The sequence below is a fragment of the Chiloscyllium punctatum genome, chromosome 6, assembly GCF_047496795.1.
Source record: "Chiloscyllium punctatum isolate Juve2018m chromosome 6, sChiPun1.3, whole genome shotgun sequence".
NCBI classification, from domain to species: domain Eukaryota; kingdom Metazoa; phylum Chordata; class Chondrichthyes; order Orectolobiformes; family Hemiscylliidae; genus Chiloscyllium; species Chiloscyllium punctatum.
This window is the reverse complement of record NC_092744.1, coordinates 85,413,722-85,552,440: the sequence shown is the minus strand read 5'-3', so window position 1 is coordinate 85,552,440 and position 138,719 is coordinate 85,413,722. Positions and strand designations below refer to the sequence as shown.

At 43.9% G+C, this 138,719-nt stretch overlaps 1 protein-coding gene across 2 annotated transcripts; it reads left to right on the top strand.

The window, feature by feature from the left end:
• Positions 1-94,781: 94,781 nt before the first annotated feature.
• LOC140479174 (lactosylceramide 4-alpha-galactosyltransferase-like) lies at positions 94,782-135,582 on the top strand. Of its 2 annotated transcripts, none has more exons than XM_072573174.1 (3): positions 94,782-94,976; positions 125,097-125,635; positions 131,265-135,582. In XM_072573174.1, exons 2-3 carry the CDS (start codon positions 125,123-125,125, stop codon positions 131,850-131,852), a joined length of 1,101 nt encoding a protein of 366 aa, XP_072429275.1. In that variant the 5' UTR covers positions 94,782-94,976; positions 125,097-125,122; the 3' UTR covers positions 131,853-135,582. The 2 variants fall into 2 exon arrangements, with proteins under 2 accessions (XP_072429275.1, XP_072429274.1); XM_072573173.1 differs by lacking the exon at positions 94,782-94,976 and adding an exon at positions 95,625-95,781.
• The last annotated feature ends 3,137 nt before the right edge of the window (positions 135,583-138,719 follow it).

Below are 138,719 nucleotides of genomic sequence, written 5' to 3'. Positions count from 1 at the left end.
GGCGCAATGTCTTAACCAATACGTACACTTCTTTTAAATTGCATCTTAGCAGAAAATGGTGGAAATACTGAGGAGCAGGTTGGACAGTATGATTAGATTAGATTACATTACATTACAGTGTGGAAACAGGCCGTGCGGCCCAACAAGTCCACACCGACCCGCCACCCACCCATACCCCTATATTTACCCCTTACCTAACACTACAGGCAATTTAGCATGGCCAATTCACCTGACCTGCACATCTTTGGACTGTGGGAGGAAACCGGAGCACCCGGAGGAAACCCATGCAGACATGGGGAGAACTTGCAAACTCCACACAGTCAGTCGCCTGAGGCGGGAATTGTACCCAGGTCTCAAGCGCTATGAGGCAGCAGTGCTAACCACTGCTGTGGAGGGAGATGGGGAAGGTTAATACGTTAGCTCTGAGAAGGAAGATGATTCAGGTTTGAATTATGTGGAATGGGGAAGACTGGACAAAGAACAAAAGAGGCCAAATGGTATTCAACCATTCCCAGCGACGACATTGCACCCACACCTTGGGAAGGGGACTGGTCATGTTTGCTGTACAATGGTCAGTTCCATTGACAACTCCTCCGATAATGAAGCTGTCTTTGCTCTCAAACAGCAAGAACCAGGCAATGTTGGAGTTTGGAGGTGACATTGTCACCATACAAGTGTCAGGTAATGATATATTCAAAACATCTAGAAGATTGAACTACTGATTTTGAATCCCTTCCTAATTCGATTGAACATTTATTTTCCTCCAACACATTGATGCTGGCCCCACATAAAGAAATTATCCATGTGCATCATAAAAGATTCCTGTAAGGTTTCTATTGTAGTATCAATGGAACAAGGTCAGGTCCACATACAATTGTGAACAATCCTACACATAATTCATTCCATAACCAGGCAGTTATTGTTCCACTTTTATCATCAGTGCTGCTCTTTCTTATCTGCCATTCAATCATTGTCTACATTTTCAATCTGGTATTTACAGTCACAGAGATGTACAGCATGGAAACAGGCCCTTATGTCCAACTGTCCATGTTGACCGGATATCTGAAATTAATATAGTCCCATTTGCCAACATTTGGCCGATATCCCTCCAAACCCTTCCTGTTAACATACTCATCCAGATGCCTTTTAAATGTTGTAATTGTTCCTGCCTCCAACACTTCCTGTGGCACCTCATTCCATAAATGTATCACCCTGTGCATGAAAATGTTGTCCTCAGGTCCCTTTTAATTCTTTCCCCTCTCACCTTAATCTTTTGCCCTTTAGTTTTCGACTCCACTACCCTGGGGGAAATGGCTTTGTCCATTCATCCTATCTATAACCCTCAGGATCGATAAACTACTGTAAGGTCACCCCTCAAGCCTTCGACACTATAAGGAAAACTGCCCCAGCCTATTCAGCTTCTCCCTGTAATTCAAACACTCCAACTCTCCAACCTTTCAACATCCTTGTAAATCTTTTCTGAAACCTTTCAAGTTTCACAGCATCCTTCCTCTCGGAGAGAGATAGGGCTGAATGCAGTATTTAGCCTCACCAATGTCTTGTACAGCCACAACATGACCTCCCAACTCCCATATTCAATGCACTGACCAACAAAGGAAAGCATACTAAATGCCTTCCCTATCCTGTCTACCTGTGACTGCACTTTCAAGGAACTATGAACCTGCAGTCCAAGGTCTCTTTGTTCAGCAACACTCCCCAGGACCTGACCATTAAATCTTACCCTGATTTGCCTTTTCTAAAATGCAGCACATCACATTTATCTAAGTTAAACTCCAACTGCCATTCATCAGCCCATCGGTCCATCTCATCAAGGCCCCATTGTACTCTGAGGTAACCTTCTTCGCTGTACACTACACCTCCAATTTTGGTGTCATCAGCAAACTTTTGAACTATACCTCCTATGTTCACATCCACATCATTTATATCAATGACAAAAAGCAGTGGACCCAACACTGGTCCTTGAGACACACTGTTTTTCTCAGGCCCCCAATCTGAAAACCAACCCTTCACCACCGCTCCCTGTCTCCAACTTTTGAACCAGTTCATCCTTTGTAAGATGTTCTACAGTCTCTTTCATATGTTTCCATTTGCTTTCTGCTCTTGTTCTGTGATCTCTATTTGGTCTGCTTCCTCACTATTGACACAATCATTCACAGCATTTACCATTTCCACAATTTCCAATCATATATTTGTCCCAGGTGTTTCAATAAATCTTCAAAGTCTTCCTTGTCAGAAGAATTTTCACTAAACACAATACTGGGGAGCTATTTCTTCCAAATTCTCCCCAATATTTCACCTTCCCTTGATATCCACATTAAAAATTACACCTTTTAATGTCTGAATGGATTGTAAGCTCTGCATTGTGCCTTCATGAGTAATTGACTTACTCATTTAATCTTTCCTGCAGCAATATCTCACATTCTTTGTGAAACTCTTATGTACTGGTTGAATTCATGAGGTTACATTGAAAAACAGGAAATATCATTATTTATAAGGAATTGACAATCAATATGTTACAACTGGTAAAATGAAATTGGAAGTTGTTTCCTGTTTGCAAATTCACATTCCTGCGGGGTGAGCTCAACAATTGTACAGTAAGTCAGTAACTTGCCCAACCCCAAGCAATGTTCAGATAAAGTGAAAATATGTTTCAGGTTTATCTTTCTTGATCAATGCATTGCTACGGGTATTGTAGATTATAGAAAGCTTGTGTTTCAAATAAACCTTTTGGACTATAACCCGATGGCTTGTGATTTTTGATTTTGTCCATCCCAGTCCAACAATGGCACCTCCACATCATGCCCGACAATTGATTACTTTGTGAGTAAATGCTGCATTTGCATAAACATTGCATAATGTGTCTCAAACTACGAGAACTATACTCAGTTCCACCTGTCATAAATAAGCAAACATCGGCAGCATATTTATGATGCCCTGGCATGCAAGGCTATAGGCTATGTGCTAGAAAATGGGTTTAGAGTAGTAAGATGGTTATTTTTGACTAGTATGGATGAGATGGGCCAAATGGTCTTTTTCTGTGCTGTCAATCTCTACCGCTCTATGATACTAGAATCTGTTTTGTGTGCAACATAGATTTGGTCAAGGGGTAGATATGTTCTGAGAAAAATCAGTTTAAAAAAAAAATGTCACAGTATTTTTCTGAAGCTTTGTGGTCAGCTGATTTTTACTCAGCAGATACATTTAACATTCTCATTCAGATCCATGCAAATGGTTCAGTCAATCCCACTTCTGCACAAAGCTTATTGTTGTTTTGCAATGTGCGCTGAATTGGAATTAGGGAAACACTTTTTAAAAATTTAAATATTTCAATGAAAACAGGACACATTTCAGTTGGATAAACATAGGTACCTGTTCAGTACAGCTCTAACAATTCTATTTCATTTGGAACTCGAGAAAAACTTTAGCAGTTCTTCTTTTTGGCCCCTAACCTCATGCATCATGACTGAGTCATGATTCTCGCCCTTTTAATCCACTGTCAATCGCCTGCAAGTGTTGACACAGTTCTGGTGTTTTTTTAGCACTGACCTTTCTCTGGTTTATTCAACAGCGAAACCACAGGGCTGGATTTTTTAATTCATGCGTTTAAAACTACAATGGTTGCTAGGAACAGGAGATATCCCCTATGAGACGCATTTCTAGCCACACTAAGGTGATCTGGAAATTCTCTAGGTTCCAGATAATTTATCAGTGCTTCTGATTGGTTATGTGATGATTCATTGGAAGAGAGTTTGAGAAACAGGACAAGGAAGTCTTAGTGTCATTTTAAGAGCCTCAGTGAGATTGTACCTGGAGTATTGTATGCAATATGATCTCCTTACCCAAGGAAGGATAATATTCCTTGTGAGGGGGTGCAGCAAAGGTTCACTGAATGCTCTCTGGGATGGCAGGTTTATGAGAAAGATTGGGTCTGTATTCTCTGGTGTTCAGAAAAAAGGGAGGGGGTTTGTGTAAAATGTAAACAGTTGTGACAGATTGGTGATGTAATCGCATTACAGCAAGCACACGTTTTAAAAGTTTGCACTTTAGAAACAGTGTCCCCAATTGGTCAATCACATTATAGTGAATTCGTGTAAGCGAAACACGCATTATGGAAGACCAACCTGTAACTATAGGCTGATTAACCTAATATCTATAGTTGTAAATGTATTGTAATCAGTTACCAAGGAGGGGATAGCAGAATATTTGGAAAATCATAATCTAGTCAAGTAGAATCATCATGGTTTCATGAAAGGAAAATTGTGTCTAATTTATTCAAGTTTTTCAAGAAAGTCTTGATCAGAGTGGATAAAGGGGAAAAAATGGATGCATTGTATTTGGACTTTCAGAAAGGATTCAGCAAGCTAATTCACAAAAGGTTAAACCATGAGATAAGAGCTCACGGTGTTGGAGTGAGTATATTGACATGGGTGGAGAACTAGCTAATGGGCAGGCAACAGCAAGTGGGGAAAAGGGGTTCTTTTTTAGGTTGATGACCTGTAACTAGTGGGGTTCCACAGGGACCAGTGCTGCAACCATAACTCTTTACATTGTATATTAATGATTGAGTGGAAGGAAGTGAATGAACTGTAGCCAAATTTACAAATGACACAAAAATAGGTGGAAAGGCAAGCTGTCAGAAGGATACAAACTGTTTATAGAGAGGTATTGATAACTTAAGTGGGCAAAAATTTGGCAAATGGATTATAATGTGGGAAAATGTGAAGTGGTTCATTTTGGAAGGGTGAATGAAAGAATAGAGTTTTATTTAAATTGAGAAAGGCTGCAGACAAGGGGTTAGGAGTAGTTATGCATGAAACACAGAAAGTTAGTACACAGGTGCAGCAGGTAATCAGGAAGGCTAATGGAAGTCAGCCCTCATTTCAAGGGAGTTGGAGTATAAGGGTGGGGAAGTCTTACTGCAACTGTATATGGTGCTGGGGAGACCATATCGGGAGTACTATGAACAGTTATGGTTCGCTTAGTTAAGGAAAGATACCATTTCATTGAAGGTAGCTCAGAGAAGGTTCATTAGGATGAATGATCCCTCATATGGAGGGATTGTCTTATGAGCAAATACTAAACAATTTGGGAGTCTACTCACTAGAGTTTAGGAGGACGAAAGGTGATCTCTTTGAAACATAAGTCATCACCCAATCTAGTCTTACACAATCCCCATCCTCCTCCCCTCTGTCTCTTCTCCCCTATCCCTGACCTGCCCCCATTCCTCTGCTCACCAATCTTTTTGCATTAGAATTAACTTTATTGTCACATACACTCAAATGAATACAGTGAAAAGTGTGAGGTGCTGCACTTTGGGAGAAGAAATATTAAAGAAAAGTATTCAGTTAATGGCAGGACCCTGAACTGCAATGATGTTCAGAGGGATCTTGGGGTTCAAGTCCACAGCTCCCTGAAAGTAGCCATACAATTAGATAGGATGATCGAGAAGGTAGAGATAGAGAGCTTGCCTTTATTGGTTGGGGCACTGAGTGTTATGTTGCAGCTTTATAAGACCACACTGTATTCAATTCTGGTTGCCACATTACAGCAAGGATGTGGAGGTTTGGAGACGGTGCAGAAGAGGTTGACCAGGATGCTGACTGGATTAGAGGGTCTGAGCAATAAGGAGAGGCTTGAAAAACTAGGTTTTCTTTTCTCGGGAATGGCAGAGGCTGAGGGGAGACTTGATGGAAGTCTATAAAATTATGAGATTCATAGATAGGGTTTACTTTTGAATCTTTCTCCCAGTGCTGAAATGTCTAATATTAGAAGACGTGAGATGAGATAGGGAAAGTTCAAAGAAGATGTGAGGGACATGTTTTTTACACAGAGAGTAGTAGGAGTCTGGAATGCATCACCAGGGGTAGTGATGGAGGAAGGGACTATGGGGGTACGTAAGGGGTTTTTCGGGAGAAACATAAATATACAAGGAATGGAGGGAGATGGACCAACACCAGGCAGAGATTAGTTTCATTTTGTGTCATGTTCGGTGAAGAGCCCGTTGCTGTTGTTATGAAGATGTAAGTGTGCCTTTCAGAGAGTTAAAAGCAGGAGAACTACCGGACACAGCACCAAGTGTTCTCAGTAAGGCAACAATGTAACATAGGGTCGAACAACTCAATTAATATGTTGCCTGGACAGAAAAACAAATTTAAATTCAGCCATTTCAATTATACCTCAAAAGATATCCAACTCCAAACAATTTGAATTGAGTATATTGACAATCTTAAAAGCCAATGACAATCCAATGCTTTGGGGTATAAGATTAGGGGGAAATTGAACAGTTGAGAGGAGAACTGCCAAGTCCTGGCATTTAACAGACTGCTTGAAAAAAACTATCTTAAAAGTGCCTTTTTGATCAGTATCCTGTGATGCAGAAATTCGTAGCAAGGAGAAAAGAAGACACAGGAAGATCCAAAGACAAGAACCTACAGCTGCCTGGTTTTGAGATAAAAAGTGTTGTTTTCTAAATCTTTATTGGGAGTTTTATCAGACTAATATTGTAGAAGGGAAGGTAAAAGGTAGCTTAGAGAAAAAGAAATTGTAAATAGTGATTAGGTAATTATTCTCTGCTATACTTTAAGAAATAAAGTTGTCAATTCTTACTTTGTATAGTTCTTGGCCACAGATTACTGCACGGTATAAATCTTCTCTGTTCTGCTGGTTTTAAATTAAGCAGGAAAGTTTACCCTGACTTGTAACACTATGCTGTACTGTTTTATATAAAAGTTTACAAATCATCACTGATGGTGCTATAATTGGTACAAAGATGTCAAAGTACAGATTCTTAGAACCCCTACACTGTGGAAGCTGGCCATTCAGCCCATTGAATCCACACTGACCCTCTGAAGAGCATCTCATCCAGATCCACCACTGTCTCCATCCCATCTTATCCCATCTAACCCTACCTTTCCCAGCTTGCACGTCCATGGACGCTAGATTAGATTAGATTCCTTACAGTGTGAAAACAGGTCCTGCAGCCCAACATGTCCACATCGACCCTCCAAAAAGTAACCCATCCAGACCTGTTCCCTTCCCCTATGTTTACCCCTGACTAATGCACCTAACACTATGGGCAATTTAGCATGGCCAATTCACCTGACCTGCTCATTTTTGGATTGTGGGAGGAAACTGGACCACCTGGAGGAAACCCAAGCAGACACGGGGAGTATGTGCAATCTCCACACAGACAATCGCCTGAGGTGAGGATCAAAGATGGCTCCCTGGCTCTGTGAGGTACCAATCCTAACCACTGGTCCACAGTGCTGCCCTAGGGAAAAACACATTGGAAAAATGAAATCATGAAGACTATCCTGCCAGTCTACCAAGAGACCACGATGCCAGGCAAAGAGGACATCTCACTGAGCTTTGAGAGTGAGCCATGGGGCTGGGAGAGGGAGAGACAAATGTGAAATTTAGTTTGGGGAGGAGGTGAAGGAGGAGTGGTGATGTAGAGAGAGAGGGGTGTGCTATGTGCCCTGAGCCTTGGTGAAGGGGATTGGTGTGGTGGCGGTGACAGGGGATGGGTAGTCAGGGGAGGGTTTGAGAGATTCTAGCCTTGACTCTGGGGACATAGGCCAAGTGCAATATGTTTTCATCAAGCTGAAGAAACAAGCCTGGGCTACGGATTGTCCTGACTGCTAGCGTTATGGTAAGATGTTTTGGTGATGAATTGGAAGGTTGGAACAAACTGCAAGATTGTGGTTTTGAGACTTTCATTGGGTGGTTGAGCTTAATTTTAAAGATTCAAAACACATTTTAATCATTTTCTCATTTTGCCCCCTGAGGTTGAAGTCTTGGCCCTGGGCTGTGGTGACTCCTGGCAACAGTCCATTCAGTTGCTCGTTGCTGTGGACGGTGGGCTGCAGGGCACTGGGGTAAGGCAGCTCTTCTTGTCGTTTTGGGTTGTGTTGTTCCCACAAGTTTCAGGATGCCAGGAGCAGGTCCCCACACAACAGTGGCCAACTTGATCGAGGCTGTTGAGAATGGAGCTCTAGGATGTTCACGCAGCGACACTGAAGGAACAGCAAAGTATTTCTAAATCAGGATACTGTGCACTTGGTGCTGGTGATGTCGCCAAGTCCTTCTCCTTCTACATGGTGGATGTCGTGTGTTGTTAAAGCAGTTAGTGAGCTGCCAGTTTTCATTTCCCATTATATACTTGCTAAATTAATTCCACATCATACTTATTTCTATAACGGTGGTGTACCTTCCCCCATTGTTACTTACTTGTTTGTTCTGGGTTGGGGGGCAGGCACAGTGGCTCAATGGTTAGCACTGCTGCCTCACCGCATCAGGGAACCAGGTTCGATTCCAGTCTCGGGCAACTGTCTGTGTGGAGTTTCCACATTCTCCCTGTGTTTGCATGGGTTTCCTCCGGGTGCTCTGGTTTCCTCCCACAGTCCAAAGATGTGCAGTTAGGTGAATTGGCCATGCTAAATCACCCATAGTGTTCAGGGATGTGTAGGTTAGGTGCATTTCATGTGAAATTTAGAGTACTAGAGTAAGAGAATGGGTCTGGGTGGGGTACTCTTCAGTATGGACTTATTGGTCCGAATGGCCTGTTTCCACACTGTAGAGATTCTATGACTCTCCCTGTGTCTGTGTGGGTTTCATTCCACAGTCCAAAGGTGTACAGGTTAGATGGATTGGCCATATTAGGTTGCTCTGTAGTCAAGGGATGTGCAGGCTAGGTGGATTAACCATGGGAATTGCAAGGTCTCAGGGATAGGGTGAGGGGATTGGGCCTGTGTGGGATGTTCTTCAGAGGATCTGTCTGGACTCAATGAACTGAATGGCCTGCTTCCACAGTAAAGGGATTCTGTGATTTTCCACAGAGTTGTAAAACTTGCTTAGGGTTAAGAGAGGTCACTCTGGGGGAATGGGGCACAGAGGTCTCTCTCGGGCTGCAGGCAGAGCAATACTGGAGAATGATCAGAATGTCCAACCCGTCCATGTCAACCACATAACCCAACCCAAATCAAGTCCCACCTGCCAGCACCCGGCCCATATCCCTCCAGAACCTTCCTATTCATATACCCATACAAATGCCTTTCAAATGTTACAATTGTACCAGCCTCCACCACTTCCTCTGGCAGCTCATTCCATACACATACCATCCTCCCTTAGGTGTCTATTTTATCTTTCCCCTCTCACCCTAACCTTATGCCCTCTAGTCCTGGATTCACTCACCCCAGGGAAAAGACTTTGTCTATTTATCCAATCCATGCCCCTCATGATTTTATAAACCTCTATAAGATCACCCATCAGCCTCCGACGCTCCAGGGAAACCATCCTTAGCCTATTCAACCTCTCCCTCGAGCTCAAATCCTCCAACCCTGGCAACATCCTTGTAAATCTTTTCTGAACCCTTTCAAGTTTCACAACATCTTTCTGAAAGGACGGAGACCACAATTGCACACAATATTCCAACCAATGTCCTGTACAGCTGAAACATGACCAACGGATTCCTGTGCTCAATATTCTGACCAACAAAAGAAAGCATACCAAATGCCTTCTTCACAATCCTATCTATCTGCGACTTCACTTTCAAGGAGCTATGAACCTACACTCCAAGGGCTCTTTGTTCAGCAACAGTCCGTAGGACCTTACCATTAAGTGTATAAGTCCTGCTAAAATTTGCTTTCCCAAAATGCAGCACTTCGCGTTTATCTGAATTAAACTCCATCTGCCACTTCTCAGCCAAGTGGCCCATCTGGTCCAGATCCTGTTGTAATCTGAGGTAACCCTCTTCGCTGTCCACTACACCTCCAATTTTGGTGTCATCTGCAAACTTACTAACTGTACCTCTTATGCTCGCATCCAAATCATTTATGTAAATGACAAAAAGTTGAGGACCCAGCACCGATCCTTGTGGCACTCCACTGGTCACAGGCCTCCAGTCTGAAAAACAACCCTCCACCATCACCCTATGTCTTCGACCTTTGAGCCAGTTCTGTATGAAATTGGCGAGTGCTCCCTGTATTCCATGAGATCTAACCTTGCTAATCAGTCTCCCATGGGGAACCTTGTTGAACGCCTGACTGAAGTCCATATAGATCAGATCTACTGCTCTGCCCTCATTAATCTTCTTTGTTACTGCTTCAAAAGACTCAATCAAGTTTGTGAGACATGATTTCCCACGCGCAAAGCCATGTTGACTATCACGAATCAGTCCTTGCCTTTCCAAATACACGTACATCCTGTCCCTCATGATTCCCTCCAACAACTTGCCCACCACCGAGGTCAGGCTCACCAGTCTATAGTTCCCTGGCTTGTCTTTATCGCCCTTCTTAAACAGTGGCACCACATTTGCCAACCTCCAGTCTTCCAGCACCTCACCTGTGACTATCGATGATACAAATATCTCAGCAAGAGGCCCAGCAATCACTTCTCTAGCTTCCCACAGAGCTCTCAGTTACACCTGATCAGGTCCTGGGGATTTATCCACTTTTAACCATTTCAAGACATCCAGCACTTCCTCCTCTGTAATCTGGACATTTTGCAAGATGTCACCATCTATTTCCCTACAGTCTATATCTTCCATATCCTTTTCCACAGTAAATACTGATGCAAAATATTCATTTAGTATCTCCCCCATTTTCTGTGGCTCCACACAAAGGCCACCTTGCTGATCTTTGAGGGGCCATATTCTCTCCCTAGTTACTCTTCTGTCCTTAATATATTTGTAAAATCCCTTTGGATTCTCCTTAATTCTATTTGCCAAAGCTATCTCATGTCCCTGTTTTGCCATCCTGATTTCCCTCTTAAGTATACTCCTACTGCCTTTATACTCTTCTAAGGATTCACTCGATCTATCCTGTCTATGCCTGACATATGCTTCCTTCTTTTTCTTAACCAAACCCTCAATTTCTTTAGTCATCCAGCATTCCCTATACCTCCCAGCCTTTCCTTGCACCCTGACAGAATATACTTTCTCTGGATTCTCGTTATCTCATTTCTGGAGGGTTCCCATTTTCCAGCCATCCTTTTACCAGCAAACGTCTGCCCTAATCAGCTTTCAAAAGTTCTTGTCTAATACTGTCAAAATTGGCCTTTGTCCAATTTCGAACTTGAACATTGTGATCTAGTGTTTCTTTTTTCATCACTATTTTAAAACGAATAGAATTATGTTCGCTGGCTCCAAAGTACTCACCCACTGACACCTCAGTCACCTGCCCTGCCTTATTTCCCAAGAGTAGGTCAAGTTTTGCACCTTCTCTAGTAGGTACATCTACAAACTGATTCAGAAAACTGTCTTGTACATAATTGACAAATTCCTCTCCATCTAAATCCTTAACACTATGGCAGTCCCAATTGATGTTTGGAAAGTTAAAATCCCCTACCATAACCATCCCATTATTCTTACAGATAACTGAGATCTCCTTACAAATTTGTTTCTCAATATCCCTCTGATTATTAGGGGGTCTATAATACAATCCCAATAAGGAGATCATCCCTTTCTTATTTCTCAGTCCCACCCAAATAACTTCCCTGGATGTATTTCCGGGAATATCCTTCCTCAGCACAGCTGTAACGCTATCCCTTATCAAAAACACCATTCTCACTTCTCTCTTGCCTCCCTTTCTATCCTTCCTGTAGCATTTGTATCCTGGAACACTAAGCTGCCAGTCCTGCCCATCCCTGAGCCATGTTTCTGTAATTGCTATGATATTCCAGTCCCATGTACCTAACCATGCCCTGAGTTCATCTGCCTTCCCTGTTTGGCCTCTTGCATTGAAACAAATGCAGTTTAATTTATCAATCCTACCTTGTCCCTGCCTGCCCTGACTGTATGACTCGCCTTTGTTCTCAACTGTACCAGTCCTAGATTCATCTCTTTCCTCACTATCTCCCTGGGTCCCAGGGTCCCACCACTACCCCCACCCCCCTACCCAACCTTACTAGTTTAAAAACTCCCAAGCAGCTCTAGCAAATCTCCCTGTCAGTATATTAGTCTCCTTCCAATTTAGGTGCAATCCATCCTTCTTGTACAGGTCACTTCTACCCCAGAGGAGATTCCAATGATCCAAAATGTGAATCCTTCTCCCATACACCAGCTTCTCAGCCACACATTCATCTGCTCTATCCTCCTATTCTTGCTGTTAATAGCTCGTAGCACCGGGAGTAATCCAGATATTACTACTCTCAAGGGCCTCCTTTTTTAATTCCTACCTTTCTCTCATTGCATTAGGCCCAGTCTCAAACCAGAAACTTGGCTGTTCATGTTACATCCCCCTGAGAATCCATCACCCCCTACATACATGTTTGATACCAGTTGAATTGGAAGGTGTGTGGGAAGGCCTTGTGGAAAACGTTGGAAGTACACTGTCAGATTAGTTTCCTTTGTTGATGCCGTACCCTGAAGGAAGCTGCATGTAATGTCCGCTGGCTGTGTTCATTTTCAAGTACATGACTAAACACGATTACCTATGATCAGGACTCATTCCAACTGAAATGATTTGCATGTTTCATTGAACTTTGCTGCAATTTTGTGCACCTTCCAGCATGATCAAACACTTAATTATTATGGTTAGGTTGCCAGAAATTGCAGTTGGTATAGAATTCCATTTGGTAGAATGTTTGCACGACTGAACTCAATGTTACTCCCTCCCACGAGAAACACGCAGAGGCTGTCCTGAATACCGAAGTCATATCCGATGAATTTCTGAATATATCTGGGCGATTATGAAGATCACTGTAAGGTGAGCCAACTCCACGACTGTTTAAATCCATCCCCTATGTGACCTCTGGACTCAACTATTCCAACACATTCCTGGCTAAGTTCCTTCATTCTATCTTCTACAAAATCAAGGCCATTTCAAAGCTCTAATGTGCATTAGAATGCTGGCATCATATCACATTGGCCCAACGTCCCCGAGCACAATCATCCACATTGGCTCCTGTTTCACACAATGCCTCAATCTTAAAATTTTCATCCTTGCTCTTGACAAATTCTTGCCCTATCTTTGTATGCTCATCCAACCCTATAATCCACTGGGATATATGGAGGCTCAGTGCTCAGCACTGCTGCCTCACAGCACCAGGGAACTAAGTTCAATTCCACCCTCGGGTAACTGCTTGTGTGGAGATTGTACATTCTTCCTGTGTCTGCATGGGTTTCCTTTAGGCGCTTCGGTTTCCTCCCACAGTCAAACGATGTACAGGTTAGGTGGATTGGCCATGGGAAATGTAGGATTAGGGTTAAATGTGGGTGGGTCTGGGTGGGATATTCTTCAGAGGGTCAGTGTGGACTGAATGGGCTGAATGGCCTAGTTCCACACTGTAGGGATTCTATGATGGTATGTATTCTAATTCTGGTTCTTGCAGCATCGCCGACGATAATTATTTCACCATTCGCAGCTCAGCCTTTGTTCTACCTCATGCCACTGCACCAGAATCCATTAAATCTTTCTACATTGCCTCCTCATGTTCTGATTTTAAGGGGGTCCATCAAACCTCTTTGGAGAAGGTTTTTGTTCATTTGCCATAACATATTTGATGTGACTCAGTGCTTGATTTTGCTTCACACTTTTTGTTTGAAGCACCAATTATTCAATTAAAGGCATTACATAAATACTGCATACTACATAAATACTACACTACATACACTACTCTCGACTTTGATCTCCAGCACCTGCAGTCTGCACTTTCTCCAAGTTGTGGGCGGCATGGTGGCACAGTGGTTAGCACTGCTGCCTCACAGCGCCAGAGACCCGGGTTCAATTCCCGCCTCAGGCGACTGACTGTGTGGAGTTTGCACATTCTCCCCGTGTCTGCGTGGGTTTCCTCCGGGTGCTCCGGTTTCCTCCCACAGTCCAAAAATGTGCAGGTCAGGTGAATTGGCCATGCTAAATTGCCCGTGGTGTTAGGTAAAGGGTAGATGTAGGGGTATGGGTGGGTTGCGCTTCGACGGGTTGGTGTGGACTTGTTGGGCCGAAGGGCCTGTTTCCACACTGTAAATAATCTAATCTAATCATGATTCTCACCTATGGAGTGTTTGCCCCCTGATACCCATTGATTTCAGTTTTGCCAGAGCTCCTTGATGCCACACCCGGTCGAATGCAGCCTTGATGTCAAGGGTTGTCACTCTCACTTTACCTTGAGAATTCAACTCTTTTGTCCGTGTTTGAACCAAGGCTGTAATGAGATCAGGAGTTAAGTGACCCTGGTGAAACCCAAACTGGGCATCACTGCATAGGTTGCTGCTGAACAGGTGCTGCTGATAGGACTGTTGGCGACCCGTTCCATCATTTTCTTTTGATGGAGAGTAGACTGATTGGGCAGTAATTGGCTGGGTTGGATTTCTCCTTCCTTTTGTGCACAGGACATACCTGGACAATTTTCCCCATTGTCAGGTAGTTGTCAGTGTTGTAACTGTACTGGAAGAGCTTGGCGAGAGGAGCGGCAAGTTCAAGAGGACACGCCTTCATTACTGTTGCTGGAATATTATCAGGGCCCTTTGCCTTTGCAGTATCCAGTGCCTCCGGCCGCTTCTTTATATCATGTGGAGTGAATTGAATTGGCTGGAGACTGGTATCTGTGATGCTGGGGACCACTGGAGGAGCCCAAGATGAATCGTCCACGTGGCATTTTTGACTGAAGCTGGTTGCGAATGCATTAGCCTTATCTTTTACACTGATGTGCTGGGCTCCTCTATCATTGAGGATGGGGATATTTATAGAGCCTCCTCCTCCAATGAGTTGTTTAATTGTCCACCACCATTCACGACTAGATGTGGAAGATCTGCAGAGCTTAGATCTTTTCTGTTGGTTGTGGGATCGCTTAGCTCTCTCTGTCACTTGCTGTTTGTGCCATTTGGTAGCTTCACCAGGTTGCCTGATTTTTAGGTGTGCCTAATGCTGCTCCTGGCATGTCCTCCTACACTCTCCATTGAACCAGGGTTGACCCCCTAGCTTGATGATAATGGTTGAGTGGGGGATATTCCAGTCTATGAGGTTGCAGACTGAGCTGGAGTATAATTCTGCTGCTGTTGATGGCCCATAGCAACTCATGGATGCCCAAACTTACAGAATACCTGAATGGCCTGGACAGAGTAGACATTGGGAATATGGTTCCATTGGCCAGAGAGGTGAGGTTCCAAGGGCACATCTTTAGAACAAAAGGAATACCCTTAAAGAACGGAGATAAGGAGAAACATCTTTAGCCAGAGAGTGGTGAATCTGTGGAATTCATTGTCACAGAGGGCTGTGGAGGCCAGGCCACTGAGTATATTTAAGACCGAGATAGATAAGTTCTTGATCGCCAAGGAGATCAGAGTTTGTGGGGAGAAAGCAGGAACCTCTGACCCATGATTGAATGGCAGAGCAAACTTGATGGGCCGAATGGCCTCATTTCTGCTCCGATGGTCTAATGGTCTTATAGCCACTGATTGAGGGGATGGGAGAGAAGTAAATGTGTGAGACGTCAAAACACTTTGAGCTGATCTGACTCATTCAAATCCCTTTTGTCATCTTTATTCTCATAGCCCAGCCACACCTCACTCTGAGCAGTGACTTCACTGCAGCTCAGTTTGGTGATGAATGGCCAGGACAGTTGGGGGTCAATGGGTAACCTTCTTATTTCAGGTGGCTTTCAGATTCAAAGCCATTGTCGAGGGATCTGCTAATACCCGTGTGTGTTTGCTGTGTGTGAATCTCCACGCGTGAGGTCACATATCCCAAGGGCGAAGGTACCAACACAATAGCCTGTGACTACACGTCCCTTGTCGTGAGCCCGACTGCTATGTTCTCTCTGTAATCCTGCGGAGAGAGGCTGGAATTCCTGACAATCCGTCATACATTATCTGATGCTGCTGCTCCTACACAGTCTCCCAGGATTCTGAAACAGGTAGAAACACAGTAAAGAGTTTCGATAATCACAATGTACAGCCAGTTGATGTGAAAATGTAATGATTCAATTGTATAACCTAATTCTCTGTACACATTTCTGTACAATTGGAGAATATAGTCATGTGTACTCACTTGGAATGTAGAGTAGAATGAATACTATTGGATAGAGATGAAAGTATTCAATGTGTTACTATTTTATTGGAAAACTGTTATCCATAAAAAATACTATAAATCCATTGTTTTGTCACAGATTTGGTCACTGTATGCCCTCTTTGATGCAGATACTCACTTGCATGCATGAATAAACAATTACAGAAGGAAACCTAAGTATCATTCAGTTTTTAATCGAACAAAAGATTACAAATGTTCCCTTTCAGGCCCCCATTTGATAAAATCTGTATCCAGTTGAGCAGAGCCCTTCTCACCACCAAGCCACCCCCTCCACTGCTGCTCCTATCTCCAGCATCTCCTCTCCCTCACTTGTGACATGTGAAACCTTGGATGAAGCCCCAATGATCATCCTTCCTGATCCCAGTGAGTGTGTATGAGCTTGTGTTCGGTCTGTATGTAGATAAATGTATGCATGTAAATGTTACCAATAATCTGTCCATGTTGACGCTACAGTCTAGAAATCAGACCAATGCCTCTACTTCCTCAGAAGGCTAAGGAAATTCGTCATGTCCACAATGACTATTGCCAGTTTTTTACAGATACACCAGAGAGTGCATCCTATCAAATCCATCACAGCTTAGTATGGCAACTCTTATATCCAAGTCTGCAAGCAATTACAGAAAGCTGTGAACACAGTCGAGTCAATTATGAAATTTTGAGGGTATGCTCCCGAGCACTAGTTTCAGCCACTACTGGAAACAACCACACTGCTTCCATCCATTAACTCCATCTACACTTCCCACTGCCTCAGGAAATCAACCATCATAATCAAAGACCTTCCCACCCTGATTATACTCTCTTTCACCCTCTTCCATTGGGCAGAAGATACAAAAGTTTGAAAACACTTATCAATAACTTCAAGAACAGCTTCTTCCCCAATGTTATTAGACTTTTCGTAACAGATCTCTGATACATTAAAGTTGACCTTTCTCTGCAGCTTCTCTATAACTGTTCTGTTACCCTTATGTGCTTATGTAAAGTATGATTTGCCTGGCTAACATGAAAAGCAATACTTTTCACTATATCTCAGTAGATGTGACAATAATAAAGCCAATCAAATGAAAATAAGAACATAAGAAATCAGAGCAGGAGTAGGCAGTCTGGCCCCTCAAGCTTCTCTGCCATTCTTGAAGATCATGGTTGACCTTTTTGTGGCCTCAGCTCCACTTACCAGCCTGCTCACCATCATCCTTAATACTGTTCAAACATCTATCTATCTTTGCCATGAAAACATTCAACGAGGTCTCCATAACTGCTTCACTGGACCGGGAATTCCACAGATTCACAACTGTTTGGGTGCAGAGGTGCCTCCTCAACTCAGTCCTAAATCCGCGCCCCCTTGTTTTGAGGCTATGCCCCTGAGTCCTAGTTTCACCTGCCACTGGAAACAACCTCCCTGCTTCTGTCTCGTCTATTCCCTTCATAATTGAATACGTTTCCATAAGATCCCCCACAGCCATTTTTATAAATTCAAATGAGTATAGTCCCAGTCTACTCAATTTCTCCTCATAAGCCAACCCTCTCAATTCCAGAATCAACCTAGTGAACCTCTCTGCACCCGTTCCAGTGCTAGTACATCCTTTCTCAAATGGGGAGACCAAAACTGTACACAGTCTTCCAGGTGCAGCCTCACCAGCAAAACCAAATATTCTGTATTCAGAGGGATTGAGCTGACCTTTAACCATAACCCTATTGCAGGGAGTGACCTCCTCTGAGGATCAGTATCCTCATGAGTGAACTGGACTATCACCTGCTGAAAGTATTGGTGGTAAATGATAAGAATGAGTGCTATTGTGACCATGAGCCTGTCTGATATTTAGTTCTGTCACCAGGTGCTGGAAGGGCCCCCTTCCCCTCCCCAACAGTCAGGTGTGTAGTCACATCATGTCTCCAATAGCTCCCTTGTTAGCTGCAAGATGGCAGGAGGACCACCTCCAGCTCCCAGATTCTTTCTTGTGATCTGTGTTCTTGTGCAAACAGGGAAAGTCAAGATGGATGAGTGAGTGGGATGTTAGTTGAGCCAATGGATCTGAAGGGGTTACTGTTCGGATTATGTTGCCTTCAACCACACCACTGATGTCTCTCACAGACTGAGGAGGGAGTTCTATTGTAGCTGTTGAAGAGAGCAGATGTATCTCAGCCAGCTCCTTAAGGGTCTGTGCTTGACTAAATGTCATTGTGCTTATTACTATCATGCAGTAGACATTCTTGTTATCAAATAGTAATGTCTCTTCTAGAAGTACTCTACAGTTGTGTATCCTCTACTATTAATCACTAAATAGTCTGAAGACAAAGAAAAGGTAAAGGAGGTTTGGAGGTAACAGCCTACCTCAATCAACCCTTACCCAGCACCACATAGTCATGGAGTTGGCAACCAGGAGTGGTCATCTGGGAAAATACCGTATGATGGGATTGGTACATATCTTGGTCCCCATCACAAGGTGAAGAAATCTAAATGAGCCAGAAGGAGAGAACAGAAATCAAGTGAGTTTCCCACTTGAAGAGCATTACTGTTTTGAGAACAGTCAGTCAGCAGCTGAAACTCAGTGACTGACAAAAAGATGGCAGCAGCTGTGGAAACAGAAAAAAAAAAGGCAAGCTCAGCACTCCAAAGGCTAAACTTGTTTCAGAAGCTGGTAAGAAGTGCAGGAGCAAGATTAGGAAAAGATGGAAAAACCAGCCAAGCTTAGTATTACAGAGACCCCCTCATTGAAGGAGGTTTTGAAGGAAGCACCTGAAGGTTCCAGGAGGTAAAATTAGAGATCCCAAATTTAAAAAGGGGATAACTTTAAAAGTGGAACAAAAGCTGGGACAGAGGTCAAGGGAGTGTAAAAGGGAGTTCTCATGTCCTTGGCGAGTATTGCCATATTCTGAAGGCTTCATGGGCCACAGCTGTACATAACAGTGAAGGGTGCAGAAAAGAAATGTAGTCCAGGACTGCATGACTAGGAAGGCTTCAGCATTTATTTAATCTGGGAACAACCAATGTTCTAATGAAAGCTTGTGAAAGGATCCAGCATAAGGAAAGTTAGGAACAATGACAGATTTAAAAGGATTGGGATTCAGTAATCAAGGTGTGATTTCAGTAGGAAGATATATCAAGGCTTTATCTGGAGAACTTTATCTTTAAAGTTGTGGAAAGGAAAGTGCTTGATACCTCGAAAAATGAAAAACAAGAAAACACTCAATTTATTTACAAAGAAGCAGGAAAATCTAGCTTTTCTGCAAATGCAGGAAAACCCTAGAAAAAGTGGATAACCATTATTTTGATGTTTAAAAAATAAGGCACAACTCAGTAAGCAGTACAGAGATACAGTGTTGTAAAGAAACAAGTTTAAAAATCTTCAAGCAGTAAATTACTATAAAATAACCAGTGATACATTTAAAATATTTATTAAATAATTTAATACAGTACAATTAAAATCTTAAATAATTCAATATCGTACAGAGAAATGCAGATTTAAAATTATTGGGAAATAAATGAAAGGTTGAAATAGCTATAGTATAAATGTAGGACTGGTGACGAATGCAAATTTCACAGTTTGCTGCAAGATCTGGTATTTATCACATGACTGAGGCAATCTATCATAAAGGTTTGCAATTTATTGACTTTGAAATGACACCTGTGAAGGTGAAGGCGAGGACACTAGGCTACTGGACTCTATGTCCAAATGCAATATCTAAGCGTGGGCTGAAAACTGGCAAGTAACATTCATGCCACATAAATGCCAGGCAACGTCCATCTCCAATAATTATTGGAGAGACAATCAAGTTAGAAATTCAATGGCATTACCATCACTGAATCTCATATGATCAACATCCTGTGGTTACCATTGAGTAGAAATTAAAGTGAACTAGCCATTTAAATCAGAGCAGGTCAGAAGCTAGGAATACTGCAGAGAGTAATTCACCGCCTGACTCCCCAAAGCCTGCCCATCATCCATAAGGCACTAGTAATGCCCACATTCCACAATTGAACAAAGAATCAAATTTTAAAAATTAAAATCCTCTCCACTAGAATTCTGTGTTTCTCGTACATCAATGTTTCTCTGAGCCTCAATATTTACAACTTTCACATTTAAAACAAGCTCTGTCATTCTTATGATCAAAGTGAAAAAGGTGCCACACCTCTGTCCATGACATTCCTCCTGCCCATTCGGAACTCCTCTGATCAAATTATCACCAACATTGTTGCAGCACAGAAGAATGCCAACTGGCTGATAGTGTTCACACCAACTCTCTGAACATTTTGACTCAATGCTATACCCCTTACTTCCCCATAAACTTCCACATTGTCTCTATTTAATTAACTATCCATCAGTCTCTTGAATGCCGTAATTTAAGTAACACCCACAGCTTTTCCAGGCAGTCCATTCCATTTTTGTGTAACATCCAGGTGATTTGACAATCTATCCTGATCTTGTAATGGTGTAACCTTCAGAGATTTAGATCTCACACTTTAGTGTTGTAAATATAAAGTGATGGGAGATTTACAACACATATCTACAGCCTTTCAGCCCATCGCATGCATGCTGGTCAAAAACAAGCACCTCACTATTTTAATCCCATTCACCAGCACTTGACACATAACCTTGTCTGTTGTGGCAAGTAAATACTTCTTCAGTGTTGTGAGGGCTTCTGCCTCTACCACCCTTGGAGGCGGTGAGTTCCAGATTCCCATCAGCCTCTGGGTTCAAAAGCTTTTCCTCACATCCTCTCTAAACCTCTTGTCCCTTACTGCAAGATCTGGTATTTATCACATGACTGAGGCAATCTACCATAAAGGTTTGCAATTTATTGACTTTGAAATGCCACCTGTGGAGGTGAAGGCGAGGACACTAGGCAGCATGGTGGATCCAGATGTCCATTCCTCGTGACCATAGTGACCATGGCTTTATCGAAGACTTCATCATCAAGAGGTCTGCTCTGTTCCTTTTGGCAGTGGTGTGGTGGGTTCAGCGATGGTGGCATAGTGGATCCAGTTTGTCCCTTGTGGTGGTGGCTTCTGCAGTGGTGATTTGGTGGATCCAGTCTGTCACTCCTTGCAATGATGGTGATGTAGTGGCTTCAGTGTTGGCTTTGACAGCGACAGCAAGTGGGTCCAATCCGGAATTCCTTGCTTCAGTGGCGGCATCCCATAGCCACTTTAGAAAACCAGGAGCCGTGGAGGGAACAAAAGTTAAATTTTGTCCTAACTTTGTCTCAATTATTTATTTTTATAATTTCTGTAATTAAATTGGTGTTAAATTGTGGCCTAATCAAACTTTTAGACAGATCCACCTTTTCCACCCTTCATTATCTAAGTTTAATTTTGTTTGTTTAATGCACAATTGGAGTATTGTGCAGTTCTCTGAGTTGGCTACTGCTTTTCCCAAAACTGTACTATTGAATGTCATGACTTCATTGTATCAAGATACCCAGTGCTCTTCCAATACCTCTTCAAGTTAGGCTTGATCACTATGCATGACATATGATTCTGACCTTCTGTTTTCATTGCAGTTCCACTTCTGCATGTTGGTTATGTACCATCGTTATTCTCCTTAGTTTTTCTGAAATTTATCCTGTATTGTTGAGGATTTGGATAGCTGATGCTTTGGCAGTGTTCTCCTAAGTTGTCTTTCAAATACACTCAGCCTATGTTTGGAGATGTATCAATTCACAGCTTTGTGATAGATATCAAAGGGATGATCATTGCTTGGTGAGCAATTTATTAATAGTTATTAATTTATTAGAAGGAGTACAGAGTGCAGGAACTAATATGAAACACACATTACACCTCATGTGGAGTATTGTGCACAAGTGCTGGATGCCATATTTTAGGAATAATGTGAACACATTGGAGAGAGACCAGAACAGGACATTAGTTAGGCCACGTTTGGAATAATGTGTGCAATTCTGGGGTCTTCCTGCTATAAGGAAGGATGTTATGAAACTTAAAAGGGTTCAGAAAATAATTACAAGGATGTTGCCAGGGTTGGAGGGTTTGAGCTATAGGGAAAGGATGAATAGACTGGGGCTGTTTTCCCTGAAGCATCGAAGGCTGAGGGGTGACCTTATAAAATCATGAGGAGCATGGATAGGGTAAATAGACAAGGTCTTTTCGCTGGGGAGGGGGAGTCCAGAACGAGAGGGCATAGTCTTAGGTTGAGAGGGGAAAACTTTAAAAGGAACTTAAGAGACAACTTTTCAACGCAGGGAGTGTCGCATGTATGGAATGAGCAATTATAGTACAATTATAACATTTAAAAGGTATCTAGATGGCTTTATGAATAGGAAGAGTTCAAAAGGAAATGGGCCAAGTGCTGGCAAATGGGGCTAAATTAATTTAGGATATCTGGTTGGCATGGACGAGTTGGACCGAAAGGTCTGATTCCATGATGTACATCTTTAAGACTTTATGGTTGTAAGTGGTTGACAAGAATGGTTTCAGGGAAGATAACTTCAGATGTATGGATAGATTGAAGAAGTTGCAATTGCTCTCATGTGGCTAAGAGGGGATTTGGTTGAGGTTTTCAAAGTCATGACTGGGGCTGTTCCTAGCCATAAAATGAACAAGAACTAAACAGCATTGATTGAAAATGATCTGTGAATGAAACAGGGATGGTGTGAGAAAACAAAGCATTTTTCACTTGGCGGGTAGTTAAGGTATGGACTACACTGCCTGGAAATGTGATGGAGGCAAGTAGAACTGAGGCATTCAGCAGGGCATTGGATGATTATTTGGATAGAAATTGTGTGTGTGGTTACAGAGAAAAGGCAAGTGATTGGCATGAGATAATGTTGCCCGTTGAATGAGTTACTGCTGGCATAATGGGCTGAATGGTCTTCTTCTGCACCAGAACAGTTTGTTTATTTATTGCAGAGTGTATCTTGTTACATAATACAGTGAAAAGCGTTGGATAGTGTTACCACTCTCTGGCACCATCTTAAAACACAGAAAAATAATCTGAAACATAGAATATAATAGCAGAAAAATGAGGAAATAAAGGAAATGTCCAACTTTACAGGCCTTCTTGTTAAGTGCTCCATCATGGGCATGGGCCTGGTCACCAGGCACGAGTCCCCTTCAGCGTGCTGTTGCCACTGGAGCAAAGGTCACCCCTTTTTGGAGCCATCTCATCTTCACCAATATAACCAGCACCATCTTGGTAACACACTTGATTGCAAAATCGGAATTTTTTTAAAAAGCAGAAATAAAGGAAACAAAGCCAAAAGGAATGATAAATGTCCACATTTTAAAGTCTTACTTAAGTTTTATCTCCAAGCAGGCACCCCTGGGCTAGACCACAGCCTGGAGTCTCAAGAGGAATCGAGTGCTCTGGTCTCCTCCTCCAATTCAGTGTTTCTGTGAACAATCCAACCCACCATCACAGCAAGGCTGTTTGGAGGAGGTTAGGAGGATCATGGCTATTTAGACAAACAGACTTCATCATGCCACTGCCCCTGCATAAAATCAGTAACAAACATGCTCTGTAGATGGTGGACATTTTCTCTGGTAGAGGTCTGTGCGCGTGTGTGTGTGTGTGTGTTGGGGAGAGTGGCTACAGCAACTTTGATCTGACTGTGGGATGTGTTCTCCCACTGGGGCTTTCCTCACATTGCACAATAAGATTGGGGAGGGTGGAACAATTTCATAAGGCACGTCATACAGGCTGACCATAAGACTTTTGGGAATATCGAGAAACTGGCAAACAGCTCACAACTCCAAGTTACTGAGTGTAGTTGAGAGGATGAACCAAACTTTGAAGAAGGGTTGTAGGAAGAAGACAGGGGTGTGTCCAAAGAAATGGAATTGAGGTGCTGCATGTATTTCTTACAAACCTCAAGGCTGTGAGAGCACAGGTACTCCCCACACAAGTTGATGTCCAGAAGGGTATCATAGATGCAAGGTTCTGGATTAGTGGTGCTGGAAGAGCACAGCAGTTCAGGCAGCATCCGAGGAGCAGTAAAATTGATGTTTCGGGCAAAAGCCCTTCATCAGGAATAAAGGCAGAGAGCCTGAAGCGTGGAGAGATAAGCTAGAGGAGGGTGGGGGTGGGGAGAAAGTAGCATAGAGTACAATGGGTGAGTGGGGGAGGGGATGAAGGTGATAGGTCAGGGAGGAGAGGGTGGAGTGGATCGGTGGAAAAGAAGATAGGCAGGTAGGAAAAGTCATGGGGACAGTTACTGAGCTGGAAGTTTGGAACTAGGGGGAGGTGGGGGAAGGGGAAATGAGGAAACTGTCGAAGTCCACATTGATGCCCTGGGGTTGAAGTGTTCCGAGGCGGAAGTTGAGGCATTCTTCCTCCGCTGCTTCACCGCCGCTCCCTCACTACCAGAAGCCTGGAGGAAGAACGCCTCAACTTCTGCCTCGGAACACTTCAACCCCAGGGCTTCAATGTGGACTTCGACAGTTTCCTCATTTCCCCTTCCCCTCCCTCACCCTCGTTCCTCCCCATGACTTGTCCTACCTGCCTATCTTCTTTTCCACCTATCCACTCCACCCTCTCCTCCCTGACCTATCACCTTCTTCCCCTCCCCCACTCACCCATTGTACTCTATGCTACTTTCTCCCCACCCCCACCCTCCTCTAGCTTATCTCTCCACGCTTCAGGCTCTCTGCCTTTATTCCTGATGAAGGGCTTTTGCCCGAAAGTTCAATTTTACTGCTCCTCGGATGCTGCCTGAACTGCTGTGCTCTTCCAGCACCACTAATCCAGAATCTGGTTTCCAGCATCTGCAGTCATTGTCTTTACCCCATCATAGACGCAAGTCAAGTTGGTACTGATCCTGACCAAAGCCTAAGCTAAGAATATCACTGAGCACAAATTTCTACAAGATCTGTATGAGACCAGGAGGACAATACTTGGGGACGCATGGGTAGCCAACACCAGGAAATTAAAATGTTGCTACAGTCACAGAAGTAGAGGATAGGGGACCAGGTCAAGTTGAGATCATGTCAGATGAAGAACTTGAATCACAGTACATGGCAATATACAGTATCGTGCACAAGGGAACCCCGTGAAACCCTCAGTGTGACTGTTTAATCAAACTAAATGGTTTCATTTTGATCAATGCAAACTTTATGCCCCTGAGGAGAGGGCAGTAAAATGAACCCAGGGAACAATCAGGAGGTTAATCGAAGTAAACCCACATTGTGGGCTAGAACAGAATAAAATTACTACACTAAATCACTGAATCACTATTCAGCCCTTTGAACGCACATCAACTCTTCAAAGAGCATCCCACCCGGACCCACTCCATCATTCCCATGGCCAATCCTTTGGACTGTAGAAGGAAACTGGAACACCTGGGAAAAACCCTTGCCGACATAGGGAGAATGTGCAAACTCCACACAGACTATCACCCAGGGGTGGAATTGAACTAGGATCACTAGCACTGTGAGGCAGCAGTGCTAGCCACCATGCCACCCTACTGATGAAGACAGAGGAGTGGTGTGAAGGACTAGCTGGATACCCCAGTGCCATAGATGGCTGCTTGCACACTAGAATCAAGCAATAAGAAGTCCCAACCTGAAAGGAATGAAAATTGTGGAACGTAGGATTAGGTTATCTACCTGGAAGTGTGACCTAAGGAGGACAGCTATGTCATGCAATGTTGGTTTGTACTGAACCTAAATCTAAACAGAAGAGGGCGCACATCTCACAGTGTGGTGGAATTATATGTTGAGAGCTCACAGTTGTTGACCAGTTAAAGTCTGTTGATAATTGTTGGGTAAAAGTTAGCATTATTTGCCTGGAAGCCATTTTCCTGATTCGGCTGAGAGTTCCATTTTATGTCCCCAGCCAGAACTTTCTGGCTGTGCCTTCCTTACTCTGAGGTAATGTGAAAGGTTGTCCTTATCTTCCCTTTGCTGAATGATCAGTGCAGGTTGTGGAACCAGTCAAGCTGACATAGACTTTCCAATTAGTCCTCCTTCCTTCTCTAGTTATTGCCTCTTCGCAGTCATTCAGCCATTTAGGGATATCTCTGCTCAGTATTAGCAATCTGTGTGACTAGACCAGGTGGTGATACCATTTGATCTGTCCACTTGTAGAATGCATAATAGTGCTTCAGTTTTGAACTTAATGACTAACCTCTAGTTTAGTATCAACTTGTAAACATGTCAAACTGTGTAATTAATGATCAGCTCCTAGCTGTTTTCTCGATATAATCCTGTAGTATCCTTATGTACTTCGGAATAACACCGAGCCACGGTTAGGACAGTGAATTCCCCATGATATATTGTGTAATAAAGTAATCAGTTCACAAGGTCCGAGTCTGAGCGTTTTCTTCAACAATTGGTGCAGTCATTTTGGCCTCTATTGTACGAGGTTAGCTGGACCTGTAGTTTCATTTACTGTGCGGTTTGTCTTTGAAAAGACAGTGCTTTAAATTTGTGTTCAATTGGCTGTTAAGAGTGTGAAGGGCCACTCGGAATTACTTTTATTGGCCACACCTGAGCCTTGCAGGCTGATCCCCCTGGGGGCAAGGCGGATTAAGGGAAAGATCACATTAAATGTAATTTAGGTATTGACCTGACCTGAGCTGGAAGATGGACTATGGCCCAGAACACTGCTTCTGTAAGGACCTTGAGGAGTGGTTGCGGCACTGTTATTAGTAATGTTAAGTTGTTTGTCTTTAGGTGTTGTTGGCTATTTTTGTTTCTTTTGTTTACAGGTGCTTGTTTGTGATTCCGGGTTGGGGCGATAGGTTTGCGTGTATCCCTGGGACTGATTGAAGCTCCGGACCCTGGGCCAGGTCAATCCTGTTCCGCTGTGCAGGCCAGACACCGTCCTTTTGCCTCCCTCTCGGGAAAGCTGTTGTAAAGCACCCATGGTAAATATGTTCGATGCAAGGGTAAGGTGGGAGACCCCTCTCGTTCCCCCGGGGTCGCCGGCTGGCACTGTCTAGAAGGATTCTGGATCAGAGTGGTGCTGGAAAAGCACAGCAGGTCAGGCAGCATCCAAGGAGCAGGAATATCGACGTTTCGGGCAAAAGCCCTTCATCAGGAATACAGGAGACTGGTGACAGCCGGCATGTTATCCCTTTCACCTCCGATCTGTACGGATAGTCCCATGGTCATTGGCCTTATGGGGGTTATTTTTCGGCTGGATAAGATTGATTACTGAGATGCGACACTGACACTGAAGGTGGTTACAGGGATCCTTTCTGGGACACGGGGTACATGCTCGGCTGTCTAGGATAAGTCTAAGGAAGTTGCTAAAAGTCATCGACTTTCCCCCCCCCCCCCAAAGACTAAAGAGCGCTCTCAGCGTTTCACTGCAGCTGCCATCCCTTCCATTCCTGCGGATACCCCATATACCGCCCCTCCACCTTTATTCTGTGAGAAACCAAGCTCACTCACTTCAATAATTTCAGTCCGAGACAAGATCTGAATCAGTAGTGTCATTTATTTTACACTTGCAAGTGGGTGTGATGTCCAGTGTCTATAAGGTAGAGGACATACACACACCCCAAATTCAATTCATACACAATATTTATATGATTTGATTCCTTTTGTTTTACATTGCTCCTCTCCTGTTTACATCTTCCACTTCCCTAAGACCGGCCCCCATTACCCCTGTTTATCTCTTGCCTTATCCGGCCTTGTCTGTGACAAAATAGTTATTTCTGGCCTCACAAGGCTGTTTGACCTCATCCTGCTGTAGGTCATTGTTAGGCATATTCTTTCTTCATCATTATCTACCCCCTTCATCTGTGCCTTTCCCGAGGCCGTTCTGATCCCTATGACCCTTTTAATTGGGGTTTGTTCCTCTGTCTCTGTAAAAGTGGGAAACAGATGTTTATACCTACTGTTTGTCCAGGCGTATCTAGCTTAACTTCATCCCCTCACAACATCTTATCTATTTGCCCGTAATGTCTACCACTGTTTTGCTGTCACATTTGATTCTGACATACAATTTTAGCTAATGTAAAAACAATTATATATTTCCTCCACATCGTTTCCATTCTAGTTGACTCAGGTCTTGGCTAAAACAATTACACACTGGTGTGAGCTCATTTTACTTTGTAAAATGGAATTGCAGAATTGCAGAAGTAACATTAATTTACCTATATCCCACAATTTCCCCCTTTTCTTTAATTACCATTTGTTATCTTCTGCATTTTTCTTTTAGGGGCACCTGTTTCATCAGGGCTGTCTCAATCAGTCTTTGGGTGAGCCCTCGTATACAGGGTGTGATACAACAGCCAATGGCCACCAATACCCCGGCTACTACTATCAGGGAAGTAAGGATGGAAACCACCACCCCCTTCCATTTTCCAAACCATGATTCAAGCCATCCTGTGAGAGATGTGTCTACTCCTGAATTCTCAGCCAGTTCCTCTGCTAAGGTAGTAAATCCCCTTAAGGCCCGAGTAATTGCAGTGTTATTAGGAATAAAGGTACAACATCTTCCTCCTAACATCACACACACACACACCCCCTTTTTCTGCTAAAATCATATCAAGGGCCATTCTGCTTTCCCACGCCATCCTACTTGTCGCATCAAGCTGGTCTGATATTCCTTGAGCCGCATCTCTTGTATAATTTATAAATCGCGATTGATTATAGAAAATGTAATTTATCCAATCTACATTTTTATTAATTGTTACCCAGCAAAAGAGAGCTGACTCAAAGCCTGCTGCAATCTCGTTACGAGCCTTGAATTCATCAGGTACTCCCCGAGGGACTCCTACCGAATCGAGATAAATCCTGTCATCGAAAGAATTGTCTAACAGTGATCTCTTACTCCTTCCCTTTTTCCCTATATCTTTTCCTTCTCAAATGCCAGGGTAAATGGAATTGCCAATTGTACAATTACACATTCCTCTCCAATCTGGAGGTATCAATATTTTGGGTGGGTCTCAATATTTTGCCTCCACAGTACCACCACAGATCTGCTCGGGGAACCTTTAGTGCTGAGTAGTTCCCTCCCTTCTCCATTTCGGTTACATTCTTAATCTCTGTACATAATTTCAGCTCCCCCAAATCTCTCGACCGACTTGTACCTCGTCTACACGCACACGATGTGTGATTTCCAACTGTGACGGAGAATATGGGGGGATCTTTTGCATCTTTCTTCTCCAAGGGAGGGAACATCAGAGATAGGGAGGTACAATTCCTATCGTTCCATGCAGTCTCATCCTGATACAGGGCTATCATACATTTCATGCCCTTCCTGTCTCCCTTCCACCCGAGCGGAAAAGGAACCACCTGGGCCACTGGCCGACCGGAGGCACATGCATAGCAATTGCTTTTGTTCAGACTTTTTACAGTATACTTTACCCATTCAACCCAGGCATTTGCATCCCCGTACCCAGTTTCTATTTCGATAGTCTGTTTCAAGTCCTTTACCTCTATAAATTTTACTACTTTAGGATCAGCGGGAGGGGTGAAAAGTTGCATCTTATTACACAGTAGTTCTACCCGTTTTCCCTGTCCTACACTAATTCGGAAACAATAGCCCAAGAAATCCTTCCCATTTGCTTTCATTTCTATCCCAAATGTTGCATTTAATTGTATCTCATAGGTGCCCCCCCACACCCCCCCCCCCCAGGATTGTTTCGTGCCATGTGGTTTTCCTTATTGTTAGGTATATTGGGTTACACTTTTTATCGGGACAATCGCGAGCTGGTCGGAAGGGGGCCTGGTGTACTGTGACGAGACCATTATACTAAGTACCATCCCCAAGGCCATCCCCATAGGACTTAAGATGTATCTCAGAGCTGCGGTACTGTCTCTGATTATCTACACCCCCACAATTTACTAAGCTGCAGGAACCGTTAATAATACATATGAAAATGATATTTGACAAAATCCCAATACTAAAAGGGATCATATCTCTAGCAGCATTCCCAATATTCTAAACATCATGCTGAAGCACAAAACGACTTAATATGCAACCCTACAGAAATAATCCCTGCGCTCGCGTCGCCACTGTATAATCAGTTACTCAAAGTCTCTTTAGTCTGAGTTTCAGTGGGTCTTGTGTTGATTCGGCTGTCCAGACTTCTTCCTCCACGGGAGGGTCCACTGGCCCTTTGATCCGAGTGTAGTGAGTCCAGCCTTTCCCCACCGTCCTTATTGCCATTTCGATAGTCAAAAGAGCCTTGTACGGCCCTTCCCAGTCCGGCTGCAATTTAGTCTCTATCCATGATTTTACTAAGATCGAATCGCCCGGCCGGATGGGATGAACGGTGAATTCAAGGGGTGGAGCCTGTGCCAATAAACCCTGTTTCCTGAGGAAAGACAAAGAGGAGGACAAGCGCAGTATATACTTCTTTTTAAAAGAAATCTTTAGTTTCAGGAATTGGCAATTCTCCATTCGTTCCCAGATAAGGTAATCCAAATAAGATTTCATAGGGGGATAGTCCTTAATCTTTCCTCCGCCAAGGGACAAGCCCAAAAGACATCCTTTAAATCTATCACACTAAACCATTTGTGGTCATGAGGGATCTTACTTAATAACGTATAGGGGTTTGGCACCACTGGGTGCCTGATCTGTACTATTCGATTTAATGTTCTCAAATCCTGCACCAATCGATAAGTTCCATCGGATTTCCGCACTGGTAGTATTGGGGTATTATAAGGAGACATACATGGCTCCAACAGTCCATCTCTAAACAATCCTTCAATTACTGGCTGCAGTCCTCGTTTACCTTCTATGGAAATGGGATATTGTCACTCACAGACAATGTCCCCTTTCCTTTTTAAATTTACTTCAAGGGGAGGGATCTGTAATTTTCCACAATTCCCTTCCCTAGCCCATACAATAGGGTCTATCTCTCTCTCTCCATATCCTCTGCCAAAATTGCCCTGTGTACAACTAATTCTTTTTCCTGAATTCCAATCCCCGGTCCTAAGAGGATAATTAAGTCTCTCCCTAGTAAGTTACTTCCTATATCAGGGATATACAGCAGTTCCCCTGTGACCCTATCCTTCAGACCTTCTATCATCATAGGTTCAAATACTGGAACAGTAAAGCCTTCCCCTTTTATCCCCAAAACAGTAATTGACCATGTCGACATTCCTACTTTCTTTAGTTTAAAATTCAGCGATGACCGTGCTGCCCCCGTATCTACTAGGAAGACTACCTCTTCCCTACAGGGTCCCACCTTCAAGTTTATCAAGGGTTCCTGGTGGGTCCCCGAGGGCAGGAACCCCTGACACCCCTATTCTTCATCAAAATTCATAAGCGGAACTGCCCTTTCTTCCCTTTGTAGATCAGACACTCCTGCCTAAAATACCCTATCTTTCCACAATAATAGCATCCTTTCTGTGGAGACCTCCATCTCTGCCCCTGTCGCTCGAACCCTCTATCAAACGCTCCCCCTTGTCCTCTCCCTCTCCCTTTTCCTCTCTGTCCGACATGCTGCCACCCACCGCTCCGATTGCTCAATATTGGTTCCATTCTTTTCTTAACTACCTCATCAACCGTAGCTACCATCATTTTCACCTTCTGTTTCTGTCTCTCATCCTCTCTCTTTATAAACACTTTCTGTGCCTCTCTTAACAATTCATCTAATGGTTTTTCACTCCACCCTTCTATCTTCTGTATCTTTCTCTGTATGTCTGGCCATGCCTTTGTCACAAAATGTACTTTCAAAAGACCCTGTGCCACTGGGTTCTCAGGGTTCATTCCAGAATATTTCCACATTGAGTCTCTTAATCTCTGCAAGAAGGAGTCTCATCTTTCTCCTGTCTAACTTCAAAAGCTTTAGTCAAATCCTGTGACTTCGGAACTGCTTCTCTTATTCCTTTTAGAATCCGGTCTTTCAGTTCCCTCATTTCTTCTCTATGCTCCGGGTTTTGATTTTCCCACTGGGGGTCTCTGAGGGGAAACTTCACCTCTCCCTGTCCAGCATCCCCATCTCCAATCGGGTGTTCCCTGTCCCATATTTTAATGGCTGCTCCCCATATAAGTCCCCTTTCCTCCCCAGTAAATAGTATATTCAAAATAGACATTAACTCAGCCCAGGTATACAGACTGGGCCCCAAAAATTGATCAATTTGTTCAGACAACCCTACCGGATCCTCAACCAGGACCTTCATTTCTTTTTTAAATGTTCTGACCTCCCCACTGCTGAGGGGGGCACTCACAAACCCAATCTCTTTGTCCCCTATTGGTTCCTCCTGAAGGGAATAAGTCATTACGTTCTTCCCCTTTTTCTTTTTTTAAAGAAATATTGCAATATTTCTAGCTCCCCATAACTTCAAATATCAATTCATCAATTAATATTTGACTAACTTTAAAGCCTGTTCCAAACTTATAAATATATTTATATATTTACGTTCATTTATTCAGTATTTAATATTTAAAATGTAAAATGCATACAGTTCCCAATTTTGAAATCCACTGTAATCACCCAGTTTTAGTCCCTTAATTTAAATCCAAAATTAATTTTCTTTAGTCCTGACCAATCATTGCTCAATTACAATACTATAGGTCGTGAAATAATCAGAGCTGCCTTAAAAGAATTTGTCTATTCAAGTTTTTTTTAAAAAACTTCTAATGCATGAACAACGGCCCGAATCCAAGGTCACAGATATTAACCATAGAATTTTGTTTTTCCTACAATCTAATGTTGAACTGAAACTTCAACTGTCCTCCATAAATCGCTTTTATGTAAAGATAAAAGAGATTAGTTAGAAACTGATAGTAAGGCAGTCATGACCTGTAAAAAGAACAGGAGTTATCATTCTTTTTTTCATAATCTCTATAGAATCCTTAACCTTTAAAGAAATCATCTTAAGTTTCCATAATAAGAATCAGATTCAAAACAGTCCTGGAACTCAAGCTCCAGGAAATAAAACGCAAACATTCAATCACCAACAAACAAATGTGCATTCAAACCAAATCACAAAGGGTTTAACTTTCAGCCAGCTGTACAGCTCTTTTCATTCTCTCTCTCTCTCTCACTCATTAACAAATAAATTCAGATATTTACAAACCCAGTCTTCGTCTGACCTGTATTTTGGCCAGAAGACGGCGGGATGAAGAATGGATTCCTTAGTCCATACGAAGCAACAATATTTAATCATCTTTTTCCCTTGTACAAGTATTATTTTGTCAATTCCACAACATCCTTCCCAAAGGACTTTCTGGAGGTATGTTGTAAGGGACCCCGCCTCCATTTCCATTGCCTTTTCCTTCTTTTGTTTTCCCGGAGGCTTTTTCCTTACCCACGGCACAACCCATATTGAGTTCCTTCGTTAGTCCCTTATTAACTACTAAAACTCAATCCCGGCCACCAAGGCAATACTTAAAAGTCAATGTTCATACCTTGGTCTGTGCACAGAGTTGCCTGGCCCCTTTGTGCCGTATTTCCTATCGAGCTCCTATCACTGTCTGATTCAGATGTCTCTCTTGTGGGATTCGTACCAGTCGCCCAAGGGAGCGGACCAAACCGGGACACGAGACCGCTCCTCAATGGGGAACGGGACGTGTCTTCCCAGTGTCCAAGGCCAGCCACTCCCCCCGGCGATGGAAGAACATCCCGGACAGCCCCCAATTGTGAGAAACAAAGCCCACTCACTTCAATAATTTCAGTCCGAGACAAGATCTGAATCAGTAGTGTCATTTATTTTACACTTGCAAGTGGGTGTGATGTCCAGTGTCTATAAGCTAAAGGACATACACATCCCAAATTCAATTCATACATAACATTTATATGATTTGATTTCTTTTGTTTTACATTGCTCCTCCCCTGCTTACATCTTCCACTTCCCTAAGACCGGCCCCCATTACCCCTGTTTATCTCTTGCCTTATCCGGCCTTGTCTGTGACAAAACAGTTATTTCTGGCCTCACAAGGCTGTTTGACCTCATCCTGCTGTAGGTCATTGTTAGGCAACTTCTTTCTTCATCATTATCTACCCCCTTCATCTGTGCCTTTCCCAAGGCTGTTATGATCCCTATGACCCTTTTAATTGGAGTTTGTTCCTCTGTCTCTGTAAAAGTGTTTATACCTACTGTTTATACCTACTGTTTGTACAGGCGTATCTAGCTTTTCTTCATCCCCTCACAACATCTTATCTATTTGCCCATAATGTCTACCATTGTTTTGCTGTCACATTTCATTCTGACATACAATTTTAGCTAATGCAAAAACAATTATATATTTCCTCCACATCGTTTCCATTCTAGTTGACTCAGCTCTTGGCTAAAACAATTACACACTGGTGTGAGCTCATTTTACTTTGTAAAATGGAATTGTGGAATTGCAGAAGTAACATTAATTTACCTATATCCCATAATTCCACCTAGTATCCCAAACCTGCCGTCCCGACCACAAACTCTCTCTCCTCCTGCTTCGCGTACTGAACTGCTATCTTTCCTCGGCCGGGTGAACTATTGCACACACTGGATCCCAGACTATCGTCTTGTTGATATGGCTGAGATATCATGGGCCTTTGACACACTTAAACAAAGCCTAGCCTCGGCCTCGGCTCCTGCTCTGGGCATACCTAACTATACGCTGCCATTTCAGCTTCACGTACACGAAAAAGAGGGATATGCATCCAGCATTTTAACACAGATGCATAGGGATCTCCAGTGACCTGTAGCCTTTTATTCTGTACAATTTCCACCTGTTGTAAGGGGAATGCCGGCCTGTTTGCATGCTGTGGCGGCTGCTGCTGGAATGGTGGAAAAGTCCACCCCCATGGTGATGGATTTTCTGTGCACTGTTCTTGTGCCTCATTCAGTCTCCCTGCTGCTAAATTCAGCAGCAACCCAACATTTTACAGCAACACGGAGAACTGGCTACAAGGTTATCTTAAATTAGATTACATTACAGTGTGGAAACAGGCCCTTCGGCCCAACAAGTCCACACCAACCCGCCGAAGCGCAACCCACCCATTCCCCTATATTTACCCCTTTACCTAACACGACGGGCAATTTAGCCTGGCCAATTCACCTGACCTGTACATCTTTGGACTGTGGGAGGAAACCGGAGCACCCGGAGGAAACCCACGCAGACACGGGGAGAATGTGCAAACTCCACACAGACAGTCGCCTGAGGTGGGAATTGAATCCAGGTCTCTAGCGCTGTGAGGCAGCAGTGCTAACCACTGTGCCGCCGTGCTGCCTTACTAGCCCATACCAACCTTACATTACAACGCGCATCCACACTGAACCCAGCAACCCTTCTCCTGACCTCCCATGATCCACCTGAGGCGGACCATGACTGCTTGCAGGCATTCCAGAAGGCTGTTGCCCTGCCCCACCCTGACCTCTGAGACCCATTGGACAACCGAGACATGATTCTCTTTACTGATGGTTTCTCTTTGTTGGCCGGAAATGCGATCTGCACCCCTTTCGATACCCTCTAATCGGCTGCACTGCTTACGCAGAAGTCCCTTCTGGCAGCTGCATTGTTTGCCCTCACCAGAGCCTGTATTCTAGCTGATAGAAAGTCTGTTAATATTTACACTGACTCCAGATACACATTTGGATAGTCCATGATTTTGGAGCCCTGTGGAAACAGAGGATTGATTACTTCCTCTGGGCAACCCCTCCAACATGGCCTGCTCATTTACAGCCTTCTGCAGGCTATAATGCTCCCCTCTGCTGTGGCTGTGATTGTGTGCAGCCCATACTGCTACGGATGATCCAATATCCTGAGGGAATGCGCAGGCTGACTAAGCTGCCAAATAAGCAGGTTTGCTCCCCACTGTATATGTTTCGCAACCTCTCAGGACGGGGAAGTCAAAAGACGCTTTAGACCTAGTGGTGGATGGGATAGTGGCCGCTCAGCGGCACGCCCCTCAGGCTGCGAAAGACAGTTGGGCATGTATAGGGGCTAAGGAATCGGAGAGCTTAGGACTAGCACAACACCCAGATGGTGGAACCGTCTGCCCCCGGTCACACTTGCATGTTTTGGCACTGGCTGCCCCTGGAGTTGGTCATACAGGAAGGTGGGGAATGATCCATGCAGTAAGACAAAGCTGGTATGCTCCTGGCTTCACTGCTACAGCACAAGCACAAGTTTCCTGCTGCCTGATCTGCCGACAGAATAATAATGCTAAACCACTGGCCAGCTACTTGCCTGTCCCCGATGGACCCTTTCATCCTTTGCAGATAGACTTTGTCCATGTTCCTCCCCCAAACAGGGTTTTAAATTCCTACTGGTCATAGTGGATATGTCTTCCAAATGGGTGGAAGCTTTCGTTACATGTAGGGATGAAGCTAGAAAAGTGGTTAAGTGTCTCACAAAGGACGTGATTCCTCGGTTTGGTGATCCGAATAGTGTTAACAGTGACAGATGGACGAATTTTACTGCTGAGGTCACAAAAGGGGTTAGTAAAATTCTGGGTATTACGTGGAAACACCACATTCCGTATCAGCCCCAGTCCTGGGGGATGGTGGAACGGATGAATGGCACCCTTAAAACTACTTTAACCAAGGTCACCCAGGATACAGATCTGCCCTGGGCAGAGGCATTGCCACTAGCCCTTTACACTCTCCGCGGCCAAGTAAATTGAACTACGGGACTAACTCCCTTTTGAGGTACTCGTGGGCTGCCCGATGCCCACGGGGCTCCGACCCCGCCCCCACCCCCCCAAACTTCCCGAGGATGTGGCATGTGGCTCTGCTTCTCACTCATGAGTCTCTTCTGGATTATGCCAAGTCATTGTGCCAGGTCATCACCCGCAACCCTGGAGGTCAAGGAGGTCCTTCCCGCCCTGGGTAATGGCCCCATGCATCCGCTCCACCCAGGGTAACGTGATGATTGAAACCTTTGAAAAGAATTCTCTTTCTCCTCGGTCGAAAGGCCCATACCTCGTCCTCCTAGTGACCCAAACGGCTGTCAAGGTTGAAGGAGTACCTGAGTGGACACGCCACCAGTTGCAAAAGGAGAGCCTTTGCCTGAACAACCTGACCAGAAAACCCTTTAACAACAGACACGGGAAGCACCAGCATGCCCGCTGACTGTGCCATCTGGGGAGTGACTGTCTGCCTATTCTCTGTATCCTTCCTAGCTCTGTACCCCCTGGTGGGGTTTGAATGGGATCCAGGGAACAGAGCACAGCATTTTACCGTTCATGAGTTACATGCTAACACCTTCCTACAAATGACTTATACCTGTGCGAAAGAGATTAACCATTCCCGCTGCTGGGTATGTGCTCACATTCCCATTCATTCTCACGGGGGAATCCCCCATCCCATCCCATCCGTGAATCGGACACTGCTGAATGGTGGTTGGAACGGAATCGGTCCTCTGAGGTGGCCATGTTGCGACTTCCCAGTGGGCTCGCCCCCGCTGGAAATCAGCAGGGTATACGTTGAATAGGTACAAAGGCTGGTACAAACTCTCGTGTGCACCCACTGCCCTGGTCCTTGCCAACATCACTGGGTTGGCTGCATCCCTGGGCACTATTTGATTTAAAAGCGACTCTCCCGGTCGGTGGGTTGCTGGATACAACAGTTGTAACTCTTCCCAGCTCCTTACCTCAAAGTCTATCTGGTCCACTTTAAGAGGCAGTATACTCAACCTTCAGATCCCCCTGAGTCCTGGACCTGCCTTTCTGATTATGGAAAGGAAAAGGAGAGGATTGTTGGGGAAAAGTTAGCATTATTTGCCTGGAAGCCATTTTCCTGATTCGGCTGAGAGTTCCATTTTTATGTCCCCAGCCAGAACTTTGCATTCCTTGCTATGAGGTAATGTAAAAGGTTGTCCTTATCTTCCTTCTCAAGATCGTGTCTCCTCCCTTTGCTGAATGATCAGTGCAGGTTGTGGAACCAGTCAAGCTGACATAGACTTTCCAATTAGTCCTCCTTTCTTCTCTAGATATTGCCTCTTCATTGTCATTCAGCCATTTAGGGATATCTCTGCTTAGTGTTAGCAATCTGTGTGACTAGAGCAGGTGGTGATACCATTTGATCTGTCCACTTGTGGAATGCATAATAATGCTTCAGTTTTGAACTTAATGACTAACCTCTAATTTATTATCAACTTGTAAGCATGTCAAACTGTGTAATTAACATGATTCGGACCGTCGCTCCAAAAGCTAGTGCTTCCAATTAAACCTGTTAGACTATAACCTGGGTGTTGTGTGATTTTTAACTGTGTAGTTAATGATCAGCTCCTAGCTGTTTTCTCTATATAATCCTGATATACTTTGGAATAATACCGAACCATAGTTAGGACGCTGAATTCCCCATGATTATATTGTGTAATAAACGAATCAGTTCGCAAGGTGAGAGTCTGAGAGTTTTCTTCAACAATAATAAACCATAGCATTTTGGACTTATCAAAAACTAATCAGAGGAGCAGCTTGATGACCTAGATGTTAACAAAATGAGATGGAACAGTTAATCTTAATTGCTTCTTCAACAAAGAATGCAAAGTACTTGTTAAGCAACTGAGCAACACCGTTCCGTCCAGTAATTGGAGGAAATACTTCCAAAGAAAATGCCTGGAGCAAGATTGTAAAGGATTCTTAAAGACAAGTAGAGTACGTGTCTAGTATTCACTGAGTGGTCATCAGAAATTTAAAGTCAAAGAAAATAATTTTTTATCAAAATATTATTCATGCATGTATGAAACTGTCCTGCAATTATGTTTATTTGCATGTTGATTTGTATGTATGGATTCATATTGGTTTTGTCAGCAATAATTAAATCATGGTAGCCCTTATTGTATCTTCATCTGTGTCTTTCTACTGTCTGTGAGGCTGCTGGGTAACGGTGAGGAAGTAGAGATGTGGGACCCAGCCTTTAGTTTCTCCCCCACCCTCCTCACCTCCCTTAACAACACTCTGCTTCCAACAGTACCGTTTCTTGCATGTCACTATCCCCTTCCCTGAGGCCCATGTCTCAAATATAATCCATGCCTCCTAATTCAAAATTGTTCAATACAAGATTGTTTTTCAGCTATGTTTCACACCACTCCCTTGTATTCTTGACATTGATTAATTTTGAAGAATTTAACACTTAATTTTCTCCAGTGAAGAGTGAAGAGTGTTTTTGAGACTGGACTGTGCATTGTTTAAAAGAGTGATAGTGAGTTTGACAACGCCACCAACACAATTTGTTTGCAAAATACTAGCACAGAGTTACATAAATGTTACAGTGCAGAAACAGGCCATTTGACCCATCATATCTGCATCAGCTATTCAATTGCACATCATAACTAAGTGCCTTCTATTACCCCATACCCGTGCACACTATTTTTATCCAAATAATTACCCAATGTACCTCTCAATTGAACCTGCCTCCACCACATTTCCAGGCAGTGCAGTCTGGATCCTATTCCTTCACATCACGCTTACCTCTTTTGCAAATCACAATCTTTTAAACCTTGTCCTTGTTCTTTTTACCCACTACCAAATATTCTGGATTATGCCCCACGAAATAACTTCAGAGGCCGGTATCCCATCACAAAGTCACCCTTTATTTACACGTGCATAGTACTTGACACTAATCCAGCTCCTTCAGAGCCAGCTCTGAGTCGACAGACCCTCTGACACTCCTGTTTATATCTGTCAGCCTGGGCTCCCTGATTGGACCAGGTTACAGCCCTAATCAGGGAACTCCTATTCTGTAAGGTCAAATTGCCTGACCTACAATCACTACATCCCTCTCCTTTTAAATCCAGACACGTAGGTCTGTTATTTTCCCTGTAGCCTCTCCTGATGTTGTCGCACCGGGTCAGATTCCTCCGACTCAGCCTTGGCTACGGGCAGAGTGCACCAGACCATAGCCTACCCGCTTGCCCATAGCATCTTGGGAGAAATTCATCTACTTCGGGTGTGAAAGAGTCGAGGCTGTGACATCCATTGTGTCCATCTCAGTCTCTGAGATTTCTTTGATACCAGATGGAGGAGGGAAACCCATGGGTCCCGACAGCCTTTCCAGCTGTTCTGAGGGGCTGGGTATATTTTGCTCGTGCCCCTTTTGCAGGTTTGCAGCTTTCATGTGGTCCTCGTGCATGTTCAGGACTGCCTCACCTGCCTGAACTTAGTATGTCACTGGACCTGATCTCACTTTGACCATGGCCCTTACCCATGCAGGGCCATTCCCATGCTTTTGGCATCGAACGTCATCCCCTGAAGTAAACTGCCTCACTCATTTAGAGGAATCTTGTATTTGCCGTTGGTGTTCTTGATGCTGTTTCACCCTCCCCTTCAGGTCCGGGAAGATCAGATTTAATCTGGTAGTGTCTTCTCCCCGTGAGCAACTCTGCTGGAATCTCCCTGTAGTTGCACGAGGAGTGATCTGAAAATCAAATGGGAACCGGGACAGTCAGGTATCGAGTGAAGCTTTAGGCTGTTTCTTTAATCCTGCCTTCAAAATCTGGACTGTTCTTTCCACCAGACCACTTGATGATGGATGGTATGGAGCTGTCCTTCTATGCCAAATGCCACTTGACTTTAGGAAATACTCAAATTCCCTGCTGGTAAACAATGGCCTGTTGTTTGTGACCAACACTTCTGGGAGCCCGTGGATTGCAAAAGGTGCGTGCAGCTGTTCCATCATTGTCACTGAAATAACTCCACCTCGGCTAATATCTCATTACCAAGTCACCCTTTATTTACATGTGCACAGTATTTGACGCTGGCCCAACTTAGAGTCGTAGACACATACAGCATGGAAACAGACCCTTCAGTCGAATTCATCCATGCCGACCAGATATCCTAAATTAATCTAGTCCCATTTGCCAGCGTATCCCTCTAAACCCTTCCTATTCATATACCCATCCAGATGCCTTTTAAATATTTTAATTGTATCAGCCTCCACCACTTCTTCTGGCAGCTCATTTCATACATGCACCACTCTATGCGTGAAAAAGTTGTCCCTTCAGTCCCTTTTAGGCTCTTTTAAACCTTTGCCCTCTCACCTCAAACCTATGCCCCTACCCTGACTATTCACCCTATCCATGCCCCTTATGATTTTATAAACTTCTATAAAGTCACCCCTCAGCCTCCAACACTCCACTGAATCTGACCTGTACTGAGATCGCACTCGATATGCACTCGATGCAAATGTTGATTTGTACAATTGATCAAGGTGTCATTTTTGACTACTTTATGAATTGCAGATTTCTGTTTAAGATCTTCAAGAGTTTTCAGTGAAATAAGGGATATCTTTGCTTTGTTGCTGTTTTTTGATTATATGGATAATATTTTGGATGTGTCTATTGATTGACCTTGCAACTTCAGTGTTTGTAACTGAACAAAAAGGATCTGTCACATTTTGGAATTGATCTTGTAGTTCAGCTGTGGTTACAATTTGAATTGAAAGAACCCACAAGCTGGGGAAATCTGTGCAGTTATAAACGACAGCTTGACCCCCAGCCACCAATTCTCCCGCTGGTAACTGAGTGATTCACCATTTCCAGTCAGAGACATTGTGTCAACTTGCTGCACATCACTGGGATCCTCCGTGAGGAAGCTCTATCTGTCTGTCATCATTAATGTGATGGGAGCAGCCCCTTTATTAAATATTTAAATGTCAATTTGTAAAGTGCCCAGAAACAGAACGTGTGCTTACGAAAATTGACTGGAGTTATACTGCACCCACTGTAAACTTACTGTTGCGAGACCCAACGATAGGATTTTGCACTGTCTGCTTTTAATTCTCTCAGGGCGCAGAGCAGCGCTGTCTCTCACCGCCCCTGTATTCACTCCAGTGGAACAGACTGTGTGTTGATGGGATGGAGACAGTGCAGCACCATCCCAATATCTCTGGTTCCTGCTGTGTGCTTCTAGTGATTGTCTCTCGGACATTTGGACCCATTTTAAGGAAGGAATCAGAGGTTTGAGAGTGACCAGCAAATCATTTCAACAGCTTCACCCTGAGCTGGAGAGGATGGAGCTGACATGGTGCTGCCTTGTCCTCAACTGGTTCATCCCATTGGAGCATTTTGGAGTGAAGTTACGGAGACGATTGTGCTTAAAAGTCAAATCATGTGAAGGTGTCCCACATGTTGATGTCAGCTCATTCCTGATAAAAGACTGTATTTTTGTTCATGTTGTGGTTTTCTTTCATTCTATTTAAATCTCACGTCAAACTGGAAGTGGATTCTCCTGTAGAAACCAACACTCAGTTGTGGTGCATTCCTCAGTTTCTGTTGTGCTGCACCAACCTTGTTTTGTTGATAGTGATAGATTGAATAGGACCAGATTTTATTTTAATGGGAGGCTGCCACAAATAAATGGGTCATAGAGTCATAGAGATGTACAGCATGGAAACAGACCATTCGGTCCAACCTGGTAAAAACAATGACTGCAGATGCTGGAAACCAGATTCTGGATGAGTGGTGCTGGAAGAGCACAGCAGTTCAGGCAGCATCCAAGGAGCTTCGAAATCGACGTCGGTCCAACCTGTCCATGCCGACCAGATATCCCAACCCAATCTAGTCCCACCTGCCAGCACCAGGTCCATATCCCTCCAAACACTTCCTATTCATATACCCATCCAAATGCCTTTTAAATGTTGCAATTGTACCAGCCTCCACAACTTCCTCTGGCAGCTCATTCCATACACGTACCACCCTCTACGTGAAAACATTGCCCCTTTGGTCTCTTTTTTATCTTTCCCCTCTCACCGTAAACCTATGCCCTCTAGTTCTGGACTCCCTGATCCCAGGGAAAAGACTTTTTCTATTTATCCTATCCATGCCCCCATAATTTTGTAAACCTCTATAAGATCACCCCTCAGCCTCCAACCCACCAGGGAAAACAGCCCCAGCCTGTTCAGCCTCCCCCTATAGCTCAAATCCTCCAACCCTGGCAACATCCTTGTAAATCTTTTCTGAACTCTTTCAAGTTTCACAACAACTTTCCGATAGGAAGGAGACCAGAATTGCATGCAATATTCCAACAGTGGCCTAACCAATGTCCTGTACAGCCACAACATGACCTCTCAACTCCTGTACTCAATACTCTGACCAATAAAGGAAAGCATACCAAATACCTTCTTCATTATCCTATCTACCTGCAACTCCACTTTCAAGGAGCTATGAACCTGCACTCCAAGGTCTTTTTGTTCAGCAACACTCCCTCGGACCTTACCATTATGTGTATAAGTCCTGCTAAGATTTGCTTTCCCAAAATGCAGCACCTCGCATTTATCTGAATTAAACCCCATCTGCCACTTCTCAGCCCATTGACCCATCTGGTCCAGATCCTGTTGTGATCTGAGGTAACCCTCTTCGCTGTCCACTACACCTCCAATTTTGGTGTCATCTGCAAACTTACTAAGTGTACCTCTTATGCTCACATCCAAATCATTTATGTAAATGACGAAAAGTAGAGGGCCCAGCACCAATCCTTGTGGCACTCTACTGGTTACAGGCCTCCAGTCTGAAAAACAACCCTCTGTCTTCTACCTTTGAGCCAGTTCTGTATCCAAATGGCTAGTTCTCCCTTTATTCCATGAGATCTAACCTTGCTAACCAGTCTCCCATGGGGAACCTCATCAAACATCCATATAGATCACATTTACTATTCTGCCCTCATCAATCTTCTTTGTTACTTCTTCAAACAACTCAATCAAGTTTGTGAGACATGATTTCCCACGCACAAAGCCACGTTGACTATCCCTAATCAGTCCTTGCCTTTCCAAATTCACGGACATCCTGTCCCTCGGGATTCCCTCCAACAACTTGCCCACCACTGAGGTCAGGCTCACCGGTCTATAGTTCGCTGGCTTGTCGTAATTGCCCTTGTTAAACAGTGGCACCACGTTTGCCAACCTCCAGTCTTCCAACACCTCACCTGTGACTATCGATGACACAAATATCTCAGCAAGAGGCCCAGCAATCACTTCTCCAGCTTCCCACAGAGGTCTTGGTTACACCTGATCAGGTCCTGAGGATTTATCCACTTTTAACCGTTTCAAGACATCCAGCACTTCCTCCTCTGTAATCTGGACATTTTGCAAGATGTCACCATCTATTTCCCTACATTCTATATCTTCCATATCCTTTTCCACGGTAAATACTGATGCAAAATATTCATTTAGTATCTCCCCCATTTTCTGTGGCTCCACAAAGGCCGCCTTGCTGATCTTTGAGGGGCCCTATTCTCTCCCTAGTTACCCTTTTGTCCTTAATATATTTGTAAAAACCCTTTGGATTCTCCTTAATTCTATTTGCCAAAGCTATCTCATGTCCCCGTTTTGCCCTCCTGATTTCCCTCTTAAGTATACTCCTACTTCCTTTAAACTCTTCTAAGGATGCACTCGATCTATCCTGTCTGTACCTGACATATGCTTCCTTCTTTTTCTTAACCAAACCCTCAATTTCTTTAGTCATCCAGCATTCCCTATATCTACCAGCCTTTCCTTTCACCCTGACAGGAATATACTTTCTCTGGATTCTTGTTATCTCATTTCTGAAAGCTTCCCATTTTCCAGCCGTCCCTTTGCCTACGAACATCTTCCTCCAATCACCTTTCGAAAGTTCTTGCCTAATACCATCAAAATTAGCCTTTCTCCAATTTAGAACTTCAACTTTTAGATCTGGTCTATCCTTTTCCATCACGATTTTAAAACGAATATAATTATGGTCACTGGTCCCAAAGTGCTCGCCCACTGACGCCTCAGTCACCTGCCCTGCCTTATTTCCCAAGAGTAGGTCAGGTTTTGCACCTTCTCCAGTAGGTACATCCACATACTGAATCAGAAAATTGTCTTGTACACACTTAAGAAATTCCTCTCCATCTAAATCCTTAACACAATGGCAGTCCCAGTCGATGTTTGGAAAGTTAAAATCCCCTACCATAACTACCGTATTATTCCTACAGATAGCTGAGATCTCCTTACAAGTTTGTTTCTCAATTTCCCTCTGACTATTAGGGAGTCTATAATACAATCCCAATAAGGTGATCATCCCTTTCTTATTTCTCAGTTCCACCCAAATAACTTCCCTGGATGTATTTCCGGGAATATCCTCCCTCAGCACAGCTGTAATGCTATCCCTTATCAAAAATGCCACTCCCCCTCCTCTCTTGCCTCCCTTTCTATCCTTCCTGTCGCATTTGTATCCTGGAACATTAAGCTGCCAGTCCTGCCCATTCCTGAGCCATGTTTCTGTAATTGCTATGATATCCCAGTCCCATGTTTCTAACCATTCCCTGAGTTCATCTGCCTTCTCTGTTAGGCCCCTTGCATTGAAATAAATGCAGTTTAATGTATTAGTCCTACCTTGTCGCTGCCTGCCCTGACTGTTTGACTCACTTCTGTTCTCAGCTGTACCCGTCTCAGATTGATCTCTTTCCTCACTATCCCCCTGGGTCCCACCCCCCACCTTACTAGTTTAAAAACTCCCAAGCTGTTCTAGCAAATGAGGCTAAACGCCAGCTCGCAGACACCTCCTCCTACTGCCCCCTTGACCATGACCCCACCTCCCACCACCAATCCATCATCTCCCAGACCATCCATAACCTCATCACTTCAGGGGATCTCCCATCCACCGCCTCCAACCTCATCGTCCCAAAACCCCGCACCGCCCGTTTCTACCTCCTGCCCAAAATCCACAAACCTGACTGCCCCTGGCCGACCGATTGTCTCAGCCTGCTCCTGCCCCACTGAACTCATCTCTGCCTACCTCAACACGGTCCTGTCCCCCTTAGTCCAAGAATTCCCCACCTACGTTCGGGACATCACCCACGCCCTCCACCACCTCCATGATTTTCGCTTCCCCGGTCCCCAACGCCTTATCTTCACCATGGACATCCAGTCCCTGTACACCTCCATCCCCCACCACGAAGGACTCAAAGCTCTCCGCTTCTTCCTTTCCCACCGACCCAACCAGTACCCTTCCACCGACACCCTCCTTCGACTGACTGAACTGGTCCTCACTCTGAACAACTTCTCTTTCCAATCCTCCCACTTCCTCCAAACCAAAGGAGTAGCCATGGGCATTTGCATGAGCCCCAGCTCTGCCTGCCTCTTCGTCAATATGTGGAACAGTCCATCTTCCGCAGCTACACTGGCACCATCCCCCACCTTTTCCTCCGCTACATCGATGACTGTATCGGCGCTACCTTGTATTCCCACAAGGTTGAACAGTTCATCCACTTGACTAACACCTTCCACCCCGACCTCAAATTTACCTGGACCATCTCAGACTCCTCCCTTCCCTTCCTAGACCTCTCCATTTCTATCTCGGATGACAGACTCAACACGGACATTCACTATAACCCGACCGACTCCCACAGCTACCTAGATTACACCTCCTCCCAGCCTGCCCCCTGTAAAAATGCCATCCCATATTCCCAATTCCTTTGCCTCCACCACATCTGCTCCCAGGAGGACCAATTCCAATACCGAACAACCAAGATGGCCTCCTTCTTCAAAGACCGTAATTTCCCCTCAGACGTGGTTGACGATGCTCTCCATCACATCTCCTCCACTTCCCGCTCCTCTGCCCTTGAACCCACCCCTTCAATCACCACCAGGGCAGAACCCCACTCGTCCTCATCTACCACCCCACCAACCTCCGGATACATCGTATCATCCTTCGTCATTTCCGCCACCTCCAAATCGACCCCACCACCAGGGATATATTTCCCTCCCCTCCCCTATCAGCGTTCCGGAAAGACCACTCCCTCCGTGACTCCCTTGTCAGGTCCACACCCCTACCAACCCAACCTCCACTCCCGGCACCTTCCCCTGCAACCGCAAGAAATGCAAAACGTGCGCCCACACCTCCCCCCAAGGCCCCAAGGAATCCTTCCATATCCATCACAAATTCACCTGCACCTCCACCCACATCATTTACTGCATCCGCTGCACCCGATGTGGCCTCCTCTACATTGGGGAGACAGGCTGCCTACTTGCGGAACGTTTCAGAGAACACCTCTGGGACACCTGCACCAACCAACCCAACCGCCCCGTGGCTGAACACTTTAACTCCCCCTCCACCATCGCCAGACCATGGCAATACGACGCCTGGAGGAAGAGCGCCTCATCTTCCGCCTAGGAACCCTCCAACCACAAGGGATGAATGCAGATTTCTCCAGCTTCCTCATTTCCCCTCCCCCCACCTTATCTCAGTCCCAACCCTCGGATTCAGCACCACCTTTTTGACCTGCAATCTTCTTCCCAACCTTTCCGCCCCCAGCCCCTCTCCGGCCTATCACCCTCACCTTAACCTCCTTCCACCTATCGCATTCCCAACGCCCCTCCTCTCTACCTTTTATCTTAGCCTGCTTGGCACACCTTCCTCATTCCTGAAGAAGGGCTTATACCTGAAATGTCGATTCTCCTGCTCCTTTGATGCTGCCTGACCTGCTGCGCTTTTCCAGCAACACATTTTTCAGCTCTGATCTCCAGCATCTGCACTCCTCACTTTCTCCTAGCAAATGTCCCTGTCAGTATATTAGTCCCCTTCCAATTTAGGTGCAATCCATCCTTCTTGTGCAGTTCACTTCTACCCCATAAGAGATTCCAATGATCCAAAAATGTGAATCCTTCTCCCATACACCAGCTCCTCAGCCATGAGTTCATCTGCTCTATCCTCCTATTCCGGCCCTCACTAGCTTGTAGCACTGGGAGTAATCCAGATATTACTACCCTTGAGGACCTCCTTTATAAATTTCTGCGTAACTCTCTGTAATCTCCCTTCAGAGTCTCAACCTTTTCCCTTCCTATATCGTTGGTTCCAATGTGGACAATTACCTCCTGCTGGCCCCTCTCTCCCGTGAGAATATTCTGCAACTTCTCTGAGACATACTTGATCCTGGCACCAGGGAGACAGCACACCATTCTGCTTTTTCTCTGCTGGCCACAGAAACGTCTGTCTGTCCCTCTGACTACAGAATCCCCTAACACAACTGATGCCTTGGAAGCCAATATACCCTTCGTTGCATTAGAACCAGTCTCAATACCAGAAACCTGGCTGTTTGTGCTACGTTCCCCTGAGAATCCATCACCCCCTACATTTTCCAAAACAGCATACCTATTTGAAGTGGTATATCCACAAAAGACTCCTGCACTAGCTGCATACCTCTCTTACCCTTCCTGGAGTTAACCCATCTAAGTGACTGTATCTGAGATTTCCCCCTTCCTATAACTGCCATCCATCACACACTGTTGCTGTTGCAAATTCCTCATTGCTTCTATCTGTCTCTCCAACCGATCCACTCGATCTGATAAGATTCGCATCCAACAGCATTTATGGCTGATATAATCCGCAGTAACCCTTAAACTCTCTTTAAACTCCCACATCTGACAAGAAGTACATATCACTACAAAGGCCATTTTTGCTCCTTCACAATCTACAGACCCAGAAAATAACACCGCCTTATTCCTCTACAAACACTGCCCCAGGTTAAATTAAGAGCTATGGCTTATATTTTAAGTTTAATCAAGAGACTTATCTCCAAAAACATATAATCAAGAATCCACTGTATTCACTAATACAGCCTTTCTCTTGGACAGACTTAAAACAATAAGTAACTTATCTGATTCTGTGCTGTGAACTTCACCCAAACCGGTTCCTCCAAGATTAGTTGTGAATTTCACTGTTTGTTAATTTTTCCAGACGCACTCCGATGTCCAGCGACACATGAATTCAAAAACAGCAAAGGCAGTAACTGTGCAGGTTCTCTCTCTCTCTCTCTCTCTCTCTCCTGCACTGTTCTCACCATGTGCTTCCTTTGTCTGTTCTTCTTCTTTTTAAAACTGCTGTTGTTTTGACTTTTTTTTTCCAAAGTTCCAAAACAATGCAACAGCATATAAAACAGTAATTGCTGCTCCTGGAATTCGAGGAAATCACCTCCAACACCTAAAATACCTCAAAAAAAGGAGCAGCTCTTACAGCCAGAAATTTTTCCTGTCCTCCATCTTGGATTCCCTATTGGGCAATTGATACCCCTTCACTTGGGTGAGGTACCAACTGGACCAATGACGATGAGAGGGCGACTTTACCCTGTGAGTGAGATTTTCTCAGGTGATTACAATTATAAGGGCTGTTTATTCTCCCAAACATTCACACACTGCGTCCCAAAGATTTTCATTCCCTCATTTGGGTGCAATGATGATCCCTTTTCTTCAGAGGTTCCTGACTCCATTGACACAGCAGTAATATACTTTCGAAGATTAAGCAGTGCTTCTCACCCTGATCCTATTAATGCACTGCATACGTGGTCAAAAGTCACACAAAACCAGGCTATGGTTCAACAGATTTATTTGAAATCACAAGCTTTCAGAGCGCTGTCCCTTCATGTGGTGAATTTTGTGATTTCAGATAAACCTGTTGGATTATGACCAGGTATTGTGTGACTTTTGAATTTGTCCATCCCAGTCCAACACTGGCACCTCCACAACCTGGAAACATGGCTTTCCGTTTTATAAATCTACCTCATTCCAGTTGAGAGCCAGCTATGGGTCTTGAATCTATGCCTGTGCTTAAAGTCCATTCAAAGTTAGATAAATGACCTGATTTCTTATTGTTGGAGTCCAAGTTCATTAGGGTGCTCTGACATATTTATCACATAGAGTCATAGAGCACGGAAACAGACCTCTAGTCCAACCAGTCCATACCGAACATAATCCCAAACTAAACTAGCCCCACCTGTCTGCTCCTGGTCCATATCCCTTTCCTATTCATGTATCCATCCAAATGTCTTTTAAATGTTGAATTGAACTTGCATCCAACACTTCCTCAGGAAGTTCATTCCACGCACGAACCACCTTCTGTGTAAAACGTTTGCCTCATCTCTTTTTTAAATCTCTCTCCTCTCACCTTAAAAATGTGGCCCCTAGTCTTGAAATTCCTCGTCATAAGGAAAAAACAGCTACCATCAACTGTATCTGTACCTCTCATAATTTTATAAGGTTCGATCAGGTCGCTTCTCAACCTCCAGCAAAATAAAAGTCCCAGCCTATCCGACCTTTCTTTATAAGTCAAACTTTCCATTCCCGGCAACATCTCAGTAAATCTCTTCTCAGCCATCTCGACCTTCCTATAACTGGGCGACCAGAACTGGACACAGTATTCCAGAAGAGGCTTTGCAATCTTCTGTACAATCTCAATATAATGTCCCAACTCCTGTACTCAAAGGATTGAGCAATGGACTCCTCTCATAGTCCCAAACTCCTCTTATTGTTAAGAAATCATTTATACTTCCAACAGTTACATTTTACTCTGCAGAAAGTTAAAGGTTTACTTCCTGCCTTGTATACTTTGATCAATTAGTTAAGACATGATGAGTGGATCTATTTTTAAATAACTGCAGTGTTTCAGTATTCTCAATGATGTATATATATGTAAATCTCTGCTGATGATTTTGACACAATAAACTGGTTTGGAAAGGGTTGAATTTGCTGTGAATTTTATTCATCTCTGTGCTGGATTGAGTCAGCAGGTTCAAGTTGGGAGTTAAGTTTTCCCACATGGGTTTTTAATCGGTTGTTCTCTGATGCAGTGATCGCTGGGTATTTCCCAGTTCCTGGATCTTGTTTACCTGTCTCCCCACCCAGCCCCCACAAACCTGCACCAGCCACACAATCCAGAAGAACCAGACTGAATGCAGGCTGCTCCCGCAGAGCTCATGGGGGCTTGTGTCTGACCAATATTCCCTTGACTCTGGTCCATTACCCACTGCACGAGAGATAGTGCTAAGTGGTGGAAAATGTCCAAAATAGGACTAGACAACGAGAACATCTTCATGTAGAGATTGCAACAGAGTAAAACCTTCAGAATGCTCTTCATAGGACTGCTGGCAAATAAAAATTGATGCCAAGTCACATAATCAAATATTAAGAGAAAGAGGATCATTCATCATGCTATTTCCATGACAAAAACTATATTAATGTCTCTACTCTTCCATTTCTTCATTGAAAGCCAAATTGAAACTAGATAATAAAGTCAGCATGTTTCAGGGAATGAATTGGCAGGGAGCAGATGATAAACATAACAGCACTGGTGGTCTAAGGTGCATTTGTTTTAATGCAATAAGTATGGTAGGTAAGGCAGATGAAAGTGGGCTTGAATTAGTACCTGGGAGTATGGTGCTGTTGCTATTCCTGAGAAGGAAGGGCAACTAAATATCCCAGGATGTTGATTCTTCAGGCAGGATCTAGAGGGAGGTAAAAGGGGTGGAGGAGTTGCATTACTGGACAGGGAGGATATCACAGCTGTGCTGAAGGAAGGCACGATGGAGGACTCAAGCAGTGAGGCAACATGGGCAGAGCTCAGAAATAGGAAGGGTGTGCTAACGATGTTAGGGCTGTACTGCAGGCCTCCCAACAGCGAGCGTGAGATACAAATGTGTAAACAGATTATGGAAAGATGGAAGACCTATGGGAAATTTTAATTTTCCCAACATTAACTGGGATTCACTTAGTGTCAGAGGTCTAGATGGAGCAGAATTTGTAGGGAGCATCCAGAAGGGTTTTCTAGAGCAGTATGTAAATAGTCCAACTCAGGAAGAGGCCATACTGGACCTGGTGGTAGGGAATGAGCCCGGCCAGGTGGTTGAAGTTTCAGTAGGGGATCACTTTGGAAATAGTGATCACAATTCTGTAAGTTTTAGAATACTCATGGACAAAGAATAGTGTGGTCCTAAAGGAAGAGTGTTAAATTGGGGGAAGGCAAACTATATCAAAATTCAGCAGGAGATTGGGAATATGGATTGGGAGCAGCTGTTTGAAGGTAAATCCATATTTAATATGTGGAAGGCTTTTAAAGGGAAGTTGATTGGAGTGCAGAGAGACATGTTCCTGTGAAAATGAGGGATAGAAATAGCAAGATTAGGGAACCATGGATGACAGGTGAAATTGTGAGCCTGGCTAAGAGGATAAAGGAAGCATTCATAAGGTCTCGGTGACTGAAGACAGATGAAGCTTTGGAAGAATATCTGGAATGTAGGACCAATCTGAAGTGAGGAATTAAGCGGGCTAATATGGGTCATGAAATATCTTTAGCAAACAGGATTAAGGAAAATCCCAAAGCCTTTTATTCATATATAAGGAGCAAGAGGGTAACTAGAGAAAAGATTGGCCATCAAGGACAAAGGAGGAAAGTTATGCGTGGAGTCAGAGAAAATGGCTGAAATTCTTAACAAGTACTTTACATCGGTATTCACTGAGGAGAAGAACATGACCGATGTTGAGGTTAGGGATAGATGTTTGATTTCCCTCAGTCAAGTCAGCATAAGGAGGGAGGAAGTGTTGGGTATTCTCAAAGGTATTAAGGTGGACAAGGCCCCAGGTCCACATGGGATCTATCCCAGGTTACTGTGGGAAGTGAAAGAGGAAATAGCTAGGGCCTTAACAGATATCTTTGCAAAATCCTTGAACACAGGCGACATCCCGGAGGATTGGAGAATTGCTAATGTTGTCCCCTTGTGTGAGAAGGGGAGCAGGGATAATCCAGGTAATTATAGACCAGTGTGCCTGATGTCAGTGATAGGAAGCTGCTGTAGAAGATACTGAGGGGTAGGATCTATTTCCATTTGGAAGAAAATGAGCTTATCAGTGACAGGCAACGTGGCTTTGTGCAGGGAAGGTCATGTGTTACCAACTTAATAGAATTATTTAAGGAAGTGAAAAAGTAGATTGATGAGGGAAGGGCTGTAGATGTCATATACATGGACTTCAGTAAGGCATTTAATAAGGTTCCCCATGGCAGGCTGATGGAGAAAGTGAAGTTACAATGGGTCCAGGTTGTGCTAGCTAGATGGATAGAGAACTGGCTGGGCAACAGGAGACAGAGAGTAGTAGTGGAAGGAAGTTTCTCAAAATGGAGAACTGTGACCAGTAGTGTTTCACAGGGATCCATACTGGGACCACTGTTGTTTGTGATATACATCAATGATTTGGAGGAAGGTATAGGGGGATCTGATTAGCAAGCTTGCAGATGACAATAAGATTGGTGGAGTAGCAGATAATGAAGGGGACTGTTAGAGAATACAGCAGAATATAGATAGATTGCAGAGTTGGGCAGAGAAATGGCAGATAGAGTTCAATCCAGGCAAGTAGAAGGTAATACATTTATAAGATCCAATTCAAACGATACATTAAATGGAAAAGTCCTGGGGAAAATTGATGTTCAGAGAGATCTGAGTGTTCAGGTCCATTGTCCCCTGAAAGTGGCAACACAGGTCAGTAGAATGGTCAAGAAGCATACTGCATGCTTTCCTTCATCAGGCGGGGTATTGAGTACAAAAGTTGGCAGGTCATGTTACAGTTGTATAGGACTTTGGTTCAGTCACATTTGGAATGCTGCCACATTACCAAAAGGATGTGGATGTTTTAATGAGAGTGCAGGGGATGTTCACCAGGATGTTGCCCGGTATGGAGGTTACTAGCTATAGAGAGAGGTTGAGTATATTAAGATTATTTTCATTAGAAAGATGGATATTGAGGGGGAACCTGAAAAATCATGAGAGGTACAGGCAAGGTGAATAGCAAGGAGCTTTTCTCAGATTAGGGCAACTCAATTTCTAGGGGTCACGTGTTCAAGGGGAGGTATGCGTGGAATGTTCTTTACGCAGAGGGTGATGGGGCCCTGGAATGCGTTGACAGCGAAGGTGATAGGGGTGGGCACGTTAGCGTCATTCAAGATGTATCAAGATAGATACAAGAATGGACAGGTAGCAGAGAGATACAGACCCTGAGAATATCGGCAACAGGTTTAGATAGAGGACCGAGATAGGCGCAGGCTTGGAGAGCCGAAGCGCTTGTTCCTCTGCTGTGATTCTGTTTGTTCTTTGTTCAGTCCCGTGGGTCACCTCATTAAAGTGATCTTAAAAGTCACAGCAGAAAGGAGCAATATCATATTTGAAGAATGCTTGATAAATTTACCTGACGTTTTTCAGGAGGTTAAAAAGAAGCAGGATGGATAAAGATGAAGCAGTAGATGTCGTATATCTGGGTTTTCAGAAGATGTCTGATAAGGTAGCACACATTAGGGTCTTTAATAAGACAATAATGCATGCTGTTGGAAGCAGAATATTAGCATCAATGGAGGATTGGTTAACCAATGGGAGACAAAGATTTGATTAAAGGGCAGGATTTTCAGGATGGCAACCTTTGGCTATTGGTTTGGCACAAGGATCAGGGCTAGGGCCACAACTATTTTTAGTATATATTGAATCATAGAGTCTTAGAAGCACGCAGTATGGAAATATGCCCTTCAGCCCAGGACTTGTAGCTTAATGTGCCAGGGTACAGTTGTTTTGCATGGGACCGAAGTAGTGGAAACAGGGGAGTTGGGTTGAATTTTGATTGGGGAGAGGATCACAGCAGTAGTCAGAGATGAAATAACTGAAGAGTCATCCAGTGAGGCTTTTTAGCTGGAGATAATAAATAAGAAGCCAACAGGAATTAGAGTAACAAATATGCAGGGAGACTGGGAGACCTGCAGGGCAATGGGGTTGTCATGCTGGTAGATTTTTATTTCCCATTATGGCAGACTGAGACTGCCATAGCCTAAGGGCTTAGATGGACTGTAATTTGTTATGTGCATTCAGGAAGTTTCCTCAAGGAGTATGTAGAGTGTCCAACTCTGGAAGGGGCAAAATATAACCTTATCCTTGGGAAATAGGACAGGACAGGTGATGGAGGTGACAGTGGGGGAGCACTTTGCGACCAGTGACCATAGTTCTGTTAATTTTTAAATAGTTATGGAGAGGGACAAAACTGGTCCACAGGTTCAAGTTCTAAGTTGGGGCAAGGCGAATTTTGATGGAATTAGACAGGGGCTTGCAGGGGCTGATTGGAATAGTTTGTTTGCAGGCAAAGGGACCTCTGACAAGTGTAGGCCTTTAAAAGTGAGATAGCTCGAGTTCAAGGTCTACATGTTTCTGTGAGGGTGAAGGGCAAGGTTGGCAGGAATAGGAAACCCTGGATGACAAGAAATATTGAGGCCTAGACCAGAAAAAAAAATGAGGCACGGCTCAAGTACAGGCAGATGGGATCAAAGAAATCCCTGGAGTTATGTAGGGGATACAGGAGCTTACTGAAGAAGGAAATTAGAGGAGGGTGAAAAGGGGGCACGAGATAGCCTTGGCTGACAAGATTTGGGTGAATCCAAAGCGATACTTTAAGCATATTAAAGAAAAAAGAATAACTAGAGACAGAATCCTGTTTTTTCAAGGACCATAGTGGACAAGTATGTGTAGAACCACAGGAGATGGGCAAGGTCCTCAATGAATATTTCTCCTCTGTGTTTATCTTGGAGAAAGACATGAAGACTTGGGAACTTGGGGAAGTAAGTGGTCATATCTAGGAGACAATCCATATCTCAGTAGAGGAGATGCTGAATGCATTAAATGTATGAAGGTGGATAAATCTCCTTATCCTGACCAGATATATCCAATAATACTTTCCAAGAGGTGAGAGAAAAAATTGCGAGGGCCCTGGCTGATATTCTTGCATCATCGTTAACCACGGGTCTGGTGCCAGAGGACTGGAGGGTAACGAATGTTGCATCCTTATCCAAGAAGGGCTGCAAAGAAAAACCTGGGAACTATAGACCAGTAAGCTTATCATCTGTAGTAGGTAAGTTACTTGAGAATATTCTGAGATAAGATATACACGCATTTGGAATGACAGGGTTTAATTAGGAGTAGTTAGCACGGCTTTGTGCTTGAGAGATTATGCCTCACAAATTTGCTAGAGTTCTTTGATGAAGTGACCACAAAGGTTGATGAGGACAGGGCGGTAGATGTAGCGCAGATGGATTTCAGTAAGGCCTTTGATAAGGTTCCACATGGTAGTCTGCTGTGGAAGGTTAGATCGTTTGGAATCTGGAGGGAGCTGGCAAATTGGAAACACAATTCTGTTGATGGTAAGAAGCAGAGGGTAATAGTGGAAGGGTAATAGTTGGACTGGACACCTGTGACTAGAGGAGTGCCTCAGGGGTCAGTGTTGGGCCCTTTACTGTTTGTTATCTGTATCAATGATTTGGATGAGAATGTACAAAGAATGATTAGTAAGTTTGCAGATGACAGTAAAATATGCAGTATTGTGGATAGTGAGGAAGTTTATCAAAATTGCAACAGGACATTGGTCAGCTGGGGAAGTGAGCTGAGAAATAGCAAATGGAGTTTCATATGGATAAGTGTGAGGTCTTGCATTTTGAAAAGTCAAATCAAGGTAGGGACTTCATGGCAAGGAGTGTAGTGGAACAGAGGGAACTTGGAGTTCAGGTGCATGGTTCTCTGAAAGTAGAGCCACAGGGCAATGAAGAAGGCTTTTGGCACACTGTCCTTTACCAGTCAGGGCACTGAGTATAGAAGTTGGGAAGTTGTGTTGCATGTACAGGTCACAACTGGAGTATTGTATTCAGTTTTGGTCACCTTGCTATAAGAAGAATGTTATCAAAATGGAAAGAATGCAGAAGAAGTTTACTAGGATGTTGCCAGGACTCAACGGTCTGAATTTTAGGGAGAGGTTGGACAAGATAGGATTTTTTTCTTTAGCGTGTAGGGGACTGAGGGGGGACATTATAGAGGCGTATAAGATCATGAGAGGCATTGATAAGGTGAATACACTCAGTCTTTTTCCCAGGGTTGGGGATTCGAGGACTAGAGGACATCAGTTTAAGGTTAGAGGGGAAAGAATAAAAGGGAACCCGAGGAGCAACTTTTTTACACAGAACATGGTACACATATGGAATAAGTTGCCGGCGGAAATAGTTGAGGTGGGTACATTAACAACATTTAAGAGGCTTTTGGACAAATACATGCATAGAAAAGGTTCAGAAAGACATGGGCCAAGTGCAGGGAAATGGGGTCAGTGTGGATAGATGTTTTGATCAGCATGGACCAGTATGGGCCAAAGGGTCTGTCTCTTTGCTGTAGAACTCTATGACTCTCTATATGATATCTATGCCACACAGGTTTCCCAAACTGAACTAGCCCCATTTACCTGTGTTTGCCCCCTATCCCCCTAACCTTTCTTATCCATGTATCTGTCTAAATGTCTTTTAAATGTTGTAATTTTACTCGCCCTGACCAACTTCCTCTGGCAACTTGTTCCAAATACACACCAGTCTGTGTGTGAAAATGATGCCCCTCAGGTTCCTGTTTAAATCTTCCCTTCTCACCTTTAGCCTGTGCCTTCTAGTTTTGGAGTCTCCTACCACAGGTAAAAAAACTTTGGCTGTTCACCTTACCTATAGCTCTCAAGTTTTTATAAACCTTTTTAAAGTCACCCCTCAGCCTCCAATGCTCCAGGGAAAAAAGTCCCAGCCTATCCAGGCTCTCCTTATAATTCAAACCTTCCAGTCTCAGTGACATCCTTGTAAATCCTTTTTTCACTCTTTTCACTTTAATAACTTACTTCCAAGCATAGAGGGAGCAGAATTCTACTCAATATTACAAAACTATGTAGGCCTTCACCAACGCTCTGTACAGCCGCAACATGGCATCGCAACTCATATAATCAATGCTCTGACCAATGAAAGCAAGTGTGCCAAGCATCTTCTTTACCACCCTGTTTACCTGTGACTTCGATGTGGAAAAGGAAAGTATTAGTACCTAGTTTGCGGATGACGCAGCAATACATGAGAAGGCCAAGTGGTGATAGATATTCTGTACCATACAATTACTTGGTTTCAGTCTGAACTACACAAACTGGTCGCTATTTACAACTCAGGTTTTATTCTGTAGCTGTATACTCCGCAAAGGCTCTAAACCAGTCTAAATAAGGTAACAAACACTGCTGATCACTCACCAGGTCTTGTGACTTACCTCCTAAAGGGATATTGTGCCAACATAACCTATACCAACTCTAATACATGACAAGGATGACACAAAGAGTCTGGGGAAGAAAATATTTGGCAGATGAAATGTAAAATAAGGGAAAGTGAAGTCATACACTTTGCCTAGAAGAACAGAGGAGCTGAATCATATTTGAACGGAGAAAGATAATACAAAGATGTGGAAGAGAAGGATTTGGGAGTCTTCATTTATGAATCATAAAAGCTAGCATCGAAGTAATCAAGCAGGCTGTTTTGTCCCGGATGATCGTAAGCTTCTTGAGTGCTGTTTGAGCTGCCCCCATCCTGGCAAGTGGAGAATATTGCATCACACTTGTGACTTCTGCCTCGTAGATGGTGGATAGGCTTTGGGGAGTCAAGAAGTGAGTTACAAACTGTAGGATTTCGATCCCTCTGACCTGCTCTTGTAGCCATTATGTTCATGTGATGAATCCAGTTGAATTTCGGCTCAATGATAACCCCCAGAATGTTGATAGTAGAAAATTCACTGATGGTAAAGCTATTGATTGTCAATAGACAGTGGTTAGATCGTCTCTTATTGGTGATGGTCAAAGACTGGCATTTTTGTGGTGCAAATTCTACTTTCCATTTGTCAGCCCAAGCCTGGATATTGTCCAGATCTTGTTACTTTTGAACATGGACTGCTTCAGTATCTGAGGAATCACGAATGGTGCTGAGCATTGTGCAATCATCAAAAAGCATCCCCACTTCTGACCTTATGATGGAGGGAAGGTCATTGATGAAGCAGCTGAAAATAATTGGACCTATCATACTACTCTGAGGAATTCCTGACAGATGTCCTGGAGATGAGATGACTGACCTCCAACCACCATAACCATTTTCCTATGTGTCAGGTGTGAGTCTAACCACTGGAAGTGTTTCTCCCCTGATAACCTTTGATTCCAGTTGTGCTAGGGCTCTTTGATACTATTCTTCATGAATGCAGCCTTGAAGGCAAGGGTTGTCACTTTGACATCACCTCTGTAATGCAGCTCTTTTGCCTACATTTGAACCAAGGCTATAATGAGGCCAAGAGCTGGCAGAACCCAAACTGGGCATCACTGAGCAGGTTATTGCTGAGCAGGTGCTGCTTGATAGCACTGTTGATGACACCTTCCATCACTTTACTGATGATCAAAAGTAGACTGATGGGGGAATATTTGGTCTGGTTGGACTTGTCCTGTTTTTTATGGACAGGACATACCTGGGCAACTTTCCATATTGTCAGGAAAATGCTGGTGCTGTAAGTGTACTGTGTGAAAATGCTGTTCCTTTAACAAGGTTATGTTGTCCTTGTTTTACTTTCAGAGAGGTCATAAAAGACACAGACGCTGAAAGGTTGAAGTTGAAGGGTTTTAGCGCCAATTTGATTATAGCTAACAGGTACTGCCTCAGGCAAAAGGCTTTTAAGTTTAAAAAAAACACTTGTACAATGAAAGGGGAGCGGCCAGTTCTCCAAGCTCAGCTTTCTTCGAGGTTGGTTTGGTTTTTAGCAGTAGTGTTGTAAAAGCTGCTGGACCTAAAAAAGCAGCTCCATACTAGTCCTCTCTTTCTGACTTCTGTCCTGTAAGAATGTGCGTTTGATTTTACCTTTTGTGCCAAGGGGTGTTTATGAGGATTGTTGCACGAATTGGGAACAGCATCATTAAGTTGGGATAACCTGATGGGTTTTCAGATAGGTTAAATTATTCTGTATTCTGTTCCCTTTTATTTGTGTTCCATTCAGTAATCTTGTAAATAAGTTTGGTTTTGTTTAAAACTAAGGGCTTTGACTAACAGCATCTCTCCTGGAATATCCACCCTACACCTGCTTAAAACAACTACCAAAGTTAGGGTCTGGGCTACTTTCCTGAAATGTTTTTAGGAGCCTGGCCTGATCCATAACAGGTTGGGGGCTCTTTGCGGGATTTGTTCTATAATTCCGATTAGGGATTAGGGTTGTTGGACTTGAATGCAGCAGGTGGTAGGTGTTAATGTCTTTTATTCTGTGTGTTGAATTTGGTTGGTCTAAATAGTGCTTGGGATAGCAATGGCTCTTTCAGTCATCTGGAGCTTTCTGGGAGGATGGAAGAAGTGACCGTGGGGGTTTGACTAGAGGTGATAAAGGCCAAGCTACTGGAGTTAGCAGGCAAGCTGGAATCAGAGCTGCCTCCTTCCGTGAGGAAAGGAGAGAGAATTACAGCAATAGCTCAGCATTTAAATTTGCTAAAAATGTCAACAGAATCTTCCGAGGTGGCTAAAATTCAATTTAAAATGAAGCAACTCGAGTTAGAGACAAAAGACAAGGAAATACAATTAAAAGCAGAGGAAAGAGTAAAGAGAGAGAAGAGAGAGAAAGAAAGAGAGGGGGAAGAGAGAGAAAAGTAGAGAGAAGAAAGAAAGAGGGGGAGTTTGAATTTCAGAAATTGGTACTTAGACAGGAAAGTCAGCTTAAAAGGATAGAGGTGAGGCTGAGGGTAAGCTTAGTGAGGAAGAGATTGAGGATGAGCAAGCCCATGGTGGCCAAAGGCCTGGTGAGAAACTGTATAAATATATTCAAACATTGCCTAAATTTGATGAGAAAGATGTGGAAGCCTTTTTCACCTGTTTGAAAAGTTGGTTAAACAACTTGGGGGCCAGTGGCTATCTGGCTTTTGTTGATCCAAACAAAACTTTGTTAGTAGAACGAGTGAGACATTTGCATCACCATCAGAAGAGTGTACGAAGAGGTGAAGAAAGCCATCTTAAGGGCATACGAGTTTGTGCTAGAAGCCTACAGACAACATTTCAGGAATCTAAGGAGGGACCCTGGTCAAACCGACATTGAGTTTGAAAGGACCAAACGAAGTAATTTTGATAGGTGGGTAAGAACATTAAAAATAGAGCAAACCAATGATGCTCTTAGAGAAACAATTATTTTGGAGGAGTTCAAAAATTCACTTCCTGAAATAGTGAAAACTCATGTAGAAGAGCAGAGAGTTAAAACAGCAAGATTAGAGCTGATGATTATCAGTTGGTCCATAAATCAAATTTGGCTTCCAAAATCATTTTCAGTCCATGAGGAAGAAAAACTGGGGAAAAGAGAAATCCTCACATGGAAAGGAAAAGGTAGATCTTGATGAAGATCATAAAGGTAATGTATCACAGGACAAAAAAGGAAACCTTTGAAGGGGAAAGAGAAGTTAAAAAGCTCTGGTGCTTTCACTGCAATAAAGTAGGCCACACAAAATCACAGTGCTGGTGGGTTAGGAAAAGCACTGGGAAGCCAGATGTAGGAAAACAGCATAAGCCAGTAAATTTTTGTTGGAGTGGTAACAGTTAAGGCTGGAAAGCTGCACCAGAATGTACAAGCTAGTTGGATGTTGGTTAAGGAGGAAGTGCCAGATCTTCTTAAACCATATACCTGCAACGGTACATAGGCCAGGAGCAGCAGGTAAAGAGGTTACAATATTAGGAGGTACAGGATCCTCCCAATCTGTGATGTTGAAAGATGAGGAGATACGTACCGCCGAAACACTATTGCCAGAAAAGGTAATGGGAATTCACAGTGAGACACGAAGTGCTCAATTATGTAAAGTGAGGTTAGAGTTTCCAGTGAAGAGTGGAGAAGTGTTAGGAGTACTGGACAAACTCTGAGTTTCAGGACTACAATTTGTCCTTGCTAATGATACAGCTGATTCACTCATGGTGGGGGGGGGGGGGGCTGCCTACTGTGATTGAAAACCAGTGGAAAATCAGGCAACTGAACTATTGCAGGACATATATCCTTGGATTTGTCTTCCGACTGTGTGGTAACAAGGTCACAAAGTCGGCAGTTGAAATAGGAGAGATCAAAGGGTACAGATAAGAACATTGAGGTGGAATTCGCGGAGACTCTGTTTGATCAGATGGTTAAGACAAGCCAGAGCAGACAGGTAACATGCAGAGATCTTTAGCTCAGATAAATTAACTGAGATACAGCAGGAAGTTGAAAACTTAAAGCAATTGTATCAAAAGGCATACACAGAAAAAGGATCGGAATGTATTCCTGATTGTTATCATCTTAAAAATAATGTCTTAATGAGGAAATGAAGGCCATCACATCCTCAGGCAGATGAGAAATGGGCAGATGTTTATCAAGTTGTCTTGCCAGGGGGTTCTAGAAAGGACGTGTTGTGAGGTGTTGCACGTGAGCTACCACTAGGGATTCATTTAGGAGTGAGAAAAACACAAACTAAAATAGGAAAGCCTTTTTACTGGCCTGGACTATACAAGGATGATTTTTTCCAGACGTGTCATACAGGTCAGGTAATTAGAAATGCAGGTAATCCTGCATTTAAGGAATCATTTACGAGAATCTTAATTAACTGCATAAGACCCCTACCTAAAACGAAAAGTGGGAATCAGTATTTGTTAACAATAATGGATATGTGTTGCTGGAAAAGCGCAACAGGTCAGGCAGCATCCAAGGAACAGGAGAATCGACGTTTCGGGCATCTTCAGGAAGGCTGATGCCCGAAACGTCGATTCTCCTGTTCCTTGGATGCTGCCTGACCTGCTGTGCTTTTCCAGCAACACATTTTCAGCTCTGATCTCCAGCATCGGCAGTCCTCACTTTCTCCCCCAACAATAATGGATATGTCAGCTAGATTTCCAGAGGCCGTTCCATTACACAATATCACAACTGGAGGGATTGTCGAGGTATTACACAAATCTTTCACAACATACAGACTACCAATAGAGATACAATCAGATCAAGGGTCAAACGTCACTTCAAAATTATTCAAGGAAGTTATGCATAGCTTAGGAATAAAAGAATTCAAATCTACTGTGTACCATCCAGAGTGACAGGGATTGCTAGAAAGGTGGCATCAGACTTTAAAGACCATGTTGAAGGCTTATAGTCTATCCAGATAAGGGAATTCCATTTGGACTTATTGCAATCAGTGACGCACCAAATGATTCAACCAAATTCAGTCCATTAGAATTAGTTTTTTGGCATGAAGTGAGAGGACCGCTGAAATTGGTTAAGGAGAAATTGGTAAGTTAGAATTCAAGCACCACAGATTTGGACTACGTGTCAAATTTTCAAGAACGATTAAATAGAGTGGGACTTTGGCTAGACAGCATTTAAAAGTATCACAGCACACAATGAAACAGGAAGCAGACAGCAAATCAAAAATTTGCAATTTTGCTATCGGGAATAAGTTATTAGTGTTAGTTCCAGCAATCGGTGAACCTTTAAAAGCAAGGTTTAGTGGACCTTATCAAGTCAAAAGGATTTTGAGCGAGGTGAACTATTTGAGGAGGACTCCAGACGGAAAGAAATCTCACAGAGTGTGTCATGTGAAAACACTCAAAAGGTATTTTGACAGGGAAGGAAAGCTAGATGGTAATGTATTATTGGTTACAACACAGAGGGAAGAACCAAGTTCAGAGGAAAATGAATTGGACATTCCTCAAATTAAATTGGACAATGAGCAAGTTGGGATTAATAATTAAGTTACCTTCCAGAGGAAAATTGAAATGACCTGAAAGTGTTATTGCTATCACATGGGGAGATATGTGAAAATAAGCTGGGAAGTACTAATGTAATTATGCATGATGTAGATAATCTGATTAAGCAACTTTCTTAGAGGCATAACCCTCTAAAATTGGCACAGGTTCAAAAGGATATTGAATGCTTGCTCCAAGACAACATAATCGAAGTGAGCACAGTGGCACGGTGGCACAGTGGTTAGCACTGCTGCCTCATAGCGCCAGAGACCTGGGTTCAATTCCCGACTCAGGCGACTGACTGTGTGGAGTTTGCACGTTCTCCCCGTGTCTGCGTGGGTTTCCTCCGGGTGCTCCGGTTTCCTCCCACAGTCCAAAGATGTGCAGGTCAGGTGAATTGGCCATGCTAAATTGCCATAGTGTTAGGTAAGGTATGGGGTATGGGTGAGTTGCGCTTCGGCGGGGCAGTGTGGACTTGTTGGGCCGAAGGGCCTGTTTCCACACTGTAAGTAATCTAATCTAATCTAACCATGGCTGCAGCTCACCCATAGTAATGGTGCCAAAGCCAGATGATACCCAACAGCTATGTGTGGACTATTGCAAAGTCAATGCAGTTACAAAGACCAATGCATATCTGATTCTGCATTTGGAAGATTGTATTGCGAAAGTGAGACAAGCAACTTGTATTTCTAAGTTGGACTTGCTCAGAGGATACTGGCAGGTATCTTTGTCTAAAAGAATGAAGGTAATTTCAACTTTCATAATGCCAAATGGGCTGTATCAGTTTAAAGTCTTACCATTTGGTATGAAAAATGTGCCAGACACATTTCAGGTACTAACACTAGACTGTGTTGACCTGGTGTTTTTTAGTCACAAATGGAAGGAACTTTTGCAACGGTCATTAGACATGTTTGATCAATTTTGGAAGGCAGGCTTGGTGATAAGATTAGATTAGATTATTTACAGTGTGGAAACAGGCCCTTCAGCCCAACAAGTCCACACCGACCCTCCGAAGAGCAACCCACCCAGACCCATTCCCCTACACTTAACATTACGGGCAATTTAACATGGCCAATTCACCTACCCTGCACATCTTTTGGAGGGAGGAAACCGGAGCACCCAGAGGAAACCCACGCAGATACGGGGAGAATGTGCACATAGACAGTCGCCCAAGGTAGGAACTGAACCCAGGTCTCTGGCGCTGTGAGGCAGCAGTGCTAACTACTGTACCACTGTGCCGGCCAAATCTGGCTAAAAGGTACATGTGCCAAAGCCCAAGTCACCTTCATGGGCCATGTAATTGGACATGGACAAATGGCCCCACAGGATGCATACACAAAGGTAATTGGGGAGTTTCTCATATCATCAACAAAAAGAGCAGTACCACGATTCCTGAGATTAAATGGACTTTATCGAAAATTCATACCAAACTTTAACTGTGTGGCTGCTCACTCAGTGAATTACTCAAGAAAGGCAAGAGGTTTCAGTGGATATCGGACTGTCAGAAGGTGTTTGACAGCCTGAAAACTGTGTTAACCACTGCCCCAGTATTAGCCACACCGAATTATGCAAAGCCATTCAAGGTGACTATCGATGCAAGTGATGTGGGTGTCAGTGTTTTGCTCTTGCAAGAAAACAACAAGGAGATAAAAAGAAGGTCACTTTTGGAATATTGCATGCAATTCTGTTCTCCTTCCTATCGGAAAGATGTTGTGAAACTTGAAAGCGTTCAGAAAAGATCTACGAGGATGTTGCCAGGGTTTGAGGATATAGGGAGAGGTTAAATAGGCTGGGACTGTTTTCCTCGGAGGCTGATGGGTGACCTTATTGAGGTTTATAAAATCATGAGGGGCATGGATAGGATAAATAGACAAAGTCACTTCCCTGGGGTGGGGGAGTCCAGAACTAGGGGGTTTAGAATGAAAGGGGAGAGATATAAAAGGGGAAACGTTTTCATGCAGAGAGTGGTATGTGTATGGAATGAGCTGCCAGAGGAAGTAGTGGAGGCTAGTACAATTGAAACATTTAGAAGGCACCTGGATGAGTATATGAATAGGAAGGGTTTGGAGGGATTATGGGCTGGGTGCTGGCAGGTGGGACTAGATTGGGTTGGGATACCTGGTTGGCATGGACAAGTTGGACCGAAGGGTCTGTTTCCATGCTGCACATCCCTATGACTCCATGACTATGACCTATTGGGCATTTTTCCAGAAAGTTGAACATTCATCAGAAAATATATTCGACAGTTGAAAAAGAGTCTTTGAGCTTAGTGTGGGTGCTATAACATTTCAATGTTTATGTTACCAGTAACACATCTGAGACAATCATACACGCTCACCATAACCCATTAGCGTTTGTGGATAAATTTAAGGACAAAATGCCAGATTGTTTACATGGAACTTATTGTTACTGCCATTCAATTTGAAAATTGTGCATGTGGCAGGATGAGATTACCAATGCATTGTTGAGACTTGATTGAGAAACGGAGGCATTTGATGGTAAGAGTAAAACAGACTGAAGCAGGATATAGTATTACATGTTTGCACATTTATTGTCAATGTAATGTATATGTGTATTGTAGAGTACTAACAGTTTAGGATTAAGGGGTTTTAAAATGAAGCCATTTGGATATTGATAGTTCATTTTTTTAAAGGAGGTGTGATGAAGCTACTCCTTTAACAAGGTTATTCTGTCCTTGGCGTTTTTCCAGAGAGGCTGTAAATGACACAGAGTCTGAAACTCTGGAGTTGAATGGATTTAGTGCCAATTTGATAACAGCTAACAGACACTGCCTCAGTCAAAAGGCTTTCCAGTTTTAAAAAAAGCACTTGTACAATGATAGGGTAGAGGCCACTTCTCCCACCTCAGCTTCTCTGCGGTTTGGCTTGGTTTTTAGCAGTAGTGTGAAATGACACTGCTCGACCCAAAGTAGCAGGTCCACGCTGGTACTCTCTCTCTGCCTTCTATCCTGTAAGAACCTGTGTCTGATTTTATCTTTTGTGTCGAGGTGTCTGATTTTATCATTTGTGTTTATGGGGATTATTGCAAGTATTAGAAATAGCATCATTAAGTTGGGATAATCTATTGGGGTTTCTGTGTTCTGTACTTTGTTCTTTTTTGTTTGTGTTTCATTTGGTAATCTTGTCAATAATCCTGTTTTGTTTAAAACTACGTGGTTTGACCAGCAGCATCTCTCCTAGAATACCCACTTTACACCTGCTTAAAACAACCAGCAAAATTAAGGTTTGGGCTATCTTCTTGAAATATTTGGCGGGGTCTGGCCTGGTCCATAACAACTGGTGCAGCTTGGCTAGGGGAGCACCAAGGTTTGGAGCACAAGCCTTCAGTGCTATTGCTGGAATGCTGTCAGGGCCCATAGCCTTTCCAATATCCAGTGTCTCCAACTGTTTCTTGATATCATGTGGAGTGAGTCAAACTGGCTGAGGATTGGTATCTGTGATGTTGGGAACTAGAGGAGGAAGCCAAGATGGATTGTCCACTTGGCACTTCTGGCTGAAGATGACTGTGATCGCTTCAGCCTTATCTTTTGCGCTGATGTGCTGGGCTCTTCCATCATTGAGGATGGGGATATTTGTGGAGCCTCCTCCTCCTCCAGTGAGTTGTTTAATTGTCCATCGCCATTCACCACTGGATGTGACAGCACTGCCGAGCTTAGATCTGATCTGTTGGTTATGGAATCACTTAGCTCTGTCTATCAGTTGCTGCTTATGCTGCTTGGCATGCAAGTAGCCCTGTTGGTGGCTTCATCAGGTTGACACCTCACCTCACCTGGCTTGATGGTAATGGTTGAGTGGGAGGTTACAGATTGTGCTGTAGTACAATTCTGCTGCTGATGATAACCCACAGTCCCTCATGGATGTCCCATTATTGAGTTGCTATATTTGTTTGAAATCTTTCCCATTTAGTATGGCGATAGTGCCACACAACACAATGGAGGTTATTCTCAATGTGAAGGCAGGACTGCTTCTCCACAAGGACTGTGTGGTGGTCACTCTTACCAATGCTGCCAAGATGCATCTGCAGCTGGCAGATTGACATGAATGAGTTCAAGTATGTTTTACCTTCTTGTTGGTTCCCTCATCACCTACTGCAGACCCAGTCTAGCAGCTTTGTCCCTTAGGACCTAATCAACTCAACCAGGAGTGCTGCTGCTGAGCCACTCTTGGTGGTGACTATTGAAATCCGCAACTCAGAGTTTATTCCTCAAAGCGTTGTTCAACATAGAGGCTTACCGATTCATCTCCTGAGGGAAGAGGGTATGTGGTAATCAGCACAAGGTTTCCTTGCATATGACTAACCTGAATCCAATGTTGAGGATGCCCAGGGCAACTCTCTCCCTCCCATACACCACTGTACAACACTTCGACCAGGTGTCTCCTGCCAATGGGACTGGACATATCCAGGCATGGTGATGGTGGTGTTTGGGACATGGTTTGTAAGACATGATTAGTCTATATCAGACTGTTGCTTGACTAGTCTGTGGGACAGCTCTCCCAGTTTTGGCACTAGCCCCCAGATGTTATTAAGAAGGACTTTGCAGGGTCAAAAGGGCTGTTTCTGCTATTGCCTCTTCTGGTGCCCAGGTCAATGCCAGGTGATCCTTTCGGTCTCATTCCTTTGAGATTCTGTAGCAATTGGTACAACTGAATGGCTTGCTAGGCCACTTCAGAGGGCAATTGTGAGTCAACCATACTGCTGTGGGTCTGTAGGCCAGACCAGGTGAGGATGGCAGCTTTCTTTCCCTGAAGGATATTGGTAAACCAGATGGGTTTTTCCAACAATTGACAATGATTTCATGGTCATCAGTAGATTCTTAATTCCAGATTCATTTTTTAGGGAACTCTAATGAAGCGTTAACTTTTATGTTGAAGAGAATGATACTTAAAAGTTGGGAGGTTTTGCTAAAACTATATAAGACTGTAGCTAGAAAGCTGTGAATAGTTCTTTTGGGGCCGTTATCTTCTCTGAGGATAATGAATCATTGTAATCCTCTACTGCAGAGAGTTGTCAAGACTGGGTCATTTAATATATTAAAGGCTGAGATAGATTTTAAATCAGTCAGGGAATCAAAGGGAAAGGCAGGAAAGTGGAGTTGAGGGTTACAAGATCAGTCATGATCTCATTGAATGACAGAGTAGACTTGATGGGCTGAATGACCGAATTTTGCTCCTCTAGCTTATCATTTTTTTTCGAAGCTGGTACAACATATTCTGGTTTTAGACTTGGAAATGGAATAAGAGAGGGAACTGCAGGTCTTCAATCAGTTTCTGAAGTAAACAAGAACATTCCATGTGCTTCATGGACCATGAAAAGGTATTTGATCATGTTTATCACCAAAGGTTAAGAGACATAAGATGCGCTTTTGGTGAGACAGTACTGACATGATGGGTGGAATGACTTCCTTGAAATCTATAATTCTATCAGATCATGACCTTGACTTCTTGGTGAATTCTAAGACCATTAAATTGGAACAGGGTGGAGATCAGGTAGATGAGTCAGACTTTAGACTAAGGAGTTGACCTTTTCTGGGCAGTAATCTTGAGATTGCTCCCAATACAAAATCATGAGGGGCCTGGATAGGGTAAATAGACAAAGTCTTTTCCTTGGGGTAGGGCAGTCCAGAACTAGAGGGCATAGGTTTAGGGTGAGAGGGGAAAGATATAACAGAGATCTAAGGGACAACTTTTTCACGCAGAGGGTGGTACGTGTATGGAATGAGCTGCCAGAGGAACTGGTGGAGGCTGGTACAATTGCAACATATAAAAGGCATTTGGATGGGTATATGAACAGGAAGGGTTTGGAAGGACATGGGCCAGGTGCTGGCAGGTGGGACTAGATTAGATTGGGATATCTGGTCGGGATGGAAGGGTTAGACCGAAGGGTCTGTTTCCGTGCTGTACATCTCTATGTCTCTATGACTCTATGACCTCAAACTGGATCACATCAGAGAAGCTGGTCAGGATTATCACCACTTGGCTGAAAGCTTTGTGTGAAAGGAATGGTTTCAGATTCCATCAATTACAGAAGGGATAAAATTCCCTGAAACTGCGGAAGCAGCAGTATCTTTGCAGAGAAGAATATAATTTCAGTGAGAGCTGTAACCATTTTAAATGACTTGAGAGCAGTGTTTGGAACCTCTCTTTTTTGGTAATGGCTAGGAATTGCTAACTAGCAGTAAATGTCTAAGGTTACAGGTAACACAAAACCAGGAATTACAGTAAAACAGGAAGGGACAGTAACTGACTTCAGGAGGACAGAGACACATGGATGAAATGGATAGTCAGAATTTAATGCCAAGAGGTGTGAAGTGATACTTTGTGGAGGGAAGAATGAGGCATGATAACATTAACCATTATAATGGTTATGATCGTATGTCATTTTGATGGCAATGCAATATGGGCCAAAAGGATTGAAATGTCAATGTAATTGATTAATATTCAGCTGCATATTATGACTTATTACTGTGAATCTATGTAAGATACAATGGGATTATATATCAGATTGACTAATGTTGTATTTGCCAGTTTTTTCTTTGTGGGAATATCAGAGCTAATAAGTGAAGAGAAACAATGGTTAGTTCATCTAACATGGCATATCTCCGATCCCTGTGCTGGATCCTTCTGCCCTTCAGTGGGATACCTTGGGCTATCCTGGTAACTCTCATTGTGATGCTCAGCAAGGACACTGTGTGCTCAGGGACCCACATCTGGCTCGTGACCTGCACTAGGCTGTGTCTCCAGGCTCCTCCCTCACGGTCAGAGAGCTCTCTCACACAGAATGCTCACAGCGTTTGTTTTGTCTTGCCTTTCTGTCCTCTGCATTCTCAGCCAGAGATACCAGACTCACATTACTTGGTTTGCCTCTCAGAGCAAACATAAAGCCAGGAAGCTTGTCATTGCTGTCAGCAGGCCTCAGGCAAATTAAGGAGGGGCCAAACCTTCACTCAGGGGGCCAGGGGGTCCCAGCACAGTTGTTCAGAGACAGCCTGTAATACCAGTCTAGGGTGGTCAGGGTCAGGATCAGGATGTTCTGCTCATTAAAGGGTAAGGAGCTGAATGATGGCTGGCACACCAGTTACCCTGACCTTCTAGGGGCTGTTTACCACCTGGAATAGTGACAGGCAGGTGTAAGGGAGATAAAAGTGGATGGAACAGCTATTTGTACACCTTCTTCCCATTACCTGGGGTTATCATTGCAGTTGAAGAGCCAAAAGCCTTGAGGCAGTGTTCAAAAGCACCTGTGTGATGCTTATTTAACCATGCAGAGTGCCTCGGATTCTGTACCAGTCAAAGAGGATACTTTGAAATGTAGACAGTGTGACAATGAAGGGTGACTCATTGAATTCACAATGCAGGGATAATCAGACATTCATCACCCTCAATTTTGAAAACGTGTACAGTGGGTTATAAGAGAGGCGTACATGTGATTTGCTGGCCAGATGCAGGCTCATTCACAGGTCAGAGGTTACATTTTTCTTTCTCCATGGGGATCTGACCAGAACTCCAGAAACGAACAGACTCCAGGATGTTTTAAGTTTTCAGAGAGAGTGCAGCTTTTTTACTCTCCTGGTCAGAGTTGGAGACAAAAGAGGTGAGAGAGAACAGATTTTTTTTCTCTCTGTGGATTAAAGTAAAGAAGGAAATACAACAACAAGCATGCAGGTTTCCCAGCTACAAGTAAGACAGAGTTGGATGAAAGAGTCATAGAGATGTTCAGCACAGAACAGGCACGTCAGTTCAACTCATCCAAATATCCCAAACTAATCTAGTGCTATTTGGCAGCACTTGGCCCATATCCCTCTAAACCCTTCCTATTCATATACCATCCAGGTGCCTTTTAAATGTTATAATTGTACCAGTCTCCACTACCTCCTCTAGCAGGTCATTCTATACACGCTCCACCCTCTGTGTAAAAAAATTGTCCCTTAGGTCTGTTTTAAACCTTTCCCCTCTCGCCTCTAAGCTTATGCCCCCTAGCTTTGGCCTCCCCTATCCTGGGACAAAGGCCTTGTCTATTCATCCTATCCACGCCCCTCATGATTTTATAAGGTCACCCCCTAAGCCTCTGACACTTCAGGCAAACAGCCTCAACTGATTCAGCCTCTTCCTATAGCTCAAACACTCCAACCCTGGCAAAATCCTTGTAAATATTTTCTCAAAACCCTTTCAAGTCTCAAGATATGGACCACTGCTAGAAAATGGGACTAGATTAATTTGTGGTACCTAGTTGGCATGGACGAGTTGGACGGAAGGGTCTCTTGCTGTGCTGCACATCTCTATAACTCTATAACGCCCAGTGCAGAACTGAGGGAATGCTACTCAGGTTAAGGCGTTATTCCATCTGACACAGTAGAAGGAGGGGATGGGTTAGAGTGGTGCTGGAAAAGCACAGCAGGTCAAGCAGCATCCGAGGAGCAGGAAAATTGATGTTTTGGGCAAAAGCCCTTCATCAGGGAAAATAGCCTGAACGTGGGCGGCACGGTGGCACAGTGGTTAGCACTGCTGCCTCACAGCGCCAGAGACCCGGGTTCAATTCCCGCCTCAGGCGACTCTCTGTGTGGAGTTTGCACATTCTCCCCATGTCTGTGTGGGTTTCCTCCGGGTGCTCCGGTTTCCTCCCACACTCCAACGATGTGCAGGTCAGGTGAATTGGCCATGCTAAATTGCCTGTAGTGTTAGATAAGGGGTAGATGTAGGGGTATGAGTGGGTTGCGCTTCAGCGGGGCGGTGTGGACTTGTTGGGCCGAAGGGCCTGTTTCCACACTGTAAGTAATCTAATCTAAAAAAAATCTATTCAGTTTCTTCCAATAGCTTAAACACTCCAACCCTGGCAAAATCCTTGTAATTATTTTCTGAAAACCCTTTCAAGTCTCAAGATATGGGCCAACTGCTAGCAAATGGGACTAGATTAATTTGTGGTATCTGGTTGGCATGGACGAGTTGGACCTGATGAAGGGCTTTTACCCAAAATGCCAATTTTCCTGCTCCTCAGATGCTGCCTGACCTGCCGTGCTTTTCCAGCACCACTCTGATCTAGACTCTGATTTCCAGCATCTGCAGTCCTCACCTTTGCCTGCCTGCCCTCTCAGGTGGATTGAAGAGATTGCTCATGAACTAATTTACAGCACGAAAAGATGTCATTCAATTACTGTGTCTGTGCCTGGTCAATAACTATCTGAACGCACGAATGTCTATGTTCCAGTTTTTGGCCTATCGCCCTGGAAGTTATGGGAACCCAAGTGAATATCGAAATACTGCTTAACTGTTGTATCCATTTCTAACTGAACCATCATTTCAGTCAGTGAATTCCAGACTCCAAACACAGCCAGGTGAAAAATTTGTTTCACAATTAATCTTTTAGCTCTCTATCTCTTACCCTAGTTCTATGCCGCATTGTTATTAACACTTTAACTCATGGAAAAAGTATCTATGCACCACATAATTTTATACACCTCTATCAGGTCTCTCTCATTCTGTGCTGCTCCAAGGAAATCAGTCTTTCCTGATTAGTGGTGCTGGAAAAGCACAGCAGTTCAAGCAGCATCCGAGGAGCAGTAAAGACCTAGTCTTTCCTGACAGCTCAGATCCTCCACCCCAGACAACATCCTAGTGAATCTCCTCTGCACCCTCTACAGTGCAATCACATCCTTCCTATAATGTAGTAAGCAGAATCACATGCAACACTTCAGCTGTGGCCTACCTAGAGTTTCAAACAGTTCCAGCAACACTTCCCTGCTCTTATATTTTATAGTTGAATACCTGAGTAAGAGCAGATCCATTCTCCCTGGTGTCCTAGTAAGTACAGCTACCTGATGAAGGAACAGCACTCCGAAAGCTAGTGCTTCCAAATAACCTATAACCTGGTGTTGTGTGATTTTTAATTTTGTCCTAGTAAATTGTTATCCTTCAATTGACATTAGAAAGCAAATTGTCTGGTCATTATCTCTTTGATGCCTGTGGATTTTGCTTCTTACACTGTTAGACGAGTTCACATTGAACTGTTTTCTTATCTAGATCCACCTTCTCGATCTAGAAATTTTTTTTTTCAACAACGTGCTCCATTTTGTTCTCAGACTGGTCAAAAGGTAGATGCAAATATTCCTCAGTCTGAGCTTTGAGAAGGGGAGCTCAGTACATAGAAATTAGGACAGGAATGGGCCATTCAGCTCTCCATCTTGCTATCTCATTCGGTAAGAACATCACTGATCTGATTACTGACGAGGTTTTCTCGAGGCATCAGCGTGTTGCAGATGGAGGGGGCTTACTGCTTGTCAAACACTTCTGTCCCCTCATTTGTGTTCAGCCTTTCTGCCTTCCCAAACAAGCCCAGCCAGACATCAGGGGTGCTCAGTATGCCAGTCAGAACAGGTTATTGAAAAGAAACAGAATCTGGAATGCGAGGGTGGATCCAGATAAGAAAATAACTCCGTGTGAACTGGCTTGACGAAATCTTAATTTATCTTTGATTTGTGTCAGATTAGATTACTTGCAGTGTGGAAACAGGCCCTTCGGCCCAATAAGTCCACACCGACCCGCAACCCACCCATTCCCCTACATTTACCCCTTTACCTAACACCACGGGCAATTTAGCATGGCCAATTCACCTAATCTGCACATCTTTGAACTGTGGGAGGAAACCGGAGCACCCGGAGGAAACCCACGCAGACACGGGGAGAATGCCCAAACTCCACACAGTCAGTTGCCTGAGTCGGGAATTGAACCCAGGTCTCTGGGTGCCGCCCTTAATTTACATCGAGTAAATTGCATTGATCTTTTGTACATCAAGCTGGAGTATACAGCTTGGCAGCTATGTACCTATTCATGCATTGTTTTTCACATTATTGATATGTTTTTTGGGGAGGGGGGAAGTTATTGATTCATCTTTTATGAAATTGTTTATGAACTCGTTGCTTTTTGTTCTCATGCAAATAAGAGGGTTTTACATTAGGATAATGCAGATAGGGGCTAGGTTGAATTCTGGATTGAAGTAGTCTGTGCAGTTCTCAAAACTGAATGTTTAGCTGTTAGTTTACTGAATGGCATTCATTGTTGGAGACACTGGAGTGCTGCTCCTTTGTGATGTTTTCTTGCCTAGACTTGGAGGCTGATTGTACATATGGGAGTTATGAAGTGTTCAGCCAGGGAAACCTGCCTTGGCTTGTCTCCAGACACAAAGGAATCAAACTTGTCACAGTTGCCAGCAAACGTCACTCAAGTTGTGGGGGATAGCCTTCACTCGGCGGGGGGGGGGGGGTTCTGGCACAGAGAATGTCTTGCATTTTTCTCACTTTTGATAAGGCAAGGAGCTGCATATTAATGAGGTGAGTTGCACCAGTAACAAGGCACGTAAACTGTAATTGGCAACTTACTGCTGCCCTAAAGAAAAAAGTACCCTCGCCGTTTGTCAAAAGCATGAAAGATGAAGCAAGATGTTCCCAACATTGAGATCAGACTCAATCCAGTTATTCCATAAATCATGCCACATCCCTAAGACCCCCATATGATTCTGAATAATACCACTCTATATGCTAAAATAAAACAAAGGACTGCGGTTGCTGGAAGTCTGAAACAGAAATCAGAAATTGCTGGAGAAACTCAGCAGGTCAGGCAGCCTCTGTGGAGAGAGAAAGCAGAATCAACGTCTCAAGCCCAATGACCCTCCTTCAGAAGTGGTTGTAGCTCAGAAAAGGTAGTAGGTACATTGAAGACAGAGGGTGGAGAGGAGCAATAAGCGAATAGGTGGAGATATAGCCCAAAGAGAACAACAGTCGGACAGACAGAGGGATAGATGATGTGAGCCTGGGAGAAAGGAAAGCTGATAATAGGGACCAGAAATAGGTGAAAATGGGTTGGCTGTGCTGAAAAGCAGCCCAGGTGATGATGTGGGGAGGGGGGGGGGGGGGGGGGTGAGGTGGGGAAAGGACACAGAAGAATGAGTTCATGACATAAAATTATTGAACTTGATATTGATCCTGAAGGGCTGCAGGATCTCCAAGCAGAAATGAGATGCTTTTTATATACTGCGTGCTTTGCCTAACCTATGGTACATTCTTAATAATTCCATTATTTCTGTGTTTCCTTTAGATTCTTTTTGACCACGCTCATATTTAAAGTTAGACTATCAGGTACTGCAGGCTTGATAGAATGTGTACATTTCCATGCTCAAACATTGGTCTTGTAACCACTGGCAAAATCAGCAGTCATTGCCCATCCTCAGTTGCCTGGAGAAGATGAGCTGCCTTCGTGATCATTGCAGTCCTTGAGGCTTTCGTGCTATTAGGAAGGAAAATGAGAATTTTGACTCCGAAATGGCGATTATAGGCTGAGGTTTTATGGTGGTGGTGGAATCCCTGTTGCTGAGTTTGCTGTCTTTTAATCATGACAGCCAATAGAGTGTCCTGCTGCGGAGAGCTGGAGCCTCGAGGGGCCACTGCTGATTAGTGGCTATTGCTGGAACTACACTTTCAACTTAGAATCATAGAATCCTGACAGTGTGGAAGCAGGCCATTCGGCCCAACAAGTCCACACTGACCCTGTGAAGAGCATCCCGCCTCTTTACCCTATCCCCGTAATGCTGTATTTCCCATGGCTAATCCACCCAATCTGCACATTTCTGGATACTATGAGCAATATAGCATGGCCAATCCTCCCAATCTGCCCAAAGTTTCAAGTCAGCACTGTTTGTGTGCTGGGGGTGGTTGGGGGGGAGAGGGGGGTGGGAGGAAGGTGCATTGGTGAACTTACAGACCAAGTGTTCTCTTGCATAAAACATGGAAGCAGAAGTAGATCATTCAGCCCATCAGCTCTACTCCACCATTCAATGAGCTAATCTGAAAATCTTCAACTCACTTTCCTGCCTTTCCCCCTTAACCCTAGATTCCCCTTACAGATTACCATGTCACCCATCAATATAATGGTGAGTGCAAAGTCGAATATCTTGTCATGAGTTTTCCTGGATCCCAAAAAATACTGAGATAAACCTCAACCTGATTGAATTAGGATAGAAGAGTTAATGGGCTGAATGGCCGACCTCTGTTCCTACAATTTATTGCCTTTTGGCAAAGGTTTCCTGTCAGCTTGCTGCCAGAATTGGTGACTAGCAAGAAAAGACTGATGAGGATTCTTTGCTGTCACCAACAGTGCACCATAGAATAGAGTCCTGAGAGTGTGGGAGCAGACCATTTGGTCCATCGAGCCCACACCAACCCTCTGAAAGGCATGCCACCCCCTTAGCCTATCCTTGGAATGCTGCATTTCCCATGGCTAGCCCACCCAGCTTTGCAGATCCTGGATACTGCAGACAATTTCCCATGGTCAATCCAACTAAACCGCATATCTTTAGACTGGAAATAACCAGAGCACCTGGAGGAAACTCATGCAGACGCAGGAAGAATATGCAAACTCCATTTGGACATGGATCCCTGTTAGGCAGCAGTGCTAACCACTGAGCCACTGTGCCGCCCCTTTTGATGTCACAAGTTCCAGATGTTTGCAGCAGTTAGTCCATCCCCAGGTTAACTGATTTGATTGCACTGTACACATTAGTATTACCTTGCCACCCTGCCAGAACCTTCAGTAATTTGACACTTTTCTACTTATCTGGCCGAAAATATCAAAATTCGCACATCTCTATCTCATTTCAAACTCAATAAGGGATATCTGCACAAAGCAACAAGAAAGGTGATTTCAGGGAGTTAGGTTGGAAATTAAAAAGCAGGACGAGTAGAGTAGTAATCTCAGGATTACTACCGGTGCCACATGATAGTGAGGTGAGGAACAGGGATCGAATTCCCTGCTAAACGCATGGCTACAGGGCTGGTGAAGGAAGACGGGCTTCAGATGTATAGATGATTGGGGTACCTTCTGGGGAAGGTGGGACCTGTATAAGAAGGACGAGTTGCACTTAAACTGGAGGGCACCAATGTTCTGGGTGGGAGATTTGCTAGATTTTTGGGGAGCGTTTAAACTAGTTTGGCAGAAGGATGGGAACCAGAACTACAGATCAGAGGAGAGGTAGTTGTTGAATGGGTGGAAATAGACTGCCTTTTAGGAAAGATACACAGTTGGTAGATCAAAGGGATGGATTGAAGTTTATATATTTTAAAGTAAAAAGTGTCATGAATAAGGGGGATAAACTTAGAGGATAGATCAGTATTTGGAGCCATGATGTTGTGGCCATTATGGATTTTTGGACGTCACAGGGGCAGGAATGGTTGTTGGGTGTTTATGGGGTTGTGATGCTTCAAAAGGAATAGGGAGAGAGGAAAAAAAGGTGGGGGAGTGGCATTACTAATCAGGGATAGTATTTCTGCGGAAAGGGAAGTTGTCAAGGAGGGTTTGTTTACTGAGTCATTATGGGTGGAAGTCAGAAACAGGAAAGGAGCAGTCACTTTATTGGGAGTTGATTACATAACTCCACATCCTACCTCTTAGCTCCAACCTAACACGCTCTAATCACTTTTCACATCCTTATCTCTTTTCCTAGCTATGTCATTGGTACCAATGTGCACCATGACTTCTGCTGTTCACCCTTAAGAATCCTGTAGACTGAATCCAAGACATCCCTGATCTTTGCACTTGGGAGGCAACATACCATCCAGGAATCTCATTCGTGACCACAGAATTTCCTGTCTGTTCCTCTGACTGTTGAACCTCCTATCACTATCACTCTCCTCTTCACTCCCTTTCCTTTCTGAGTCAGAGTCACACTCAGTGGCAGAGAGCTGGCTGCCAGGAAGCAAGCATTGCAGTTTGACTATGCAAACAAGTCAAAGACATGTCTTATAAGACTATGCTTTCATGCATTTGAGGTACCTGGAGGGTCCGATAATTGAACGGACCCCTGTTTAGCTTCAGCAGGAAGATCTCAGACAGTGGTCTTTTCCAATTGCACCTTGGCAGCAGCTGCCCTGAGCTTTGGTGCATCTTTTAGCACATAGTCCTGGACCTTGGAGTATACTAGTCTGCAACACTCGGTCGAGGTCATCTCCTTGTTCTGGAAGTCCAACAACTTTCGGGTTAACCAGAGAGTGTCTTCTCTCTCAGCCAGTGATCCAGGAATGATATGGTGAGTCACAGCAGCTATCATGGATAGTCTGTCAGAAATAACATCCCTGTGGAAACTGATGCTCTGCTTGTGCCTGAAATATTGTATCCAACATGATGCAGATAGAATTTCTCCAAAAGTTGCATTAAACAAAGAGAGAAGCATAGACTGACTGCCAGATCAACTATCTACCAGTAGACATTGAAAACCTGTTATTCTATATATAATATATGAAAGACATATCAGAAGACAGAGCAGAAAGAGGATTTAACAAGCATCTGAAGTATACACTGTAGTGATAATGTCACTGGGCTAGTAACGGTTTAGGGATATAGATCTAAATTCCGACTGTAAAGTATGTACCTTTTGATTTTTTCGGGACTGAGAATTGGGAAAAGGGCTGTTTTACAATCAAATACTGAAGAAGGTATTGATGTAACTTTTAAAAGCAAATTACTGAAATTCATTGTAAGTCATAAAGTCATACAACACAGAAGCAGACCCTTTGGTCTGACCAGTTTATGCTGACCGTAATCCTAAACTAAACTAATCCCACCTGTCTACTCATGGCCCATATCCTTCCAAACCTTTACTATTCATGTGCAATCCAAATGCCTTTCAAACATTGTAGGTGGACCCAAATTCCACCACTTCCTCAAGAAGTTCATTCATTCCATAGGCAAACCACCCTCCATGTAAAATATTTACCCTCACGTAATTGTTAAACCTCTCTCCTCTCACCTTAAACATATGCCCCCAGTCTTGAAAACACCCATCCTAAGCAATAGACAACTATCATTAAACCCTATCTATCCCCTCATGATTTTATAAACCGCTATAAAGTCACCTCTCAACCTTCTATGCTCCAGTGAAAAAATGTCTCTGCCTGTCCAGCCTTTCTTTATAAACTCAATACTTCCATACCTGACAACAACCCGGTAAATCTCTTGTGAACCCTGTTGGAGTGATCTCGGTGTATGTGAGAAGAAGACTCTGAGAATGTTGGGAGTTCAGCAGGAATGGTAATTTATTCAAGTGGCAATCAATTACAGCAAGGAGAGGAACTCAAGACTTACACACAGGACGCTCTACAGAATACTCGCACAACTCGCACCTTTATACACTTTTACATCAAAATCACACACGTCTACAAACTAAACATTAACTATGCAGTTAATTACATCAAATTCATTGTGCAGCTAATTTAATAAAATCACCATACATTACACATCTACTCATCAGATTCAAGCATATTGTGCTTATTCGCTTATTGGTCACATGTTCATCACTTAACCTTTGTTCCCAAACATTCTGTGGTCTGCCAACATTCTGCCCTGCTAATCCATATCTGTTGGCATCTAACTATGCTTCTGTGGGTTAGGTAGCATATCTTTAGCAATGCTGTGAACCAATCATCTCAAATATCTCATTCCATGGCCCCAAAGCCCAAAGCAACATCACTCAGCCAGAACATCGCACACAACAGCCCAAATGCACTTCTGTCTAGCCAGGAACCCCTAAAGACCACCCCTGTCCTTATCCTCCCTCTTCACTCCCCTGACCCCCATCACTGTTTCAATGGAGGATCTGGTCCCATACCGGAGATGATCTGCAGAAACCACCAAGCACCTTCAACCTCCTCATACAACCCTCACCAGTTTAATATTTTCTATAACAGGGAGACCAGAACTGGACACAGTAGTCCAGAAGAGGCCTCACCAACATCCTGTACAACCCCAAAATGACTTCCCAACTCCTATAGTCAAAGGACTGAGCAATGAAGGCATGCGTGCTAGATGCATTTTTAGCCACCCTGTGATGCAAACTTCAAAGAATTATGTACCTGAAACCCCAGTTCCCTCTATTCTGCAAATCTACTTAAAGCACTAATACTAATTCATATTTGCACTTGTTTGCAAGCAGTGGAGGAAGGTGTAAGAGGAGATGGTATGGCACTGAGCTGTGTTCACAAAGTGTGATTTGGCTAGCAGCAGGCTGCTGATTGATTTGTAAGATTATGACCAATTCTGGATGACAAAAGGCATCGGCCCGATGACAACCTCCTGCTTGATTCCTGAGGAGCTGAACAGCTAGTGGGTGTGAATGATAATAGTGAGAAGTTTTCAGGGGTCTGGAAATGAAATAAGGTCAGTTGTTTTATCCCACCAGTTGCTGCAGGGTGTTGATTTTAACCAAGAGGTCAAAGACTTCATAATTTGTTAACTGGTTGCACTGTGCCTCCTGTGGAGAGGTGAAAGAACCTGAAAGAAAAAATCAGATCAGGTCATTGAAGGGCTGGAAAATGAAAGGAAAACTTCAGAACAGGAGGTGCTGAACTGTTTCCCAGGACTTTTATTATCCTTCCATCCATTACATCAATGCCTGCCTATGCCTGTCTGTCAATTTTGTGTACAGGGATTTTCAAAGGGGTTCAGAGTGTTAACTAGTAAAGTGATATATTGACAGTTTATCATTGTTAACCTGTGGTTAGAAACTATTTATTTATAATAAATTGTAGTTCTTCCCATCTACAGACCCAGGTCTAAATTTTCAGTAACCTGAGTCCATCACGCAGGTCAACTGGGGACTTGGCACATATTAAGGGAATTAAACCAAATAGACCATCTGGCATTGACTTAGAAGCCAGAAACGATGGCAGAAACTGTCCTGTTGACCCTGCAAAGTCCTCCTCACTAACATCTGGGGGCCAGTGCCAAAACTGGGAGAGATGTCTCACAGACTAGTCAAGCCGTAGCCTGATATAGTCATACTCACAGAATTGTACCTTAACAACAACGTTCCAGACACCATTATCACCACCTCTGGGTAACTCCTATTCCGTTAGCGGGACAAAGCCATTAGAGGTGGTGGAATGGTATTATACAGACAGAGGATAGTTTATGAAATCTGATAACATCAGGTCAAACATGAATAAGGGAAGCCCCTGCTGATCACCAATTAATGTACACCCCTCACTCCTAATCTTCTCAGCTAATGAATCAGTGTTCCTCCATTTTAAGGAACCTATTGCTGAAAGTACTGAGGATGGCAAGTACACAAAATATTCTCTTGGTGGGAGGCTTCAGAGAATGGTTCAGTAGCATTATTACTGGCTGAGCTACATAACTACTGGACTAACTCTGTGGAAGGTGGTGGTGGAACCAATAAGAGGGAAAACCTTATATTTGACCTTGTCCTCTCCAAACTCCCTAATGCCTAATAAACCTGGCAGCGTTGATGGGAGTTTGCACAGCACAAAACATTTGGAGACAAAGTTACAAGGTGAGGGGGTACTTTGCATTATGTTGTGTGGCACGATCACTATTTGAAATTGGATAGATTTCAAGCACCCACTCTTTCAACCGTAATAAGAATACAACCTCACTGGTCCTCACTTTCCACCTCACTAATCTCCAGATACAATGGATTATCTGTGCCACTTCTTCCACCTACAATCAGACCCCACCAGAGATATATTTCCCTCCATACCCCTATCTGCATTCCACAGAGACCATTCCCTCCTTGACACCCTCGATCCATTCCCAATTCCCCCTGCAACCAACTCACCCTCCACACTCAGCACCCTCCTTGCCGCGTAAGAGGTGTAAAACCTATGCCCACACCTCGCCCCTCATCTCCATACAAGGCCCCAAAGGATTCTTCCACATCCGACAGAGATTTTTCTGCACATCCACCTACCTCATCTACTGCGTTGTTGCTCTCAATGTGGTCTCCTCTACACTGGGGAGACAGGACACCAACTCGTTTCAGGGAACATCTCTGCGACACACACACTAAACAACCCCATCACCCTATGATTGATCAGTTCAATTTCAACTCTACCAAGGAATGCAAGTTCTGGGCCTCCTCCGCTGCCAAATCCAAGCTATCTGATGACTTGAAGAAGAATGCCTCATCTTCCACCTCGGAACCTCCAACCACACAGCATCAATATTGACTTCACTAGTTTCCTAATCTCCCCTGCCCCTCCACCTCATCCCAGATCCAACTCTCCAACTTGGAACAACCTGCTTGACCTGACCTACCTGTCCATCTTCCTTCCCACCTAACTGCCTCACCCTCCCTCTAAGCTATCATGATGACCCCCCCCCACCTAAACTTACCTATCACCTTCCCAGCTACCTTCCCCTCACCCCAACCCCCACCTCCTATTTATCTCTCAGCGCCCTACCCCCAGCTCCTCAGATGCTGCCTGACCTGTTGTGCTTTTCCAGTGCCACACTATTTGACTCTAGATTTTAAGCATATCTAAACAACTCAAAACTGAGTAGCTCAGAGGTACTGTGGACCATCAGCAGCAACAGAACTGTATTCGACACAGTCTATAATGCCATAGATTGACATAATCCTTACTTTACCATTACATTATCGGTTTGTATTTCCAATTCCCCAGATCTGTCGGATTGGCTCTGGATAGTAAAATCACAAGGCAGTTCTCACAATGGAAAATGCACAAAGTTCTTTTTTAAAGCAAACTACACCACACTACACAATAACTGCACATCTCTTACCTATACAACACTTTCAGTCACAGGTGACCTCTTTTACGTGGACTTGTGCAAAGATCAGACCAGAGCAGGTGATCAGTCCACTCAATCTCAGCTTCTTGAAGTTGATAACTACAGCATGGAAGCAGGCTATTTGGCCTGTTGACCCTCCAAAAAACATCTTATCCAGACTCAATCCCCCCCACCCTATTTCTGTTATCATGCAATTCCTATGGCTAACCCACCCAGTCTGCACATCTGTAGACACTATTGGCAATTGAGCATGGTCAATTCACTTAACCTGTACATCTTCAGACTGTGGGAGGAAACCAGAGCACCTAGAGGAACCCATGCAGACATGGGGAGAACATGCAAACTCCACGCAGACCATTACCCAATGCTACAATTGAACCTAGGTCCCTGGCGCTGTGAGGCAGCAGGGCTAACCACTGAGACACTGTGCTGCCCAAACTTAGTTAAACCTTTACTGTGAGGCAAGCTGTTTCCATACAATGATGCTCTGCATTTACAGTCTTGATACTATCCAGTCTCCAGTCAATGATTAGTTTTACAACGGTTTTCCACATGGGTTAGATCAATTAACTCATTAGGACTTGCTTGTGTCTTTCAATAAACCTTGACTGTCTGCGTGGCGTTTGCACATTCTCCCGTGTCTGTGGGGGTTTCCTCTGGGTGCTCCGGCTTCATCCAAAAATGTACAGATTAAGTGAATTGGCTATACTGAAATTGCCCCATAGTGTCCAGGGACGTGCAGTCTAGGTGGATTAACATGAGATTACAGGATAGGGTAAGAAAGGTGGGTCTGGTTGGGATGTTCTTCAGACGTTCAGTGCAAACTTGATTATGCTGAATGACTTTCTTCTGCACTGTAGGGATTTTGTGATTCTATGAAATAAACCTTTAGTTTACATTCGCTGTTCTTCAACTGAATATTATCCATTAGCTGCATGACATTTTCACAGTACAATTCAATGACAAGCACAAATTCAGTTGATAAATAGTCCACATTATCACATCTGTGTTCGTTTCAAACAAAAGCTCAGCTTTTTCAGAGTTGCTGTTCATTGCTGCGGAATTCAATTTTTGATGTAAACATGCACTCACATTGCTTCAGCCTAATGCAAAAACACTTTAAAAACCCATGACTGCTTCTGAATCATTAGATCATCACCAGGCTTCATATGTTTTCTCCTCATTTTATTCTAATTTCATTTCATTTCACTAATCCAATAAATGTTAAGTTAATATTTAGACCGCCACACAGGGGATTATCCTTGGTTCAATGGAAAGTGCAGGAGTGCATTCCAGGAGCAGCACCTGGCATATCTAACATGAGGTGTCTGTGTGGAGTTTGCACGTTCTCCCGTGTCTGCGTGGGTTTCCTCTGGGTGCTCTGGCTTCCTCCAAAGATGTGCAGGTTAGTGAATTGGCTATACTGAAACTGCCCCATTGAAATTGGTGAAGCTACCAAACAGGACCACCTGCATGTCAGACAGCATAAGAAGGAAATGACTGGCAGAGCTAAGCGATTCCACAACCAATGGGTCAAATCTACAATCCTGCCACATTCAGTTGTGAACAGCGGACGACAATTAAACAACCCAATGGGTGAGAAGGCTCCACAAGTATTCCCATCCTCGACGATAGAAGAGCCCAGCACATCAGTGCAAAAGATAAGGCTGAAGCATTTGGGGCAGTCTTCAGCCAGAAATGCTTGAGTGGATGATCCATCTTGGCTTCCTCCATCGGTCCCCGACATCACTGATGTCAGTCATTTATGATTTCAATTCATACCACATGATATCAAAGAATAGGTTGAGGCACTGGATATTGCAAAGGCTATGGGCCCCTGACAACATTCTGGCATTAGTGCTGAAGTCTGTGCTACAGAATTACCTGCATAATGAGAAAAATGAGAACCATTGGGAATCAAGGGAAATCTCTCCACTGATTGGAGTCATAGCTTGAACATAGGAAGATGGTTATGGTTGTTGGAGGTCAGTTATCTCACCCCCAGGACATCTCTGCAGGAGTTCCTCAGGGACATGTCGAGGCTGAACAAATTCAGCTGTTTCATCAATGACCTTTCTCCAACATAAGGTCAGAAGTGGAGACATTAACTGATGATTGCAAAATGTTCAGCACCATTTGTGATTCCTCAAATACTGAAACAGTTGTGTCCCATCCAGGCAATATGTAGGTTGGGCTGACAAGTGGCTAACAACATTCGTGCTACAAAGGTCATCCTGACTTGGTATGACATTGCTGTTTCCTTAGTGCCATCGAGTTAAGGAGCTGGAACTTCACTGTGCATGTACCCCCAACTCCAAGGGCTGAAGCAGTGCAGGAAGGCAGTTCACTCCCCACCTTTTCAAGAGCAGTTAAGGATGGACATTAATTGTTGACCCAGACAGTGGTGTCTGTGTTCTGTGAGTGAATAAAATAAAGTTCTACCCTGACCATTGAAGCTTCCAAGAGCTTATTTGTTCACACAGAATCAAGATTTCCCTCGCTAAATGATAAAAGATTATTAAATATTTCTATACATAGTGTCATAATTGTCATACAACCAGTCATAGTCCCAAACTAAACTAGGCCCACCTGCTTGCATTCAGCCCATATCCTTCTAAATAGTTTTTATTCATGTACATATCCAAAAGTCTTTGAAATATTGTAACTGTACCCTCATCCACCATTCCCTCCAGAGGTTAATTCCACATATGAACCACTCACTACGTTGCAGATTCTGGGATTCTGGGATTTAGATGTTTCAGCAAAACAAAGATGATGATAAAATGGGGGTGGGGGGGTGATATTATGAATCAAGGATAGTATTACAACAGCTGAGAGAATATTTGAGGATTCATCCACTGAGGTAGTTTGGGCTGAGGTTAGAAACAGCAAAGGAGTGGTCACCTTGTTGGGAGTTTTCTATGGGCCTCCAAATTGGTCCAGGGATGTAGAGGAAAGGATAGCAAAGATGACTCTCGATAGGAGCAAGAGTAATAGGAGAGTTGTTATGGGGCTTTAACTTCCCCAATATTTACTAGGAATACTATAGTTCAAGTAGTTTAAATGGATCAGTTTTTCTTCAATTTGTGCAGGAGGGTTTTCTGGCACAGAATGTAGACAGGCCAACAAGAGGTGATACCATATTGGATTGGGACTGGGGAATGAACCTGGCCAGGTGTCAGATTTGGAGGGAGGTGAACACTTTGGCGATAGTGACCTTAATTCGGTTATGTTTACAATAGCAATTGGCAGGGACAGTTATAAACTGCAGGGAAAGAGGTATGACTGGGGGAAAGGCAATTATGATGCGATTAGACAAGATTTAGGATGCATAGGATGAGAAGGAAACTGCAGGGGATGGACACACTTGAAATATGGAGCTTATTCAAGGAACAACTACTGAGGGTCCTTGCTAAGTATATACCAAGTGAGTTTTGAGAAGATTTTTAGCTCAGGTTGAGGTTTTGGATGTAGATTTTCTCGCTGAGCTGCAAGGTTCATTTCCAAATGTTTTGTTACCCTACTAGGTAACATCTTCAGTGTGCCTCACGTGAAGCAATGCTGAAAATTCTTGCTTTCTATTTATATGTTTGGGTTTCTTTGGGTGAATCATGTCACTTCCTGTGGTGATGCTATTCCCTGTGGTGAAGTCACTTCCCGTTCCTTTTCTCAGGGGGTGGTAGATGGGGTCTAACTCAATGTGACTGCCAGACTACTCAGACCCCTTGGCATCATGGTAGCCCACAAACCCACCAACACACTAAAACAGCAGCTAATGAACTTGAAATACCCTATACCGACAATGAGCAAAACTAATGTCATTTACAAAATACCATGCAATGACTGTAACAAACACTATATTGGACAAACAGGAAGAAAACTAGCCACCAGGATACATGACACCAACTAGTCACAAAAAGACATGACCCTCTCTCACTAGTATCCTCACATATGGATGAGGAAGGACACACTTCGACTGGGACAACACATCCATCCTAGGACAAACCAAAGTCACACACGAGAATTCTGAGAAGCATGGCATTCCAACCAAAAATCTATTAACAAACACATCGAGTTAGACCCCATCTACCATCCCCTGAGAAAAGGAACAGGAAGTGACTTCACCACAGAAAATAACATCACCACAGGAAATGACATCACCAATCCAAAGAAGCCCAAACATATAAATAGAAAGCAGGAATTTTCAGCATTGCTTCACCTGAGGCCCACTGAAGATGTTACCTAGTAGGGTAACGAAATGTCTGGAAATGAACCTTGCAGCTCAGCAAGCAAACCTACATCTAAAATGTATTTACCTATCAGGTAGGGAGGTAGTTGTCAAGAGAGGGAGCAACGGTTTAATGATGAAGTTGAATCTCTTGTCAAGAGGAAGAAGAAGGCTTATGTGAGGATGAGGCATGAAGGCTCAATTAGAGGGCCTGAGAGTTATAAGTTAGCCAGAAAAGATCTAAAGAGAGGGCTAAGAAGAGCCAGAAGGGGACATAAGAAGTTGTTGGTGGTTAGGATTAAGGAAACCCTAAGGTCTTCTATCGGTATATCAGGAATAAAAGAATGAGTAGAGTAAGATTAGGGCCAATCAAAGATAGTAGTGGAAGGTTGTGCGTGGAATTTGAGGACATAGGAGAAGTACTTAATGAATACTTTTCATCAGTATTCACATTGGAAAAGGGCAATGTTAGTGAGAATATGGAGATACAGGCTACAAGATTAGAAACGATTGAGGTTGACAACGAGGAGGTTTTAGCAATCTTGGAAGATCTGAAAATAGGATTTATCTGAGGATTCTCTGAGAAGCCAGGGAGGAGATTGCTGAGCCTTCGGCTTTGATCTTTATGTTATCATTATCGACAGGAGTAGTGTCAGAAGACTGGAGGACAGCAAATGTTGTTCCCTTATTTAAGAAGGGGAGTCAGGAAATCCTGGTAATTATAGGCCGGTGAGCTATACTTCAATTGTGGGTAAGGTGTTGGAAAAGGTTTTAAGAGATAGGATTTATAATCATCTGGAATGGAATAATTTGATTGGGGATAGTCAACATGGTTTTGTGAATGGTAGGTCATGCCTCACTAACCATACTGAGTTCTTCAAGAAGGTGATAAAAGGTGGATGAAGGTAAAGTTGTTGATCTGGTGCATATGGATTTCAGTAAGGCGTTTGATAAGGTTTCACACGGTAGGCTATTGCACAAAATGTGAAGTTTCAGGATTGAAGGTGATGTAGCGGTTTACATCTGAAATTGGCTAACTGAAAGGAGGCAGTGGTGGTTGATGGGAAATGTTCATCCTGGAGCTTAGTTACCAGTGGTGTGTCACAAGGATCAGTTTTGGGCCACTGCTATTTGTCATTTTTATAAATGATCTGGATGTGGGCATAGAAGAATGTGTTAGTAAATTTTCAGATGACACTAAGGTAGGCAGAGTTGTGGATAGTGCCGGAGAATGTTATGGGTTACAGAGGGACATGGCTAAGATGCAGAGCTGGGCTGAGAAATGGCAAATGGAGTTTAATACGGAAAAGTGTGAAGTAGTTCACTTCATAAGAAGTAACTGAAATGCCGAGTACTGGGCTAACGGTAAATTTATTGGCAGTGTCGTTCTCAGTGTCCTGGTGCATAAATCCTTGAAAGTTGCCACCCAGGTTGATAGGGTTGTTAAGAAGGCATATGATGCGTTGGCATTTATTGGTAGGAGGATTGAGTTTTGGAGCCAGGAGGTCATGCTTCAGCTGTACAAGACACTGGTAAAGCCACACCTGGAGTATTATGTGCAGTTCTGGTTACCACATTATAGGAAGGAGATGGAAGCTTTGGAAAGGGTTCAGATGTGATTTACTAGGATGTTGCCTGGTATGGAAGGAAGGTCTTATGAGGAGACCTTCATTGGAGAGAAGAGGGTTGAGAGGTGACTTAATTGAGACGTATAAGATAATCAGAGGATTAGATAGGGTGGACAGGGAGAGCCTTTTTCCTTGGATGGTGAAGGCTAACACGAGGGGACATAGTTTTAAATTGAGGGGTGATAGATTTAGGAGAGCTATCTGGATAGATTCTTTACTCAGAGAGTAGTAGGGGAATGGAACAGCCTGCCTGCAACAGTAGTAGACTCGCTAACATTAAGTGCATTTAAATGGGCATTGGACATGCGTATAGATAATAACGGAATGGTGTAGGTTAGATGGGCATCAGATTATTTTGACAGGTCAGCACAATATCAAGGGCTGAAGGGCCTGTACTGTGCTGTAACATTCTATGTTCCATGTCTTTTTTAAATCTTTCTCCTCTTACCTTAAAAATCTGCCCAGAGTCTTGAAACCCCACATCCAAGGGAAAATTCACTTGCTATTCACCTTGTCTCTACCCCTCATTATTATATAAACCTCTATAAGGTTATCACTCAACCTCCCACTCTTCAGTGGAAAGGTTTCAGCCTATCCAGCTTCTCCTTCTGACTCAAACCTCCACCTCTGGCAACATCCCTGTAAATCTTTTCTGAATTCTCTCCAGCTTAATAATATCCTTCCTATAACAGGGCAACCAGAACTTCACTCAGTACTCCAGAAGAGGCCTCACCAAAGTCCTGTACAGTCTCAACATGGTGTCTCAACTCCCACACTCAAAGTTCTGAGCAAAGAAGGCAAGTGTGCTAAATTCCTTCTGAACCACTTGTCTACACGTGATGCAAACTTCAAAGAATTATGTCATTGAACCCTTAGATTTCTCTGTTCTGCCAACGCTATCCAAGGTCCTATTTTTAGTTTAATAAATCCTGCCTTTGTTTGTTTTACCAAAATGCAATATCTTGCACTTACATAAATTAAAACATATTCATCTGTCACTCCTTAGCCTATTGACCCAATTGATCAAGGTCTCTTAGCAATCTACAAAACCTTCTTCACTGTCCAATAAACCACCAATTTTGGTGTCATCCGCAAACATACTAACCATCCCGTCTACATTCTCATCTAAATCATTTATATAAATGACAAACAAAAGTGTATACAGCACTGATCTCTGCTGAAAACAAATCTCCTGTTCAAAAAACAACCCCCCACAATCACTCATTATCTCTTACCTAATTTCATATCCAATTGGCAAGCTCACCCCTGAATCATGTGATCTAATTTAACTAATTAGTCTACCATGCTGAATATTGCCAAAGGCTTAACTGAAGTACAAACAAACTATGTCCTCATCAAGCTTCTTGGTTACTTCCTCAAAAAACTCAATCAAGTTTGTGAGACATGATTTCCCTTGCATAAAACCATGCTGAGTATCCATATTCATTCCTTGCCTCTCCAAATGCATATAAATCCAATCATTTATTTCAGTATCATGTCCAACAACTTACCAACCACTAAAGTCAGGCTCACAGGTCTATAATTCCAGGCTTCTCCTTACATCCCTTCTGAAAGAAAGGCACAACCTTTGCCACTCTGCAGTCTTCTGGCACCTCACCCGTATTTATATATGACACAAGTGACCCTGTAATTTCCTCCCTTAACTTCCTACAATATCTTGGGATACACTAGATCAGGTCCCTGTGATTAATCCACCTTTATATTTTCTAAGACCTCCGGTACTGCCTCTTTCAGGGAGAAAGTGGGAGAATGGGGTTGAGAAACTTATCAGCCATGATTGAATGGCAGAGCAGATTTGATGGGCTGAATGGCCTAATTTCTGCTGCTATGTCTTATGGACTGATGGTTTTGCAATGTGAACTGTTTTCAAAACATCAAGATTTAAATCCCTGAGTTCTCTAGCCTCCATTTCTTTCACCACAGTAAAAACTGATGTAAAATATTCATTTAGTATCTCTCCCATGTCCTGCAGTTCAACATATAGGTGGCCTCTTTGACCTTTAAGGAACCTTACTCTCTAGCTAGTTGCTGTCTTGCTCTTAATGTACTTTGGCTTATCCTTAACCTTATTTGCCAAGGCTGTTTCATATCCCTCTTTGCCTTCCTGATTTACCTTTTATGAATGCCCCTGCACTCTTTATACTGTTCAAGCGATGCAGTTGAACACAATTATCTGTATCTAATATATGACTCATTTTATTCTTGACTAGAACCTCCGTATATTTATGCATCTATTGATCTCTAATCCTACCACACTAACCTTTCACTCTAACCGGAACATAATGACCCTAAACTTTCGTTATCACGCTTTTGAAAGCCTTCCACTTATCACACAGTCTACTTCAATCAACTTTTGAAAGTACTTGTTTGGTACCATTAAAATTTGCCTTATTCCAACTAAAAATATTAACTTTTTATGGAAGGCTTATCCTTTTCTATAACTATTTTAAAACAAATGGGAATTGTGATCACTGGACCCAAAGTGGTTCCCTATTATCACTTCAGTCAATTGGTCTGCTTTATTACCCAAGGGAAGGTCAACTTTTGCACCTTCTCCAGTAGGGCACACAAAGAAAATGTTTTGAATACATTTAACAAGTTCTTCACCATCCAAATCTTTAACATTATGATAATCTGAATCAATGTTTGGAAAATTAAAATCACCTATCATTACAAGCTTGCTATTCTTACCTGGATCTGAGAACTCTACATATTTGTTCCTCAAATTCCCTCTGACTACTGCAGGCTCCAAATGAGAAAGGTGAAAGGTAGAGTTAGATTCACAGTTAGATTTTTGTTTGTTGAGAAAGAGATTGTTGCAAGAATAATATCTGAACTCAACTTAACTCCAGAGCATGTCAATGGTTTCAGCACAATGTCACCATACTACTCACTGGCACATGAATTCAGAGAAGGAAAATTCCTAAGTGTCAATGAAGTGATAGTAGACAAAGGGAGACTTAAACATTGACTTGCTCTGTCTCTCTGATCTACACCACTCAAGCTTGACATGAAAGCACCTGCAGATCTCCCCGGTGATTGGAAGTACAAATCCATCTTCCAAAGCAAGATCCACACTCCAAGTGAGCAGGAGATGTAAAACAAAAACTGCACATTGAGGGTAAAGGGCAGACTTTCCATTGATTGAGTACAGGAGTTGGGAAGTCATATTGAGATTGTACAGAAGATTGGTGAAGCCTCTTCTGGAATATTGTGTCCAGTTCTGGTCGCCCAGTTTTAAGAAGGATATTATTAAGCTGGAGATGGTTCAGAAGAGATTTACCAGGATGTTGCCAGTTATGGAAGGTTTGAGTTATAAAGAAAGGCTGATAGGCAGGCACTTTTTCACTGGAACATAGGAGGTTCAGAGACAACCTTATACAAATATATAAAATAATGAGGGGTACAGTTAGAGTTGATGGTAGTTGTCTTTTTCCCAAGATGGGGCATTTCAAGACTAGGAGCCACATTTTTAAAGTGAGAGGAGAGATACTTAAAAAAAAGACATGGGGCCAAATGTTTACACAGAGGGTGGTTCATATGTGAAATGAACTTCCTGAGGAAGTGGTGGATGTGGGGACAGTCACAATGTTTAAAAGACATTTGGATAAGTACATGAATAGGAAAGGTTTGGAGGGATATGGATGAGGAGCAGGCAAATGGGGCTAGCTTGTTTTGGCGGATATTCAGCGTGGACTGGTTGTATCGAAGGATCTGCTTTTGTGCTATATGACTCAATGACTCAACGACTATGACCTGACAGTCATTATTCCAGTGTAAATGGGAGCAGGAACACTGTGGGATTTCCTGTTGTAGCAGACTCTGAAGGAATTAACCGGGAAATTGAATTATCCACTGGGCAATTCCTCAAGACACGAAATATTCAGAAAGTAACCATTTAAATTGAATTGTGCAGAGGGTTCTGATGGAATTAAGTAAGTACTGTACTCAGGTGTTAGATCATGTATTTAATTGCCTAACTTCTCCTGAGTAAATGTTACGCTGACTTCACAGCTACCTCTCACAGCCCCAAACTGTACTGCCCTCAGACTTTTACCTGACACCTCCAGGATGTTACGCCTTTGACCCAGGACTCAACATACCCCAATCTACAGACACAATCCCCCAACTCCTTCATCCTCACCACCCCTTACCATCCCCATCCAACCTGACCCAATTCCCACCATGACATTCCCTCTTCCACTGTGATCAGACTAGCCCCAAGCCATCGGTTCCAACCATTCATTAACCTGGACCCCTCCAGTGCAGAATGGAACTCACCCCTCCCCCAGCTAGACCCTACCAACACTCTATGCCAAACCCCAATCCTTCCCACTCACTATTGGTTCCAATTTCTCTCATTCACCCCAACCTAACCAAAATACTTAGTTTCACACCTGCTACCTTGTGCCCCTACCTAGCTAGAAACTGGTAGCAGAGTCTATCGGGAGTCAGTAGATATCAGTATGACGAACCAGCCTGGATCCTACTCAAGACTGGGAGGCTGTCACTAAACATAAGGAAGAGGGATCAACTTAATGAACTAACAACTGGCTTTCCGCATTCATACACTCTCACGCAGCTCGCTCCTCAGTGCCCCAGAGGAGGGTAGAGCCTCCCTGCTCATCTCTCTGTTCTCATGGCTGCAAGGATCATTGCAGTTGAGCAGCTGAGGAAGCCTGGGGTGGAGGACGTGCCAGTGGTGTGGCATTCGCTCTCTCTTCAGGTATGTCCTAGCCAGGTAGGCAACCCCAGCTGATCTGAGAGAGGCTGCCAATGGAGCATGGTTGGCATCTCATCCAACACCACAGAGGGCATCACGTCTTCTATAAATATAATTGCTGAGATTTTGATGGAGGGGTTGGGGATGGTGGGATGGGGAATGTGAGAAGGACAGCAGTCAATTCGTGGGCAAGAGTGGCTTGATTCTGTGGAAGGTGTGAGTTGGACCAGAGGGACAGGTTCTGGTGGAAGGAGAGTGGTCAGGAGTGAAGGTGAATCGTGGGTCTTGCAGTCTTTGATTGTGAAGGTGGGCTAACAGGAAGCAGCAATTAGACTTTGGTTTGGAGGGGCCAAAGAGGGTCTGTGGCAGGGATGGTAGTTGGAAGGGGGTGTTGAGTGAAGGTGGTTTGATGTGGGGTTGGTTAACTGGAGTGGGTGGTCAGGAGGGAGTTGATGATGGGAGAGGAGTTGGGATTGGGCTGATGGTTTGAGGGGGGGAGCTGGATCAATGGGACCAGCTGTAAATCACGCACAGAGAGGGGCTTGTCAACAAGATTGGACGTTAGAGTCTCATGATGAGATAATCATGAACCTGTGTGGAGGGCTCAGTGTGTAAGGGCAGGGCATCAGGGCAGATAGGGGCAAGGGTTTAATCCTGGAGGTTAATTCAACCGCTTAAGATTGGAATGGAGACCTGAAGAAGGGGGTCAGATCTTGGATAGATCTGAGAGCTGGGATTTGGGGTTTGGGTTCACACAGGAAAATCTCCATCACATAGGTTCCTTGGGGGCTCCTGGATTTCATTTCAAATCTAGAATCCTCCGACTTCAATCCATGACTCAATCTGGACTCAGCCTTACTTCAGGCTAAATGTTGCCAAAGATTATCTTTCGTGTTCATCAGCAGCTTCATTGGTCTTTGCCACCTGCTTGCAGTCATTTGGCCTGTCAGCAGCTGTTGATGCCAGGAAGTCTATTTCTGTCAGGACTGCGAACAGCTCGAGGAGTTGAAGGAGAAATGCTGGGCTTGACGATTGAAGGAGGTGGCAGAGTTTTGGTGTTGAGCTTCTGTGACAAACAACAAGATCACACTATTCTCCTACCCCCTTCAGAACTTGTCAACAGTTTTGATGAGAATGGGCACTGGATCTGAAAGAACGCTGCTCTCTATTTATCGTTTTGTGTGAAAGGTGACAGTCCAGACAGTCACTGAAGTGCTTTCCTGAACAGGGAGTAGAAAGTGAGGACAGCAGATGCTGGAGATCAGAGTCCAAGAGTGTGGTGCTGGAAAATCACAGCAGGTGAGGCAGCATCCGAGGAATATGCCTGAAACGTTGATTCTCCTGCTCCTCGGATGCTGCCTGACCTGGTGTGCTTTTCCAGCACCAGACTCTTTGACTTTTTTTTTAAAAGCCTGGACTGGAACCTGAATCCACAACAATCTCCGGAAGTGAAGCGTTGTCCGGCCAAGTTATAGTGTGACTCGAGGAACTATTTTCACCCAGTTATCCCAGCGATGTGCCTTTGCTTTTTAATCCATTTCCATACGCCCAGAGACTGGAGTTGTTGTTCACCTTTACTTTCTTCGGTGGGTCAGTGTCTGAGGTAATGAAATGAGTCTGGGGTACTGTATTGTCGAAACATTGAAGGGTGTTGGGGAAACTGTGACTCGCAGCTCAGTGTGGCCTGAACTGGGTGAAACAGTGAAACCGTGAAACCACACTGTGATCTGAAGAAAATTGAGTCAATGCATTTCTTACCAGGGTTTGCAGCTGCACTATGTGGAAAGCGTCCAGCGACTTTGTAGCTTTAACACATTCGGAGCAGTGAACTGCAGCCCGAGAGCTTTTAACCAACTTTACACAGTGACAACTCGAGTTGGCTGGTAGTAGAGCTGGTTTAACTGGGTGCGGGCTGTTGTTGAGGGTAGGGTTGGGGGGGAAAGACCGACAGTGGAGAATATTTCAGCTCCTGACGTGCTAAACGGTGCAAGAATTGCAGGAAATGAAGTGCATCTGATGACGCACTGAATAGGAAGAAGAAGAAGAAGAACAAATCCCAGCATGAACAGAGCCTCAAGCACGCTCGTCTACGTAGAGGGGAGAGGGTGAGAGAATGCTGCCGAAGTGGACAAAAGACTCGGGTGAAGTTTACAGCTGGATCTTGGAGAGAGTTTGGCCCCAGTAGAGTCTGCAGCACTCCCACAGCCATCTCTACCGCCGCTGGCTGCTGTGAAACAGGAAGCTGTGGAAACTAGCGGCGGGGCAAAGCTGTGTTGGAGAGACGATCTTGACTGCGAACGACCGAGGAGGGCCAGACACGCTGATCTTTGTCTTACAGCCACAAGTTAATGGTTTGATACTGTGAACGTTAACACCGAGAGACACCACGGCTTCATCTGATGCCGAAGGTACGTTTTGTGTGCTTGCTGAGGTGGGAATGTTTTCACAGCCTGGGCGAGCTGGGGTGGGGGAAGGTAGTGGATATCCATGTAACCGCCAAGGCTGATCTGCAGATGACAAATGCAGCTCTGGACACTGCAGGATTTCTCAGCTCTTGTGTGAGTTGCCGACTGAAGGTCTCCTTGGGTCGTCTCTCTGCCTCTGAGCTGCACTTGCTTTAGTCGCACCATTTTTCATTGTGCAGCTTTTAGACAATAGACAATAGGTGCAGGAGTAGGCCATTCAGCCCTTTGAGCCTGCACCGCCATTCAATATGATTATGGCTGATCATTCCTAATCAGTATCCTCTTCCTGCCTTATCTCCATAACCCTTGACTCCACTATCTTTGAGAGCTCGATCCAACTCTTTCTTAAGTGAATCCAGAGCATTCCACACAGCCACCACTCTCTGGGTGAAGAAGTTTCTCCTCATCTCTGTCCTAAATGGTCTACACTGTACTTTTAAGCTGTGCCCTCTGGTTCGGCACTCACCCATCAGCGGAAACATGTTTCCTGCTGCCAGAGTGTCCAATCCTTTCATAATCTTGTATGTCTCAATCAGGTCCCCTCTCAGCCTTCTAAACTCAAGGGTATACAAGCCCAGTCGCTTCAGTCTTTCAGTGTAAGGTAATCCCGCCATTCCAGGAATTGACCTCGTGAACCTACATTGCACTCCCTCAATGGCCAGAATGTCTTTCCTCAAATTCGGAGACCAGAACTGCACACAGTACTCCAGTTGTGGTCTCACCAGGGCCCTGTACAGCTGCAGAAGCACCTCTTTGCTTCTATATTCAATTCCTCTTGTTATGAAGGCCAGCATGCTATTAGCCTTCTTCACTACCTGCTGTACCTGCATGCTTACCTTCATTGACTGGTGTACAAGAACACCCAGATCTCTCTGTAGTGCCCCTTTACCTAAATTGATTCCATTTAGGTAGTAATCTGCCTTCCTGTTCTTGCCACCAAAGTGGATAACCATACATTTATCCACATTAAACTGCATCTGCCATGCATCTGCCCACTCACCCAGTTCAGTCCAGTTCACCCTGTAATCTCCTAACATCCTCATCATATTTCACCCTGCCACCCAGCTTTGTATCATCAGCAAATTTGCTAATGTTATTGCTGATACCATCTTCTATATCATTAAAATATATTGTAAAAAGCTGCGGTCCCAGCACAGATCCCTGTGGTACCCCACTGGTCACTGCCTGCCATTCCGAAATGGAGCCGTTTATCACTACCCTTTGTTTCCTATTAGCCAACCAGTTTTCAATCCAAGTTAGTACTTTGCCCCCAATACCATGTGCCCTAATTTTACTCACTAACCTCCTGTGTGGGACTTTATCAAAAGCTTTCTGAAAGTCCAGGTACACTACATCTACTGGATCTCCCTCGTCCATCTTCAGAGTTACATCATCAAGAAGATTAGTCAAGCATGATTTCCCCTTCATAAATCCATGCTGACTCTGTCCTATCCTGTTACTACTATCCAGATGTGTCGTAATTTCATCCTTTATAATAGACTCCAGCATCTTTCCCACCGCTGAGGTCAGACTAACTGGTCTATAATTTCCTGCTTTCTCTCTCCCACCTTTCTTAAAAAGTGGTATAAGATTAGCCACCCTCCAGGCCACAGGAACTGATCCCGAATCTATCGAACTCTGGAAAATAATCACCAACGCATCCATGATTTCTCGAGCCACCTCCTTCAGTACCCTGGGATGTAGACCATCAGGCCCCGGAGACTTATCAACCTTCAGACCTAACAGTCTCTCCAACACTAAATCCTGGCAAATATAAATTCCCGTAAGTTCAGGTCCTTCAGCCACTGTTACCTCAGGGAGATCGCTTGTGTCTTCCCCAGTGAACAGTCTTCCCCCCCCCCCCCCCTCCCCCCCCACCCAAGGGTAGACTATAGCTGGTTGTCTTCACAATGCTACATCATGAATCTCCGGAAATCTATCTTGAGCCCGCTGAATGGTTGAGCCTTCACAGCCCCCCTGGGGTACAGAATTCTTAAGATTCATCACCCTTTAGACAAAGAGATTCTTCCTTAGCCCAGATTTAAAGGGCCCTTCCCTGATCCTGAGGTTACATCATCTGGGTCGAGAGAGTGGCGCTGGAAAAGCACAGCAGGTCAGGCAGCATCCGAGGAGCAGGAGAATCGACATTTTGGGCATAAGCCCTTCATCAGGAATGAGGCTTGTGGGTCAGGGTAGAGAGATAAATGGAGTGGTGTGGTGTTGGGGGGGGGCGGGGTTTGGGGGAGGGAAGGTTGCTGGGAAAATATAAGTGGATGAAGGTGAGGGAGAAGGTGATACGTCAGAGGGGGGAGTGATGGACAAGTTCAGAGGGTGGTGCCGAGTTGGAGTCTTGGAACCGGGATAATGTGAGGGGAGGGGAAATGAGGAAGCTATTGAAATCCACATTTATCCCGTGTGGATGCAGGGTCCCAAGGCTGAAGATGAGGCATTCCTCCTCCAGGAGTCAGGTGGTAACAGTTTGGCAGTGGAGGAGACTCAGGACCTGCATGTCCTTGACGGAGTAGGAGAGGGAGTTGAAGTGTTCAGCCATGGGGCGGTGAGGTTGGTGGGTGCACGTGTCCAAGAGATGTTCTCTGAAATGATCCACAAAAAGGCGTCCTGTCTTCCCGATGTAGAGGAGACCACACCGGATGCAATGGATGCTGTGGATGACATTGGTCGAGGTATAGGTAAATTTTGGATAAGTGAGGAAGGATCCCTTGGGTCTTGGATGGAGGTGAGGGAGTAATGTGCGCGCAGGTTTTGCATTTCGTGCGGTGGCAGGGGAAGATGCCAGGAGTGGAGTGTGGGTTGGTGGGGGGGGGTGCGTGGACCTGAGGAGGGAGTCACGGAGGGAATGGTCTCTTTGGAATGCTGTTGGGGGTGGGGAGGGAAGTATATCTTTGGTGGTGGGGTCTGTTTGGAGGTGGTGGATGTGGTGGAGGATGTTGCGATGTATGCGGAGGTTGGTGGGGTGGAAGATGAGGACTGGGCGGGTGGGTTCTGTCCTTATTACTTTGGGAGGGGTGGGGTTCAAAGGTGGTGGTGCATGAAGTGGAGGAGATGTGCTGGAGGGCATCGACAACCATGTGGGAAAGGTAGTTGCAATCGTGGAAGAAAGAGGCTATCTGGGACTTTCTCAGGTGGAGTTGGTCATCCTGGGAACAGGTGCAGCAGAAGCGGAAGAATTGGGAATAAGGGATGGCATTTTTACAGGATGTAAGGTGGGAGGAGGTGTAGTCTGGGTAGCTGTGGGAGTTGGTGGGCTTGTAGTATATGTCTGTGGTTAGTCGGTTGCCAAAGACTGTGATGGAGAGGTCCAGGAAGGGGAGGGAGGTGTCTGAGATGGTCCAGGTGAATTTGAGGTCAGAGAGGAAGGTGTTCGTAAAGTTGATGAAGTGTTCAGCCTCCTCGTGGGAGCATGAGGTGGCGCAGATACAGTCATCAACGTGTTGGCAAAGTTGATGAACTGTTCACTTACGTCAACTGGTTCTAGAGTCTGCCAAGTTAGAAGTTATAGTCCAACAGGTTTATTTAAAATCACAGGCTTTCAGAACACCACTCCTTCATCAGGTGGAGTCTTCAACCAGGGAAACATCCCATCGATATCAATCTTATCAGTTTCACTGTGAGCACCCCTCATCCTTCAAAACCCTAGAGAATACAGAGTGAGTCTTCTCAGACTCTCAGGAGATAGTTTGCCATCCTAGGGATTAATCAAGCAAACTCTCTATGGCATATGTATCATTTGCTTAGTATGGAGATCAAAATTATGCACAAAACTCCAGATGAGGTCTCCCAAAGGATCTACACAACAGCAGCAAGACATCTTTACTTCTGGACTGGGATCTGCTTTAAATGCTGCATTGACAAATCACTTGCTGCTGCGTGCTAGCTTTTAGTGACTCGTGAGTAAGGATATTCTCTTTAGATTAGATTCCCTACAGTGTGGAAACTGGCCCGTCGGACCAACTAGTCCACACTAACCCTCTGACGAGTAACTCGTCCAGACCCATTTCCCTCTGACTAATGTACCTAACACTATGGGCAATTTAGCATGGCCTGCACATCTTCAAACTGTGGGAGGAAACCCACACAGACACAGGGAGGATATGCAAACTCCACACACAGACAGTCGCCCGAGGCTGGAATCGAACCTGGGACCCTGGTGCTGTGAGGCAGCAGTGCTAACCACTGTACCACCTCGTGGATGCTCTCACTTCCCAACCTCTTGAATAGTATTCTGTTCCCTTTTTGTCTATCAAAGTGAATCACTTCACACTCAACTACACTATGTTCCATCTGCTATGTTCTAGACCATTCACTTAGCCTGGCCAAGTTCCCTTGAAACCTCCTTGCAGACTCCAAGCAAATTCCATTCCACTCCTTTGTCATCAGTAAATTAGAAATATTATAATTGGCCCCCACATCTTAATTGACTGTATAAATTATGAACACTGACGGACATAGTGCAGACCTTTGTGACACCCCATTTGAATTCTCGGCTTTCTGTCTATTGGTACAACCATACCCTTGGTGAAGTTCCCAGTTTGTTATGGTTCCAGATTGGATACACAAAACTGTTAAGCTCCCAGTGTTAGATTCTTTTCCCAAGGTTTTGCACATGAGCTGCAATTCGCACACATCAACTTCTGAAAACAGTTAAAGTTTATTACAGGTGAAAGTGGGACTGCAGAAGCTAGAGATTAGAGTCAAGAGTAGAATGATGCTGGAAGAGCACAGAAGGTCAGGCAGCATCCGAGGAGCAGGAAAATCAAGCCCTTCATTAGGGAGGGCTCTTGCCCGAAATGTCGATTTTGCCCGCTCCTTGGATGCTGCCTGACCTGATGTGCTTTTCCAGCACCACTGTAATCTTGACTCTAAAGTTTATTACAGCCTGTCCAAGCTAGGTGACCCCCTTTGACCCTTTTCGCAGGCATGTGAAGTCGAGTCAAAGAGAGGCCCCGAACAAAGAAAACACATCTCCTTTAGACAGGCCAGTTTGTAATAGCCACAGAGGAACGAACTGGCTCCCTTCTATTCACCCTCACTCTACAATGATTGATTGTAACAAGGTTAGTTTTTTTAAAAAATCCCTTCCCTTTGTGGATCCCTTTCATCCAGACTCAAATGAACTTGTCTTTTGAACCACACTTTGTGGAAACAAGGAGTGAGTTTGTTCTGACATAAGAAGAACTAGGAATGTAGCACACACAAATGTGGATTTGAAATAAGAGGCAAGTCTGAAAATATTGGTATGCTTCCAAAGAAGTGCTAATTCTGACCTCCTTGAATCTTCTGGAATCCTAGGTTAAAAACAATGACTGCAGATGCTGGAAACCAGATTCTGGATTAGTGGTGCTGGAAAAGCTCAGCAGTTCAGGCAGCATCCGAGGAGCAGTAAAATCGACGTAAAACATCGATTTTACTGCTCCTCGGATGCTGCCTGAACTGCTGTGCTTTTCCAGCACCTCTTCCAGAATCCTGAAGAAGGTTTCAGATAACCAGTCACAGGATCTTTTGCTTTCACTTGGCCACATGACCACGCAGTCAGAGAAATTAAGAGAAATTCTCATGCAGTCCTGTTTAATCTCCCTGACTTCGGTGGATTTCTAGGAGATGACTGGGGATTCTATCACCTTTGATCCCACCAGATCATTTCTGAGAACCAGGTTGACACAGTCCACAGACAAATGAGGGGCAACTTTCACAGTCACCTCAAACAAATGACTGTCCACTTTCCCGCTTCCTCCTCTTAAATGCTAGGCTTGCATTTTCTACCTTCCTGAGAGCAGGAACTCTTTGAGAAGCCATTTCATCACAAAAGATAACCATCAACATTTTAGCTATCTCTATCTCATAGCTATCTCTCTTCAGCATCTTGGGTTCCTTCAGTTCCTCCTCCTAGTTGAGATTTATCAACTCTCAATTTAACTTGTTTTTCAAATACTACCTCCTCACCAATATTAATTTCTTTCAGCATGATAGTGACACATGTCCCTTGGGCACCAAGTATTGCAGAGAGGTTTTCTGTGCCACCTTCCATGAAGGTGCAACGTAATCATTTAGTTTCTCCACATTTCATGTATTTTCCATGAAGATTCTCTTGTCCCCACTTGCAACGGACCTACATTTATCCTTGCTAGCCATTTTCCTGTCACCGGTCAATAGAAGTTTTACAATTTTACTTTATATTCTTCACTAGATTGCATTCATGCTCTCTTTTTTTTTTCCTTTCTTGATCAATTTCTTGCCCCTCTTGCTGGGTCTTAAATTGCTGCCAATCCTCAGGCTTACCACTATTTCTGGTATTCTTACAAACCACTTCCTTTGATCTATTGAAATATTCAACCTATTTTGTTAACCATAGTTCAGTCACCTCCCTTTCAATATTGATTCTCAGAGAAATGTATCTGTTGTAAACTTTGTAGTATCTCTTTAAATACAAGCCACTGACCATCCACCATCAAAACTTAATGTATTTTCACAATTGATCGCAGCCAATATTCCCCTCATGCTGTCATATCTTCCTTTGCTCAGATTCATGCTGTATGTAAAAGTCTATCATGTTATGCTCGCTATTTCCCAAAAGTTCATGTGCAGAAAAGTTAATTATCCCTTTCTCATTACGCAATATCAAGACCATATTAGCATGATCCCCAGTTGGCTCCTCAACACATTGTAAAAGATCTAGGAGAAAGTGAGGACTGCAGGTGCTGGAGATCAGAGTCAAAAGTGTGGTGCTGGAAAAGCATAGCAGGTCAGGCAGCATCCGAGGAGCAGGAGAGTCGACATTTCGGGCATAAGCTCTGACAAAGGACTTATGCTCAATGTCAACTCTCCTGCTCCTCTGATGCTACCTGACCTGCTATGCTTTTCCAGTGCCACATTTCTGAAAGTGTAAAATAAATTCAACTTGTACATTCTCAAGGAATTCATCGCTTAAGCTAGTCTCTATGCAAATTTGAAGTTGCCCAATGTTGTTATGTTACCCACATTACATGCATCTCTAATTTTCTGATTTTGTAGTGTACTGAATATTTACCTTACAGTTTGGTGTTCCATAAATAAATGTTTTTGCAATGTAATCCAAACTAATGTTACATCTTGATGTCTCTTAATGTACTGATGAGGAGTGCTACCCCACCTCCTTTTCCTTTTGTCTGTTCCTCCTATCTGTAGAATATCTTTGCATATTTAGTTCCCAAGCTCCGTCTCCATGCAGCCATGATGTTTTAATGCCAGTTTTTGTTTCCTTCACTGTGCATTTACATAATTAGTGTTTTGCAAATGCTATATATATTCAAATGAATTCTCTTCAACTTTGCCTTTTTAACTTTGTTCTCCATTTTGGTCAAAATCAATGCTTGCAGAGCTTCTGTTTTTGTTAACTGCTGTTCGACTCCCTTTTTACTAATTTCATTTCCCTTGAATCCTGAGGATGGGGAGTTTCAAGACGAGGGGGCATATTTTTAAGCAGAGAGAGTTTTAAAAAGACATGAAGGGTAATTTTATTTTACAAGGAGGATGGTTCGTGTGTGGAGTAAACATTTCTGAGGAAGTGGTTGATGCTGGCACAGTTACAATGTTTAAAAGATGCCTAGATAAGTACAAGAATAGGAAAAGTTTGCAGAATTGACCCTCCAGTAAGCATCTCATCCAGACCCTCCACCATACCCTATTCCCCATAACCCACATTTTACATAGAACATAGAACTTTGCAGCGCAGTACAGGCCCTTTGGCCCCCGATGGTTCCACAAGTCCATGCAACATCCTGAAGCCTGCACTATTCCATTTTCATCCATATGTTTATCCAATGACCATTTAAATTCTCTTAAAGTTGACGAGTCCACTACTCTTGCAGGTAATGCACTCCAAACCCCTACTACTCTCTGACGTCTGTCCTTTTTCTATCACTCCTCAATTTAAAGCTACGTCCCCTCATGCTAGCCATCACCATCCGAGGAAAAAGGCTCTCGCTGTCCACTCCATCTAACCCTCTGATTATCTTATGTCTCAATTAAGTTACCTCTCAACCTTCTCTCTAACAAAAACAGCCTCAGGTCCCTCAGCCTTTCCTCTTCAGACCTTCCCTCCAATCCAGGCAACATCCAGTAAATCACCTCTGAACCCTTGCCAAAGCTTCCACATCCTTCCTATAATGCAGTGACCACAACTATACGCAATACTCCAAGTGGTTTCAAAGCTGCAGAGCTCTGGCCAAACCAGAGGTTTCAATTAGGTTAGATTCCCTACAGTGTGGAAACAGGCTCTTTGGCCCAACAAGTCTACACCAACCCTCCAAAGAGTAACCCACCCAGACCCATTTCCCTGTGACTAATGCACCTAACACTTTGGGCATTTTGGCATGGCCAATTCACCTGACCTGCACATCTTTGGACTGTGGGAGGAAACCCATGCAGACACTGGGAGAATGTGCAGACTCCACATAGACAGTCACCCGAGGCTGGAATAGAACCTGGGACCCTGGTGCTGTGAGGCAGCAGTACTGAGCCACCGTGCCATTTTGTATAGCTGCAACATGATCTCATGGCTCCGAAACCTAATCCCCCTACCAATAAAATCTAACACACCATATGCCTTCTTCACAACCCTATCAACCTGGGTGACAACGTTCAGGGATCTATGTACATGAACACCAAGATTTCGCTGCTCATCTACGCTGCCAAGAGTCTTACCATTAGCCCAGTACCCTTTATTCCTGTTGCTCCTTTCAAAGTGAATCACCTCACATTTTTCACATTAAACTCCATTTGCCAGCTCTCAGCCTAGCTCTGTAGCTTATCCATGTCCCTCTGTAACCTGCAACATCCTTCGACGCTGTCCAAAACTCTACCAACCTTCGTGTCATCCACAAATTTACCAGAGGAAACAGCCCCAGCCTATTTAGCCTCACCCAGTAGCTCAAACCCTCCAACCCTGGCAACATTCTTGTGAATCTTTTCTGAACGCTTTCAAGGATTTCACAAAATCCTTCCTATCAGAGGGAGACCAGAATTGCACACAATATTCCAAAAGTGCCCTAGCTAATGTCCTGTACAGCTGCAACATGACCTCCTAACTCCTATACTCAATGCTCTGACCAATAAAAGGAAGCATACTAAACGCCACCTTCGCTATCCTATCTCCTTGTGACTCCACTTTCAAGGAACTATGAACCTGCACTCCAAGATCTCTTTGTTCAGCAACATTCTCCAGGGCCTTACTATTAAGTGTATAAGTCCTGCCCTGATTTGTCTTTCCAAAATGCAGCACCTCACATTTATCTAAATTAAACTCCATCTGCCACTCCTTAGCTCATTGGCTCATCTGATCAAGATCACATTGTACTCTGAGGTAATTTTCTTTGCTGTCCACTACCCCTCCCATTTTGTTGTCATCTGCAAACTTACTAACAATACCTCCTATATTCACAACCAAACCATTTATATAAATGACAAAAAGAAGTGGACCCAGCACCGATCCTTGTGGCACACCACTGGCCAAAGCCTGAAAAGCAACCCTCCACCACCACCCTCTGTCTTCTACCTTTGAGCCAGTTCTGCATCCGAATGGTTAGTTCTCCTGATAATCCATGTGATGTAACCTTGCTAAACAGTCCTTCATGAGGAACCTTGTCAAATGCCTTACTGAAATCCATATAGATCACATCCACCACTCTGCCCTCAACAATCCACTTCATTACTTCTTCAAAAAAACTCAATCAAGTTTGTGAGACCATGATTTCCCACACACAAAGCCATGTTGACTATCCCTAATCAGTCCTTGCCTATCCAAATATATGTAAATGCTGTCCCTCAGGATTTCCTCCAACAACTTGCCCACCACCCAGGTCAGGCTCACTGGTCTATAGTTTCCTGGCCTTTCCATATCACTTTTCTTAAATAGTGGCACCACATTAGCCAAGCTCCAGTCTTCTGGTACCTCACATATGACTATCAATGATCCAAATATCTCAGCGAGGGGCTCAGCAATCACTTCCCTAGCTTTCCACAGAGTTCTCGGGTACATCTGATCAGGTCCTGGGGATTTATCCACCTTTATGTGTTTGAAGAAATCCTGCCCCACCTCCTGTGTAACATGGATATTTTTCAAGATGCCGCATCTATTTCCCCACATTCTGTATCTTACATGTCCTTCTCCAAAGTAAACGCTGACGCAAAATACTAGTTTAGTATTGCCCCCATCTCCTGCAGTTCCACACATGTCTGCTGATCTTTGAGGGTTACCCATTTGTCCTTAATGTATTTATAAAATCCCTTTGGAATCTCCTTAACCCTATTTGCCAAAGCTATCTCATGTCCCCTTTTTGTCCTCCTGATTTCCCTCTTAATTATACTCCTACTGCCTTCATACTCTTCTAAGGATTCACTCAATCTCTGCTGTCTATACCTTAACCAAAATCTCAATTTCTTTAGTCATCCAGCATTCCCTACACCTACCAGCCTTTCCTTTCACCCTAACAAGAACATTCTGTTTCTGATCTCTCGCTATCTCATCCCTTTTAAGTCTTATAATTGTACCAGCCTCCACCACTTCCTCTGGCAGCTCATTCCATACACGCACACCCTCTGTATTTAAGAAGTTGCTCCTTCGGTCCCCTTTAAATCTTCCCCTCTCACCTTAAACCTGTGCCCTCTAGTTTTGGACTCACCTACCTTTGGGAAAAGACTTTGGTTATTTGCCCTATATTTGGGATTCCTGGCCTTAAAAGACAGTGGATGCAAGATCTTTACATATTTTTAAAGCAGAGATAGATAGATTGTTGATGACCGACGTATGGCAGTGGCAATCACAGTTGGGAGGGTACTAACTTGTTGTATCCTGTTAATTTGTGGAGAGGTGCGTTTGGGACACAAACTGCCGCTCTGATGGCAGTCCATCTCCTGTTGCACTGGACAGCAGCTGTTCAGCCAGGTGAGGCATCTCCCTCTTTGTCTGGCCACCTCTCTGGGAACCTCCCTGTTCTCCCTCTCTAAGTTGGAAAGGATGCAGACAGCTGACCAAACTTGCCTCTTATCTTCATGAATTTTGCCCCCTGGTTTTGGACCTTTCTCACATCCCAGTCTTGCCTCCTATCTCTGGGGACACTCTCAGCCACAGGCATCGGTCTAGCTTCAGCTGCTCTGTCCCACAGCAGCTTCCACACCAGCTAGGGCTCTATTTTGGAGCCTCTTTCTTCAAATATCAAGAAGAAGAATGTTTTAGCTAACAAGAACTCACACTCATTGACCAAGGTTAGGGACTGGGGGGGTGAGGTGAGGTGAGGTAGCTTTCTCATCTCTTGGGGCTCTACCTAAATACGGAAGGAAGGTTTCAGTTCGCCAGACCTCCCAACTCAACGAGAGTTCAGGCTTCCTTTTAAACAATCTATCTGCGTCTGGGAGCTTTCAGTGCTCTTGTTTATCCCTGGTTGGGTGGAGTCATCCTGCCATGCTTGCTAGTTCTCCTTCAACCTCCTCTCACTCCAGCATCATTGCTACTTTTCCAGCTCCCCAGCCTGAGTCCTGCACACCAGATTCGGATGGCCGTGGGAGCCACCAGTAGAGTCAAACTATCCTTTACTTGGTTAAAGGGCTGTTTTGACTCTGGAGGAGTAATTGTTTTTTTCCAACTCAGCTCCTGTGGGGATGGAGTAGTCCCTGTTCTATTCCATGTTGTTTGCGACCACCCAGGCTGAAATAGAGCAGCCTACCTTCAACAGCTCTGCTGAGTCAGCCAACTGAGTATGGAGTCCCTCTCCCAGTTGGTTCATTTGCACCAGAACTGCCCCGAAATAGTGCCCATACAGTTCAGCTTTTGCCAGTTCGATTTCTGGCTCACTCCCTCTTGTGACATCTGTTTTTGACCCAATTCTTAATTGTATTTCCCTGATGTCAGTCTTTGTAAAATTGGGAAGCTTCTCCTGAGCACCTTTTATTCCTGACAGATTGCCTCACCTCCTGCAAGGCCTCTAAAAACCTTCATGCTTTCTGCAGCCAGCTGTCACTATCCAGCCTCATGTGTCTCCTGCTGTTGATCCCAAACCTTTTTTGACTGTGGGTTCTTTTTTGGCCTTTTCGGTTTTTATGTGTCCTATCCTGATTCCCTTTAACTCTTTTCTCACCTTTCCCCAGTTTTTGGTGCTGCCCTATCATGCTCTCCTGCACTCTTCATTGAACCTGGCTTGGTGGTAATGGTTGAGTGGGGTTTATGATCCGTCCAGTTTCATTTCTTTGTTGAGTCTTTATAGTGACTGATACAACTGAATGGTTTGCTAAGCCATTTCAGAGGGCAGTTGAAAGTCTGGATGGGTCTGGAGGGGTCTGGAGTCACATGCAGGCCAGACCAGGTAAAGATGGCAGATTTCCTTCCCTGAAGGACATTAGTGAGCCACAGGGGTTTTTTTGAATGATCAGCAATGGTTTCATGGTAATTAATAGATTCATATTTCCAGATATTTTTTATCGCATTGAAATTTCAGCATGGCGGTATTCGAACCTGGGTCCCCGGAACATTGGCTGAGTTTCTGGATTAATCGTCTAGGTGTCTGGTCAAACATGAGAAAGGAAACTGCCTGCTGATTACTGCCAACCATGCTCTCCTTGGCTGAGGAATCAGCACTCCTCCATGTTGAACAATTGTCGGATGAAGCACTGAGGGTGGCAAGGGTGCAGAAATACTCTGGGAGGAAATACATTTCAAACTCCACCACCAAGAATGGCTTGGCAGTACCAGGCACGGAGGCTTTGGCTCAATGGTGTTATCGCTCGACTATTAATTCAGAAACTCAGCTGATGGAGCGGGGCAAGTGAGGACTGCAGATGCTGGAGATCAGAGCTGAAAAGCTTTACCAGCAACACATTTTTCAGCTCCGTTGGAGCGGGGACCCAGGTTTGAATTCCACCATGGCACGTGCTGAAATTTCAATTCGATTTAAAAACTGCAGTCAATGTTAAGGATGCTCAGGGCAACTCCTTCCTAACTGTCTACCACTGCTCTACCGCCTGTCAGAGGTCTGTTGTGCCGATGGGTTAGGACCCAGCCATACATTGTGGGAGCATCTGGAACCAGGGCTGGAGTCAGAAATCACAGATCATGGTGTTGGTCCCCATCCTGGGTTGGTTATCAGGCCCCAATATATCCTATCTACCTGGAGCCTGTCTGGGACATGGGTATTTTCATGGAATCATACCTGTCAGACTGTTATTTGACCAGCATTCGTGAATTCCTTGGTTGGCCAGGTTAAAGTTTTTTTCTCCAGCAGAGCTGTTTGTGTCATCTATGAACAACCCCCTCCCCTAATTGGTGTTATAGTCCTTCACCCACTATACTGTCCCTGGGTCCTCACTTCAGGTTCTACCCACTTCTTGTCTCTGATTCTGTGAGTCTAGTCACCATCTACCACTGCGTAAATGAAAATTAACAAACTTTATTAAATATAACCATATGTCAAGGATGGACATCTTCCAAAATCCCTCAGAGTCAGACTTCAGTTCCATTTGACCTGGCATCACTTTCTCTTCACTCCTTGCGCACTTAGTTGCTTTTCCAAGATAGGGTATAATTACCCCCTAGTCTGCAATTGCAATAGTTATTTAAAAAGCCACATCAAATAGTTATAGTCATAGTCATAGAGTCATAGTCATAGGAATGTACAGCATGGAAACAGACCCTTTGGTCCAACCCGTCCATGCTGACTGTTGCAAGATGGAGGTGGTATAGCAAGGTTTCCCAATTTTCTATAATTGTGTCGGACAATGTTAAGAGCTCATCTGGGGTGATAGGTATACATTTAGTCTCTCTATTTAAGAAAGGATATTCTTGCAATGCAAACAGTTCAGTGCAGGTTTATAATGGTAATTCCCAGAATGAAGGGATTATTTTATAAGGAAAGGAAAGTTGAGAAGGTTGTGTCAGTACTCATTGGAGTTGATAAGAACGGGAGGTGGTATGATTGAAACAGGTAAAGTATTAGTGGAGCTTGACAGGGTATTAACCGAGTGAATGTTTCTGAACTCTCTCACTACCCAGCACTACAGTCTTCTCTTTTCTTGTTAACTTAGTGAATTTCCACCCTGTCCCAGTATAAACATTCCAGTCTTCTGTCAGTCTGGCCAGTTAATAGCTACCCAAGACTGAGACCACTGAGCTGCCTGCTGAATCCACAGGGTGTTACCATTAACTGTAGGAGTCCTGCACTTGTTTGCCTTACCAAACATTTATCTAAATTCATCTCTATCCGTCACTCAGTCCAAAGGTTATAGAAATATCTAATTACATTTCTCTCTACCTTTCTTTCCTGTGTTTGGCCTTTATTTACATGCCAGAGCTGCTGATCCTTAACATGGGCTTTTGACTTGGTTCGATCTGGAAATAAACACAGCCCTAAATGCTTTGCAAAAGTAGAATGACTTGTCTTTGTTTCAAAAGATTACATTCCTCTGTTCTGAGCCTACTCTAACAGCAGGGACAAGAGCATGTGAATTGTTTGGAACTGAAGTTTAATTGTCTGAGCATTTCTGTAAGCCACCCATGAAAAACATCGTGGGTGTTGTCGAACTGTTTTCTTTAGAGTCACAGAGAGCTACAGCAAAGAGAAAAGCTCTTTTACCTGTCTGCTCCACACTGGTGAAAAACAGCCACCTCGTTTTTCTAATTCCACGTACCAGCACTTCGTCCATAGCCTTACACGCCTCGGGATCGCAAGTGCATAACTAAATAGTTCTTAACTATTAAGGAGTTTCTGCCTCTATCACCCTTACAGACAGTTCCAGATACTCACCATCCTCTGCGTGAAAATGTTTTTCCTCACATCTCCTCCAAACCTTCTGCCCCTTCCCTTAAATCTATGCCCCTGGTCAATGATCCCTCCATCAAGGGGAAAGGTTTATTCCTGTCTACTCTTTCTATGCCCCTCATCATTTTATACATCTCAATCATGTCCCTGCCTCAGTCTCCCCTACTCCAAGGAAGTGAAACCCCAGTCTATCAAATCTGTCTTCATAATTGGAACTTTTCAGCCCAGATAACACCCTGAGCACTGTGCCCTTCCTTGTAACAATTTCATTTACTTGTTTCTGTTAATACTGGAGAAGACTGAACAATGGCTTGCTGATGCAGAACAGTTGTGGGTGAAAGGTTAGATGTTGAAAATAGTTAATGTTATAGACAGAACAACCTCAATTATCTGAATGAGACAGGCGGGGCGTATTTTGTTCGGACAACAGATTGTTCGGATAATGGTTTTACAGGATCTTGAGATCTTGTTCGGTAATCCAAAATTCGGATAATTGACGTTCAGATAACTGAGGCTGTTCTACATAGGGAGCCAGTGCTGATTGCCGTGAACTAATAATCCAGAGGTGGTTGAATTGTATCATAGTAACTAGTGGAATTTAAATTCAATTAGTCTGTCTAGATTAGCTACCATCATTAGATTGCTGTAATAAAAAAAATCTGGTTCGCTAATGCCCTTTTAAAAAGAAGGAAATCTGTCTCTTATTCATTCTGACCTACATATGATTCCAGATCCATAGCAATGACTGATCACGGTTTGACAATTATTATGGTGTACAGAAGGAGGCCCAGTGTGTCTGCACTGGCTCTCCAATCGAGCACTCCATATAAACCCATTTTCATGATTTTCACCCATCACTCTGCATGTTGCTCCTTTTCAGGGAACTGTTTGATACCCTTTTTAGGTGTGTGCGATTTCTATTTTATCAGTAATGGCAAATTCTTGTGAAGGCTGTTAACTGTGCAGTCTTTGCAAGTCAACTCTGTGCTTTTAAAATTAAACATGGTTTGCTGTTTTACTGAAAAGTAACTTCAAAACTTGTTTTCCAATGTTGCCCCATGTATTTTGATCCTTGTTCCTTCACAGTTCTATCTTTCTCATCAGGCCCTATGCGACCTCCCTCTCTCCTCCTGACTCATCCTAGCCACCCCAATCTAATGCATAATGCCCAAGGCAGCCATCTCATGCCATCCTCATTCCAGCACATATCCATGCTATCCCTGACCACTAATCTCAGCTCCCCTCTTTGCCCCACAACCAGACTGACTCTACAAGCAGCAAGAAAGTGTGAGGTGGGGTGCATGTAAGAGAGATTAGTGTAACTGTGTTGACCCTCCCTCTGAGCCCAATCCACCCAGTCACTGCCTATCCACTGCTCGACTCACCCAGTCAGGGTCAGCTAGGCTGGAGCTTATCCAATGAACAGTGGGCAGGGAGTCGGCTCAGTGCTCAGTGGGGAACCTCGGCCAGGACCCTGTAAGACAGCGAGTCTGTGCCACAAACAGGAACTCCCTGTCAGCCCCCAGTGTAAAGAGCCTGTGTCCCCTCGATCCCTATAGCAGGCTCCAAAAGAGTGAAATAAAATGAATCAAAGAGAGAGACTGGCAGCTCCAGCTGCAGAATCTGCTGCTCCATCCAGCCCTGATCCCAGTGGGCAGAGCCCATTATTCCAGCCACTTGTGCCACCTCCTTGTGGCAACTGTAAAGCTGCCCCTCAAACGTGTTCCAGTCTGACGCCTGGAAAGTGCAGCGGGCAATGCAACATTGCCCACCACTGGGTCATCACTGAGCTCAGCAGCTGATTTATTACAAAGTGGTGGAAGGGCAGGGGAGCGAGCTGCCAATTTCTGCTCCCTCTCACCTCCACCCAGCCTCAGGGATGTCCGATTGCACACCATAATTAACCTCCACATGGCAGTGTGGGAGGGGGAGGTTGGTTAAGGCTCAAGGCTGACTCTTGAGTGTGGCGCCATGGAAGTGTTGCACTGTCAGAAGTGCAGCTTCTTGGCTCAAACACTCAGCCAGAGGCCCAATCTGCCAATTCTGCTGGTTATCATCGATCCTATGGCAATATGTCTTGAAATGGTTGAAAGTGGATAAATCCCCAGGACCTGATCAGGTGTACCTGAGAGCTCTGTGGGAAGCCAGAGAAGTGATTGCTGGGCCTCTTGCTGAGATATTTGTATCATCGATAGTCACAGGTGAGGTGCCGGAAGACTGGAGGTTGGCAAACGTGGTGCCACAGTTCAAGAAGGGTGGTAAAGACAGGCCAGGGAACTATAGACCGGTGAGCCTGACCTCAGTGGTGGGCAAGTTGTTGGAGGGAATGCAAGGACTGATTCAGGATAGTCAACGTGGCTTTGTGCGTGGGAAATCATGTCTCACAAACTTGATTGAGGTTTTTGAAGAAGGAACAAAGAAGATTGATGAGGGCAGAGCAGTAGATCTGATCTATATGGACTTCAGTAAGGCATTTGACAAGGTTCCCCATGGGAGACTGATTAGCAAGGTAAGATCTCATGGAATACAGGGAGAACTAGCCATTTGGATACAGAACTGACTCAAAGGTAGAAGACAGAGGGTGGTGGTGGAGGGTTGTTTTTCAGACTGGAGGCCTGTGACCAGTGGAGTGTCACAAGGATCAGTGCTGGGCCCTCTACTTTTTATCATTTACATAAATGATTTGGATGCGAGCATAAGAGGTACAGTTAGTAAGCTTGCAGATGACACCAAAATTGGAGGTGTAGTGGACAGCGAAGAGGGTTACCTCAGATTACAACAGGATCTGAACCAGATGGGCCAATGGGTTGAGAAGTGGCAGATGGAGTTTAATTCAGATAAATGCGAGGTGCTGCATTTTGGGAAAACAAACCATAGCAGGACTTATACACTTAATTATAAGGTCCTAGGGAGTGTTGCTGAGCAAAGAGACCGTGGAGTGCAGGTTCATAGCTCCTTGAAAGTGGAGTCGCAGGTAGGTAGGGTAGTGAAGAAGGCGTTTGGTATGCTTTCGTTTATTGGTCAGAGTTTTGAGTACAGGAGTTGGGAGGTCATGTTGTGGCTGTACAGGACATTGGTTAGGCCACTGTTGGAATATTGTGTGCAATTCTAGTCTCCTTCCTATTGGAAAGACGTTGTGAAACTTGAAAAGGTTTCAGAAAAGATTTGCAAGAATGTTGCCAGGGTTGGAGGATCTGAGCTCAGGGAGAGGCTGAACAGGCTGGGGCTGTTTTCCCTGGAGCATCGGAGGCTGAGGGATGACCTTATAGAGGTTTATAAAATTATGAGGGGCATGGATAGGATAAATAGACAAAGTCTTTTCCCTGGGACTGGGGAGTCCAGAACTAGAGGGCATAGGTTTAGGGTGAGAGGGGAAAGATATAAAAGAGACACTAAGGCGCAACTTTTTCACACAGAGGGTGGTACGTGTATGGAATGAGCTGCCAGAGGATGTGGTGGAGGCTGGTATAATTGCAACAGTTAAGAGGCATTTGGATGGGTCTTTGAATAGGAAGGGTTTAGAGGGATATGGGCTGGGTGCTGGCAGGTTGGGACTAGATTGGGTTGGGATATCTGGTCGGCATGGACGGGTTGGACCGAAGGGTCTGTTTCCATACCGTATGACTCTCTGACTCTAACATGTCCACGAAGGTGTTATTCCAGACTGGCATGTATCCCCCAGTCAACATCAACAGAACAGATCATCCAGTCATTATCTCCGAGGTGTCAGCAGAAGTCTGGGGAGTGCAGGATGAGTGCCTGTTTCTCTATTTTAACAGTCACCAGCCGACACAAATCATTCATTGGCTGTTGTGCAAATTAAGAGGTTTGTTGATTGTGAAAAACCACAGTAGAACTGTGAGACATTTTCTTTTTATAAAGACAAATAGATTTGTGGGGAAATTACAGAGCGGTACGAGCATTAAATTGTTATAATTAGTGACTTATTATCTGAGTGAATATTAGGATAATTATAGTGTAAAGAGCAAAGAGGCTGAAACGTTTCTGAAGTATTTTTGGAAAATGTTCAAGTCCCAGTTTGTTTCATTGTAATTTAGTCTCCCTAATGGGTGTCTGATCAGACTTAATTATTTCTATTAGTGTATTCATTGTAAGCTTTGATGATGACTGTCAGGGGCTTTAACTCCATTTTTTTATAATTCTTGCACACTCTGATCTGATCTGCTGGTAAATTTCCATCTTTTATGCTCTGTATTTTCCTGTTGCATTCTGTTTATCATTTCCCGGGTCACTCCATTGCCTCAAGTAGGGTGTTGAAGCGTGACATTTTAAAATCATCAGAGGCGTAGATAATGTAAATGGCAAACGTCTTTTCCCTAGGGTGGGAGGGGTTCAGAATTAAAGGGCATAACTTTAAGGTGAGAGGTGTAAGATAGCAAAGGGCCTGGAAGGGCAGCGTTTGCACACACAGGATGGTTTGTGTGTGGCATGAACTGCCAGAAGTAGTGGTAGATACAGATACAGTTGCAACATTTAGAGTCAGAGTAATACAGCATGGAAACAGGCCCTTCGGCCCAAACCATGGTGCCCACTCAGCTAGTTCCAATTGCCTGCTTATGGTTCTAACCCATCTAAAGCCTTCCCACCAATGAACCTATTTAAATATTGCTGTTGTACCTGCCTCAACCACTTTCTCGGGCAGCCTATTCCACATCCACACCTCTGTTATGGACCAGGCCAGACCCCTCAAAATATTTTAAGAAGGTAGCCCAGTCCCTAAATTTTTATCTTTTTGTAAAGGCAGGTGTAAAGTGGATGTTCCAGGAATGATGCGCAAATCAGTCAGCTTTAAACAAAACAGAATTTATTTAAACTATGGATGAAACATGAACAAAGGAAAACAGAATTTAGAATAACTTAACATGTTTTAAGACCCATTGTCACAACTTATGAAGGATGTTCCAAACCCTGCAACATCCCACATACACACCCCTTGGCGAAAGGTAAATTCAAACAGACACCCTTATAGGCTGGAGAGACTTCAGAGGAAGTCCAGGCAAAAACTCTGTTGAAGTATGGAACCTCTTTTTGCAGTAGCTGCTTCTCTACAGTCCTTCCAAGTGAGGCAGAGGTTCACCTGCCTCTCCTCCAATCTAGTTTATTGTATCCAGAGCTCCCAATGTGGTCTCACTGAGCATCTCAGCCGGGTCCAAACAGCAAGCCTGATCTCTCAGTCACCGCCATTTCAATTCCCCTTCCAACTCCCTCTTCAACATGTCCATCCTTGGTTTTCTCGATTGCCACAGTGAATCAGACCACAAGTTGGAGGAACAACACCTCATCTTCCCCCTGGGTAGCCTACAGCCTGGAGGACTCAACAGTGAGTTCTCCAATTTCAAATAACCATCCCACTCATCCCCCAAATCCCTTCCCAGCCCCACTTCCTCTCTTTCATCTCTCCTACTGACCCCTCCTTCCAGCTACCAACTAGATTCATTCTTCCTATCAAACTACCAGGTCGTGCCTACCATTTAGATTCAACTATCACTACCTCAACTCCCCCACACCACCCATAACCTTTCCCTTAATCTTTCCCCCACCCCCCCCCACCCCCTTATCTGCAACTCCCCCTACCCCCACCTCCATTCCAGTAGAGTGATAGAGATGTACAGCATGGAAACAGACCCTTCTTCCAACCTGGCCATGCTGACCAGATATCCCAACCCAATCTAGTCCCACTTGCCAGCACCTGGCCCATATCCCTCCAAACCCTTCCTATTCATATACCCATCCAAATGCCTTTTAAATGTTGCAATTGTACCAGCCTCCACCACATCCTCTGGCAGCTCATTCCATGCACGTACTACCCTCTGCATGAAACAATTGCCCCTCAGGTGTCTTTTATATCTTTCCCCTCTCACCCTAAACCTATGTCCTCTAGTTCTGGGCTCCCGCACCCCAGGGAAAGGACTTTGTCTATTTATCCTAACCATGCCCCTCATAATTTTATAAACCTCTGTACGGTCACACCTCAGCCTCTGATGCTTCAGGGAAAACAGCCCCAGCCTATTCGGCCTATCCCTATAGCTCAAATCCTCCAACCCTGGCAACATCCTTATAACTCTTGACTGAATCCTTTCAAGTTTCACAATATGCTTCCGATAGGAAGGAGACCAGAATTGCATGCAATATTCCAACAGTGGCCTAACCAATGTCCGTAAGACTGCAACATGACCTCCCAACTCCTATACTCAGTGCTTTGACTAACAAGGAAAAGTATACCAAATGCCACCTTCACTATTCTAACTACCCACGACTCTACTTTCAAGCTATTAACCTGCATCCTGAGGTCTCTTTGTTCAGCAACACTCCCCAGGATCTTACCATTAAGTGTATAAGTTCTGTTCTGATTTGCTTTTTCAAAATGCAGCGCCTCACATTTACCTAATTAAACTCCATCTGCTGTTTCTCAGCCCATTGACCCATCTGATCAAGATCCCATTATACTCTGAGGTAACTTTCTTCGCTATCCACTACACTTCCAATTTTGGTGTCATCTGCAAACTTACTAACTATACCTCCTATATTCACATCCAAATTATTTATACAAATGACAAAAATAGTGGATCTAGCACCAATCCTTGTGGCACTCCACTGGTCACAGGCCTCCAGTTTGAAAAACAACCCTCCACCACCACCCTCTGATTTCTACCTTTGAGCCAGTTCTGTATCCAAATGGCTAGTTCTCCCTGTATTCCATGAGATCTAACCTTGCTAACCAATCTCCCATGGGGAACCTTGTCGAACGCCTTACTGAAGTCCGTATAGATCATGTAGAGTGCTCTCTGCCCTGATCGGTTCTCTGTTTCTTCTTCAAAAAACTCAATCAAGTTTGTGAGACATGATTTCCCACACGCAAAGTCATGTTGACTATCCCTAATCACTCCTTGCCTTTCCATATATATGTAAATACTGTCCATCAAGACCCTTCTAACAACTTGCCCACCACTGACGTCTGGCTCACTGGTCCATAGTTCCCTGGCTTTTCCTTACCAACACTTCCCCACCTGATCAAGATCCCACTGTGATTTTACATTACCTTCCTTTGGACCTCCCAATTCAGTGTAATCTGCAAACATACTAGTCATGCCTTGCACATTCATATCAAGATCACCTATATGTAAATAACAAAGGTCCCAGCACAGGCCCCTTTGGTACACCATTAGTCATAGACCTCCAATCTAAGAAACAGCCTTCAAACATCACCCTCTGCTTCCTACCATCAAATCAATTTTGAATCCGATTAGTGAGCTCTCCTTGGATTTCATACGAGCTAACCTTCATGACTAGCCTGCTGGGTGTGACCTTGTCAAAGGCCCTACTAAAGTCCATATAGACAACATCCACTGCCCTACCCTCATCTATTCTCTTGGTTCTCTCTTCCAAAAGATTTGTCAGACATGACTTCCTGCTGACTGTCCCGAATCAGACCTTGACTATCCAAATGTTTGTTGATCCTGTCCCTCAGTATCCTTTCCAATAATTTATCTACCACTGATGTCTGGCTCACCTGCCTGCTGATTTTGCTACCTTTCTTAAACAATTGAACAATATTTGCCACCTTCCAGTCTCCTGGAACTTCAGTGGCTTAAGATGAAGCAAACATCTCTGCAATTTCCTCCCCTGCCTCCTTCAACTTTCCACGACATTTCAAAAACACGGATGGGAAAGGTTTAGAGAGATATGAGCCAGTGAGCGAGATGGAGTTTTTGCTGACAATCGAAAACGATTTCATGGCCGTCAGTATATTCTTCAATCCAGTTTTGTTTTAATTGAATTCAAATTCCACTATCTTGCTGTTACAGGATTGAACCTGGGTCCCAGTCGGTGCCTGTACCTCACCTTAAAGATGCCTCATTTCAACTGCATCAGGGTGGCAAGGTGGCTCAGTGGTTCGCACTGCTGTCTCACAGCACTAGGAATGCGGGTTTGATTCCAGCCTCGGCGATTGTGTGGAGTTTGTGTTCTCCCCGGATCTATGTGGGTTTCCTCCCACAGTCCAGAGATGAGCAACTTAGCTGGATTGCCCATGCTAAATTTTCCATAGTGTCCAGGGATGTGCGGGCTCGGTGGATTAGCCATGGGAATGCAGGATTATAGGGATAGGTTAGAGCGCTGAGTCTGGGTAAGATGCTCTTTGGAGGGTCAGTGTGGACTCTATGTTCTGAATAGCCTGTTTCCACACTGTAGGGATTCTATAATTCTTTGAACATGAGCTGGGTTTCTGGATCAATAGTGTAACAATAATATCAGGGCATCATCACGCATTCAACTGCTAATGTTATTTATTTAACCAATTTGTGCAGTTCAGGAAGTTATTCAGTGAATATTGTCTTTGTTGGTCCTGTTTTGAACTTTGGCCCTTAGCTGCACAAACAGATCCTCTTTCAAAGTCTTATCTATGTTATTGTACCAAATATGAACCACCAAAAGGGGACCCCAATTCCTCACCTAATCCTATCCAAACATGAGCAGACATCCTGAATCCAGGCATGGGGCAGCCTACATAGCAATCTGGATTTTCATTCCTGGTTAGGAAAAAGCATCTCATCCCTCCAAAACATGTAGATTAGATTCCCTACAGTATGGAAACAGGCCCTTCGGCCCAACAAGTCCACACCGACCCGCCGAAGTGTAACCCACCCAGACCCATTCTCCTACATTTACCCCTTCACCTAACACTACGGGCAATTTAGCATGGCCAATTCATCTGGCCTGCACATCTTTGGACTTTGGGAGGAAACCAGAGCACCCGGAGGAAACCCACGCAGACACGGGGAGAATGTGCAAACTCCACACAGAGAGTCGCCTGAAGCGGGAATTGAACCCAGGTCTCTGGCGCTGCGAGGCAGCAGTGCTAACCACTGTGCCACTGTGCCGCCCATGTAGTCCCCTGTAGTCCCTGTGTAGTCCCCTGTACCAGTGCATTTCTTTTAATTCTCCAAAGTTTGAGTGTTTCCTTGCACCACAGAGTCACTGTCAGCTCTCGCATTCCCCATGTTTGTGCGATTAAAGAAGTAACTGCAAAAAGACGCTCCACAAATCATCCTTTCCTCAGTGGTGAGGGGTGCAAATTGGTATCGGAATGATCCAGATCTTGGTCTGCTGGATGGAACGACAATCTCTGTCAATGGTACGAAACTTGGGAGTTTTCATAAATGGCGAGGACAGGGTAAAACTTAGGAAAGATGCAGTAACGTTCATGAAATAGTTGGATAAGTGAAAGATAAAATCCAAAGCAGAGAAATGTGAAGTGATTATATATTTTAGTAAGAGTGCATCCAGACCATAAGGGATGTCATCGCAAAGTAGGTGCAGGGGCAGAGAGAGCTGTATGTACATCAGTACAAATCATTGAAGCTGGCAGTCATGCAGGTAATAAAATGTTCAGTATTCTAAGGACACATAACACAAAAGCAAAGTGGTTCCATTAAACTTGTCTACAACACCAGTTTGGCCATGAGTGGTATATTTCACCTAGTTTCAGTATCCAGTGCCATGCAGGGAATTGAATAAGCTGAACACCAATCCGTGATGCGAGGGACAACTAGAGAGGCTAAGAGGCTAAGACTTCAGCAATATCTTTTGTACTGATGTGCTGAACTCTTCTGTCATTACAGATGGCGGTCTTTGTGGAAACTGCTGCTGCAGTTAGTTCTTTAGTTGCCAACCGCCATTCATGATTCATGACTGGATATTTTTGAACATTTACTGATGGGATGTGGGCGTTGCTGGCTGGGCCAAGTCCCTGGCTCTCCTTGAAGATGGTGATGAGTTGCCTGCTTGAACTGTTGCGGATCATGTGCTGTAGGTAGACCCATGAAGTCGTTATGGAGGGAGGTCCAGGATTTAGACCTAGGGACATTGAAGGAACAGCCAAATATTTCCAAGACAGGATGGTGAGTGGTTTGGAGGGGAACTTGCTGATGGTGGCATTCCCATGTACCTTCTGTCTTTGTCCCTCTAAGTGAATGTGGTTGTGAGTTGGGAAGGTTCTAAGGATCTTTGGTGAAATACTACAGCGCACCTTGTAGATAGTACACATTGCTGCTGCTGTCGAGAGTGCAGTGCTGGAAAAGCGCAGCAAGCCAGGCAGCATCAGAGGAGCAGGAGAATCAATATTTCAGGCATATGTCCTTCATCAGGAATTATGCCCAAAATGTCATTTCTCCTGCTCCTGGGATGCTGCCTCACCTGCTGTGCTTTTCTATCACCACACTCTCGATTCTCATCTCCAGCACCTTCTCCACATTGCTGCTGCTGAGTGTCAGTGGAGAGAGTGGATAGTTATGGATGTGCCAATCAAGCAGCCTACTTTGTCCTGGATGGTGTCAAGCTTCTTGAATATTGTTGGAGCTGCTCTCATCCAGGCAAATGGGGCGTATTCTGTTATATTCCTGACATGTGCCTTGTTGATGATGGATAGGCTTTGAGGGGGGTCAGGAGTTGGGTTACTCACCGCAGTGTTCCTTTGCTTCTGACCTGCTGTTGTAGCCACGGTGTTTGTGTTGAGTCCATTCTTATTACTGGTCAATGATAACCCCAGGTTGTTGATAGTGGGGGAATTCAGTGATGGTAACACTATTGAATGCCCATCGGCAGTGGTTGGTTTGTGTCTCAGTAGTGATGGTCATTGCCTGGCATTTGTGGGGCACAACTTTATTGGTCAGAGTATTGAATACAGGAATTGGGAGGTCATGTTGCGACTGTACAGGACATTGGTTAGGCCACTTTTAGAATATTGCATGCAATTCTGGCCTCCTTCCTATCGGAAAGATGTTGTGAAACTTGAAAAGGTTCAGAAAAGAGTTACAAGGAATTTGCCAGGGCTGGAGGATTTGAGCTATAGGGAGACGCTGAATAGACTGGGGCTGTTTTCCCTGGAGGCTGAGGGGTGACCTTATAGAGGTTTATTAAATAATGAGAGGCAAGGATAGGATAAATAGACAAAGTCTCTTCCGTGGGGTGGGAGAGTCCGGAACTATAGGGCATAGGTTTAGGGTAAGAGGGGAAAGATATAATAGAGACCTGAGGGGCAACTTTTTCACGCAGAGGATGGTGCGTGTATGGAATGAGCTGCCAGAGGGAGTGGTAGAGGCTGGTACAATTGCAACATTTAAAAGGCATCTGAATGGGTATATGAATAGGAAGGGTTTGGAGGGATATGGGCCAGGTCTTGGCAGGTGGGACTAGATTGGGTTGGGATCGGCATGCACAGGTTGGACTGAAGGGTCTGTTTCCGTGCTGTCTCTCTCTGTGGCTCTATGACTCTAAATGTTATGATGTGGCAGGAATCCAAAGTTGAAATCTGATCTTGGATGTTGAATCATTTAACTCTGTCTATCACAGATTGCCTTATGTTGTTTATCCTGTTTTCCCGTATTGTGGCTCTACAAAGTTGACACCTCATTTCTAAGTAGTTTAACCTTGAATATCTTAAAGAGCTTTACTGCCAATATTTTTTGATCTCGCTCTCCTGTACTAAGTTACCGTGAAAATGCATTCCAGAAAAAAAGGAATAATAATGAACTCTCAGCAGGCTAACATAAAGCAGTATCTATTTTAATTCAAGTATCTAATTCAAGTTCACAGTCACATACGCATTCCCTTTGCAAGTCCCTTCTGCTCGTTAGCTTTCTATTCCTGTTACTAAAGACTATAGTTACAAGGTCATCAACTTCAATGAGAATTCTGGTCAATTGTTTCTCTCGGAACTTTGTGAGTGTTCATTTGGAACCGGGTTCCTGAAAAGCAGTGGATAAAGAATCCTTGAATATCGTTAAGCCAGGAGTATGTAAATTCTTATAGCGGGAGGTTGGAGGGGGGGGGGCTTGAATGGTTATCAGAAGTATGTGGGAATGTGGTTCCAATCAGGTCAACCGTGATCTTACTAAATATTGGAGCAGTCTTGACAGACTGCATGGTTTACTCCCACTTCAAACTCGTGTGTGTATATTCATTCGTTGGACACTGCACCCTGGCTGGCTGATCTCTCTTCAATCCCAATGTCTGTTGGCAAATCTTTGCCCTGAACCCAAGGCTGAGCTGATGGTTATACACTCCTAGTCACACTTAAATTAGTCTTGTTCATGTTTGCTAAGTCAAGGCTTTAGCACTATAGCAGGAATCTCCTCCAGTTTTGGTAATACTGCTGTGATCTCGTTTGTGAGTTTATGCTTTTGCACTCTACCACTTTCCTGGGCATTCTTCCAGACTGTGGACACTACATTGACCCAGGTGGCATTGTCTGACCAAGTTGGCTGAGTCTGGTGCTATAGTCTCCTCTGGTGGCCCTGAGGAAAGACCCTCTTCTCCATCACCTATTCCACCATACCTTGGCATTCCTGTCAGCAATGCTGGGTGCCAGTGTGACTCTGTCAGCCATTTCCAGGACAATACCATTGACCAGAAATTTCACTGGACTCACAATGACTACAAAAGCAGGCCAGAGGTTAGGAATACTGTGGGAAGTGACTCACCTCCTGACTTCCCCAAAGCCATCTACAAAGCACAAGACAGGAGAATGATGGAATACTCCCCATTTGCCTGGATGGGGACAGTGCCAACACCACTCAAGAAGCTTGACACCATCCAGGACAAAGCAGCCCACTTGATTGGCACCACATCCACACACATCCACTCTTTACACCACAGATGCTCAGTCGCAGCAATGGGTACTGTCTACAAGATGCACTGACAGTCACCAAGAATAGCAACTTCCAAACCCATGGCCACTTCCATCGAGAAGGGCAAGCGCAGGAGATACATAGAGCCACCACCTGTAAGTTCCCCTCCAAGCCACTCACTATCATGGCTTGGAAATACATTGCAGTTCCTTCAGTGTTGCTGGGTCAAAATCCTGGAATTCCCTCCCTAAGGGCATTGTGGGTCAACTAACAGCATAAGAAGGCAGCTTATCACCACCTTCTTGAGGGCAATGAGGAATGAGTAATTAATGCTGGCCCATACTTAGGATCTCCTGACTGACAGCATTTGATCTGGTGCATAGCAGTTTTAAAGATAGCGTTGGCACTAAGTTTTGAGGATTCATGCAGCTAGCAAGACCATAAAGACATGAGCCAGACATCATTGTGGCATACTGCATTGATCCTGAAGTGATTAACACACAGACAGATCTGGCCATCAGGTCCATAGTTCTCTAAATGTGACAACATAGGTGGCCAAGACAACATATAATGTGCTTGCATTTGTTGGCTGGCGCATGGACTACAAGAGCTGGCAGATCATATTGTAGCTGTAAAAAAACCCTTGTTAGGTCGTATTTGGAGTATTGTGTCCAGTTTTGGTCACCACATTACTACTAGAAGGACGTGGAGACTCCGGAGAGAGTTCAGAGTAAGTTCAACAGGATGTTACCTGGTCTTAAGGGCATTGGCTATGAGGAAAGGTTAAAAAGACTCTGATTGTTTTCACTGGAAAGACAGCAGCTGAGAGGAGACCTGATAGAGGTCTACAAAATTATGAGAGGCATAGATCGGGTGGATAGTCAGAGGTTTTATCCCAGGGTTGAAGTTTAAATTACAGGGGGGTATAAAGTCAAGGTGAGAAGGGGGAAAGTTTTTAAGGGAGATGTACAAGATGAGTTTTTAATGCAGGGAGTGGTAAAAGTGTGGAACGCTGCCAGCAAAAGTGGTGGAAGCAGGCACCTTGGCGACATTTAAGAGACATCTGGGTGGTTACAGGAATAGGGAGGGAATGGAGTGATATGGAATGAATAAGAACAGAAGCTCTGTTTTTTAGTTTAGTTAGGGCATGATAATTGTCACAGGCTTGGAGGGCCTGTTGTTCTTTTGTTCTTTTGATTCTCAGAGAAATGTGTGAGAAGAGCTGCTGAGGCCCACAAAGAGAAACATTCTCTGAAACTCTCTGAAATTAGCTGAGTTTTCAGTAAAGAGTCTCTGACTCTGCTTCTTTGTCCATAAATGTTTTTAGATTAGATTAGATTACTAACAGTGTGGAAACTGGCCCTTCAGCCCAACAAGTTCACACCGACCCTCCAAAGAGCAGCCCACCCAGACCCATTCCCCTACATTTACCCCTTCACCTAACACTACGGGCAATGTAGCATGGCCAATTCACCTAACCTGCACATCTTTGGACTGTGGGAGGAAACCGGAGCACCCGGAGGAAACCTCACGCAGACACGGGGAGAATGTGCAAACTCCACACAGACAGTTGCCTGAGGTGGGAATTGAACCTGGTCTCTAGTGCTGTGAGGCAGCAATGCTAACCACTGTGCCGCCCCCAATAAGGTCTGTTGTCAGACCCTATTGAGAAGTTCCGGCATTTTATGTTTTTGTTTTGATTTCCAGCAACCAAACATTTTGTCTATTGGACTCATAGCTGGTACGTGTCACAGGTATAAAGCAGACCTGGCTGTTTTACTGACGTCTCAATGGTTCTTCCTTTTCACAGGAGTTATCCAAGAAAAACATCCAGTTATGAAACAGTATAAAATATCACTTTGCATGGTGATGGGCATCATCACCGTCTTTTTGCTTGTGTGTTTATCTTATAAACTCAATAACCCATCTGATGAAGTCAAGGAAACTTCCATGTCAAACACCCTGATAGATAAACTGGGAAACTCCTCCAGCAAACCAGCAGAAGCTTCCCAAATGAAATTGACCACGTCTGGCCTGGTCTCTACTGAGAGCACTTCGATTATGAAACATCTGCATCCAACCACAAAGCCTGGAATTATGTTTGTGCAAACATCCGGTGAACTAAACCCTTCCCCGTTGACCATGTGCAGCGTTGAATCGGCAGCTAGACTAAACCCAGACAAGCCAGTTTATTTCTTCATGACAGCATTCAATGATGATATATCTAAGTATCAAGAACCTGAGTACAAAGGCATCCCTCTGCTTTCTTCATTCAAGAATGTGATCATCTTGCCTTTGAATCCTAAAGAATTGTTTAACAGCACTCCCTTGGCTGGATGGTATGAGAAGGTAAGGAGTTGTACAGAACTGGCTGCTTGATTTGTGGATGATAATAGCTGCCATTAGTCACTAATCTGCTAAATGAAATAGTAAACTTTACATTGACAAGCTAAGTCCCAGTTTCTATTTGTAAAATGATGGATAATGCTGAACTGGAATTCCTGTGGGTTTTAGATTGAATTTCAGTTTCCGGTCCAGACAAAATCATTTGCAGAATCTGAAAGAAAACCAGGATAATTTTCTTTCTGAAAATCAATGTTTATCTCAATTATTCAGACTGGACTTTGTTCATTGGTGGTATGGGGACCATTAATTTGGCAACTCCCCAGCAAATATTAATTCAGTCTTTATCCAGCAAAGGTTAGCTAATGTTTTGCTTTGCGTCTCTCTCATGTTCATTTGATACAATAGGATTGTCTCTATATCCCAGTTAATTCCACACCTATACTATGTTGAAATGGCTTGGCTCATTTAAACAGAGGGTGTGGTTTAGACAGTAGATGTCAGGGGAACCATGCCCCAGAAGGAATGTAGCAGTTTTAATTGGTGACTCAACTAGTTATTCCCTCATCCAAAACAAGAGGAGATCCAGGTCAAATCTTTTGTTGTAAAAGCAAAATCTGAAGCAAACGCACACAACATGCTGGAGAAACTCATCATGTCTGGCAGCATCTGTGCACAAAATTCTGAAGAGTCATCCCAGACTCAGTTATCTCTGTTTCTCCTAGCATATTGCTGCCAGACCTGCTGAGTTTCTCCAGTATTCTGTATCTATTGCTTTAGATAATGTGGACCAGATTTTGAGGAGTGATAATCTTACACAGATTTAGAGGTTGAGGGGACAGGATACCAGTGTAGTAGATTGCTAGCTGGGTAAGGTGCTGCTAGGGAAGTGGTTGGTTCCATGGATAGAATGCCGAATACATAGGGATAGAGTGATTTGATTTTATTATTGTCACGTGTATTGTCATACAGTGAAAAGTATCATCAGGCATGCTATCTTGAAAAATGATATGATATGAGAGTACATCAGGATAATAGAATAGAATGCAGAACACAGTGTTACAGCTACAAAGAAGGTGCAGTGAATGACCAACCCTAATACGTGAGAGATCTGTTCAAATGTCTGACAAAAGTAGGGAAGAAGCTGTTCCTGAAACTGTTGTCAAACTTTTGTATCTTCTGCCTGATGGAAGAAAGTGGAAGAGATTATAACTGCGGTGGGTGGGGTCTTTGATTATGTTGGCCACTTTCCCAAGGCAGTGGCAAGTGTAGATGGAGTCAATGGATGGAAAGCTGGTTTATATTATGGCTTGGACTGTGTACACAACTCTCTATAATTTCTTCTGGCCTTGGGCAGAGCAGTTCCCATACCAAGCTGTGGTGTATCTGGGAGACAGTGATGTATCTGGATAAGATGCTTTCTATGGTGCATCCCTAAAAATTGGTAAAACTCATTGTGGACATACTGAATTTCCTTAGTCTTCTGAGGAGGTAGAGGCATTGGTGTGTTTTCTTGACCATAGCATTGACATGGATGGACCAGGATGGATTGTTTTTCATATTTATGTTCAGGAGCTTAAAGCTCTCGACTGCAGCACCATTTGACATTGGCAGGGCATATTCCCCACTACGCTTCCTGAAGTTGGCCAGCTCCTTCATTTTGCTTCATTGAGGGAGAGGTTGGTGTCTTTACACCATGCCACGAAGCTCTCTATCTCTTTTCTGTACTCTGTCTCATCGTTGTTTAGGATACAACGTACTACAGTAGTGTCATCAGCAAACTTAGAAATGGAGTTACAGCTGAATTTGGCCACACTGTCGTGAGTGTGTAAAGAGTATTGTAATGGCTGAGTAGACAACCTTGTTGGGCACCAGTGTTGAGGATTATGGTAAAGAAGGTGTTGTCACCTATCCTTACTGATTGACTTCCTGACCCGTAGACAGAAAGGAACAAGTTGCAGAGGAGGGTGTAGGGTCCTAGGTTTCTGAGTTTAGAGATGAGTTCTGTTGGAATTAATGGTGTTGAAAGCAGAAGTAAAATCAATAAATGGGAGTGTGACATAGATGTCCTTTGTTATCCAGATGTTCCAGGGATGGGTACAGGGCCAGCAAGATGTCAGGTAAGATGCTAGAGTGCCAGGTAATGGTGTGTCAGGTGAGTAGGATCCAAGGTGCCAGATATATGGGGTACCAGCTGGGTAGTTTGCCTGTCCCATAGGGTACCATGTGGTAGGATGCTATGTGGGCAGGAAGTGGTATGTCAAGTGGATAGGGTGCCAAGATGCAAGGTCGGGTTAATGATGCAATGATTCGAATAGGTTAGGGTGGGTAAGAGAAATGTGGTAGTGAATCCTATCCAATTGCATGGATTGGTTTGAGCGGCAGTTAGAGGCAATGAAGAATTTACAAGAGCTAAGGGATGTGATGGATGGGAAGGGAGAAAAGCCACAGATACAGTCAGGTACATGGGTTAACTCAGGGAAAGGTAGGAGGGGTAGACAGGTAGTGCAGCAGTCTTCTGTGGCTATCCCCATTTCAAACATGTATACTGTTTTGGAAAATGTAGGGGGTAATGGACTCTCGGGGGAATGTAGCACAAGCAGCCACGTTTCTGGTATCGAGACTGGCTCCATTGTAATGAGGGTATGGCAAGTTCCAAACAATCGATTGTGTTAGGGCACTCTCTAGTCCGAGGTAGCAACAGACCTTTTTGCGGCCAGCAGCAAAAAAGCAGGATGGTGTGTTGCTTCCCTGGTGCCAGGATCGAAAATATCTCCGAGAGGATGCAGAATGTTCTCAAGGGGGAGAAGGCTCAGCAGAAGGTCATTGTACTCATTGGAACTAACCACACAGGAAGCGAAAAGGATAAAATTCTGAAGGGAGAATATAGAGAGTTAGGCAAGAATTTAAAAAGGAGGTCCTAGAGGGTAATAATATCTGGATTACTCCTGGTGCTATGAGCAAGTGAGGGTAGGAGTAGAAGGATAGAGCAAATGAATGCATGGCTGAGGAGCTGGTGCAGGGGAGAAGAATTCACTTTTTGGAAAATTGGAATCTCTTCTGGGGCAGAAGCGATCTGTACAAGAAGGACGGATTGCACCTAAATTGGAAGGGGACTAATATACTGGCAGGGAGATTTTCTAAAGCTGCTCTGGATGATTTTAAACTAGTAGATTAGATTACTTACAGTATGGAAACAGGCCCTTCGGCCCAACCAGTCCACACCGACTCCCTGAAGAACAACCCACCCAGACCCATCTCCCTCTGACTAATGCACCTAACACTATGGGCAATTTAGCATGGCTAATTCACCTGACCTGCACATTTTTGGACCGTGGGAGGAAACCGGAGCACCCGGAGGAAACCCGCGCAGACACGGGGAGAATGTGTAAACTCCACACAGACAGTTGCCTGAGGTGGGAATTGAACCTGAGTCTTTGGCGCTGAGAGGCAGCAGCGCTGACCATTGTGCCACCGTGCCACCCCAAAGGTGGGGTGTGGGGCCAGGGGGAAAGTGAGGAAAGAGATCAATCTGAGACTGTTTCAGTTAGGAAACGGAGTGAGTCAAATAGTCAGGGCAGGCAGGAACAAAGCGGAGAACGAGGTAGGACTAATAAATTAAACTGCATTTACATCAATTCAAGAGGCCTAACAAACAAATTCAAGAGGCCTAACAAAGAAGACAGATGAATTCAGAGCATGAGTAGGAACATGTGACTGGAGTATCATAACAATTACAGACATGTGGCTCGGGGATGGGCAAGACTGGCAGCTTAAGTTTCCAGTGTACAAATGCTATAGGAAGCATAAAAAGGGGGACAAGAGAGGAGGGGGAACAGTATGTTAACTGTACTTGGGGAAAATATTCCTGGGAATAGATCCAAGAAAGTTATTTGGGTGGAACCGAGAAATAAGAAAGGGATGATCATCTTATGGGATTGTATTTATAGATCATATAATTGTCAGCAGGAAATTGAGAAACAAAGATTTCAGTTATGTTTGGAAAATTAAAATTCCTACCATAGATTGGGATTGCCATAGTGTTAAGAGTTTAGATGGAGAGGAATTTAAGTGTGTGCAAGAACATTTTCTGATTTCAGTATGTGGTCGTACCTACTAGAGAAGCTGCAAAACTTGACCCACACTTGGGAAATAAGGTAGGGCAGATGACTGAGGTGCCAGTGGGGGAGCATTTGGGGCCAGCGACCATATTTTGATCAATTTTAAATAGTAACGGAAAAGGATAGACCAGATGTATAAGTTGAAGTTCTAAATTGGAGGAAGGCTAATTTTGATGGTATTAGGCAGGACTAGTGACAACCTGTTAGCCACATAAGTGAATGCTCCCACCCCTGAAATTCCTTATATTTACAAGAACCATATTAATGCCAACATGTAGAGGAACAATCAAGTGGAAGTGCTCAGTGCATCATCACTGCTCTACCACAGATATTGCTGTAGGTGTTTTAGCTTTTACAGAAATGAGTAACAGAAAGTAGCTGACATTTTTATTGAGTCATGAACAGTAACAGCTACTGACAGCATTGGAAATGCAGAACAATGACACCAGTGTCATTAAAACTTACAAATGAAAAGTCGGCACCTAATCATCCTGGTAGCATTTGGTCTCTGTTCTCTTGGACTGTCTGTGCCATTGTCCTGTAATCCTCTCACCGGCTTTCCTGTTGGAGACAATAACAGGAGCTTCATCATCCTGCCGTCAAAGGCTGACACACTGCTACTGTCCAGTTGGCTGAATGGATGATCATTGGAAGCCATTGCTATTGGTCATGGAGGGTATTTGCTGCAGTTCAAGTGATTTCAAGTCAGGTAAAGGTCAACAAAGCTGTGACACACACACACACACACACACACACACACACACACACACACACACACACACACACACACACAAATGTAACGCTGAGGATCAAGCTCCAAAGTTAACTACTAGTTTTGAGATGTTCGGTTTCTATCAACTGGAATTTTTTTAATCAGGATTTCTAATAAGTATACAAACTTTAAATTTCATAACTTGTTTATGTCTGAGCATGTGTCCTGTCTCCTGTCTCTTTAATATACCTTGCTGAAGGATCCAATGTGCAAGAGCAGGATGAGTGATTGACAATGTGGTATATTCATCCAGGGACTCAATCTTGTGATAGCCCACCTTTATATTTCAAAAAGACACACATTTGTCTATTCCACAGTAATATTTCAGCATAAGCCACGGAATATGGCAAGAACGTGGTCAGAAATACTCAATAGGTTCTCACTTGATCTGAAGACTGAGGGGTTTTTTTTAATGCACGTTTGAAATACAGTTTTATTTGACGTGTGGCTATGGTGTGGTTCCCAGGACTCTGGCTCTTGTGGTTGAAGTTGGAGACTGTGCTGGGGGCAATGGGGAAAGAGGCTGCAGCTTTTCTCCATTGAAAGACCCTGTGCAAGTTTACGATTGAACCAGCCCAGGTTCCCCTCTCCTCAAGACCCACCTTGCAGCCCATTACAAAGTGCTGTCAGGAACTGGTACTTAACCAGTGAGCACTGTGTGGAGGGAGGAGACACTATTTGGAGAGAAGGATCATTTAAAGTATCAAAAGATAGAGATTATTAACCTTTTATTCTTTTACAGATAGATCCCAGCAAGGAAACTTTCTGGTTCCATGTGCTCGCCGATGGCTGTCGGCTAGCCTTGCTGTGGAAGTACGGGGGCATCTACCTGGACACCGATGTCATTTCAATCAAACCTTTGCAGTTTGAAAATTTCCTCTGTGAAGAATCTAATAATCGTGCCAATAATGCAGCTTTGGGATTTAACTGTTCTCATTCCTTTATTGAGAGTTGCTTAAGTGATTTTGTTGAGGATTACAATGGAGCTGATTGGGGCCATCAAGGTCCTAAACTGATGACCCGGATTTTGAAGAAATGGTGTGGAACTGATAATCTCAATGACTTTCTGAACAAAAAATACAAAGGGATCCTGTACCTGTCCAGCAACTGGTTCTACCCTGTTCCATACACCGACTGGCAGAGGCTTTTTGAAGAAGGTACATGGAACGAGAACAGTGAGGAGATTAGAAATGAATTCACAAAGACACGCGGGGTCCATATCTGGAATTTTTTAAGTGGCCGGCATAGAGCTCATATTAAAGGAAGTCGGTCTATAATAGAATACTTGTTTAGTGAATTCTGTCCAAGGACATATGAGGAACTGATCTAAAGTGCTGAAGAAGCTCAGCAAGTCTGGTAGTATCTGTGGAGAGAGAAACCAAATTAGCATTCCGAGTGCAGGATGGCACTTCTTTGGAAGTAGACTAATCCTATGGTGTGCATATTTGCATTGGTTGCTAATTACTACAAAATCGCTGCCAACCACATAAATCACTATGGCTGATACTATGAGGTTCCATTTGGCCTCATCTCATTGTATCTTCATCTGTATCTTTCCACTGTCAAGAGACCTACAGATTACTCCCACTGGGGACTTATTTCCCTTGTCATTTCTTATTTCTAGCAAAAGTGACATCATTTCTCACTATTGCATTGGTCTCTTCCTTCATTAACAAAACTAAATAAACTACCTCCTTTTTCCTCCTGCCGATCCTTTTGAAGCACTGAGTACCCCAGGTATTCAATTCCAAATCTGGTCTTTCTGCAACCTTATCTCAGTGATAACCACCAAATCGTGCCTATTCAACATTATTTGTGCTGTTAACTTGTTAATTTTATACCGAATGTGTTGTGCATTCCAATGCAAAGCCTGTATTCTGTCAAATTTCCTGACATTTGAATGATTCCTGGGTGCAATATGATATTCACACATGCTGTCCCTGCCTTTTATTTTCAGACTTTCAACTAACTGCACTTCTACCTTCGCCTTTAACTTTGTTTTCATAATTTTCCTTGCAACAAGAGTGGTGCTAGAAAAGCACAGCAGGTCAGGCAGTGTCCGAGGAGCAGGAGAAATGACACTTCGGGCATAATTCCTGATGAAGGGTATATGCCCGAAACGCTGATTCTCCTGCTCCTCGGATACTGCCTGACCCGCTGCGCCCCTCCAGCACCACATCTACTTCTAGTCTCCACACTTGTCCTCTTCAATGCCAGCTGATTAATTCTCTCCTTGCAAGAATTCAAACATAGCTCTATAACTTAAGTCTACTTTGCAGACTGTACTGAAAAATGTGCCCTTTCCTAAAGAAAAAAAAAATCTTGACAAATCTTTTTGATGAGTTGATGCTTCTTGGCAGTTCTCGACACTTATTGACATTACTGACATGTCCCAACAATTCTCACTTTCCAACGCTTTGTTTAACAGGTGAAAAATTCCAAGGTGGAGTATACAGCTTTTACGAACAGTCTTCTTCCCAAAGTTGAGTCTTAAAGGGCACCTGATCCCATCAAATAACCTGTAAACAACACCCGTGTCTGAATTAGAGTGGTGCTGGAAAAGCACAGCAGGTCAGGGTAAACAACACCCCCCGCCCACCAAAGATTATGTTTCAAAGAAAAGGTGGGAATGCTAAAGTAAAGATGCAGCTCCCTAAGATTCCAAACCCCCACTCTAAAGTATCATTGGATCACATCAAAAGCAATATCCAAAGGAAATACATTGAGAACTGACCTAATTTTGCCTGCTCTAAACTCCACGCTTGTGGTCCCAGTCACCAGGTCTTCCAGAATCTGATTTTCTTTGATGTACTACCTCTGGGAACCACCAGAAATGACACTCCCTTACCAATAAGAATGAAAAATGCTGAATTCAAGGGCAGAATGCAAGATTATCACCCCCTTCCAATATTTTCTCCTCAACAGAGACAATCGTAATCTTGGAAAACAAAACAGGACTGAACTGTGCTCTGTAGACTTCATAAGTGCAGGTCTGAATTTTCTGGGTTCCTCTGGAGAGCTGGGATACTCCTTTGGAGAAGTGGTGCACCCCTTTGGCTATGGGGTTACAGCTACAAGTGTTTGTGGAGATCAGGTACAATTTAGCTGGAGGTCACTTACACATCATATGTACCACAATCTCTGACTTTTGACCTTTTCCCTTTTAGTATGTCTTGCAGCCATTCAATGACATCCCTGACCCTGGCACCAGGGAACTAAAATACCACCCTGGAGTTGGACGTGCAGAAACATTGTCTATCTCCTCATCACTGCCTTCATTCCCACCTATTTTAGTACCATCTGTGAACTTTGCTATGTTTTACTCTGCCCCTGCCTGCACAGCAATAAATGTAGGTTGTAAATGGTTGAGGTCTGAGAACTGAACCCTGCAGCACCCCACTAGTTACAGTTCATCATCCAGAGAAAGACACATTTATAATGACCCTCTGCTTTCAGTCCGTCAGTCAGCCAATCCTTCCTTTCCTCCTGTCGATTAGCTGTGATGAGGCCACCTCTCTGAAACATACTTTCCAACTAACCCTCAGCCTCACAGCGGGGAGCATTTCCTGCACACGTGGGCATCTTTGACATGGATAGGGTCCGTGACTTCCCACATATGACAGGTGACACACTTCACTTGGCTGACCTCAATTGCTATGACTTAAGCTTGAATTTTCTTAACAAGTAAGACTAACCTTTTCAATTACCTAATCTTAAGGTAATTCACTCCTTTTACGGGAATTTTAGTCTCTTGACCTTCCTGATTTTTATTTGTCGTGGCGCTTCTCATTTCATCGCTTAATAATCACCAAGCTCTTGGATCTTGGTCAATTCCTGTCCCCACTGATCTTTTACTCTGCAGTCTCATCTGAGGAGAAAAACTTGGAGCTTACATTGTGACAGGTGGCATTATTTATCGATTGAATCACTGTCTGTTGCCTATAGTGAGCTTGTACCAGATACATACAAATGCAAGCATTCATTTTTTAAAAGTGATAAAAATATAATTTTAAATGTTTCATGAATTGCAGCTTTCTATTTAAGATTTCAGCAATTTTCTGTAAAATAAGGGAAATCTTTGCACTATTGTTTCTCTTGAATGAATGGGTACTCTTCAAATGGGTGTACATTTATAATTAAATGTCCTTGTATTTTCAAACGTTTTAACTGAACCAAAGGGGTCTGTCACTTTGTGGAATTGAGCTTGTTGTTTAGCTGTGGTTACAATTAAGATAGAAAGACTCCCAACTATTAAAAACAGCTTGACCCCCCCCCCGCCCCTGCTACCAGTCTTGAGCTGGTATCCGAGTCAGAGACATTGTGTCAACTTGCTGTATGCCACTAGGGTCCTCTGTGAGGGAGATCTGTCTGTCTGTCATCATTAATATGATGGGAGCAGCCCCTTTATTGAATATTGAAATGCCATTTTGTAAAGCGCCCAGAAACAGAAGGTATGCTTATTAAAATGGACTGGAGTTATACTGCACCCACTGATGTGAGACCCAATGATAGGATTTTGCACCCTAGTTTTAATTCTGTCAGGGCTCAGATCAGCCCTGTCTCTCAGAGACCTTACCATTCCTGCATTCATTCCAGTGAAGCAGGCTGTGTGTTGATGTAATTGAGACTTTGTAACTCAATCCCAGTATCTCTGGCTCCTGGTGTGTGTTCCTTTAGGCCATTTGGACCCATGTCTGAGAGTGACCAGCAAATCATTCTAATAGTTTGACTGAGCTAAGATGGTGGGATGACAGGAAGTCATCTGTCCTTCCTGCAGGAGCACTGTTTTCTGCAGCATTTGCACACTTTACAAAGACTTTTGAGTAAGTTGATACTCCTCCAATCTTATCTTTAGTCTCATTCCCTTATTTTGTGACTTTTATTTCTCAGTTAATCCCTTAATAATCTCCCCAACCTTGGGCCTTAGTCAGCTCATACAGGTGCCGCTGAGGTTAAAATCTTTGAGGAGAAAGTGAGGACTGCAGATGCTGGAGATCAGAGCTGAAAATGTGTTGCTGGAAAAGCGCAGCAGGTCAGGCAGCATTCAAAGGAACAGGAGAATCGACGTTTCGGGCATAAGCCCTTCTTCAGGAATTCCTGAAGAAGGGCTTATGCCCGAAACGTCAATTCTCCTGTTCCTTGGATGCTGCCTGACCTGCTGCGCTTTTCCAGCAACACATTTTCAGCCACTGAGGTTAACCTTTGGAGATTAAACAACACTGACCCAGTGAAAAACTGCACTTGTAATGATATCAGAAACCTGACCAACTCCTATTGTACTGAAATGGAACAAGTGTTTGAATCACAGTTCCTCATTTTCTAGAAAGTTCTGCCTCAGTCTCTCTGTCTCACTTTCCACTGTCTGCAATGGTTCCTGGTTAGTGACTATGTCAGGGATTTGTGGAATGAGGGGTTTAATATTTGTGATGCTGCCTATACAGACAATAGTTTTATACCTAACCCCTAAAATGGGGGTTTGAAAGTCATTTTGATCTGAAAAAGATTCTTTTGAAGATGCTTGTCATAAAAATACATTTTAATGATATTCTTCTATAATTGTTTTTTAAAAAAATGGTTATTTCTGATCACTTAACTTTCAGTTTAAACCATGTAACAGCTTTGTGATATCTCTACTCTGATAAATTGGGGTGGCACGGTGGCTCAGTGGTTAGCACTGTTGCCTCACAGAACCAGGGTCCTGGATTCAATTGCAAGCTCGGGCGACTGTCTATGTGGAGTTTCCACATTCTCCCCGTGTCTGCATGCATTTCCTCCAGGTGCTCCCACAGTCCAAAGATGTGCAGGTTAGGTGAATTGGCCATGCAAAATTGTCAATTAGGTGCATTAGTCAGAGGGAAAAGGGGTTTAGGTGAGTTACTCTTTGGAATATCAGTGTGGACCTGTTGGGCCGAAGGGTCTGTTTCCACACTGCAGGGAATCTAATCTAATCTTAAAAAAAAATCTGTGCAACCCTTGGATTGCACAGTGGCACAGTGGTTAGCACTGCTACCTCATGGCACCAGAGACCCCGGTTCAATTCCCACCTCCGGCAACTATCTGTATGGAGTTTGCACATTATTCCTGTGTCTGTGCGGGTTTCCTCCCACCATCCAAAAATGTGTAGGTTAGCTAAATTGCCCATAGTGTTAGGTGAAGGGGTAAATGTAGGGGAATGGGTCTGGGTGGGTTGTTCTTCAGGGGGTTGGTGTGGACTTGTTGGGCCAAAGGGCCTGTTTCCACACTGTAAGTAATCTAATCATGATAAATGGATCCAAAGGAATTTTTTTGATGACTGCAATCTTGTTTATGTGTGTACCTATATTATTCAGAATGTATATATTTATGGAAAGTGAGACTCTATGTTAATGGAAGAGGGCTTATCATGTGATTTCTTGCAAACAAAAGGACAAAGAACGGTGTGAATTATCTGTTTACTGCACAAAAGATGTAATTTTGGGGGAAGAGTCCAATGGATTCTTTTGACAGAAGTAAGAGATGAATATTATGCCCCTTTATCACTGAGCAGCAGATTTGCAGGGTAAAGCAAAACTATCTTTCTCCCTTTTCATTCAGGAGTAAGGCCATTTGAACTATCTCTTAATAAAATATTTGTGAAACTTGATAAAGTTTAAATGTTAGGGTTCCAAACTGATTTCCACATGAGTGTGAAGTCTGGCTTGAAGATATTCCCTCAGTGGATGTCAGCAATTTGATCTGGCTGAAAGGGAGTTCAAGGAACTATGGGAAATCTGAATTTGTTCAGTTTGTCCACAGGGGGTACCTTTTACTCTGCACAGCTTTTGTTTTGTCTTGTCTGCCTATGAATGTGTGCGTGTTTGCAATCAAGGAAATATAGTTTAGATCTCAAGAGTAATTCAGTTGTTAACCATTGTTACCACTTGTTTAAAGAATGTATCTTGCTTATAATAAAAAGTTATTTTTGAGTATATTGAAGTCTAGTGTACATTTTTTTACTCTGATAGTAAAAAAAGAGAAACAACTGGGTCATTTTGGTTGATTCAGTTCAACATTTGCACTTCTCGGACAGTTCGTGAAACAGGTTTGATTGCCAGTGCACTCCTTTTTTTTGACACGGTAAATTGGTTTGATGGGGTTTGAATTTGCTTTTGATTTTCTTCATCTGCGTTGAATTCAGTCAGTAGGTTCAAGTTGGGAGTCAACTTTTCATGGAATCCCTACGGCGTGGAAGAAGGCCATTCAGCCCATCGAGTTCACACTGACCCTCTGAAGTGCATCCCGCCCAGATTCACTCCTCAACTCTATCCCTGTAACTCTGCATTTCCCATGGCTAACCCACCTAGCCTGCACATCCCTGAACACTACAGACAATATAGCATTAACAATCCACCTAACCTTCACATCTTTGAACTGTGGGAGGAAGCCAGGGCACCCAGAGGAAACCCATCCAGACACGGAAAGAGTATGCAAACGCTACACAGATAGTCACCTGATGGTAGAATTGAACCTGGATCCTTGGTGCTGTGAGGCAGCAATGCTAGCCACTGTGCAGGCCATGGTTTTTTTCAAAAGGATTGTTCTCACTCGCATGCTCTCTCGTCCTATCATGTTCTCTCGGCCCCTCATGCTCTCTCGCCCCTTTTCGACCCTCTCGCCATTTCCCAGTTCCTGGACCTTGTTTCCTATCTACCGCTCCTTCTCTCCTCCAAACCCCTGCCCCACACATAACGCCAACAACCAAAAACTGGAGTATTCTCTCTATTGCAACAGTTTGTTGTTTTCCCCTGATGTGACACGACCATGGCTGCATGCAATACTCCGTATGCAGCCTCACCGATACAACTGAAGTAAGGCATCTTTACTTATGGCCCCAAATTGTCTTGCAATAAATGATAACACGTTGTTGTCTTCTGGATTGCTTGATGCACCTGCATGTTAGCTTTTAATGAATTATGAACAAGAACACCTGGGTTTCTTTGCATATTAACAGTTCCTAATCTCTCTCCATTAGATGGATACTCTGCAGCTCTTCCAAACCTTGCATTGTATAACCTTGCATTTATTCACATCATATTCCATCTGCCACATTCTTGAATTGTCCCAATTCTTTGAATGTCTTATTGTATTATTCTCACAAGACAATCCCACCCAGCTTTGTGTTATCCACAAACTTAGAAATATTACATTTTGTCGTCACATCTAAATCATTGATATAACT

Bases quoted from the DNA above. Each gene is read 5' to 3' on its own strand.
- LOC140479174 (XM_072573174.1), top strand. From the start codon at position 125,123: ATGAAACAGTATAAAATATCACTTTGCATGGTGATGGGCATCATCACC. The intron at 125,636-131,264 runs GTAAGGAGTTGT...ATTCTTTTACAG, and splicing joins TGGCTGGATGGTATGAGAAG to ATAGATCCCAGCAAGGAAAC.